General features: G+C 37.5%; 1 protein-coding gene and 1 pseudogene across 2 annotated transcripts; one reads left to right on the top strand and one right to left on the bottom strand.

Moving 5' to 3' along the window:
• Window positions 1-18,297: 18,297 nt before the first annotated feature.
• GPR174 (G protein-coupled receptor 174) lies at window positions 18,298-81,732 on the bottom strand. 2 transcript variants are annotated; one of them, XM_072818151.1, is made up of 4 exons: window positions 81,265-81,732; window positions 56,918-57,009; window positions 30,128-30,193; window positions 18,298-23,418 (listed from the first exon to the last, which is right to left on the bottom strand). In XM_072818151.1, exon 4 carries the CDS (start codon window positions 22,853-22,855, stop codon window positions 21,878-21,880), a length of 978 nt encoding a protein of 325 aa, XP_072674252.1. In that variant the 5' UTR covers window positions 22,856-23,418; window positions 30,128-30,193; window positions 56,918-57,009; window positions 81,265-81,732; the 3' UTR covers window positions 18,298-21,877. The 2 variants fall into 2 exon arrangements, with proteins under 2 accessions (XP_072674252.1, XP_072674253.1); XM_072818152.1 differs by lacking the exon at window positions 30,128-30,193.
• A 43,441-nt stretch (window positions 81,733-125,173) lies between these two features.
• Window positions 125,174-125,695, top strand: LOC140627539 (gametocyte-specific factor 1 pseudogene; annotated as a pseudogene).
• Window positions 125,696-144,179: the final 18,484 nt, after the last annotated feature.

Raw genomic sequence — 144,179 nt, forward strand, 5'->3', positions numbered from 1 at the left:
TAGTAATCATCAATTTATTCTGTAAAATGAGGAGTCTCTTTCTTAATTTATCACTCTGTCTCTCTCTTTTTCACTTTGCTCACTTGTTTTGTTTCTTAACTTCCACATATGAGTGGAGTCAAATGGTATTTTTCTTTCTCTGACTTATTTCACTTAGCATTATTCTCTCTAGCTCCATCCATATCATTGCAAATGGCAAAATTTCATTCTTTTTTATGGTTGAATAATATAGTAATATAAAATAATATCATACCTTCTCTATCCACTCATTAATTAATGGACACTTGGGCTACTTCCAAATCTTGACTATTGTAGATAATACTGCTATAAATATAGGGGTGCAAGTATCTATTTGAATTAGTGTTTTTGTATTTTAGGGGTAGATACCCAGAATGTTCATTGCTGGATAATAGATCCAATAGATCTATTGGATAATAGATTCCAAATAGATCTATTTGGAATTTTTGGAGGAACGTCCATACTGTTTTACACAGTGGCTGTGCCAGTTTGCATTCTCACAAAAACACACAAGAGTTCATTTTTCTCCACATATTCTTTAACATCAGTTGTTGCTTGCATTTTTTATTTCAGTCATTCTGACATATGTGAAGCAATGTCTTACTGTAGTTTTGCTTTGCATTTTCCTGATGATGAGTAATATTCCCTGATGATGATTAACATGAGCATGTTTTCATGTGTCTCTTTACCATCTGTATGTTTTTTGAAGAAATGTCTGTTCATGTATTCTGCCTTTTTATTTATTTATTTATTTATTTATTTATTTATTTATTTACATCTTTTTTATTGGGGTTCGATTTGCCAACATATAGTATAACACCCAGTGCTCATCCCATCAAGTGCCCCAAGTATTCCATGCTCATTGCTTGGAATAATTAATATTGTGAAAATTACTATGCTATCCAGAGCAATTTACACATTCAATGCAATCCCTGTCAAAATACCATGGGCTTTCTTCACAGAGTTGGAACAAGTCATCTTAAGATTTCTGTAGAATCAAAAAGACCCTGAGGACAGCCCAGTTGGCGAAGCAGTTTAGTGCCGCCTTCAGCCCAGGGCCTGATCCTGGAGACCCAGGATCGAGTCCCACATCAGGCTCCCTGCATGGAGCCTGCTTCTCCCCCTGCCTGTGTCTGTCTGTCTGTCTGTCTGCCTGTCTCTCTCTCTCTTTCATGAATAAATAAATAAAATCTTTAAAAAAAGACCCTGAATAGCCAAGGGACTATTGAAAAAGAAAACCAGAGCTAGGGCATCACAATGCCAGATTTCAAGTTGTACTACAAAGCTATGATCATCAAGACAGTGTGGTACTGGCACAAAAACAGACACATAGATCAATGGAACAGAATAGAGAACCCAGAAATGGGCCCTCAACTCTACAGTCAACTAATATTCGACAAAGCAGGAAAAACTATCCACTGGAAAAAGGACAGTCTCTTCAATAAATGGTGCTGGGACAATTGGATGGCCATGTACAGAAGAATGAAACTAGACCATTCTCTTAGACCATACACAAAGATAAATTCAAAATGGATGAAAGATCTAAATGAGAGACAAGAATCCATCAAAATCCTAGAGAAGAACACAGGCAACACCCTTTCTGAACTTGGCCACAGCAACTTCTTGCAAGGTACATCTATGAAGGCAAGGGAAATAAAAGCAAAAATGAACTATCAGGACTTAATCAAGATGCCTATTTTTAATAGGATAATTTGTACTTTGGATGTTGAGTTGTATAAGTTCTTTATATATTTCAGATACTATCCCTCTATCAGATATGTCATTTTCAAATATTTTCTCCCATTTAGTAGATTGCCTTTGTTGATTGTTTCCTTCACTGTGCAGCAGATTTTTATTTTCAGGAAGTCCCAATAGTTTATTTTCACTAGTGTTTCCCTTTCCTCAGGAGACATATGTAGGAAAAAAAAACATGCAATGACTAATGTCAAAGAAGCTACTGCCTGTGTTCTCTTTTAGAATTTTATGGTTTCAGTTGTCACATTTAGGTTTTTAATCCATTTTGAATTTATTTTTACATATGGTATTAGAAAGTGGTCCAGGATCATTCTTTTGCATGTTGCTGTCCAGTTTACCTAACACTATTTATTGAAGACTGGCCTTTTTCTCATTGGATATTTTTTCCTGCTTTGTTGAAAATTAATTTACACTAAGGTTGTGGTTTGATTTATGAGTTTTTGATTCTGTTCCACTGATCTAAGTGTTTATTTTTGCGCCAGTAGCATTCTGTTTTGATTACTATAGCTTAGTAATGTAAATTGAAGTCCAGAATTATGATACCTCCAGATTTACTTTTCTTTTCTTTTTTTCTTTTTTATTTTTATTTTTATTTGTTTAATAAATTAATTATTTTATTGGTGTTCAATTTACCAACATACAGAATAACACCCAGTGATCATCCTGCTAAGTGCCCCCCTCAGTGCCCGTCACCCATTCACCCCCATCCCCCGCCCTACTCCCCTTCCACCACCCCTAGTTCGTTTCCCCGAGTTAGGAGTCTTTTTCTTCTCCCTTCCCTTATATTCCCTTTCACTGTTATTTACATTCCCCAAATGAATGAAAACATACACTGTTTGTCCTTTCTACATAGAAAACCCAAAAGCCTCCACCCCAAGATTGCTAGAACTCATACAGCAATTTAGTAGCGTGGCAGGATACAAAATCAATGCCCAGAAATCAGTGGCATTTCTATACACTAACAATGAGACTGAAGAAAGAGAAATTAAGGAGTCAATCCCATTTACAATTGCACCCAAAAGCATAAGATACCTAGGAATAAACCTAATCAAAGAGGTAAAGGATCTATACCCTAAAAACTATAGAACACTTCTGAAAGAAATTGAGGAAGACACAAAGAGATGGAAAAATATTCTATGCTCATGGATTGGCAGAATTAATATTGTGAAAATGTCAATGTTACCCAGGGCAATCTACACGTTTAATGCAATCCCTATCAAAATACCATGGACTTTCTTCAGAGAGTTAGAACAAATTATTTTAAGATTTGTGTGGAATCAGAAAAGACCCCAAATAGCCAGGGGAATTTTAAAAAAGAAAACCATAGCTGGGGGCATCCCAATGCCAGATTTCAGGTTGTACTACAAAGCTGTGGTCATCAAGACAGTATGCTATTGGCACAAAAACAGACACATAGATCAATGGAACAGAATAGAGAACCCAGAAGTGGACCCTGAACCTTATTTTCAACTAATATTCGATAAAAGAGGAAAGACTATCCATTGGAAGAAAGACAGTCTTTTCAATAAATGGTGCTGGGAAAATTGGACATCCACATGCAGAAGAATGAAACTAGACCATTCTCTTACACCATACACAAAGATAAACTCAAAATGGATGAAAGATCTAAATGTGAGACAAGATTCCATCAAAATCCTAGAGGAGAACACAGGCAACACCCTTTTTGAACTCAGCCACAGCAACTTCTTGCAAGATACATCCACGAAGGTAAAAGAAACAAAAGCAAAAATGAACTATTGGGACTTCATCAAGATAAGAAGCTTTTGCACAGCAAAGGATACAGTCAACAAAACTGAAAGACAACCTACAGAATGGGAGAAGATATTTGCCAATGACGTATCAGATAAAGGGCTAGTTTCCAAGATCTATAAAGAACTTCTTAAACTCAACACCAAAGAAACAAAGAATCCAATCATGAAATGGGCAAAAGACATGAAGAGAAATCTTACTTTTCTTTTTAAAAAGTGGTCTGGCTATTCAGAGTCTTTTGTGGTTCCATACAAATTTTAGGATTGTTCTAGCTCTGTGAACATTGCTGTTGGTATTTTGATAAGGATTGCATTAAATGGGTACATTGCTTTGAGTAGTATAGACATTTTACCAGTATTTGTTCTTCCAACGTGTGACCATGGAATATCTTTTCATTTCTTTATGAAATCTTCAATTTCCCTCATCAGTGTTTTCTAGTTTTCAGAGTTCATGGATTTCATCTCCTTGGTTAGGTTTATTGAGGGGAATCTTAATGCTTTTGGTGTAATTGTAAATGGGATTTTTTTTCTTAATTTCTCCTTATTCTGCTTCATTATTTGGTGTATAGAAATGCAATACATTACTGTATGTGGATTTTGTATCCTGTGATATTTCTGAATTCGTTTATCAGTTCTAGTATGTTTTATTTTTTTCTTGGTGGAGTCTTTTAGGTTTTCTGTATATAGTATAATGTCATTTGAAAATAGTGAAAGTTTTACTGTGTCCTTACCAATTTGGATGTCTTTTTATTTCTTTTTATTTTCTGATTGCTGTGGTTAGGACTTCCAGTACTTTGTTGAATAAAAGAGGTAGGAGTGGACTGCCTTGTCTTGTTCCTGACTTTAGGGGAAAAACAGAGCTTTTCCAGATGAAGGATGATGTTAAGTGTGGATTATTCATAAATGTCCTTTATTATGTTGAGGTATGTTCCCTCAACCTACTTTGTTGGGTGCTTGGGTGACTCAGTCATTGGGTGTCTACCTTCATCTTGTCATGATCTCAGGGTGCTAGGATTGGCACGCTGGCTTCCTGCTTAGTGAGGAGTCTACTTTTCCCTCTTCTGCTTACCGCACTCATGCTCTCACTCTCTCTCACATAAACAAACAAAAAATAGAAAAAAAATAAACCCACATTTTTAAGGCTTCTATCATGATTGGATTTTTGACTTTATCAAATGATTCTTCTGCATCTATTCAAATGATCATATGTTCTTGTTCTTCCTGTCATTGATGTGAGGTATGTTGATTTATTTGTGAATATTGAATCACTCGTGCAACCTAGGAATAAATCCCACTTGATTGTGGTGAATGACTTTTTAACGTATTGTTGGATTCAGTAAGCTAGTATTTTGTTGCGAATTTTTGCATCTATGTTCATCAGGTATATTGGCCTGCAATTCCACTTTTTAGTGGACTCTTATCTGCTTTTGGTATCAGGGTAATGCTGGCCTTTCATATATAGAGAAAGAAGACAAAAACAACTTTAAAATGATTTATATTAAGTATATTTTATTATTAGAAATGCCTTTTCTCAGGGATCCCTGGGTGGCTCAGTGGTTTAGCGCCTGCCTTCGGCCAGGGCATGATCCTGGAGTCCCGGGATCAAGTCCCGCATCAGGCTCCCTGCATGGAGCCAGCTTCTCCCTCTGCCTGTATCTCTGCCTCTCTCTCTCTCTCTCTCTCTCTCATGAATGAATAAATAAATAAAATCTTAAAAAAAAGAAATGCCTTTTCTCAATATTTAAGCTTCTCTAGTGGTTCTAATAATCCTTACTTTTCCTCTAGTTTCCCAAACCACTTTTCTTCCCTTACCTCTTTATTGCATACAACCAAAGTTGTCAGTTGTTATAGAATACTAGAATGCTGTGTAACTGAGTTCAACTTATTTATCTTCATTTTCTATTTATCCATTCAAAAAAATATATATATAACTGAGATATATTTGGCATACAAAATGTAAATTTAAGGTATACAACATATTGATTTGATACATTTATTTTGCAAAATGATCACCATTATAGCATTAGATAATACTTTTGAAGCATCATACAATTATCTTTTCTTCTTGTTGTTAAGAAAAATTAAGACCTAGTCTCATAGCAAGTTTAATGTTTATAATACATTTTTGTGGTCTATAACCCCTCTATTGTGTATTAGGTCTCCAGGACTAACTTATCTACTAGTTGCAAGTATGTATCCTTAAACATCATCTTTCCCATTCCCTAACCCCTAATTTCTCTGGTTCTACCATTTTACTATCTGACTTTCTGCATTCAGTTCTTGTCTTTTTTAGATTCTACATATAATAGATTCTATACAGTATTTGTATTTCTCTGTCTTATCATACTTAGTATTATATCCTCAATGTCCATCCATGTTGTTGCAAATGGCAGAATTTCTATTTTTCACAGCTCAATAGTATTATATTGGATATATATATATATATATAATACTATATTGGATGCTATATGTAATATATATTATAACACATAACATGTATAATATATATTATTATATTGGATACATATATAACCCAATATAATGCTATTGTGTGCTATATACACTATATAATAACACATATAATATATAATATATATAACACATATTATATATTATATAACATAATATACATAACACATATTGTATATTATATAATAAAAATAAAAATATATAATATAGATAATTTTATATATTATAATATAAATGGAATATATGATGTAAATAAAATATAAAATAACATATATAAAATATACTAATATCTATATCTATATCATCTAAATCTATATCTGTATCTATATCTCACCACTTCTTTATCCGTTCAACCATTGAGGAGACAGGTTATTTCCAGATTTCCAGATCTCAGCTATTGTAAATAACGGTGTAATAAACATGAGAGTGCATATGTCTCTTCAATAATCTGTTTTTATTTTCTTTGGGTATAAATCTGGTAGTGTAATTGCTGGGTCATATGATAGTTCTGTATCTAATTTTTTGAGGAAGATCCATACTGTTCTCTAGAGTGGCTGAACCAGTTAACAATCCCACCAACTTTGCACAAATGTTCCCTTTTTTAAAAAAAGATTTTATTTATTTATTCATGAGAGACAGAGAGAGAGAGAGAGAGAGACAGAGAGAGGCAGAGATACAGGCAGAGGGAGAAACAGGCTCCATTCAGGGAGCCTGACATGGGACTTGATCCCAGGTCTCCAGGATCAGGCGCTGAAGGCGGCGCTAACCCGCTGAGCCACCCAGGCTGCCCAAATGTTCTCTTTTCACTATTTCCTCACCAACATTACTTTTCTTCTTGATGATTGTCATGGACAGGTATGAGGTTATTATCTCATCTTGATTATAATTTTCATTTCTTTGATGAATAGCAGTGTTGAGCACCTATTCATGTAGCTGTTAGCTATTTGGATGTCTTCTTTTGAAGAATGTCTATTTAGTTCCTCTGCCCAGTTTTTAATTTGTTTGGGGTTTTGTTGTTGTTATTGAATTTTATGGGCTCTTCATAAATTTTGAATAGTAGCCCCTTTCTGATATATAACATAGTTTGCCAAAATTTGATCCGATTCTCTCTGGGTTGCTTTTTTTTTTCCTTTTGTTTATTGTTTTGCCTTGCAGGCATTTTAACTTTAATTTAGTCCTACATGTTGATATTTTATTTTCTTGTTTGTGTTTTTTCGGTGTCAAGAAAGCACCGTTAAGACCAATGTCAAGGACTTTCCCCTATGTTTTCATTTAGGTGTTTTACAGTTTAAGGCCTTATGTTTACAACTTTGATCCTTTTAGAGTTCATTTTTGTGAGTGATATAAGATACACACCCATTTTTCTGCATGTGGTAATCTAGTTAAACAACACCATTTATTTTATTTTATATTATTTTTTAATAATAAACTTATTTTTTATTGGTGTTCAATTTGCCAACATACAGAATGCTCATCCCGTCAAGTGCTCATCCCGTCAAGTGCCTCCCTCAGTGCCCGTCACACACTCACCCCCATCCCCTGCCCTCCTCCCCTTCCACCACCCCTAGTTCGCTTCCCAGAGTTAGGAATCTTTATGTTTTGTCTCCCTTTCTGATATTTCCTACCCATTTCTTCTCCCTTCCCTTCTATTCCCTTTCACTATTATTTATATTCCCAAATGAATGAGAACATATAATGTTTGTCCTTCTCTGATTGACTTACTTCACTCAGCATAATACCCTCCAGTTCCATCCACGTTGAAGCAAATGGTGGGTATTTGTCATTCATAATGGTTGAGTAATATTCCATTGTATACATAAACCACATCTTCTTTATCCATTCATATTTCGATGGAACTGAGGCTCCTTTCACAGTTTGACTATTGTGGAAATTGCTGCTAGAAACGTCGGGGTGCAGGTGTCCCGGCATTTCACTGCATCTGTATCTTTGGGGTAAATCCCCAGCAGTGCAATTGCTGGGTCGTAGGGCAGGTCTATTTTTAACTCTTTGAGGAACCTCCACACACATTTCCAGAGTGGCTGCCCCAGTTCACATTCCCACCAACAGTGTAAGAGGGTTAGAGGGTACCCTTTTCTCCGCATCCTCTCCAACATTTCTGTTTTCCTGCCTTGTTAATTTCCCCATTCTCACTGGTGTGAGTTTGTATCTCATTGTGGTTTTGATTTGTATTTCCCTGATGGCAAGTGATGCAGAGCATTTTCTCATGTGCATGCTGGCCATGTCTATGTCTTCCTCTGTGAGATTTCCGTTCATGTCTTTTGCCCATTTCATGATTCGATTGTTTGTTTCTTTGCTGTTGAGTTTAATAAGTTCTTCAGAGATCTTGGAAACTAGCCCTTTATCTGATACGTCATTTGCAAATATCTTCTCCCATTCTGTAGGTTGTCTTTCAGTTTTGTTGACTGTATCCTTTGCTGTGCAAAAGCTTCATATCTTGATGAAGTCCCATTAGTTCATTTTTGCTTTTGTTTCTCTTGCCTTCGTGGAAGTATCCTGCAAGAAGTTACTGTGGCCGAGTTCAAAAAGGGTGTTGCGTGTGTTCTCTAGGATTTTGATGGAATCTTGTCTCACGTTTAGATCTTTCATCAATTTTGAGTTAATCTTTGTGTATGGTGAAACAGAGTGGCCTAGTTTCACCCTTCTGCATGTGGATGTCCAAAATCCCAGCACCATTTACTGAAGAGGCTGTCTTTCGTCCAGTGGATAGTCTTTCCTCCTTTATCGAATATTAGTTAAACATAAGGTTCAGTGTCCACTTCTGGGTTCTCTATTCTGTTCCATTGATCTATGTGTCTGTTTCTGTGCCAGCACCACACTGTCTTGATGACCACTGCTTTGTGGAACAACCTAAAAGCTGGCATTGTGATGCCCCCAGCTATGGTTTTCTTTTTTAAAATTCCCCTGGCTATTCGGGGTCTTTTCTGATTCCACACAAATCTTAAAATAATTTGTTCTAACTCTCTAAAGAAAGTCCATGGTATTTTGATAAGGATTGCTTTAAACGTATCAATTGCCCTGGGTAACATTGACATTTTCACAATATTAATTCTGCCAATCCATGAGCATGGAATATTTTTCCAACTCTTTGTGTCTTCCTCAATTTCTTTCAGAAGTGTTCTATAGTTGTTAGGGTATATATCCTTTACCACTTTGGTGAGGTTTATTCCTAGGTATCTTATGCTTTTGGGTGCAATTGTCAATGGGATTGACTCCTTAATTTCTCTTTCTTCAGTCTCATTGTTAGTGTATAGAAATGCCACTGATTTCTGGGCATTGATTTTGTATCCTGCAATGCTACCAAATTGCTGTATGAGTTCTAGCAATCTTCAAGTGGAGTCTTTTGGGTTTTCTATGTAGAGTATCATGTCATCGGCAAAGAGGGAGAGTTTGACTTCTTCTTTGCCAATTCGAATACCTTTAATGCCTTTTTGTTGTCTGATTGCTGAGGATAGGACTTCCAGTACTATGCTGAATAGCAGTGGTGAGAGTGGACATCCCTGTCTTGATCCTGATCTTAGGGGAAAGGCTCCCAGTGCTTCCCCACCGAGAATTATATTTGCTGTGGGCTCTTCGTAGATGGTTTGAAAGATGTTGAGAAATGTTCCCTCTATCCCTACACTCTGAAGAGTTTTGATAAGGAATGGATGCTGTATTTTGTTCAATGTGTTCTCTGCATCTAATATGAGGATCTTATGGTTCTTGGTTTTTCTCTTGCTGATATGATGAATCACATTGATTGTTTTACGAGTGTTGAACCAGCCTTGTGGCCCAGGGATAAATCCTACTTGGTAGTGGTGAATAATTTTCTTAATGTACTGATGGATCCTATTGGCTAGTATCTTGTTGAGAATTTTTGCATCCATGTTCATCAGGGATATTGGTCTGTAATTCTCCTTTTTGGTGGGATCTTTGTCTCTTTTCGGAATTAAGGTGATGCTCGCCTAATAGAACAAATTTGGAAGTACTCCATCTCTTTCTATCTTTCCAAACAACTTTAGTAGAATAGGTATGGTTTCTTCTTTAAACGTTTGATAGAATTCCCCTGGGAAGCCATCTGGCCCTGGACTTTTGTGTCTTGGAGGTTTTTGATGACTGCTTCAGTTTCCTCCCTGATTATTGGCCTGTTCAGGTTTTCTATTTCTTCCTGTTCCAGTTTTGGTAGTTTGTGGCTTTCCAGGAATGCGTCCATTTCTTCTAGATTGCCTATTTTATTGGCATATAGCTGTCCATAATATGCTTTTAAATTCGTTTGTATTTCCTTGGTGTTGGTAGTGATCTCTCCTTTCTCATTCATGATTTTATTAATTTGAGTCTTCTCTCTCTTCTTTTTAATAAGGCTGGCTAATGGTTTATCTCTCTTATTAATTCTTTCAAAGAACCAACTCCTGGTTTTGTTGATCTGTTCCACAGTTCTTCTGGTCTCGATTTCATTGAGTTCTGCTCAAATTTTAATTAACTCTCTTCTTCTGCTGGGTGTAGGATCTGTCTGCTGTTTTTTCTCTAGCTCCTTTAGGTGTGAGGTTAGCTTTTGTATTTGAGTTCTTTCTAGTTTTTTTAAAATTTTTATTTATTTATGATAGTCACAGAGAGAGAGAGAGAGAGAGAGAGGCAGAGACACAGGCAGAGGGAGAAGCAGGCTCCATGCACCGGGAGCCTGATGTGGGATTCGATCCCGGGTCTCCAGGATCGCGCCCTGGACCAAAGGCAGGCGCCAAACCACTGCGCCATGCAGGGATCCCTCTTTCCAGTTTTTGAATGGATGCTCGTACTGCGGTGTATTTCCCCCTCAGGACTGCTTTTGCTACATCCCAAAGATTTTGAACGGTTGTATCTTCATTCTCATTAGTTTCCATGAATCTTCTTAATTCTTCCTTAATTTCCTGGTTCACCCTTTCACTTTTAGCAGGATGGTCCTTAACCTCCACGTGTTTGAAGTCCTTCCAAACTTCTTGTTGTGATTTAGTTCTAATTTCAAGGCATTATGGTTTGAGAATATGCAGGGGATGATCCCAATCTTTTAGTATGGGTTCAGACCTGATTTGTGACCCAGTATGTGGTCTATTCTGGAGAAAGTTCCATGTGCACTTGACAAGAATGTGTATTCAGTTGAGTTTGGATGTAAAGTTCTGTAGATGTCTGTGAAATCCATCTGGTCCAGTGTGTCATATAAAACTATCATTTCTTTGGAGACTTTGTGTTTAGAAGACCTATCGAGGGGAGAAAGTGCTAGATTGAAGTCACCAAGTATAAGTGTATTATTATCTAAGTATGTCTTAACTTTGGTTATTAATTGATGGATATATTTGTCAGATCCCACATTCAGGGCATATATATTGAGGATTGTTAAGTCCTCTTGTTGGATAGATCCTTTTAGTATGATATAGTGTCCCTCTTCATCTCTCTCTACAGTCTTCGGGGTAAATTTTAATTTATCTGATATAAGGATGGCTACCCCTGCTTTCTTTTGAGGACCATTCGAATGGTAAATGGTTCTCCAACCTTTTATTTTCAGGCTGTAGGTGTCCTTCTGTCTAAAATGAGTCTCTTGTAGACAGCAAATAGAAGGGTCCTGCTTTTTTATGCAGTCTGACACCCTGTGCCTTTTGATGGGGTCATTAAGCCCGTTCACATTCAGAGTTACTATTGAAAGATATGAGTTTAGTGTCATCATGATATCTATTCAGTCCTTGTTTTTGTGGATTGTTCCACTGGAGTTCTTCTTAAAGGAAAATTTTAAGAGTTCCCCTTAAAGTTTCTCGCAGAGCTGGTTTGGAGGTCACATATTCTTTCAGTTCTTGCCTGTCTTGGAAGCTCTTTATCTCTCCTTCCAGTTTGAATGAGAGCCTTGCTGGATAAAGTATTCTTGGTTGCATGTTCTTCTCATTTAGGACCCTGAATATATCCTGCCAGCCCTTTCTGGCCTGCCAGGTCTCTGTGGAGAGGCCTGCTGTTACCCTAATACTCTTCCCCATAAAAGTCAGGGATTTCTTGTCTCTTGCTGCTTTTAGGATCTTCTCTTTACCTTTGGAATTTGCGAGCTTAACTATTAAATGTTGAGGTGTTGAACCGTTTTTATTGATTTTAGGGGGGGGGGGATCTCTCTATTTCCTGGATCTGAATGCCTGTTTCCCTTCCCAGATTAGGAAAGTTTTTAGCTATGATTTGTTCAAATACATATTCTGGCCCTCTGTCCCTTTTGGCGCCCTCGGGAACCCCAATTAAACGTAGGTTTTTCTTCCTCAGGCTGTCGTTTATTTCCCTTAATCTATCTTCATGGTCTTTTAATTGTTTGTCTCTTTTTTCCTCAGTTTCCCTCTTTGCCATCAACTTGTCTTCTATGTCACTCACTCATTCTTCCACCTCGTTAACCCTCGTCGTTAGGACTTCTAGTTTGGATTGCATCTCATTCAATTGATTTTTAATTTCTGCCTGATTGGATCTAAATTCTGCACTCATGAAGTCTCTTTAGTCCTTTATGCTTTTTTCCAGAGCCACCAGTAGCTGTATAATAGTGCTTCTGAATTGGCTTTCTGACATTGAATTGTAATCCAGATTTTGTAACTCTGTGGGAGAGAGGACTGTTTCTGATTCTTTCTTTTGAGGTGAGGTTTTCCTTCTAGTCATTTTGCTCAGTGCAGAGTCACCAAAAACAAGTTTTATTGGGAAAAGGAGAAAAAGAGATGAGAGAAAGAAGGAAAGAAAAGAGAAAAAGTAAAAGAAAAAAGGAAGAAAAAAAGAAAGAAAAGAAGAAAAAGAGAAAGAAAAAAAAGAAAGAGAAAAAATAGGGTGGGGGAAGCAAACCGAAACCAGAAAGCAAAAAAAAAAAAAAAAAAAAAAACACACACACACACACACACACACACACAAAAACACGTGGGAGTATCTTCTGATTCTGTATACTTTAAGTCCCTTGACTTCCCCTGGTACTTGTCCGTCTAGCTGGTCTTCTGGGGGAGGGGCCTGTTGTGCTGATTTTTCAGGTGTTAGCACTTGGGGGAGCTGCTCTGCCCCCTGCCTGGTGCAGGGCTCAGTGGGGGTTGTTTACCCTGTGAGGCCCCAGGAGGAACGAACACAGTGGCAGCAGCCAGCTCTGGAGCCCTGGATTCATCTCCCGCAGTAACTACAGAGCTCTCAGTGTGCAGGGGCCTGGATGCTCTGGGGGCAGGGCCGCTGATCTGCCCAGCTCTGGGCAGGAGAGTTCTTGCTGTCCTGGGCCCTCCTGGCCTCTGCCTGTCCCAGGGGGAGGTCGGATCCTGGGCTGTGTCCCCGGCACCCTGTGCTCCCGGGCCTGTGCTGTTGGATTCCTGCTCCCGGCCGGGCAGCCCCCTCTTTGCAGATCCGCCGCCCGAGCCCCTCAGAGCTGCTCCTGGGACCACGCAGCCCCTCTGTGTGGAGCCTCTTCTTCTGCCGGAGCCGCCTCCGAGCTGCTCCCGGGGCACACAGCCCCCTCTCCGGGAGCCGCCGCCTGATCCCCTCCGAGCTGCTCCCGGGTCCAGCGGTGCACATGCTGCATCCCTTCAGGGAGCTCAGCGCACTCTCCCAGGGGCGCAGGTGTCCATTAGTGTCCCAGGGAGCCTGAGGGCATCCCCGCCCTCCTGGGGTCCTGCTCTAACTCCCTGCGAGCCCCTTTCCGCCCAGGAAGATTGGTGAAGCTCCTGCTTCTCTGAGAAGGTGCTTTCCTGTCTTGGGGGCACTCACCCCGGCCTTAGCCAGGCTCTTCGTGGGACCCCTCCCCCTTGAATGCCTTTTGTTTCTTTATTTCTTTTTTCCTTCGTCTTCCTACCTTGATAGAACTGCGAACTCTTCTCACTGTAGCATTCCAGCTGTTCTCTCTTTAAATCTCAGGCCGAATTCGTAGATTTTCAGGATGATTTGAAGGTTATCTAGGTAATTTGGTAGGGACAGGTGCCTTGGGGACCCTACTCTTCTGCCATCTTGCCCTCCTCCTCCTGCATTGGTCTTTTTTATTATTATATGATGATTTTCCTTATCTGTCGCTACTTTTTTTGGCTTAACATCTATTTTGTCTGATATTGCTCCCTCTACTTTCTTTTGGCTTCCTCTTTTATGGCATGTCTATCTCCATCCCTTCACTCTGAGTTTATATGTGCCCTTAAATCTGAAATTGGCTCTCTTTAGGCAGCATATAGTTGGGTTGTTTTAAAAATCTTCCCAGCCAGGGACGCCTGGGTGGCTCTGTGGTTGAACATCTACCTTTGGCTCAGGGTGGAACCCTGGGATCAAGTCCAGCATCTGGCTCCCTATAAGGAGCCTCCTTCTCCCTCTGTCTATTTCTCTGCCCCTCTCTCTTTGTATCCCATGAATGAATAAATAAAATCTTCAAAAAATAAAATAAAATCTACCAAGCCATTGTGTGCCTTTTAATTGGTAAATTCAGTCCCTTTATATTTAGAATAATTATTGAGGGCAGCCCCGGTGGCTCAGCGGTTTAGAGCCGCCCTCAGCCTAGGATGGATCCTGATCCCGGAGACCCGGGATCGAGTCCCAAGTCAGGATCCATGCATGGAGCCTGCTTCTCCCTCAGCCTGTGTCTCTGCGTCTCTGTGTGTGTGTGTGTGTGTGTCTCTCATGAATAAATAAATAATTTAAAAAATAGAATAATTATTGATATATAAGGACTTACTAATGCCATCTCACTGACTTTTGGTTGTTTTGTATTTTCATTGTTTATTTTTCCTTCCGCCTCTGTGTATTTTTGTAAATTGGCTAATTTCCATAGTGATAATTTGTTTCCTCTTTTTCTTTGTGGATCTACTCTAGATTTCTGGTTTGTGGTTACCTTTTACATTATTCAAAATATCTACTAGACAAAAGAGTCCATTTTAGGCTGATAGGAACTTATCTTTGAATGTCTATACAGTATCTACTCTTTTATTCTCTTTTACATTATTGATGTTACAATTTACTTTTTTTATGTTATGTATTTAACAATTTATTGTAGTTATAGTTAATTTAATTATTTTTCCCTCTAACTTGTATAGTGTAGTTGAGGTGTTAACTCATCTTCCTAATATATAGGTACAGTTTTCTAAGTCTGGCTGTCTATTCTTCACCTTTACCAGTGTGTCATGTACTTTCATAAGTTTCCTTATCACTAATGAGCATTTTCATTTCAGCTTGAAGAACTTTTAACATTTCCTTCAAGGCAGGTCTAGTGGTGGTGGGTTCTCTTAACATTTGTTTGTCTGAGAAAACTTTTATTTCTCCTTCATATAAGAAGGCTACATTGCAGGATAAAGTCTGCATCACACTTCTGCAGTCGAAGGCTTATTTAAGGAAAACAGAATCATGTTAATAGACATTTTTATTTTAGTTGGAACCTGTTCATATTGATCAAAAGGGAGTTCTTTTGTTTATTTCTTTCTTACTATTTGATTAGCATTTTAAAATGTATGAATGAAACTTGTCTTTGTACAGATTGTAGATATCCAATATGGCTTAGAAAGGGCTGAGAAAAATCTTTCCATTATGCCCAGAATCAAACTTTGAAGAGCAAAGAATCCTAAGTCTGCCTCGGAACTTTGCTTCTGAAGCTTTTGCAAAAAGATAACATTCAGGTCAGAGTGATAGTTGCTCTATTATTCTTTGAAGATATCCAAGTAAGTCAATCGGAGGACAAACATTATATGGTCTCATTCATTTGGGGAATATAAAAAATAGTGAAAGGGAACAAAGGAGGAAGGAGAGAAAATGAGTGGGAAATATCAGTGAGGGTGACAGAACATGAGAGACTCCTAACTCTGGGAAATGAACAAGGGGTAGTGGAAGGGGAGGTGGGTGGGGGGATGGGGTGACTGTGTGACGGGCACTGAGGTGGGCACTTGACGGGATGAGCACTGGGTGTTATGCTATATGTTGGCAAATTGAACTCCAATAAAAAATATACAAAAAAAAGATATCCAAGAAGGCAAAGGTAAGGTGTCAAATAAGAGCTATGCCTATAGAGGGATTAGCAGATGCAGAATAGGGAGTTAAATAAAACTTAGTCAACAAACTATAGAAGAAAAAGTGTGGTCTTGACAAAATCAAATAAGGGTTCAAGTCTGAAGAAGTTCTGCTGAGGAAGTAGTTGATAAAGTTCAAGAAAGTTATAGTACATTGTCTTGTTTCCCAAACATACATCACATTCTCTGTAGCTGAGGAATAAGTAAAAGAGCCACATTTACTTGAAAGTTTTTCTCACTCCTTCTCCCCAAAGTATGGTAGTGAAGGCAGTGAAATTACTTCTAGTCTGGCTTTAGAAAGATGCAGAAAAGTTATATATGTGATTTGAGGGTATTGGAAGCATGGGCCAGATCTCATATTTATATCCCTTTGTTTTCTTCATGTCTATCTAAACATCAGAGATTTCTCTTTAGAAAATCCTTTACCCCTTCCTAGGAAATTATTTCTGCAATAACCAAAATGTTCAATTCTTTTTTTCTTTTCCTTTATCCTTTATTTTTTAAAGTTTTTATTTAAATTCTAGTTAGTTTAATATTGATTTCAGGAGTGGAATTTAGTGATTCATCACTTAGCCATAACACCCGGTGTTCATCACAAATTCTTTCCTTAATATTTATCACTCATTTAGGCCATTGATCTCCCACTCCCCTCCCGCACCCTCAGTTTGTTCAAAATGTGTAATAACTAACAACTTGCTTATTACAGAATATATCTGGGCTTAACCAAAGCACTAAGGATATAGGTACGATAAAGAGGAAGTTGCTAAAGTGTAAGAAAGAGAAATAAGATGAGAAGGAGGCCAGAGACAATTGCACTGTCTTTGCATTTTTTATTAATTTTTATTTTACTTATTTTTAAAAGATTTTATCTATCTATCTATTTATTTATTTATTTATTGATGAGAGACACACAGAGAGAGGCAGAGACATAGGCAGAGAGAGAAGCAGACTTTCCACAGGGAGCCTGAAGTGAGACTCTATCCCAGGACCCAGGATCATGACCCGAACCAAAAGCAGACACTCAACCACTGAGCCACCCAGGCATCCCTTGTTTGTTTTCAGGTCTGTTTTTGGAAGAGTAGAGGGGGACAATGGAAACTTGTGGTTTGGTTTTGTTTTCTTTTGTTTTCCTGGCAAACCACAAAACAAATCAGATTATCAGGTATTAACATCCCTTAAGAATAAAGAGAAAATATCCTTTCAACCACTTCATCTGCTTTTCTGCCAGTAAACTATATTCTAGAAAATACAGGGTGTTATGTCATTCAAATAAATTTGGTCCACTAGTGAGTGAGAGGAATAATCTTAGTAGGATGTGGATAGTAAATAGTCTATCTGTGGGAGAAGTTGATGGAAGGGTGGAGTGGGATGAAGGAATTTCCTCATCTTTCTATTTGAGAATAGAATTCACCTCCCAGGGAGAGAAAGTGAGATTTAAACCTCATAGGGTTTATCTATATGTGTGAGGATACTGTAAAAAATCCTCAAGTGTATCATGTTCTGAAAAAGTCATTGAATATACCTTGGCTTTGGGAGGCAGAAAACGTAATTACAGAGACTATCTTTACTATTAAAATGTAAATTATAAGTTACAGATGTAAATAAATTCCAAATGCAATATGTTCACAGTGTCTTGGAAGTAAAAATAGAAAAATGATACAAAAATGAAGTTGCACAAATGTTACACTTATGTAGTCTTTCAGATCAAGGTAGGTTGCTCTGTTGTTCCTAGGGCAGATGGTTCCTTTTTTTAAAATTTTTTTAATTTATTTACGATAGTCACACACACACACACACACACACACAGATAGAGAGAGGCAGAGACACAGGCAGAGGGAGAAGCAGGATCCATGCACCAGGAGCCCGATGTGGGATTCGATCTCCGGTCTCCAGGATCATGCCCTGAGCCAAAGGCAGGCGCTAAACCGCTGCGCCACCCAGGGATCCCAGATGGTTCCTTTTTTTATGGAATTACAGATTAATAGAATTAGCTGCTTACCTGAGTGACAATGAAAACATATAAAACATTTGAATATAATAATAACCACAACAATAATAAATAATAATAATTAATAATAATGAAAATAAAAACATGGAAATCACTCCATATTCAAAATCTTTTTTTTATAAATTTATTTTTTATTGGTGTTTAATTTGCCAACATATAGAATGCTCATCCCATCAAGTGCAAGTGCCCCCCTCAGTGCCTGTCACCCAGTCACCCCCATCCCCCACCCACCTCCTTTTCTACCACCCCTACTTTGTTTCCCAGAGTTAGGAGTCTCTCATGTTTTGTCTCCTTTTCTGATATTTCCCACTCATTTTTTCTCCTTTCCCTTTTATTCAAAAATCTCTGTTTTTTGGAATAATTATGTGTATATTTTGGAATCAGAACTGAAAATAACTTTATATAGGAAATGTGAATTTATTTATCTTGAATTGTATATTACCATAGTTGATGATATTCACATTTTGCACCCTGATTTCATTGAACCCAGAGAGTGACAAATAGGAGATGCAAAAAGGAGATTTTCCAAGGAAAAGAGAAGCTCAGAGAGGAAACTGATGTCTAAATGGCAGCTGCAGTAGCACATCCCTCCTACTCCTAAAATTGATGTTTTTCTCCTGGGAATAAGGTCCAGAGTTGGAAGGGGAAAAGTCAAAAAGAAACAAGAGAGATCTGAGAAGCTGATATATTGTTAGATAGATAGATGATGTTAGATAGATAGATGATATATCTCCTAGAATTATGGTAAGCAAAGTAGGTGATCAATTACTATATGTAATTTAAAAGACATATCAGAAAGGGAGACAGAACATGGAAGACTCCTAACTCTGGGAAACAACTAGGGGTGGTGGAAGGGGAGGAAGGCAGGGGGTAGGGGTGACTGGGTGGCGGGCACTGAGGTGGGAACTTGATGGGATGAGCACTGGATGTTATTCTGTATGTTGGCAAATTGAACACCAATAAAAAATAAATTTATTATTAAAAAAAAAAGAGTCAGCGCCCAACCGACAGAGCCACCCAGGTGCCCACTTCCATAATCTTTCAATGTTCGATGGCATCACAGGTAAAATATCAGGGACTATAATATTTTTCATATGAAGATTTTAAATTCCATTTTTTGATTATACAGGAATATTAAAATGTAACACTTTTTATTTAAAAAAAAAGACACTACTGTAAAATCCACTTTCTTAAAAAAATCTTCCCCTCCAGTTTTCTTCAGTGTCTTTCTCCCTTCCATTAAAAGTAAGGAAGGGGCACCTGGTTGGCTCAGTGGTTGAGTGTCTGCTTTTGGCTCAGGTCATGACCCTGGGGTCCTGGGATCAAGCCCTGTGTTAGGCTCCCTGGTGGGAGCCTGCTTCACCCTCTGACTCTCTCTCTACCTTTCTCTGTGTGTCTCTCATGAATAAATAAATAAAATACTTTTTAAAATAAAATAAAAGTAAGGGATTAACACTTTGATTTTTCGTTTATCCCTAAAACTTGAATTCAGATAGCCCTGAGCAAGTTAATATTAAGCTAACATTCGTCATAGCACCTTAGTGTGAATAGATTGATCAGATTACTCCCTAAAAGAACAAAGAAATAGGACAAAAGGAAAAGCATATTGATGGGGAAGAGGGGTAAATAAGTTACAACACAATACAAACCTAGATGGGTAGACCTGGGGAGAAGTGGTGGTCCTAGCTAAGCAGCATAAGAATATAGGACACTTGTCATCTCTTCTAATGTCGTAAGTGATCTGCAAGGGCTTCTGGGCCACCTAATAAGTGATCACTAACTCCTTTAACCATTCCTCTAAGAAATTCATTAATGTCCTAGAAATATTTCCTCTCCCTTTTAAAAATGAAAATAGACATTCTTAAAATAATAATACATTAATAAAATTAAATCTCTGGTATCCCAAAATGATCCTAAAAAGTATAATCCATGCTAATCTGAAAAAATAGTAAACAAATATAATATGGACAAGGCTCTTCCATTATAAGAACCCACAAAATTATTACTTGTGATCCCATTACAATGCTAAATTATATTCAAACACAAAGCACTGTTAAATCAAACAGACCAGAAATGGTTACAGTTACTCTTTTTAAAACACAATATAACACTCATTTAGAATTCATATAACACATCAAAATATGTATCTTACAATGAATTATAAGGAGATAAATACACTTGTTAGCAGCACAAAGTCTGTTTTCTAGTAAGATATTATTTTAATAACAAAGGACAAGCAAAATCAATACTTTTCTAGAGAAAACATTAGAAAAATTTCCATTTCTCTAAGATATTAGAATTGATTTTGGTTTTATCATTCCCCCCATTCATATTAGTATCATAACTGTGTGGCTAAAACAACTCCTTGTCTATAAAAATATGTTGGAACCTTTGTTGATTTCCACATTCCTCCAGATGAGAAGTAGCATGTATCTTTATTATATAGCACACAGATTTTATGTAGATCATTGTTTTAAATTAGAGCATTTTGCAAAAACATGTTTCAAAGTACTGTAATATTTTAGATCTCAGATTTAATTATGAATCATATCTTGGGTCTGCTACTTGCATACTAGTACCAAACTAGTACTAGTATACTGCTACAGGTAGCAGATAAATAACTGTAAGGGGAGTCCAATGCTGCCAAAATTAATCTTTTGCAGTTTTTTTTCTCCCAAAATGTGAAAGAATTTCCTTCCATAGCTGCTAGGAGGTAGGCTGTGCATGACTCACAATGGTATGACTCGGGTAAAGCTGGACCAGAAAAATTTCTGAAGGTCCACAAATTTCAATGGTCCACATGCCTAGCTGCCTTCAGTCCATGAAGGTGACTTGACAGTTGCCACTTAAATTAAAGAAATAAATACAGAATGGTGAGGCTTTTAAAAGGTGTACCCATCTCTTCATCTTTTTTCTCTGGCCTAAGCTTAGTAATTAATTAGTGCACTGCTTCTTTCATAGGCTCAAAAAGTGCAGTAACCTGTCAGAGATAGTCAATGTTACTCTAGGAGCATGGTAAAAACTCTTTGTATTATTCAGGTCCATATATTTCATTACATATTCTTTGGAAATAGTTTAAGAGTACTGGAACTGTGATTATCACTTATCTGCTGTCTCCTGGACCTATAGAGACAATTTGGGTCACATTGTATGTTCTTTGGTGAACTATTTGGCTTGGGTGGATTCAGTATGACATCTTATACAGGCCATAGAGGTTACTGTATGTGAATGTATTTCTTGTTATTACTTTAAATATAACAGAGGCCTGAGTTCAGATTTTCATTTTATGAACAGGTGTGATAGATGATGTTTCATATTGACAGTTAAATGAAGGAAATAGTTATTTGAGTCTTCAAATCCTGGATTATAATCACACATGGGAGATAAAAATGATCCCATGTTTATACCACTTTCTTTTCACAGAATAATATATTGTCCATCCTACTTAAAATACAATCAAAATATGATGTTTGAATATAAACTGTGGCTACTAGTATAAAAAGACAAACTACATTGCCTCTAAATACAGAGACTCAGTGTCCATTGCAGCAAAACTAAGTGCTTATGATGAGCCCAAGCTGATAGTCTCCTGTGTCTTAGGTTCACATAAAACTGATGACTCTGAGTACATATATATAGAATGCCACTGAAGTTTTACAGTTTAATTCCTGACTTGATAACAAATTATTACATGGACATGTCAACATGTGATGGTGGAATACAGTGCTTTAAACAGCTTCCTCATATAGGTAAAATAGAGCATAACTGAAAAGTCGTCAGTGCTCCCTGTGATTACTTTCCAGTGGCTTGTGATATTACAAATACCTTCTGATATACTTGCATTTCAGATAACATTCAGGTTTTGTTTTAATTTAGCATAATTCAGTGGTATGGTTGCTTACAAAGGATTTTGCATGGAGTTGGATGCTATCTTGTCTTGAAAGTCGTCTTCTGAACTCATTAGTGGTGAAGTAGTATATGACTGGGTCAAGACAGGAATTCATACTAGCAAGACAGAGAGCAACTGAATGAAATATTAGAATCACCCTTCTGGTTAGGCAGCTTTGAATTTTGTTGGACTTGACCAGGAAATCCAAAGGAAAACTGAAGTGATAAGGTGCAAAGCAAATTAGGAATACTCCTGCACAGGTTAGAATCATCTTCAAGGCTTTCTTTTTCTCCCCAAGGTCTTGGGCCACAGGATATTTATCATGCAGTGATAAAACTGTCTTCCAGGTACAATATAGGACAATCAGAAGAGGAGTGACAAACCCAATCAATTCGCCAATGGTCATCATGGCAATATACTGGGCCAAATTGACATTCCTGGTAGGAAGATCCACAAAACATTTGGTTCTATTACCTGCGGTGTCATCACTGGTTCTGAGGAGAGGAAAGAGAAGACAGGCAAGGCAGATGATCAACCAGCCAGCAATGCTGATATATAGGTCATATTTCTGTTTGCAATCATGGAAGCGAAAGGGGTATATAAGAAACAAAAACCGTCTCACGCTTATGCAGACCAAGAAGTAGATGCTTGCATACATGTTGACATACTTCAGGTAGAAACAGAACATGCAGAGGCCAGGCCCAAATGGCCAGTCATGATTTAAGTAGTAAAAGATCCTCAGTGGCAGGGAGAGAACTTGTAGTAAGTCAGCAATGGCTAAGTTTATCATGAATATCACAGCCCGTTTGGTTTCTTTCATATAGCCATAAAATACCCATAAAGCTAATATATTCCCTATGAGACCTGGCACAAGAATTACAGTATATGTCACTGCATAGATAAAATATCGAAAATCTGTCTTGTCCCCATCTGGCCCAGTACACGTGACATTAATAGGCATGTTTCTTTCCAGAACAACTATCTTTGCTAAATGGTGGATCAAAACAGTAATTCACGATCAACTGCTCCTCTTTCTAAAGACTTTATCAATGGGTTGTAGAGAGTGAGAATAAAATAACCTCTTTCTTACTTCATTGGTCTGAGCCTTTACATAATTTGGAAGACTTTCAAAGAAGTATTTGCATATTTGCCTTGGATTTTTTTTATAGTAATCACACTCAAGTCTAATGTGCAAGCACCGATTAACAAGCTATTATAACTTTTCCCTCTTGTTTACTGTTATAAGGCCTTCTGGGACATCATGACAGTTGATTCTCTCCCATTTGGATTATGAATGTGCCACACAGAAGCTCTTCAAATTTCCATATGATGATAGGCATCTCTTTACAGGTGTTTGACAACAGTTTTTTTTTTTTTCTGACTTTTGGCTCACATAGAAGGAAGGTTTTGTTTAGTACTCAGTGAGTCCGCAGTTCTTCAGAGGTGATTAACTTGGATACATCAGCTTTCTGAGACTTTTTCAGTTAGGTGTTGAAAGCTAAAAAATGGGAAGCAAAGGCAGAGCTGCAAGTGAAAAAACAAATAAATTATTGTCTGGCACTTTTGCAAAAAAATAAAAAGCCTATGTGTACAAAAATCTATTCATTTGAATGGAAAATTCTGATGTAAGTGAGGGTGACAAACCAGTTTATGTAAATCACTTTAGAATCACAGGAAAGTATAGCTAGAAGTAACCTGAAAGGTAATGTAGTCTGTGTCTTGAACCAACTTTAAGAGCTTTTTAGAAATGCTGAGGACTCTCAGGCCCCACCCAGGACCTGTTGAAACAGTCTGCAGTTTAACAAAAGCGACATGTGATTTTTATGCATATTTACATTTGAGAGGCTCTGATTTAGATCCTGATTCACAAACCACATTGATTGTCAGACTCATCTGATGGAGTTTAAAAAAAAACAACTTTCTATAGCTTTCCTGGTATCTCCTCCAGAGATTCTGATTCAGTATATAAGCCCCAAATTTGTATTTTTTAAAACCTTTCCACATGATTCAGATATAGTCAACTGAGCATTCCTCCTTGAACCATCATTATAGAGGCTACTAACTTGGTCAGAATCCTTCTCAGATGTCTGAAAATAAGTGAGCAACCAGCCTCTCTTTAAATACTGCATTAACATGGGTCATTTAGTCATCTCTTAAATATCCTGGTTAACAGACCATAGTACCAGTAGAGAGAATCAAAATCCCAAGGTAATTGATTCAGCTGGACCCATGAGTTTTGTTCTGTGGTGAACAAATTTTAGCTTAAGGACTTGAATAGTTGCCTTAAGGCTGCTGCAATTCAGGAAGATTTAACTGACTTTAAAGACATGTGGGAAGAACAAAAATGGAATAAGAATTATGTAACATCCTGCTTTATATTATCAAATCCATTGTGCTTTAAAGTGTGCTTTAAAGTGCTTCCTGCCATTGAAAGAATTGTTTTGTTAAATTTTTTTGACTCAATTGCTTAATAAGAAAAATAGCACATTTTTTTCAAAGATATGGTGCTCGGGATCCCTGGGTAGCTCAGTGGTTGAGCGCCTGCCTTCAGCCCAGGGTGTGATCCTGGAGTCCCAGGATCGAGTCCCACATCGGGCTCCCTGCATAGAGCCTGCTTCTTCTTCTGCCTGTGTCTCTGCCTCTCTCTCTCATGAATAAATAAATAAAAATTTAAAAAAAAGATATGGTGCTCATTTTAACTAAAAGACCTGATGAATTATATCTTGGGTAAGGACAAAGTAGATAGATGACATTATAATATACAAGGAAGCACAGCTGTAAAGAATAACATAACATAGATATTGAAAGTGATTAAAATTAGAGGTTGTTTAATTCTAAAACTGAAATACATCTTTATAATATTTACACAGGTAGTGATTTTGCATAGGTGGCAGGCAAAATAAGGTGGCAGATCAAACAATCAAAAGCCCTTGGTTTTCAACCTTCTTTTAACTATACAGCAGTCATGGTCTTCTAATGTCACTGAATAGACATTAGTTTAGAAGTTTATACAACTATACATCCAGTCAACCTCCATTGAACATCCATTTTTCCTTGTGGGCAATGACTCTTAAATTTATATTTCTTTTACGCTGTAGCTCTCTTTCCAACTTTATATAAGAACTCTTGAGTTATCACCTCAAAATTCAATCTATGAAAATTAATATTTGTTCAAAAATATGTCTTATCTTATCTTGTCAGATTATGTCATCTCTTTGATAAAAAAAATCTAATGGTTTTTGCTCCTCTTACTTAGAAGAAAGATCAAAGTTATTTACAATGGCCTACATCTCTGGGGTGCTTGAGTGGCACAGTCGGTTAAGCTTCGGACTCTTGGTTTCACCTCAGGTCTGATCTCAAGGTTGTCAGATCAAGCCCCATGTGAGGATCCATGCTCAGTGCAGAGTCTGCTTGGGTTTCTCTCTCCCTCTCCCTCTGCCCCTCCTCTCTCTACCTCTCTGTTTCAAATAAATAAATAAATAAATAAATAAATAAATAAATAAATATTTTTAAATGGCCTAATCTGTTTTTTAGTTATTAATTTCTGTCTGTGTCCTTTTTATGCCTCTGTTTTCCTGCTTATTCCACCCTACCATAGCAAGGCCAGAAATTCTTTGAAGTCAGAGGCTGGGGTTTAGACACCTTTATATCCCCTGGAGCACCCAGAGGTATGTTTGGAATGTGATGGATTCATCCAATATTTATTCAACAAATATTTATTCAACATCTACCATTTGCCAGGCACTGCTCTTGATATGAGGATAGAGTGGAAAAGGGCACATGATTTCAGTCTTCATGGACCTTATTTTCTAGTGAGGCAGAATGATAATTGCCATACAGTATTTAAAAAGTGTGTTTGTAGGCAATCTACAGCATACTCTATAGGACAAATGAAGGTAAACTAAAATATTAAGAACATTTTTCCTTAAGTGAAGTGAAATCAAATCTATGACTACCCTCCCAAACTCTATAATCTTCCTATTTGTCATTCTGTCAGTGGGCACATTTTAGTGCATTTTCATATGTATATCCTAGCCTGTAACCTCAAAATGCTTCTGAATAGAATATATACTTTACAATTCCTCTGGCTTCCTCTGGGAATGTTGATGATGATTTCCCTTTGTTTAAATAGCATTATTTTCTAGTAGGAAAAGTTGCTTGGAGTGACTGAAAAAGCTTTCCTTCATGGGAAAAAAGAAACTAGTTAAAACCCATGCTTTAGAATGAATATAAACTCCTCAGTTTTTAAAGAGTGATGGAGACAAAAAAATAAAGGAGGCATTTTTCTTCAGAACATGACACTATTTTCTGAGATTTTCCTTTCTTAGGAAAGAAATCCATATCACCTCAGACACAGAAAGAGACTCCAGTTTGAATGAGGTATTTATTTAAAGAATCATGCCAGCATCTTTGATCAAATTATTTTTTGCTATCAGGAGACTAATCTTCCTTAATTTTACATACTTCCTTTTGCGAAGAAAAAAAGAAGAGAAAAACATGAAACTAATGGCCTAAATCTGACCTGATCCCCAGCAATCTACACGTCAGAAACTATTTCATATGGAGTCCTCATGGGAAGTTATTATCTTCATTTACAGATATTTATGTTCATCCAAACCTGAAGCTTTACTAAATTTCACTCATGATATGGTTCAAGAGTATTTTCCAGCAATATTTTGCCTTTGGTTGCTTTTCCAGGAAAGACGTGATTCAAATGAATATCAGGGATAACTTTTTGTGTTATTTTACTGGGACTTCTTCTGAACAAGTTACTATTATCTATGAAGGTGCTAGACTTTTACCCATCAAAATGTGTTTTTGTATTTTAATAAAGAAAGTGAACGACTGGGGTGCCTAGGTGGCTCAGTCCATTAAGTGTCTGCCTTCAGCTCAGGTCATGATCCCAGAGTCCTGGGATCAAGCTCTTCACCTTGGGCTCCCTGCTCAGTGGGGAGCCTGTTTCTCCCTTTCCCTCTGCCCTTCACTTGTGCTTGATTTCTCTCTACTTCTCTCTCTCAAATAAATAAAATCTTTTTTTAAAAAAGAAAGTGAACCATTAAAAATATTAGATCATCAAATGACCTAATTTTTAATGGTGGTCTTCAAGCCATATTAGGGGCAAGTAAAGACTATATTTTGGGATGTGAAACTCTGCCCAGCAACCATCCAGTCATAGGTCATAGGCAACTACTTACCCAAAAGCCAATTTTATTTTAGAGTTCTAGTTAGGTTTATACTTTAGTAAGCCAAAAAAAGGCAGATCTAGTGCTTCAAGTGACTGCAAATGATGTGGGACTGAATAAGGTGTGTACATGTGTGTGGGAGGCAAATGTTTGTTCCACTATAATTCATAAGTAATCACAAATATTGAATGCAAGAGAGCAAAATAATTTCTTCCTGATTTTTATCAAGACACAGCATATATCAGGTGTCCTTTTTCACTTTTAAAAATCTTCAAAGTCAAATGCTTTATAATCTTTCCAGAAAACCTGTCTGGCAACTGCAACTAGGTAAAGAGCTGACTACAACACAGTACACAAATACTTTAGAAAGTCTTTCCTGGCTAATCCTCTTAGGGAATTTACCAGTTCTGTCCTACTGAAAATTTAATCATAATTTTTATTTTAAAGAGGTGTGTTCTGCTTGGATACTACATTCAATTAGGCTTCCAATTTCTCTTATATTTGATAACTCTTATGATTCCTTCATAAGCCAACTTCATAAAGAGGAGGAAGTAACTATGTTTGGACACACAATGCAGTTACTGTGGGCATTGGCAGTTTGCCAGTAAGTTCTTCCATTTGCCTCAGTCTAAATGTCTTTGCGGAGTTCTGAAGCCCATTTCCTCTTCAACAGATAGTGCATCTTGTTACTCTGAGTAGTACTCTTTTAATTACCAAGAGACAGCAAGGAGTATATTACTCCCTCTCACATTACCAATAAGTAATGCCCAGTCACCTTGCCTTTTCTCTGATATCCTACGTTTTGATCTTTCATATCCTGGAGACAAAGGAACATCAATTGGTATTGGTGACCTCAGAGGCTATTAAAATCTGCACTGATAATTAACAAGTACTTTAGCCACTATCCACTTCCTTGCTCTTACCATCTGTTAAAAACTGTTAGTTTGTTCTTATACAGCTCGTATCTCTCAGTATCTTGTTCTTTACACACAATAGAAAGCTATTTGTTTTTATTTTCCCTTTTTCTTAAGCAGTGTTTCTCAAAATGTGGTCTCTGCACTAACTGGAATGCATATTAAAAATGAAAATTTCCAGATGGAACAAATCTTAACTTTCAAAGGATAGAGCCAAGGTAGCTACATTTTAACAAGCTACTAAGATAAACAAATCTGAGACCCTTCAAATCAGAGTCTTCTTTGAGTTACAAAGGGCAACATCAATATTAATTTAGTAATTTTCTTAAGCTAAAATCTTCAATTAGATGACTTTGAAGGGTTGAATGGATAAAAGAACAAAACCCATATATATGCTGCCCATGAGAGACACACTTCAGAAATAAGGACAACACAGATTGAAAGTGAAGGAATGGATAAATATATTCCATGTAAATGAAATAAAACAATAAAAACAAAGCTGGCATATCTATAGTCAGCAGACAAAATAGATTTTAAACAAAGACTGTAATAATAGACAAAGAAAAACACATAATGATAAAGAAGTCAATCCAATAAAAGGACCCAACATTTACATATACATATACATATACATATACATATACATATACATATACATAAAACGTAGGAACACGAAAGTACATAAAACAAATACTAATAGACCTAAAAGGAAAAAAATTACAGCAATGCAATAATAATAGAAAATTTTAACTTCTCACTTATATTAATGGAGAGATCATCCAAAGAAAGAATTAATAAGGAAACATCATTCTTAAATGACACATTGAACCAGATGGACTTTTTTTAAGATTTTATTTATTTATTCATGAGAGACACACAGAGAGAGAGGCAGAGACACAGGCAGAAGGAGAAGCAGGCTCCTCACAGGGAGCCCGATGTGGGACTTAATCCCGGATCCCAGGATCAGGCCCTAGGCCGAAGGCAGATGCTCAACCGCTAAGCCACCCAGGTGTCCCGAACCAGATGGACTTAATATATAGAGAATGTTGCATCCAACAGCAATAAATACACATTCTTTGCAAGTGTACATAGAATATTCTCCATTATAAATGACATGTTAAGCCACTAAACAAGTCTTAATAAATTCGGGGAGACTGAAATTGTATCAAACACATTCTCTGACCAATATGGTATGAAACTAGAAAGAAATGGCAAGAAACATTTGGAAAAACCACAAAAATGTGGAGATTAAACAACATGCTTCTGAACAACTAATGGGTCACTGAAGCAATCAATGAAGAAATTTGAAAAATACCAAGAGAGAAATAAAAACAGAAATATGTCGTACCAAAATATATGTGATACAGCAAAAGTGTTGCCTGAGGGAACTTCCTAGCAATACAGCCCTACCTCAAGAAACTAGAAATATCTCAAATAAACCATCTAACTCTATACCTAAATAAGCTAGAAAGGAGTAATAAAAAACCTCAAATTCAGTAGAAGAAAGGAAATAATAAGATCAAAGTGGAAAAAAAATGAAATAAAGACTAAAAAGAAAACAGAAGAGATTAATGAAATTAAAAGCTGCTTCTTTTCAAAGATAAAAAGAATAATAGACCCTTAGCTATACTCACCAAGAAAAAGAAGATAGATGGCTCAAATAAAAAGAAATCTGAAATGAAAGAAGTTACAACAGGTATCACAGAAGTACAAAGGATCATAAGAGACTATTACTAATGTACACCAACAATTTGGACAACCTGAAAGAAACAGAGAAATTCCTAGAAATGTACAATTTTTCAAGACTCAACCATGAGGAATTAGAAATTCTGAATAGACAGATTACTAGTTAGGAGATTGAATCAATAACCAAAAAACCTCCCAACACATAGAAGTCCAGGACCCGATGGCTTTACTGCTTAACTCAACAAACATTGAAAGAATATTTAATAACTATCCTCAAAATCTTCCAAAAAATTAAAAACACTTTCAAAGTCATTTTACAAGCCCAGCATTACCTTAAAACAAAAATTAGACAAAGACACACCAAAGAAAGAAAATTACATGTCAGTGTCCCAGGTAAATATACCTGCTAAAATACTTAACAAAATATTAGCAAATCAAATTCAACAATACCTTAAAAAGGGTGATACACCAAGATCAAGTGGGATTAATTCCAAGGATGCAAGAATGGTTCAATGTCTGCAAATCAATCAATGCGATACATTACATTAATAAAATGAAGAATATAAATTATATGATTAAATGATTATATATGATTGCAGATGGAGAAAAATAATTTGACAGAATTCAGTATTCATTTATAATAAAACAAAGAGGGTATGGAGGGAATGTACTTAAATATAATTCAGGCCATATATGACAAACCTACAGCTAATATCATACTCAATGATGAAAAGCTGAAAAATTTTCTTCAAAGCTCATGAAAAAGACAAGAATGTCCACACCTCCTATTTTTATTCAACATAGTTTTAGAAGTCCTAGCTAGAACAATTAGGTGGGAAAAATAAATAAAAATGTATCCAAAATGGAAAGGAAGTAAAACTGTCAAAATTTACAGATGACAAATACTGACAGTTATATACTTTATATAGAAAACCCAAAATACTCCATCTAAAAAAATGGCTAACACATGAACTCAGCAAAGTGTCAGGATAGAAAACCAAGATGCAGAAATCTGTGGTGTTTCTGCATGTTTATCAAATAATCAGAAAGAAATTTAAAAAATAATTTTAAAATTGCATCAAAAATAAAATATTTAGATATATATTTAATCAAGGAAGTAAAAGACTTGTACACTAAAGACTATAAAACAGTGCTGAAAGAACTCGAAGATGGATTTAATATATGGAAAGATATTCTGAGAGAGAGAAGATGACAGCAGAGTAGGGAGACCCTAGGCCTGCCTCATTCCACAAATACAATAAGATAACTATCAAATGATCCTGAATGCCATAGAAATTGACCTGAAGACTTACAGAACAAATTCCACAACTAAAGGGAGAGAAGAGGCTATATTGAAGAAAGTAGGATGTGTAGAGACACAGTATGAGAGAAAGAGACCATGGACTTCATAGTGAGAAGGGAACCATGGTCCTGGAGAAGAGTGAGACACAAAATTCTGGGTGTGCATGAAGAAAATGAATTCTCATAGGAACTGGCTTGTAAAGCCAGAGGGGCTGAATCTCACGACTTCTGGCAACCGGGGGGGGGGGGGGCTTAAAACCTGGAGATCCAAAGGTCAGCCGTCTTCACTCAGGGAGATCCCAGAGGCATAGGGGTTGCAATTTAGTATAAGCATAAAATCACCTACAGAAACCAACACATCACCAACACTGCTATCTAACTTGCTTATATCAAGCCTTGCCCTGACATACTTTATTGGAAACACCCTTCCCAGTCACCCTTGCCTCAAACCCAGTGTAATTCCTGCAGGTGGTGTTGTGCTTATACTGAGATGCAGGGGAGGGAAATGGCACCTGACATTCCTTTGTTCCAGTAGGAGTCTCTCTGTGAATGCTGCTTCTCTGGAACATGCTCTGAAATAAACAAATATTCTGTCTCCCTTTCTGATATTTCCCACACATTTCTTCTCCCTTCCCTTATATTCCCTTTCACTATTATTTATATTCCCCAAATGACTCCTAACTCTGGGAAACGAACTAGGGGTGGTGGAAGGGGAGGAGGGCGGGGGGTGGGGGTGAATGGGTGATGGTACTGAGGGGGGCACTTGACGGGATAAACACTGGGTGTTATTCTGTATGTTGGTAAATTGAACACCAATAAAAATAAATTTATTATTAAAAACAAAACAAAAACATAGGAATCACAATATTTACAAGTATCTGCAGGACCCAGAACAGGACTATGGAAGGGACAATGCACTTGAAAGCTTTCCCTTTAAGCACTGCCCACCTGGAGTTCCTGGGGCTGATGATGATGACCTGGAAGACACTCAAGAGGCGGACAGTGCCAATGGACACTCCCCTGCCAACCCCATGAATATAGAGAAAAAAATTGCATCCAAAATCACTGAGGATATGATATAACCCCCAAAATGGCATTGCATTGTGTATTCCAAATGAGAACAGGACCAAAATGTTGGCTACAATCAGATTCTTAACAATGAAATCTGTGGACCTTAGCCTACACCCAGTGAAATAAAGGAAGAGATAATGGTTAAGAAGAGATCAAAAAGGGTGTTGCCTCTTGATGGGATGAGCACTGGGTGTTATTCTGTATGTTGGCAAATTGAACACCAATAAAAAATAAATTTATTATTAAAAAAATAAAATAAAATAAGTAGGACATACTGTAAAAAAAAAAGAAATAAACAAATAACTTCCTCACTGTGTGTTCAAGTGCTCTTCAGAAGGTTGTCATTTCAATCCTTCTCTTCAAGTGCAACAGGAGAATGGACTGAGGGAACTCAGCAACTCCATCAAACATAGTAACATTCATACTATAGTAGTCCCAGCAGAAGAGAGAGAAAAAGGGGTAGAAAATTTATTTGAAGAGATAATAGATTAAAACATTGCTACTCTGGGTAAGGAAACAGATATCTAGATCTATGAGAAACAGAGAATCCCTGCCAAAAAGTAACAAAAGCAGATCCACAGCAAGATATATTATAATTAATGTAATGCAAAATATAGAGATATAGAAAAATATGAAAAGCAGTCATACAAAAGAAGACAGTTATATAAAAGGGAACCCACAAAAGAATATCTTATTTTCACCAGAAACTTTGCAATCTAGAAGTTACATGAAATTATCTGTCATCTGTCTATCTATTATCTATCTATCATCTATCTATCTATCTATCTATCATCTATTTATCTATCTATCTAGTGCTGAATATGGAAAACCTGTAGCGAAGAATACTCGATCCAGCAAGGCTATCATTCAGAATAGAAGGAGAGACAAAGGGATTCTGAGACAAACAAAAGGGAAAGGAGTTCATAACCACTAAACCATCTCTGCAAAAAAATACTAAAGATGATTTTTTAGTGGAAAGGGGAAACCAAAAGTTAGAGTGTAAAAGTAGGAAACATAAAAGCAGGGGAAATGAATATTTCCATAAAATAATCAGTGAAAAAAATACAAGGATTAAAAATATGAAAACACAATCCTAAAGTATGGGTAACAGAGGAGAAAAGAATGGGCTCAAACTTAAAAAAAATCAACTTAATATAGACTATTATATGCAGAAGAGATTATATAAATATTTAATGGCAATCATATATTAAAAACCATTAATAAATAAGAAAATAATAAAGAGAATAAAATCCAAACATATCACTAAAGAAATTTAACAAAACAGGAAAGGTTAAGACAGGAAAAGTGTCAGAGAAAATCATCAAAAACATCTGTAAAACATGTAATAAAAGAGAGCAAATACATATTTATCAATAATTGCACTAAATGCAAATTGACTAAATTCTCCAAGCAAAAGGCATATGCTGGAAGAATAGAATAAACACACATACACACACACACAAAAAGACCCAAGTATAGTATATGCTGCTTATAAGATCTTTGTTAGACTTAAAGACACCTACAGAGTGAAAATGAGGGAATGAAGAAACATTTATCATGAAAATAGACATCAATCAGGGAAATACAAATCAAAACCACAATGAGATACTACTTTACACTGGTGAGAATGGCTAAAATTAACAAGACAGGAAACAACAAATGTTGGCAAGGATGTGGAGAAAGGGGAACCCTTTTGCACTGTTGGGAATATACACTTGTGCAGCCACTCTGGAAAACAATGTGGAGGTTCCTCAAGAAGATAACAATAGAGCTACTCTATGACCCTACAACTGCACTACTGGCTATTCACCCCAACTATACTGATGTAGTGAAATGACAGGACACCTGCACATCAATGTTCATGGCAGCAATGCTCACAATAGCCAAACTGCAGAAGGAGCCACAATGTCCTTCGACAGAGGAATGAATAAAGAAGATATGGTAAAATCAGAGAGGGTGACAAAGCATGAGAGACTCCTAACTCTGGGAAATGAACAGGGAGTAATAGAAGGGGAATTGGGCAAGGGGATCGGGTGACTGGCTGACGTGCACTGAGAGGGTCACTTGATGGGATGAGCACTGGGGGTTATACTATATGTTAGCACATCGAACTCCAGTAAAAAAAAAATATACAAAAAAGGGGATCTTGGGTGGCTCAGCATTTAGCACCTGCCTTCAGCTCAGGGAGTGATCCTGGAGTCCCAGGATCGCATCCCACATCGGGCTCCCTGCGTGGAGCCTGCTTCTCCCTCTGTCTGTGTCTCTCATGAATAAATAAATAAAATCTTTAAAAAATATATACAAAAAATTAAAAAGAGAAAAAAGATGTGATATATATATGTATATATATATACATATATATATATATATAATGAAATATTACTCAGCCATCAGGAAGGATGAATACCTACCATTTGCTTCAAAGTGGATGGAACTGGAGGGTATTGTGCTGAGTGAAGTAAGTCAATTGGAGAAAAACAATTATCATATGGTTTCACTCATATGTGGAATATAAGAAATAGTGAAAGGAAGTATAAGGGAAAGGAGGTAAACTGAGTGGGAAAAAATTAGAAAGGGAGACAAATCATGAGAGACTCCTAACTCTGGGAAACAAACAAAGGGTTGCAGAAGGGGAGGGAGGTTGGGGGTAGGGTAACTGGGTGACGGGTATGAAGGAGGGCACTTGATGGGATGAGCACTGGGTGTTATATATTGGCAAATGGAATTTAACTAAAATGTGTTAAAAAAAAGAAAATGGATGTCCAAATAAAGCCAAAGTACCAGTACTTACATCATACAAGATAGACTTTAAAACAAAGACTGTAACAAAATACAAGGAAAGACACTATATAATAATAAAGGGGACAATCTATCAAGAAGAAATAACAATTGTAAATATTTATTCATGCCATATGGGGACACCCAAATATACAAACAGTAAATAACACCATAAAGGTAGCAATTGCTAATAATACAATAATAGTATGGGACACCAACATCTCACTTACATAAATGAACAGATCATCTATAAAGAAAATATACAAGGAGCCAATAACTTTGAATGACACACTGTAACAGATAGCTTTAATAGATATATTAACAGAGTACTCCATCATAAAACAGAAGGATTCACATTATTTTCAAATGCACATGGAACATTCTGCAGAATAGGTGAGTTATTAGGCCATAAAACACACACCAGCAAATTAAAAAGATTGAAGTAATACCATGCATCCTTTCTGACCACAATGGTATGAAAGTTGAAATCAACCACACAAAAAAATCTGGAAAGAACACAAATATATGGAAATTAAATAACATGTTACAAAACAATGAATGGGTCCACCAAGAAATAAAATAAGTAAAATAGTCCATGGAAGTAAATAAAATTGAAAAAACAATGGTTCAAAACCTTTGGGATGGAGCACAAGTGGTACTAAGAGGAAAGCTTATAACAAGACTTACCTCAAGAACTAAGAAATATCTTAAGTAAACAACCTAACATTGCATTTAAAAGAGATAGAAAATGAACAGCAAATAATACATAAAATCAGCAAAAGGAAGAAAATAAAGATTAGAACAGAAAAAAAATGAAATGGAAATTTAAAAAGCCAATACAACAGATCAATGCATGAGAAGATGATTATTTGAAAAAGTCAACAAAATTGATAAACCTCTAGCCAGACTTCTAAAGAAAAAAATTTAAAGGACTGAAATAAAGAAAAATACAATGAGAGAGGAGAAATAACAACTAACACCATAGAAATAAAACCCCATAGGAAAATATTATGAGAAACTAGATAACAACAAAATGGACAACCTAGAAGAAAAGGATAAATTCCTAAAATCATATAACCTACCAAAACTGAAACAGAAAAAAAATCGTAGACTGATTACCAGCAAAGAAATTGATTTGGTAATCAAAAACAAAAAAAAAATAATAATCCCCAAAAAACAAAGTCTCAGACCACACATCTTCACAGGTGATTTCTACCAAACATTTAAATAAGAGTTAACACCTATACTTCACAAAGTATTCTAAAAAATAGAAATGGAAGGAAAACCTCCAAACTGTTTCTATGAGGCTGGCATTATCTTGATACAAAAATCAGATAAAGGCAACACTACAAAAGAGAACTATAGGCCACTGTCCCTGATGAAAAAGATGCAACAATCCTGAACAAAATACTAACTAAATCCAATGATACATAAACTAATCATTCACCACATTCAGGTGTGATTTATTCCTGGATTTCAAGTGTGCAGTCAAATGGGGTTTATATCTGGATTGCACGTGTGCAGAAATCAATCAACATGATACATCCCATCGGTAACAGAAAAAATAAGAACCATATGACCATTTCAATAGAGGCAGAAAAAGCATTTGACAAAGTATAACAACCATTAACAATAAAAACCCTCAACTAAATAGGTTTAGAGGGAACATACCTCAACATAATAAAGGCCTTATATGAAAATTCCACAGCTAATAACATTCTTTTTTTTTAAGATTCTATTCATTTATTCATGAGAGACGAGAGAGAGAGAGAGAGAGAGAGAGAGAGAGAGAGAGAGAGTCAGAGACACAGGCAGAAGGAGAAGCAAGCTCCATGCAGGGAGCCGGATGTGGGACTTGATCCTGGGTCTCCAGGATCAGGCCCTGAGCTGAAGGTGGCACTAAACCGCTGAGCCATCAGGGCTGCTCAGTTAATATTATTCTTAATAGAGATTATCTGCAGGCTCTTCCTCTAAAGTCAGGAATAAGACAAGGATGACCATTTTTGCTACTTTATTCAACATAGTACTGAAAGTCCTAGCCGCAGCATCAGACAACAAAAAGAAATAAAAGATATCTATATTAGTAGAAGTAAAACATCCACTACTTGCAGATGACCTGATAGTATATATAGAAAACCCAAAGACTCCATGAAAAAAAATGAATTTATAAATGAATTCACTAAACTCAGTATACAAAATCAATATACAGAAATCTATTGGTTTCTATATATCAATAATGAAGCAGCAGAAAGAGAAATTAAGAAAACAATCTCATTTATAATTGCACCAAGAATAAGATACCTAGGGATAAAAATAACCAAAGAAGTAAAAGATCTATACTCTGAAAATTATAAAGCATTGATGAAAGAAATTCAAGAATGACTCAAAAAAATGGAAAGACACTTCTTTCTCATGGATTAGAAGAACAAGTATTGTTAAAATGCCTATACTCTCCAAAGAAATCTACAGGTTTAATGCAACACCTATCAAAATATGAACAGCTTTATTCACAGAACTGGAACAAACAATCCTACAATTTATAGGAGACCACAAAAGACCCAGAATAGCCAAAGCAATCTTCAAAAGAACAGTAAAGCTTGAGGCATCCCAATTCTGGACTTCAAGTTTATTACAAAGCTGTAGTAAATAAAATAGCATGGAACTGGCACAAAATAGACCATAGATCATTAGAACAGAATAGAAAATGCAGAAATAAGTCCAAAATTATATGTTCAATTAGTCTTTGAAAAAGGAGGAAATAATATCCAATGGGAAAAAGTCACTTCAACGAATGGTGTTGAGAAAACTGGAGAACAACATGCAAAACAATGAAACTGGACCACTTTCTTATATCACACGTAAAAATAAATTGAAGTGGATTAAAGACTTAAATGTGAGACCTGAACCCATAAAAATCCTAGAAAAAAGCACAGTCCATATCTTTTCTGACATTGTCCATACCAACTACTTTCTCAATAGGCCCCCTGAGGCAAAGTTATTAAAAACAAAAATAAACTATTGGGACTACATCAAAATAAAAAACTTCTGCATAGTGAAGGAAACAATAAAAAAACCTAAAAGACAACCTATGGAATGGGAGAAGATATTTGCAAGTAACATATGCAATAAATGGTTAGTATCCAAAAATATAAAGAACTGATAAAACTCAACATTGCAAAAATAATCCAATTAAAAAGTGAGCAGAAGACATGAACAGACATTTTTCTAAAGAAGACATACAGATGTCCAATAGCTTACAAAAAGATTCCCATCATCACTTATGATCAGGGCAATGCAAAACAAAACTACAATGAGATATCACCCCACATCTGTCAGAATAGCTAAAATCAATAACACAAGAAAGAACAAGTGTGGTGAGGATGTGGAGAAAAAAGAACCCTCCTGCACTGTTGGTGGGAATGCAAACTGATGCAGTCACAATGGAAAAGAGTATGGACTGTCCTCAAAAAGTTAAAACTAGAACTACTTGGGGTGCCTCAGTGTCTTAGTTGGTTAAGTGTCCAACTCTTGATTTCAACTCAGGTCATGATCTCAAGGTTGTGAGATTGAACCACATGTCTGGCTCCATGCTGGGTATAGAGCCTTCTTAAGAGTTTCTCTCTCTCTCTCTTCCTTTGCCCTTCCCCACAATCTCTAAAATAAAATAATAATAAAATAAAATAAAATAAAATAAAATAAAATAAAATAAAATAAAAATAGAACAACCTTATGATACAGCAGTTGCATGACTATTTGCCAAAAGAATACAAATACACGAATTCAATAGGATACATGCACATCTATGCTTAAAATAGCATTATATACAATAGCCAAGATATGGAAGCAGCCCAAGTGTCCTTTGATTAATGAATGGATAAATAAGTGGCATGCGCATGTGCACACACACACACACACACACCCAATGTAATATTACTCAGCCATGAAAAAAACTGCAATCTTGTCATTTACAATCACATGAATAGATCTAGAGAATATAATGGTAAGTGAAGTGATTCAAAGAAAGATAAATACCTTACAATTTCACTGTTTTTCTTTTTAGAGAGAGAAGGAGAAAGAGAGAGAGAAAGAGACAGACAGTGGGTAGAGGAGAGGAAGTGGGAAAGGGAAAGGGCATCTTAAGTAGGTTCAAAGACTAGCAAGAAGCCTGATGTGTGGCTCAATCTCACAACCCGGAGATCATGACCTGAGCTGAAGTCAAGAGTTGGTCAACTGACTGAGCCACCCAGGCACCTCATGATTTAACTCTTGTATGGAATTTATGGAAGAAAACAAATGAGCAAAGGGCAAAAAGAGAGAAAACCAAGAAACAGACTCTTAACTATGGAGAACAAACTGAAGGTTACCAGAGGACAAGTATGTGTGAGGGGGTTAAATAGATTATGGGGATAAAAGTGGATTGGTCATGATGAGTACAGGGTGAAGTATGGAAGTGTTGAATCACAATATTATACACTGGAACTAATATAATACTGTATGTTAACTGTAATTAAAACAAAAACTTATAAAAATTGGAAATACACCTATATTAATGGATTGCAAAATTAATATTGTCAAGATATTCATAGTACCCAAAGGAATCTGATTTAATGCAATCCCTATAAAAATTCCAAAGTCATTTTTCACAGAACTAGAACAAATAATCCTAAAATTTGTGTGAGCCCACAAAGGACCCTTAATAGCCAAAACAATCTTGAGAAAGATAAACAAAGCTGGAGGTATCACACTTGTTAATTTCAAGCCAAGCTACAAAGTTATAAAAATTGAAACAGTATGGTATTGGTATAAAGACAGAGACACAGATCAAGAGAACATAACTGAGAGCTCAGTATTAAACCCAGTACATAGACAATTAATTTGTGACTAAGGAGCCAAGAACATACAATAGAGAAAGGACATTTTCTTCAATAAATGACACAGGGAAAGCTGGACAACTAGATGCAAAAGAATGACATTAGACCACTAACTTACTCTGTACACAAAAGTTTACTCAAAGTGGATTAGATAATTGAATGTGATCCCTGACACTATGAAATACCTAAAGGAAAACAGGTGGTAAGCTCATTTACATTGGTTTTAGTGTTATTTTTTTTTTGGATTGGACTCCATATACAAGTGAAACAAAGGCAAAAATATGCAAATGGGAATACATCAAACTAAAAAGCTTCTGTGCAGTAAGAGAAATCATCATTAAAACAAAAAGCCAACATACTGAATGGGAGAAGATTTTTGCAAATTATTTATCTGACAAAGGGCTACTAACTACAATATATAAAGAATTCATTAAACTCAGCCACAATGATGAAAATAATTTAAAAACTGGCAGAGTATCTGACTAAATATTCTCCCAAAGAATACATACAGATAACCAACAGGTACTTGAAAAGATGTTCAGCATTACTAATTATTAGGAAAATGGAAATAAAAATTGCAATAAATTAGCATTTCACACCAGTTAGAATGATTCTTATCAAAAAAATATGAAATAACAATTATTGGAGAAGATATGGAGCAAAAGTGAATGCTCCTGCACTGTTGATGAGAATGTAAATGGTGCAGTAACTATAGAAGGATGGAATATGCATTATTCCTCAAAAATATAAAAAATAAAACTACCTTACAATTCAGCAATGGCAGTTATGGGTATTTAATTGAAGAATACAAAAATACTCATTTAACAGTACTCATCATCCAGGAAATATGAATCAAAACTACAATGAAATATCACCTCACATTTGTCAGAATGGCTAAAATAAACAACACAAGAAACAACAGATGTTGGTGAGGATGTGAAGAAAGGGGAGCCCTCTTACACTGTTGTGGGAATGCAAAGTGGTTTAGCCACTCTGGAAAACAATTTGGAGGTTCCTCAAAAAGTGGAAAGTAGAACTGTTCTTTGATCCAGCAATTGTACTACTAAGTATTTACCCCAAAACTACCAAAGTATTAATCCAAAAAGAGACATGCACGTGGATGTTTTTTTACATTTCTTTTTTAAAAATACTTTATCCATTTATTTGAGAGAGAGAGAGAGGAATAAAGAGAGGGAGAGAGAGAGAGAGAGAGTGTGGAGGGAGGAGCAGAGGGAGAGGGACAAGCAGACTCTGTGCTGAGAACAGAGCCCAACACAGGGCTCAATCCAATGACCCTGAGATTATGACCTGAGTGGAAACCAAGAGTCAGATGCTAAAGTGACTGAGACACTCAGGCACCCCCATGCAGATGTTTATAGCAGCATTATCTACAATAGCCAAATTATGGAAACAGCCCAAGTGTCCATAGACTGATGAATGGATAATGAAGTGATATATGGGATGCCTGGGTGGCTCAGCAGTTGACCATCTGCCTTTGGTTCAGGGCATGATCCCAAAGTCCCAGGATTGTGTCTCACATCAGACTTACTGCATGGCACCTGCTTCTTCTATGTCTCTGCCTCTCTGTGTGTGTGTGTGTGTGTGTGTGTGTGTGTGTGTGTCTCATGAATAAATAAATAAAATCTATAAAAAATAACGAAGTGATATATATACCATTTCCTTATCCATTCACATATATATATGAACACACACACACGTATGTATATATATATACACACTTTTAAAGAATGAAGAATATTTAGAGTGCCCCCTCCCCCAGTAAAGAAATGAGAGCCTAGATAAACTGACTTTCGCATGGTCGCACTGACATCCAATGGCAGAGATGGAACAAGAACTCAAGAATTCTCACTCTTAATCTAATATGATTTTCATTACACTGAAGTTCCTCTGCTATGACTAATTTAAAGAAATTCATCACAATTTATATTTTCCAATCTATGTTACCTTCAAATGGTCACTTTGCAATGCTGTATGCTTACCCTAGTGATGCTATGTTTTGAGAAATATTCTCATAATGTATTCTTTGTATTTATCTTTGAGGCAATTTTGAACTAGTCAAGAAAAAGAGAGAGAGAGGCAAACCATAAAGTGGACTTTCAACTATGAGAACAAACTGAGTGTTCCTGGAGAGGAGGTGGGCCAGGGGGATGGGATGCTTGAAATATGTGATGCGTATTAAGGAGGGCACTTATTGTGATGAGCACTGGGTGTTTTATGTAAGTGAGAATCACTGAATTCACTAATCACTGCCACTAATATTACATTGTATGTTAACATTGTATGTTAACTCACCAGAATTATAAAATAAAATAAAATAAAATATAAAACAAAACTTTGGAAAGGTAACAAAATGCTGATTCAAAAAGATATATGTATCCCTATGTTCATTGCAGCATTAGATACACTGGCCTATAATTGAAACAACATAAATGTTTGTTGATGAACAATTTACTAACATACAGAATAACACCCAGTGCCCGTCACCCATTCACTCCCACCCCCCGCCCTCCTCCCCTTCTACCACCCCTAGTTCGTTTCCCAGAGTTAGCAGTCTTTACGTTCTGTCTCCCTTTCTGATATTTCCCACACATTTCTTCTCCCTTCCCTTATTTTCCCTTTCACTATTATTTATATTCCCCAAATGAATGAGAACATATAATGTTTGTCCTTCTCCGACTGACTTACTGATGAACAGATAGAGAATATGTGTATGTATACACACACACACTGGATTACTACTCAGCCATAAAAAAAGCATGAAATCTTGCTATTTGCAACAACATAAAATCAAATAAAGAATCTTTATCAGCAAATGCAAATCTTTGTAACTTTCCATAATAAAACCATTAATATTTAGCAATATTTCAAAAGGTGGAACATATATTTATATTTTATATCTTTCTATAACATTTTGACATGAGTAATAGCTTTGTTTTCTCTTTATTATGTTAAATAGCATAACTTTCTTAGTTTAGATTGATATAAATCTGCAGGTGTCTTTATCAGTTATAGGTTGAAGCATATGTACAAAATCTTTTAAGTATCCACACTGTGATGACCTAAAACTCTGACATTCAAAAAAACTTATTTATTTTTCTGGCCTTATCACTTATACTCTTCTAAATGCTCTAGGCTTCCATTATGTCAGGGTATCCTTGAATACATCATGTACTTTGCTCTGACATCTCTGACTTTTAATTTAACCTACACTTCTTTATTTTCCAAGTTTTTGAATAATCCAGTTTCACATAATTTTTGCACAAGTGTTATATTCAAATATATTTGAATATGAATATAGCACAAGTGTTATAGTATGTGTTTTAAAGTCTTTTCAAGTTATAAAATTCAAAAACATTTAATAATTTCTACCTAATGTTTTAATCATTGATATGAGCTACATCAAAGCATTTGGGGATTACAAAAGACACTTTTTAAAAGAACATTTCCTTTTATTAGAATTACATCTGATTTTTTTTATAGAATTGTCTCTCTTCCCTCAACAGTAAAATTTGTTCTTATGTATTATCATTTGCTAATGGATAAAACAAGTGCTCTGAATGGCATCCCAGTGAACTGATTAGGATTTCCTTCATGGTTTCTCCTGAAATATTTACAATATATTCATTTAAGTATTTGGGAATCAAATTGAAGAAACTTTCAGGAACAATCAAAAAGAAAATACATCTTCAGAGAAACCGGGGTCTCACAAGTTCATTGTCCATTTCGCATTTTTTAAAAAAGTCCAATTGTAAATTTATGATTTTCATTTGCAGCCTTGAACTAAGGCAGAATACACAACTCAAAATAGTCACTGCTTTTTAAAAAAAATAACTCTCCAAAGTATACATTTAAGCAGCCACATTGTATTACCATCAAAGGAAGTACAAATAAAATCAAGTCAGATTAAAAAAATATCCCCTTCCATTCAAATACACAACAAGATGGAGTAGAGCACACTTTGTGGCAATGTGGTACTCTTTTTACTTTCTCTACCACAGCCTGCTGCCTTCCTATAGGAGGAAATGACGAGTCCCTCCCCCACCATAGCAAGGGGAATCACCAAGTACCTTAATGTGTGTTGAATGGTCCCTGGTCTTTAAAACTTGAAGTTGAAAAAAAGATCATACTTTTTCTAATTAAATTTACCTGTTGATTTTATCACTTTTATTTCTGACATAGGCCAATTTCTTACCTCTCTATGTTATGAACTACTCAAAAAGATGGACTTCTGGATACCTGTAAGCCTAGGAAATAAGTTTAGCCTACGGGAAGTTTAGGAGTAATTTAGTCACGAGCTTGGTATTTTCTTATTTTAAATTCCTTCCCCTTAAGTGAATCTTGCAAAAGGTTAAAAGAGAAGCCATTTCTTTTTTTAAATATTTTTATTTAGTTATTCATGAGAGAGAGAGAGAGGGAGGGGCAGAGACACAGGCAGAGGAAAAAGCAGGCTACATGCAGGGACCCTGATGAGGGATTCAACCCCGGGACTCCAGGATCAGGCCCTGGGCCAAAGGCAGGCATTAAACCGCTGAGCCACCCAGGGATCCCCAAAAGAGGCCATTTCTAAACCAAAAAATTTGTGTGTGTGTGTGTTTCGTGGTATCATTTTTTTAAATAATAAATTTATTTTTTATTCGTGTTCAATTTGCCAACATACAGAATAACACCCAGTGCTCATCCTGTCAAGTGCCCCCCTCAGTGCCCGTCACCCATTCACCCCCACCCCCTCCGCCCTCCTTCCCTTCCACCACCCCTAGTTCGTTTCCCAGAGTTAGGAGTCTTCATGTTCTGTCTCCCTTTCTGATATTTCCTACCCATTTTTTCTCCCTTCCCTTCTATTCCTTTTCACTATTATTTATATTCCCCAAATAAATGAGACCATATAATGTTTGTCCTTCGATTGACTTATTTCACTCAGCATAATACCCTCCAGTTCCATCCACGTTGAAGCAAATGGTGGGTATTTGTCATTTCTAATGGCTGAGTAACAAAGTAAAAAGTATTTTTTTTTCTCAACGAAGAGCATTATTTCCAATATTTAGTTGTTTTTAATGGTTATATTTCTGAAATGAAATGTAAGTACCCACCCCTTGAAATGCATTTAGAGTTCATTGTATTTACCCCTTTTCTTTGTACATTTTAACAAGTGTTAGCAAATTACAATTTAGCTTTAAGAGATGGCCATGGCTTGAGTTCAGATGGACCGTCTGTACTTACCAACATAAATATATGTCATGTACAAAGTGATTGGAATAATAACTCTAACAGTTTGATATTCCATTGCTTTTTATCAGCAGTTCACATCAGTGACAGAGTAATTGCAAATATGTGAAGTCTGATTATTTTTATCAGGATGATCTTCAAATGGTTATATGCTTCCATCATTTGTTATGTTAATGGTACTATCTCTCTCTCTCTCTCTCTCTCTCTCTCTCTCTCTCTCTCTCTCTCTCTCCCTATGTACCTATCATCCAACTATCCATACACGAATCACTTAGACAAGGCTTCATACATGAGATAAGAGGAATATTAAAACAAACTGCTAACAATTCTAAATTTATCTAAAACCAAGACCCTTCTCTTTCACTGTCCTTTCCAATATTGGGAACATCACTGATATCATTAATAATTCAAGGGTTCAAATTTAAAGTCTTCTTTAATCCTTCCCCCCCCCAAGACTTTTCTTCTCAGCCTTCTTTTTTTAAAGATTTTATTTATTTATTCATGAGAGACACACACAGAGAGAGGCAGAGACACAGGCAGGAGAAGGAGGCTCCATGCAGGGAGCCCGACGTGGGACTCAATCAGTGTCTCCAGGATCATACCCTGGGTGGAAGGCAGCGCTAAACTGCCACCAGGCTGCCCTCTTCTCAGTCTCCTTATATAGACTGCTACTGGGTTCATTTGATCTTCCTCATAACATTGTTCTGATCAGCCTTATTTTTGCCTTAGCCCTGGCTCTATCTGACTTATTACTCTCATAACCTTTCTAACTATTCCATAAACATAGTCTACATACCACACCAAGGTATTCATCTGTAGGAAAATCCTTTGCCTGGGAGGATGAATAGTACTCTCTATTTGGAACCTCTGCATTTGTGGAAAATTACCCAAGAAACTCAAACACAACACACACAACACACACACAACACACACACACACACACACACACACACATATTACCATTCTGGACTCCATCAATGCATTGAAAATTTAGAATACGGAACATCTCACAGTGCTACTAAATAAAAAAAAAACTTATCAAAAAGTAAGCATCCAACTGAGTTTGCTTTTCCTACCATTTGAAGGTAATATAGATTTGAAAATATATATTGTGATGCATTTCTTTAAATTAGTCATAGCAGAGGAACTTCGGTGTAATGAAAATCATATTAGGTTAAGAGTGATAATTCTTGAGTTCCTGTTCCATCTCTGCCATTGGATGTCAGTGCGACTATGGGAAAGTCAATTTATCTAGGCTCTCATTTCCTTGCTGGGGGGGCACTCTAAATACTCTTGATTTTTAGTTTTTACTTGACGTCCAGATAGTTATCCAGTGCAATGCTAGTTTCAACTGTACAAAATATAGTGATTCAACACTTCCATATAGCACCCAGTGCTCATCACAAGTGCACTCCTCAATTCCCATCATCTATTGAACCAATGCCCCAACTCCCACTCCCCTCCAGTAATCATTCGTTTTTTTCTGCATAGTTACCAGTCTGTTTCTTGATTTGCTTCTCTCTCTTTTTTTTACTCTTTGCTCCTTTGTTTGGTTTTCTACTTCCATATATGAGTGAAACAACATGGCATTTGTCTTTCTCTGACTGACTGAATTCACTTAGCATAACACTCTCTAACTCTATCCATGTCATTGCAAATAACAAAATTTCATCCTTTTTTATGGCTGAGTAATATTTCAGTGTGTGTGTGTGTGTGTGTGTGTGTGTGTAAGACTTCTTTATCCATTCATCAGTTTATGGACACTTTATCCATTCATCAGCTGTTTCCATAATTTGGCTATTGTAGTTAATGCTGCTATAAACATCTGCATGGGGGTGCCTGAGTGTTTCAGTCACTTTAGCATCTGACTCTTGGTTTCCACTCAGGTCATAATCTCAGGGTCATTGGATTGAGCCCTGTGTTGGGCTCTGTTCTCAGCACAGAGTCTGCTTGTCCCTCTCCCTCTGCTCCTCCCTCCACACTCTCTCTCTCTCTCTCTCTCTCTCCCTCTCTTTATTCCTCTCTCTCTCTCTCAAATAAATGGATAAGTAAAGTAGTTTTAAAAAATAAATATAGGGATCCCTGGGTGGCGCAGCGGTTTGGCGCCTGCCTTTGGCCCAGGGCGCGATCCTGGAGACCCGGGATCGAATCCCATGTCGGGCTCCTGGTGCATGGAGCCTGCTTCTCCCTCTGCCTGTGTCTCTGCGCCTCTCCCTCTCTCTCTCTGTGTAACTGTCATAAATAAATAAAAATTAAAAAAAAAAATGTTTAAAAAAAAAAATAAATAAATAAATAAATATAAAAAAATCCAGGTGCATGTCTCTCTTTGGATTAATATTTTAGTAGTTTTGGGGTAAATACTTAGTAGAGCAATTGCTGGATCAAAGAATAGTTCTACTTTCCACTGTTTGAGGAACCTCCAAATTGATTGCCAGAGTGGCTAAACCACTTTGCATTCCCACCAATAGTGTGAGAGGGTTCCTTTTCTCCTCATCCTTGTCAAATCTATGTCTTGTGTTGTTGATTTTAGCCATTCTGACAGATATAAGGTGATATCTCATTGTAATTTAGATCTCCATTTTCCTGATTATCAGTAATATTGAGCATATTTTCATGTGTATGTTGATCATCTGTATGTCTTTATTGGAAAAATGACTATTCATGTCATCTGCCCATTTTTAACTAGGTTTATTGGGGTTTGGGGGTGTTTTTTGGTTAGTTCCTTATAGATTTTGGATACTACATCTTTAACAGATATGTCCTTTACAAAGATCTCCCATTCCAAAGGTTACCTTTTAGATTTCTTGATTGTTTACTTAGCTGTGCAGATTTTTATCTTGAAGCCCCTGTAGTTTATTTTTCCTTTTGTTTCCCTTGCCTCAGGAGACCTAGTTAGTAACAAGGTGCCAAAAACGAAGCGGTTGCTGCCTGTGTTCTCCTCTAGGATTTTTTTTAAATTTTTTTTTAAATTTATTTATGATAGTCACAGAGAGAGAGAGAGAGAGGCAGAGACACAGGCAGAGGGAGAAGCAGGCTCCATGCACCGGGAGCCTGATGTGGGATTCGATCCCGGGTCTTCAGGATCGTGCCCTGGGCCAAAGGCAGGCGCCAAACCGTTGCGCCACCCAGGGATCCCCCTCCTCTAGGATTTTGATCATTTCCTGTCTCACACTTAAGTCTTTCATCCATTTTGAATTTATTTTTGTGTATGTGTAAGAATACAATCTAGTTTCATTTTTTTTTTGCATGCTGCTGTCCATTTTTCCCAACACCATTTGCAGAAGAGACTCTCTTTTTTTCCATTGGATATTATTTTCTCCTTTTCAAAGATAAACTGACCGTATACTTTTGGATTTATTTCTGGATTTTCTATTTGTTCCATTGATCTATGCATTTGTTTTTGTGCCAGTACCATACTGTCTTGATCACTACAACTTTGTAATATAACTTGAAGTCTGGAATTGTAATGCCTCCAGCTTTGCTTTTCTTTTTCAAGTTTGCTCTGGGCATTGGGGGTCTTTTGTGCTTCCATACAAACTTTAGGATTGTTTACCCTAGGTCTGTGAGAAATGCTGGTGGTATTTTGATAGGGATTGCATTGTATTTTTTAAGATTTTAATTTATTTATTTGAGAGAGAGAGAGAATGAATGGTGGGGAAGGGAAGAGGGAATGAGAGTAGCAGACTCCCCACTGAGCAAGGAGCCCATTGTGAAGCTGAATCCCAGGACTTTGAAATCATGACCTGAGCTGAAGGCAGACACTTAATTGACTGAGCCACCCAGATGTCCGACAGGAATTGCTTTAAATGTGTAGATTTCTTTGGGTAGTATTGACATTTTAACAATATTTGCTTTACAATTCATAAACATGAAATATCTATCTATTTCTTTGGTCATCTTCATTTTCTTTCATTAGTATTTTATAGTTTTCAACGTACAGGTCTTTCATGTCTTTGCTTAGGTTTATTCCTAGGTGTCTTATTAATTTTGTTGCACTTATAAATGAGATTGATTCTGGAATTTCTCTTTCTGCTGTTTTATTATTGGTGTATAGAAATGCAAGGGTTCTGTATATTGATTTTATATCCTGTGATTTTACTGAATTTGTTTATCATATCTAGTAGTTTTTAGTGGAGACTTTCAGGTTTTCTATATACAGTATCATGGCATCTGCCAAAAGTTAAAGTTTTACTTCTTCCTTTCTGATTTGGATGCCTTTTCTTTCTTTTTGTTGTCTGACTCCTGTGCCTAGAACTTCCAGTCTATGTTGAATAAAATCATGTGAGTGTCCATTCTTGCCTTGTTCCTGACCACAGAGGAAAAGCTCTCCATTCTTTATCATTTTGCTTGACATTAGTTGTAGGTTTTTCATATAAGGCCTTTATTATTTTAAGGTATTTTCTATCTACATCTACTTTGTTGAGGATTTTTATCATGAATAGATGTTATAGTTTGTCAGATGTTTTTTCTGCATCTATTGAAATTATTGCATGGTTGTTATATTTCTTTAATTAATGTGATGCATCATGTTACTTTATTTGTGAATATTGAACAATCTTTGCATACCAGAAATAAGTCCCACTTGATCATGATGAAGGGTCTCTTTAATGTACTGCTAGATTTGGTTTGCTCTTATTTTATTTTATTTTATTTTTTTATTTATTTTGTATTTATTTATGATAGTCACACACAGAGAGAGAGAGAGGCAGAGACATAAGCAGAAGGAGAAGCAGGCTCCATGCACCGGGATGCCCGACGTGGGATTCGATCCCGGGTCTCCAGGATCACGCCCTGGGCCAAAGGCAGGCGCTAAACCGCTGCGCCACCCAGGGATCCCTGCTCTTATTTTATTGAGGACTTTTGTGTTTTTATTCATCAGAGATATTGGACCTTTTTTTAGTGGAGTCTTTATCTAGTTTTGGTATCAGGGTAATGCTGGAGACCTAGAATGAATTTGAAAGTGTCTCTTCCATTTCTGTTTCTTTGGAATATTTTGAGGAGAAAAGTATTAACTCTTCTCTAAATGTTTGGTAGAATTCACCTGTGAACACATATGGTCATGGACTTTTGTTTTTTGGGAGATCTCTTTTTATTAATGATTCAATTTCTTTGGTGGTTATTGGTCTGTACAAGTTTTCTCTTTCTTCCTGTTACATTTTTTGGTAGTTTATATCTTTTTAGGAATTATTTCTTCCAGGTTGTCTAATTGTTGGTATATAGTTTTTCATTATATTCTCCTTTAAGTATGTTTCTCTGGGATTGGTTGTTATTTTTCACTTGTAATTATTGTTATTTGGGTCCTTTCTCTTATTTGATAAACCTGGCTAGAGTTTCATCAATTTTATTTTTTTTAAATAAATAGCTTCTGTTTTCATTCATCTGTTCTATTGGTCTTTTTTTTTTTTTTAGCTTCTCTATCATTTATTTCTGCCCTAATCTTTATTATTTCCCTCCTTCTGCTATCTGTAGGCTTCATTGTTGTTCTTTTTCTAGCTCCTTAAGGTGAAGGTTAGGTTTTTTATTTGAGATTTTTATTGCTTCTTGAGATAGACCTGTATTTCTATATACTTCCCTTTTAGGATCACTTTTGTTTGGATCCTAAATGGTTTTGGATTCCAATGGTTTTGGGCATTCTGTTTTCTTTTTCACTTATTTCTGTGTATTTTTTACTTCTTCTTTTATCTCCTGGCTGTCCCATTCATTGTTTAATGGCATGTTATTTAAGCTCCATGCATTTGTGGTCTTTACAGATTTTTCTTGTAGTTAAGTTCTAGTTTCATAGCATTGTGTTCTGAAAAGGCGTATGGTATGATTTCAATCTTCTTGTATTTGTCAAGGCCTGTTTTGTGGCCTAATGTGTGATTTATTCTGGAGAATGTTCCACGTGGACTTACAAAGAATGTGTATTCTGCTGTTTCAGGATGAAATGCTCTGAATATATTTGTTAAGTCCATCTGTTCCAGTTTGTCATCCAAAGTTATTGTTTTCTAGTTGATTTTCTGTTTAGAATATTTGTCCATTGATGTAAGTGAGGTTTTAAAATCCTCTGCTGTCATTATATTATTACCAATTAGTTCTTATATGTTTTTGTTATTTTAAATTTTTATTTATTTATTCATGAGAGACACACACACACAGAGAGGAAGAGACACAGGCAGAGGGAGAAGCAGGCTCCATGCAGGGAGCCTGACGTGGGACTAGATCCCAGGACTCCAGGATCACGCCCTGGGCCAAAGGTGGCGCTAAACCACTGAGCCACCTGGACTGCCCTTAATTGGTATTTTTTGAATAGAGAGTGGACGTGAGTATGGGGGGAGGGAAGAGGGAGACTGATAGTCCTAAACAGGCTTAACACTCAGTATGGAGCCCAATGTGGACTTCATCTCACAACCCTGATATCATGACCTGAACTGCACATCAAGTATCAGATGCTTAACCAACTGAGACACCCAGGCACCGTTTGTTATTAATTGTTTTTTATATGTGAGTGCTCTCATGTTAATGTATAAATATTTACAATTGTTACATCCTCTATTTGGATTTTGCCCTTTGTTATTATATAGTGCCTTTATTTGTCTCATGTAACATTCCTTGTTTTAAAGTCTAGTTTGTTTACAATAAGTATTACTGCTCAGGTTTTCTTTTGACATCCATGTGCATGATAAATGTAGGTGTTTTTAGGTCTAAAAATAGTCTCTTTTAAGCAACATATAGATTGTTGTTTCTTTTTAATACATAATAACATCCCATGCCTTTTGATTGGAGAATTTAGTCCATTTATATTTAAAATAATTATTGATAGATATGTATTTATTGCAACTTTCTTACTTGCTTGTCATTGTTTCTGGAGATTTTCTCTGATCTTTTCTTGTCTTTGTCCCTTTTAGTCTCTTCTTGGCACTAAAAACATCTCTGTTAATATTTCTCACAGGGCTTGTCCAATGGTCATGAATTACTTTAGTTTTTGTTTTTCTGGGAAACTCTTCAGTCTATTTCTATTCTGAATGATAGCCTTGCTGGATAGAATATTTTTGCTTCAGATATATCCCATTCAGCAATTTGTCACATAATGTCACTCCTTTCTGGCTTGTCAAGTTTGTGTTGAGAAACCTTCAGCTAGACTTAATGGTTTTTCTCTGTACATTAGGGACTGGTTTTGTTTTGCTACTTTTAAGATTTTTTTCTTTATCATTATATTTTGGAAATTAAATCACACTATACCTTGGTGTTGACCTGCCTTTGTTAATTTTGATAGTTCTCTGTGCCTTCTTGATCTCGATGTATGTTTCCTTCTGCAGATTAAGGAACTTTTCAACTATCATTTTTTGAAATACATGTTCTGATGCTTTTTCCCACTCTTCTTTTAGCACTTCTATAAAATGAAATTTTGATGTACTATGTTTGATGGACTCATTGAGTCCCCTAAATCTACTCTTGTGTTGCATTATTCTTGTTTCTCTCTTTGTTCAAATTGATTACTTTCCATTACTTTGTCTTCCAGGTTATGAATCCATTCCTCTCTTTGCTATTCATTGCATCAAGCCTGTTCCTGATCTTGTTTATCACACTCTTCATCTCTGAAACCTTTTAAATTCCTTTATCTCTGTGGTAAGGGTCTCACTGATGTTTTCTATTCTATCCTCAAGCCCACTGAGTAGCCCCATTATTGTTGCTTTAAATTCTCTATCAGGGATCTTACATATATCTCTTTTGCTTATATCTCTGGCAATGGTTTTATTCTGTTCTTTCATTTGGGATAAATTCTTCCATCTTTACATTTTGTCTAAGTCTCTGCCTTCTTATCTGTGTTAGAAAGGCAAATTATGTTTCCTACTCCTGAAAGTAATGGCCTTATGAACCCAAGGTCATGTAGTGCCCATATCCTGGTGCTTCAGAGTGTGTCACTAGTGTGTGCTGCATGGACTCTATTTTTTTTTTGTCTGCTCCATCTTTCAGGCCAGTCATCTGCAGAAGCTCTCCTTTCCTCCTGTGGGCAGTGTTTCATACTTGGCCTGAATGTAGTGTGTTTTAACTAGGTGAGCTCTGGTTTGCTTGTGAAATGAGACCTGTCACTTTCTCCTCCAGAACTGAGTCTCTGTAGAACTCTCTGGTTGGAAGACATGGTGTGTGTAGGGGGTTGTGCTGGTCTTCTGGGTGAGGGGCCTGCTATGGTGGGAATGTCAAGAGTTATTGAGAAGAGCACTCTTGCCAGATCATAGAGTTTTGGGTTTATTGGATTTAAGTTAGGCAGACAGCATGGGTGCTGTGGTGCTTCCTGAAGGTGGCTCTGTGTTTATGCTGAGTGCTGGGTGAGGGAAATGTTGTTGTCCTTTGTTCCCAGTGAAGTGTGTCTATGAATGAAGCCTCTCAGGGACAAACTCTGGGAAGAGTGAATCATCTTCCCATTTTGTGCCCTAGGCAGTCTTAAGATTGCTGCTTCCACACTGTCTGCCTCTGCATTGTTTCCCTGCCTTCTCTTCAGGGTCTGATCTGACTAGCATCAGCCAACCCTACTGACCATTACTCCAGTCTATAAGCTGGGTTGGTTACAAGAATTGATGGAAGTCAGCCTCTCATTTTACAAGCCAATGCCTTTTGGCAGAAGTTTATCTGCATTCTCCTGTATGCTCCTCTCTCTTATCCTCTGTGCCTGTGGTTCCCTTTTCTGTAGCACTTGCAATCCATTTCTCCTCTAAATCATGTCCGCATGCTTCCTAACTTCTTCAGTGTGGTCTCCTCTCCCTTTAGTTGTGGAGTTTGTTCTGTCAGTCTTCAGATGTATTTCTGAGGTATTAAAATGATTTGATAGTTATATAATTGGGTTCATAGAATGAGGCAAGACAAGGGTCCTCCTACTCTGCTGGCATCTTCTTCTCTACCTCCTCATTATTCTTTGAAATGGGTAGATTAAACTAACTTTTATGGGCAATTTTAGCTCTAATACTGCATCATTTTACTTCTGGGTTTTAAATAGCCCTGGTATTTAATGACATATTTCGTGCGGATGCATATATAATTATTGCATAATATACAAATATTTCATAAATAATGAGGCATCATTTATGGTTGATAAGAGCATGGGACTCTGGAACCAGTCTGCCAAAAGGGAGGTGTCTGGAAAAATGGTTAAAATAGATAAAGACAATTAAGAGGTAGAAAATTCCAGTTATAAAAACGTACACCATAAGTAATATAGTCCATAATACTGTAATAACATTATATTGGGACAGATGGTGACTACAATTATCATGGTGAGCATTGGGTAATATATAGAATTACTGAATCAGTATGCTACACATCTGAAACTAACATAGCACTGTATGTTCATTACACATCAATAAAAAAATCAGACTCTGCCTCTGACTAGCTGTGTGATTTGGGGCAAGTTACCTGAACATTTCTGTGTCTCAATTGCCTCATCTGTAAAAAGTGATAATAGTGCCTACCTCTATGAGTATTGAATGAGTTAATATTTCTGTAAGTGATATATAAATATGTTCTTAAAAATGAACAAATTCTGGGGTGCTCTAATGAATGCAAACTCATGTCTTTTAATCATTAAAAGAAATTACATATTTTTTCATGCATATATTTTTATTACTAAAAACTTCTATTGTTTGTTTTGCTTTTTGTTTTTGTTTTTGGCTAATAGTAATAGTTATGTATTTCCTTTTCTCTCTCAAGCCTGAGGTTGTATTATGATTAGAGACATCTGTGGCTATTAATAAATAAAAATGCACTTGAATTTCCCCAGTTAACTTGACTTTTATATCATAACATGAACTCAGGATCAACCAGCACTTTCATTTCTTAATACCTCCAATGGAGGTATAGTTCTTTACTTGAGGCAAAAGATAATTATTTTTTGACAAAGGAAGTATGCTATTTAGGCTACCCCACTTATTAATTACTAATTTATGAGTGTTGAAAATATAATGTGCTTCAACAGGCACCTAATTATTTTTATTCTTGTTTCACTGAGCTCTCCATCTATACTCATCCTGATTATGTCAGGGAAAAAGTTTCAAGTAGTCTTGTACAGAGGTTCTTTCCACTTTTACAAGAAAGTGCAACTAGAAAGAAAAGATAGAATGATTTCAATTTTGCTTCCAGATAGCCATAAATCCATACACTAAAAAGTTAAACGTGCACGTATTCACAAACAGGGATTATGAACACTCTAAGGAGTTGTGTTAGTTATTAAAACTCTGAACTCCTGGGTAATTGAATGTGACCATGTTTAGGGTCTTTTTCTCTCCATGTTTAAGTTATCTGTGCAGTCATTTTGCTCCTGATTCTTTTGAAGTATAATTAGCATTCAGTGTTATATTAGTTTTAGGTATGAAATATAATGATTCAATAACTGTACACATTACTTAGTGCTCATCAAAGTAAGTGTTTTCTCAATCCCCTTTATCTATTTCACCCATTCCCCAATCCACCTTCCTTCTTGCAACACCAGTTTGTTCTCTGTATTTAATAATTTGGTTTTTTTTTTGTTTGTAGTTTTTGTTTGTTTTGTTTCTTTTTAATTTTTTAGAAGGAGAGAGAGAAAGAGAGAGAGAGAGTTCAGAAGGAGAGAGAGAGAGAATCTTAAGCCGGCTCCACCCCCAGCACAGAGCTGGATTTAGGGCTCAGTCTCACAACTCTGAGATCATGACCTGACCCAAAATCAAGAGTTGGATGCTTGACTGGCTGAGCCACCCAGATGTTCCTGTTTCTTTTGTGTCTTAAATTTCACATGTGAGTGAAATCACATGGTATTTGTCTTTCTCTGACTGACTGATTTCACTTAGTATAATACTCTCTAGGTCCATCCATGTTGTTGCAAATGGCAAGATTTCATTCTTCTTATGGCTGAGTAATATTCCATTAGATAGATAGATAGATAGATAGATAGATAGATAGATAGATGATAGATATCACTTCTTTATCCATCCATCTATCGCTGGACACTTGGGTTGCTTCCATAATTTACCTGTTGTACATTTAAGTATTTGGATAACACCAAAATAAACAGCTTTTGCACAGCAAAGGAAGCTGTCAAAAAAAGGCCATCTACTGAATGAAAGAAAATAATGCAAATGATGTATCCAATATTTCATTAATATCTAAAATATATAAAAAATACATACAACTCAACAGCAAAAACCTATAATAACCTTATCAAAAAATGGACAGAGGATCTAAATAGACATTTTTTTTCCCAAGGAAGACATACAAGTGGCCAACAGATACATGAAAAGATAACATCACTAATAATCAGGAAAATGTAAATTAAAATCACAATGAGATATTTCTGGCTGATATTTTTTAATGAGCTTAAGTATTAGACATGTCCTCTTACAATGGTTAGATATCTAGGCTGGCGCTTCAATAATACCTTTCTTATAAGAATAAACATCTAGAAAAATGAGCCAAAAATAAAAAATCAACACTCCCCTCTCTCCAAAATCTGCATCTTCCAAATCTGTTCTTAACCTAAGATTCAATGACTTTTAAGTTTACCAATCAATAAATAGCTCTTTCCTATTATTCATGTGATTCACTTACAACTATCCTATTATTCCTTCTCAGTAAATAGCATCCCCTTCCTCAGTGCACACATATTACTCTTTATAACTAGAATGGACAATATGTGCTGAGTGATACTTATGTATTTTTGTTTGCTTAATAGATAAAGTCAGGGACAGTATGGCTCATTTCCCTTTTGCCTCAGTTTCCAATATGACTCAACAAGACAATATTTGAAAGAATATCTCATTCTACAAAATACTCCAGAAACAGTAGCTTTTCATGTTCCATAAGATACATTCTTTGACTGCAAGAATCTGATTATTTTCTGGTAATCTAAAAATGAACCAGCAAATGTAGGACAGGTGACTAGTGAAGGCTCTCAGGCCAGTGCTCACAATGAAAAAGCACTCTGTTAGGGATGATGTCAAAATGGAATCAAGACTATTTGAGTACCTACCCTTTTCTCCAATGCTGGTGGAGTTCCTTAATCAGAGCAATAGGGTCTTCTGAAGAAGCCATGAGGAATCTTGCTGGTTTAATTCATTTATGCTTGAAAAAAATAGAAAAACAGTGATCAAGTGAAGAAGATTCTCATAGAGGGCTGGGATATTTCAGTAGATGGATGCTGATACCCCAAAAATGGATTACCATGGGCAAAAATAGTATGGAGCGAGTTATACTTAGCTGCTGGTGGTAGTAAAGTTGAGTGGGCATCCCTTTACCATCTGACATATTTTTTTGACTTAGTCTTTGGAAAGGGTGAGCAATGATAGGAATTTCAGTGGCAGGATTCACATGTCACTCCTTGGTCACAAGGAACTCTTAACTATGATTAACTAGCCTAGAAAAATCCCATAGCTTGTAGTCAAACACAAAACAGTTGGAGGGTAGAAACTGATTTTTCTCACATGGGAATCTTTTCTGAATTCTTATAACCACAACTGCTTCATTGATTAATGTATACACACGGAGAGAGATCTAAATGGACACTGGCTCAGCTGATGCTGAGAGAGATTAACTTCTACAAAAAAACTGCCTCGCAGGTACCATTGCAATGCTTGCAGATGGCTTCTTATGTGGGGTAGTTTAGATGCACCAAAAAACATACTCCACTCCTTTCTGTTCCATGTTGTGCAATGATATCTTGCCTGGGGTTGCCACTTTCCCTGAAATATCCCATTATAGATTCAATTCTTTAACTCACTTGGTCTCCAAGAATTCCTTTTTTTTAATGGCTTGTATTCTGAGAGAGAGAGAGAGAGAGAGAGAGAGAGAGAGAGAGAGAGAGAGAGAATGTGTGAATGGGGGAGGGACGGGGAGAGAGAGAGTCTTAAGCACGCTCCACACCCAACACGGAGCCCCATGTGGGGCTCAATCTCACTACCCTGATATCATGACCTGAGCTAAAATCTAAAGTCAGATGCTTAACTGACTGAGCCACCCAGGTGACTCTACAAGTATTTCTTAATAAATGAAAATACTACAAGGAGGATTTTAACATTAACCTATAAACTGTAGTCAATCAGATATGTTAGTTTTCACCTTAGAGACTGAACAGGATGAAATATACAAATAGAGATGCATTTTACTTTGTAGAAAAGGGAAGTAATGGAACAAAGATGGGGACAGTCTTAGGTGGTGCAATGTATTAGGATTACTAGAGAAGCCAGATTATATCATAAGTGTTGTCAGAGAATTCTACAAAAGGGAGGAGTAGACAGGAAAGATAGAAGGCAGACAGCCAACATAATAGCTTCTACTAAACAAATTTGTGTCAAACTAGTTCTTTTAAGAGTCTTTTCTCATCAAGAGTGCAATCTCCTTGGGGAGAGGCTTCCTTTCGAGGAAACTAGAATTTGAATACCAGCTTCATTTTGGAGCTGTTGAACCACTTGTTTTCTGCTCTCCTCCCTGCCCTGCTTCATTTTCATCCTTTTTTACAATAAGTACAATAATGTATACCCCTGGGGTGTGTTGTTAAGATTACGTAAGATATCCCAAGTAAAAGGCAGTAGGACAGTGCTTTGCACATAATAGATCTCAATACCTGTCATTTTCTTTTTTATTCTGGCCTCTAACATATATTAAATAAGATGTTTACATCTTATTTACAAAGGGTACAAAGGGACTTTTCATAAATGCTTAAAAAGACTTGGTGAAGGAAAAAAATAGTGGTGACAATAAAATATACTAGAGTAACCAAAAGGCAATCCATATTAGTATTTCAAAAGGGCTAGGAAAGAAAGCCCAGACAGAAAATTACAAATTAACAGAGTTATGATCCTTATTGGTACTTTTTAATGTGTGAAGGCATAGTCAGAACTATCCAAATACTACCCAAGTGGGCTAGATATATGAGGACAAACTAGAGCAATTGTTCATAAGGACATAATTCAGTGACTGAGAAGAGTTACAGATTAATCATAAACATCACCAGGTAAATCCAGCTAGAGAGAAGCAGATCTTATTGAAATGGTGAATATTTTCAGGGACTTTTTTTCAAGTCTATGTTAATTATATTTCATGGACAAGAGTCATGTAAAATATAAAAACTGGTTTTAGTTTGGGGTTTACTTCATCAAGTACTTTTAGAGAAGTCATATACTCCCAAAGTATTTCACATTATTTGCTGGCTTTTTCAACTCCCAAGACTGGCCACATAAGCTGAGAGAAAGCAGAGTATGGGGGGAAAGCACAGGTGAGAGAACTAGGACACCTGCCTTCTAGTTTTCACCTTATCACTAACTGGTGGTATGACTTTGAGAAAATTACTTCTATTTCTAGGCTTCAATATTTCATCTGTAAAATGTAATAGTTGGACTATATTATCCCTAAGGTTTCGTTGAGTTCTAACAGTCTAAGTCTAGTACAAAGTTTGATTTAGTTAGCATAGGAAGATATTATAGTATGTGGATCCTAAGCTCACCTCGTCCCATGGGTATACCTCGTCACACCAGTGCAACTAATCCAGGAAACAACACAAAGACTGACAGAACAGACTCTGCAGTTAATCCCAGGGAAAAGCCTGCATCAAAAATGGCAGTAGGAGCAGGGATGTGATTGCAAACCAAACTCATGGCCAGACTAACCACAAATGGAAGGGAGAGAACAAGCATGGAAAAGAAAATGAATAAACCCCACACCAGGCACCCCAGACAAAAGCGACCACATTGGGAAGATGAGTCCTAAATTTGGCTTTTAAAACCAGTGGCATTTAACTTTGAACTTTTTTAATAAGTAGGACTTGACTCTGGGTGCTTTAAAAATCAGCATTTTTAGCTGTGGGAAAGCCAAAAGGGAAGCTGAGTCCCATCCATTACGGAGACAGAATATCAATTTCTGCAAAACACAGCAAAGAACCAACAGTTTGAGCAGTGCCTGGAGTATAAGGGAAGGAGATTTATTTACTAATCTCAGAATGTGAGCTGGAAAAACATTGTTCTTTAAAAGACTTCAAGAACAAAATGGCTGGTGGGCACCATTTATCTACCCAATCCCAACCTAGATAGCCAAACACCTCCTGGAACCATCTTGAACTCTCTTCACCTAGCTTGATAACACTGTAGGCCCCATCTCTGTGTTCTTCTGCATAGCTGCCCATCCAATCCAATCCACTCAGCAGTAGTCCCTCCAAAGTGACTCCTGCTCTGGGGAGATAAAAGATAACCACACATACCATCTCAACTGCAGTCCCAGCAGTGGGCTGAGGGCAGATATCTGGTCTGGCCTCTACTGTCAATAAAAACCTCACCAAGGGCAGCACAAGGAGAAAGCCTTGTAGTTTGAGGTCACTGAAACCCCAAGAGACAGACTGAAGGCAGACATCTGGGTCTGACCACAGGTCCCACTCACCAAGGAAATCATCTCACAATGTAAGAAGAGAACCCTGCAGTTCAGTTCAACAGCAGCCCCAGCAAAAGGGCTAAGAGAAGGCATCAGCTATGACCCAACTATAATTCCAAGGCAGTCCTAGACTGGCCCCTTACTGGTACAAGGACCAACAGGCAAAGTGGGCCATTGCAGCTGACTAGACTGAAGGCAAACATGATTCAGCCACAACAGTAGGGTGCATGCAACACAAAGAAGACATCCTTGAAGTGCCTGGCCTGGGTAACTAGGAGACATTGACCTACAGGGCATTGCAGGATCTCTTCTTCATAACACCACTACTTTTAAGATAAGAACCATAACTGATCTTCCTAATAACAAACATAGGAAGTTAAACAAAATGATGATGCAGAGGAATATGTCCCAAATGAAAAAAAAGGGGGAAAAATCACAGCAAAAGGGCTAAATGGAATGGAGATGAGCAATATGCATAATAAAGAATTCAAAGTTATGGCCATAAAGATACTTACTAGACTTGAGAAAAGAGTAGAGGATATCTTCAACAAAGAAAAAATATTATATTTTAAAAAGAACCAGACAAGAAAAACTCAATAACTGAAATGACAAATATGCTATAGAGAATATATAGCATATTAGAGGACATAGAAAAACAGATCAGTGAGTTAGAAGACAAAAAAATAGAAGCCAACTAAGCTAAATGGCAAAAAGGAAAAAAAAGAATAGTTAAAAAGGAGAGTAGGTTAAGGGAATTCAATGACATCATCAATTGTAATAATATTGTCATTATGGAGATTCCAGAAGGAAAAGAGAGAGAAAAGGAACAGAAAATTTATTTGAAGAAATAATGGCTGAAAAACTCCCTAATCTGGGGAAAGAAACAGACATCCAGATTCATAAATCACATAGCTACTGACAAAAGAAAGCCAAGAAAGTTTGCACCCAGACACATAATAATTAAAATGGCCAAAAGTAATAATAGAGAGTTTTAAAAGGAGCAAGAACAAAACAAACAAACAAAACAGTTACATAAAGGGAAACCCCATAAGGCTATCAGCTGATGTTTCAGCAGAAATTTTGTAGGACAGAAGACACTGGCATGACATATTAAAAGCGCTAAAAGAAGTAAAACACCTGTAATCAGAAATACTCTATACAATAAGGTTTTATTCAAAATATAAGGACAGATATTTTCCATGACAAACAGAAATTAATGGAGGTCACATCACTAAAATAGCCTTACAAGAAGTGTTAAAGGGCATTCTTCAAGTGGAAAGAAAAGGCCATAATCAGGAGTAAGAAAATTAGGAAAGGAAAAAAAAATTACAAGTACATGAAAACATAACAAAGGTAGTAGATTGATCACTTATAAACCAGTATAGAGTAAAGCACAAAAGCAGTGAAATCAATTACACCTACAAAAATCAATGTATTTATGAAATAAAAGTAATTTACGGCATGATATCATATACGTAAAATGTGGAAAGTGGAGTAAAAATTAGTACTTTTAGCATGAGTTGAACTTAAGTGATCATCAACTTAATATAGACTTATATGCACAGGATGTTATATATATAAACCTAGTGGTAACCACAAATAAAAAACCTGTAATGGATTTGCAAAAAATAGAGAGAAAAGAATCTAAGCATATCATTAAATAAAGCCATCAGGCTACAAGAGAAGAGATCAAGAAAAAAGAGAGAAAAATACAAAAACAACTATAAAACAAGTAACAAAATGACTATGAGCACACACTTGTCAATAATTATTTTGTAAATGCAGTAAATGGTCCAATCAAAAACACAGGCAGAAAGACTACACAAAACAGCAACACCTACCTATGTGCTGCATAGAAGAGATACATGTCAGTCCTAAAGACATATATAGATTGAAAGTGAAAAGATGTAAAAACAATTATCATGAAAATTGAAACAAAAAGAAAGTATGGTAGCAGTACTTATATCAAACAAAACATACTTTAAAGAATATAATATTCATTTGTTTTAGGGAGGAAGAGAGAGAGAGAGAGCATTCATGAGCAGAGGAAGGGGCAGAGAGAGAGAGAGAATCTCAAGCAGATTCCACCCTGAGCACAGAGCCTGATGCAGGACGTGAACCCATAACCCTGAGATCATGACCTGAGCCAAAATCAAGATACCAAAGTTTAACCAACTGAGCCACTGAGGCTCCTCAAACAAAATAGAATTTAAAACAAAGATTATAACAAGAGATAAAGAAGGATATTACATGATCATAAAGGAAAAATCAAACTAGAAGATATGTCAATTATAAATATTGATGGACTCAACATGAGAGCACCCAAAGACATTAAACAAGTATTAACAGACATGAAGGAAAACCTCCATAGTAACACAACAAGGGAAAAGGACAAACATTATAAGGTTTCATTCATTCAGTGAATATGAAAAATAGTGAAATGGATTAAAAGGGAAAGGAGAGAAAATGTGTGGGAAATATCAGAGAAGGTGACAGAACATGACAGACTCCTAACTGGGAAATGAACAAGAGTTAGTGGAAGGGGAGATGGGTGGGGGGATGGGGTGACTGGGTAATGGGCGCTGAGGGGGGCACTTGATGGGATGAGCACTGGGTGTTATACTATATGTTGGCACATCAAACTCCAATTAAAAAATACAAAAAAAAAAACAATGGTAGAGGACTTTAACACTCCACTTCCATCAATTGATAGATATTCCAGACAGAAAATCAATAAAGAAACAATGGCTTTGAATAACACATTGGAACAGATGACTTTAACATATATTCAAAACATTCCATTCAAAAACAGCTGAACACACATTCAAGTACATATGGAACACTTTTTTTCCAGAACAGATCACATGTTAGACAACAAAACAAGTCTCAATAAACTTTAAAAATGTCAACATCAGGGGATCCTTGGGTGGTTCAGTGGTTTGGTGCCTGCCTTCAGCTCAGGGCGTGACCCTGAAGTCCCAGGATCAAGTCCCACATCGGGATCCCTGTATGGAGCCTGCTTCTTCCTCTGCCTGTGTCTCTGACTCTCTCTCTCTCTCTCTCTCTCTGTGTGTCTCTCATGAATGAATAGATAAAATCTTTAACAAATATATCAAAATCATTTCATACTTCTTTTTCAAACACAATGATATGAAACTAGAAATCAATTACAACAAAAATCTGGAAATAACAAATACATGGAAGATAAGTAGTATGTTAGTAAACAATTAATGTGCCAAAGAAGAAATTAAGGAGGAACTAAAAAACATATGTGAAGAGAAATGAAAATAAAAGCACAATGGTCCAAAATATTTGGGATACAGCAAAACCTGTTATAAGAAAGAAGACTATAGAGGAGGGGCAAGATGGCAGAAGAGTAGGGTCCCCAAATCACCTGTCCCCACCAAATTACCTAGATAACCTTCAAATTATCCTGAAAATCTACGAATTTGGCCTGAGAATTAAAGAGAGAAGAGCTGGAACGCTACAGTGAGAAGAGTTCGCTCTTCTATCAAGGTAGGAAGATGGAGAAAAAGAAATAAAGAAACAAAAGGCATCCAAGGGGGAGGGGTCCCGTGAGGAGCCCGGCTAAGGCCGGGGCGAGTGTCCCCAGGACAGGTGAGCCCCGTCCCGGAGAAGCAGGAGCTGCACCAACCTTCCCGGGCGGAAAGGGGCTCGCAGGGAGTTGGAGCAGGACCCCAGGAGGGCGGGGACGCCCTCAGGCTCCCTGGGACACTAACAGACACCTGCGCGCCCAGGAGAGTGCGCCGAGCTCCCTAAGGGCTGCAGCGCGCACTGCGGGACCCGGAGCAGCTCGGAAGGGCTTGGGCGGCGGCTCTTCAGAGGGAGCTGCGCGGCCCGGGAGCAGCTCAGAGGGGCTCCGGCAGAGGCTCCGCGGAGGCGGCTGCGCAGCCGGGAGCGCGAATCTAATAGCGGAGACATGGAGCACAGGACGTCGGGACACAGCCCAGGATCCGGCCCCCCCCGGACAGGGAGAGGCCGGGAGGGCCCAGGACAGCAAGGACGCTGCTGCGCCGAGCTGAGCAGATCAGCGGCACCGCCCCGGAGCCTCCAGGCCCTGCAGACGGAGAGCTCCAGAGTTCCTGCAGGAGCTGAATCCAGGTTTCCAGAGCTGCAGCAACCACTGGGGTTGTTCCTCCTGGGGTCTCACGGGGTAAACAACCCCCACTGAGCCCTGCACCAGGCAGGGGGCAGAGCAGCTCCCCCAAGTGCAAACACCTGAAAATCAGCACAACAGGCCCCTCCCCCAGAAGCCCAGCTACACGGACGACTTCCGGGGGAAGTTAAGAGACTTAGTATACAAAATCAGAAGATACTCCCCGTGTTTTTTCTTCTTTTTGATTTCTGATTGCTTCCCCCACCATTTTTTTTCACCTTTCTTTCTTTTTCTTTCTCTTTTTCTTCTCTTTTCCTTCCCTTTTTCTTTTTTCTTTTTCTCTTTTCTTTCCTTCTCTCCCTCTCTTTTGCTCCTTAACCCAAGACAACTTGTTTTTGGCCATTCTGCACTGAGCAACGTGACTAGAAGGAAAACCTCACCTCAAAAAAGACTCAGAAACAGTCCTGTCTCCCACAGAGTTACAAAATCTGGATTACAATTCAATGTCAGAAAGCCAATTCAGAAGCACTATTATATAGCTACTGGTGGCTCTAGAAAAAAGCATAAAGGACTCAAGAGACTTCATGACTGCAGAATTTAGATCCAATCAGGCAGAAATTAAAAATCAATTGAATGAGATGCAATCCAAACTAGAAGTCCTAAAGACGAGGGTTAACGAGGTGGAAGAACGAGTGAGTGACATAGAAGACAAGTTGATGGCAAAGAGGGAAACTGAGGAAAAAAGAGACAGACAATTAAAAGACCATGAAGACAGATTAAGGGAAATAAACGACAGCCTGAGGAAGAAAAAATTATGTTTAATTGGGGTTCCCGAGGGTGCTGAAAGGGCCAGAGGGACAGAATATGTATTTGAACAAATAATAGCTGAAAACTTTCCTAATCTGGGAAGGGAAACAGGCATTCAGATCCAGGAAAAAGAGAGATACACCCCTAAAATCAATAAAAAACCGTTTACCACCTCGACATTTAATAGGGAAGCTTGCAAATTCCAAAGATAAACAGAAGTTCCTTAAAGCAGCAAGAGACAAGAGAGCCCTGTCTTTAATGGGGAGGAATATTAGGGTAACAGCAGACCTCTCCACAGAGACCTGGCAGGCCAGAAAGGGCTGGCAGGATATATTCAGGGTCCTAAATGAGAAAAACATGCAACCAAGAATACTTTATCCAGCAAAGCTCTCATTCAAAATGGAAGGAGAGATAAAGAGCTTCCAAGACAGGCAGGAACTGAAAGAATTTCTTGCAGCTCTCCAAGAAATTTTAAGGGGGACTCTTAAAATTCCCCTTTAAGAAGAAGTTCGGTGGAACAATCCAAAAAACAAGGACTGAATAGATATCATGATGACACTAAACTCATATATTTCAATAGTAACTCTGAACGTGAATGGGCTTAATGACCCCATCAAAAGGCGCAGGGTTTCAGACTGGATAAAAAAGCAGGACCCATCTATTTGCTGTCTACAAGAGACTCATTTTTGAGAGAAGGACACCTACAGCCTGAAAATAAAAGGTTGGAGAACCATTTACCATTCAAATGGTCCTCAAAAGAAAGCAGGGGTAGCCATCCTTATATCAGATAAACTAAAATTTACCCCGAAGACTGTAGTGAGAGATGAAGAGGAACACTATATCATACTTAAAGGATCTATCCAACAAGAGGACTTAAGAATCCTCAATATATATGCCCCAAATGTGGGAGCTGCCAAAAATTTAAAACAATTAATAACCAAAGTGAAAAAATACTTAGATAATAATACACTTATACTTGGTGACTTCAATCTAGCTCTTTCTACCCTCGATAGGTCTTCTAAGCACAACATCCCCAAAGAAACGAGAGCTTTAAATGATACACTGGACCAGATGGATTTCACAGATATCTACAGAACTTTGTATCCAAACTCAACTGAATACACATTCTTCTCAAGTGCACATGGAACTTTCTCCAGAATAGACGACATACTGGGTCACAAATCGGGTCTGAACTGATGCCAAAATATTGGGATCATCCCCTGCATATTCTCAAACCATAATGCCTTGAAATTAGAACTAAATCACAACCAGAAGTTTGGAAGGACCTCAAACACGTGGAGGTTAAGGACCACCCTGCTAAAAGATGAAAGGGTCAACCAGGAAATTAAGGAAGAATTAAGAAGATTCATGGAAACTAATGAGAATGAAGATACAACCGTTCAAAATCTTTGGGATGCAGCAAAAGCAGTCTTAAGGGGGAAATACATTGCAATACAAGCATCGATTCAAAAACTGGAAAGAACTCAAATATAAAAGCTAAACTTACACATAAAGGAGCTAGAGAAAAAAACAACAGATTGACCCCACGCACAGCAGAGGAAGAGAGTTAATTAAAATTCGAGCAGAACTCAATGAAATTGAGACCAGAAGAACTGTGGAACAGATGAACAGAACAAGGAGTTGATTCTTTGAAAGAATTAATAAGATAGATAAACATTAGCCAACCTTATTAATAAGAAGAGAGAGGAGACTCAAATTAATAAAATCATGAATGAGAAAGGAGAGATCACTACCAACACCAAGGAAATACAAACGATTTTAAAAACATATTATGAACAGCTATACACCAATAAATTAGGCAATCTAGAAGAAATGGACGCATTCCTGGAGTGTCACAAACTACCAAAACTGCAACAGGAAGAAATAGAAAACCTGAACAGGCCAATAACCAGGGAGGAAATTGAAGCAGTCATCAAAAATCTCCCAAGACACAAGAGTCCAGGGCCAGATGGCTTCCCAGGGGAATTCTATCAAACGTTTAAAGAAGAAATCATACCTATTCTACTAAAGCTGTTTGGAAAGATAGAAAAAGAGAGAGAACTTCCAAATTCGTTCTATGAGGCCAGCATCACCTTAATTCCAAAACCAGACAAAGGCCCCACCAAAAAGGAGAATTACAGACCAATATCCCTGATGAACATGGATGCAAAAATTCTCAACAAGATACTAGCCAATAGGATCCAACAGCACATTAAGAAAATTATTCACCATGACCAAGTAGGATTTATCCCCTGGACACAAGGCTGGTTCAACACTCGTATAACAATCAATGTGATTCATCATTTCAGCAAGAGAAAAACCAAGAACCATATGATCCTCTCATTAGATGCAGAGAAAGCATTTGACAAAATACAGCATCCATTCCTGATCAAAACTCTTCAGAGTGTAGGGATAGAGGGAACTTTCCTCAACATCTTAAAAGCCATCTATGAAAAGCTCACAGCAAATATCATTCTCAATGGGGAAGCACTGAGAGCCTTTCCCCTAAGATCAGGAAGAAGACAAGGATGTCCACTCTCACCACTGCTATTCAACATAGTACTGGAAGTCCTAGCCTCAGCAATCATGCAACAAAAAGACATTAAAGGCATTCAAATTGGCAAAGAAGAAGTCAAACTCTCCCTCTTGGCCGATGACATGATAGTCTACATAGAAAACCCAAAAGTCTCCACCCCAAGATTGCTAGAACTCATACAGCAATTCGGTAGTGTGGCAGGATACAAAATCAATGCCCAGAAGTCAGTGGCATTTCTGTACACTACCAATGAGACTGAAGAAAGAGAAATTAAGGAGTCAATCCCATTTACACTTGCTCCCAAAAGCATAAGATACCTAGGAATAAACTTATACAGAGAGGTAAAGGATCTATACCCTAAAAACTATAGAACACTTCTGAAAGAAATTGAGGAAGACACAAGGAGATGGAAAAATATTCCATGCTCATGGATTGGCAGAATTAATATTGTGAAAATGTCAATGTTACCCAGGGCAATTTACACGTTTAAAGCAATCCCTATCAAAATAACATGAACCTTCTTCAGAGACTTAGAATAAATTATTTTAATATTTGTGTGGAACCAGAAAAGACCCCGAATAGCCAGGGAAATTTTAAAAAAGAAAAACATATCTGGGGGCATCACAATGCCAGATTTCAGGTTGTGCTACAAAGCTGTGGTCATCAAGACAGTGTGGTACTGGCACAAAAACAGACACATAGATCAATGGAACAGAATAGAGAACCCAGAAGTGGACCCCGAACTTTATGGTCAACTAATATTCGATAAAGGAAGAAAGACTATCCATTGGAAGAAAGACAGTCTCTTCAATAAATGGTGCTGGGAAAATTGGACATCCACATGCAGAAGAATGAAACTAGACCACTCTCTTTCACCATACACAAAGATAAACTCAAAATGGATGAAAGATCTAAATGTGAGAGAAGATTCCATGAAAATCCTAGAGGAGAACACAGGCAGCACTCTTTTTGAACTCGGCCACAGTAACTTCTTGCAAGATACATTCACAAGGCAAAAGAAACAAAAGCAAAAATGAACTATTGGGACTTCATCAAGATAAGAAGCTTTTGCACAGCAAACGATAAAGTCAACAAAACTAAAAGACAACCTACAGAATGGGAGAAGATATTTGCAAATGACGTGTCAGATAAAAGGCTAGTTTCCAAGATCTATAAAGAGCTTCTTAAACTCAACACCAAAGAAACAAACAATCCAATAATGAAATGGGCAAAAGACACGAAGAGAAATATCACAGAGGAAGACATAGACATGTCCAACATGCACATGAGAAAATCCTCTGCATCACTTGCCATCAGGGAAATACAAATCAAAACCACAATGAGATACCACCTCACACCAGTGAGAATGGGGAACATTAACAAGGCAGGAAACCACAAATGTTGGAGAGGATGCGGAGAAAAGGGAACCCTCTTACACTGTTGGTGGGAATGTGAACTGGTGCAGCCACTCTGGAAAAGTGTGTGGAGGTTTCTCCAAGAGTTAAAAATAGACCTGCCCTACGACCCAGCAATTGCACTGTTGGGGATTTACCCCAAAGATTCAGATGCAATGAAACGCCAGGACACCTGCACCCCGAAGTTTTTAGCATCAATGTCCACAATAGCCAAACTGTGTAAGGAGCCTCAGTGTCCATTGAAAGATGAAAGGATAAAGAAGATGTGGTTTATGTATACAATGGAATGTTACTCAGCCATTAGAAATGACAAATACCCACCATTTGCTTCAACGTGGATTGAACTGGAGGATATTAGGCTGAGTGATGTAAGTCAATCGGAGAGGGACAAACATTGTATGTTCTCATTCATTTGGGGAATATAAATAATAGTGAAAGGGAATATAAGGGAAGGGAGAAGAATTGTGTGGGAAATATCAGAAAGGGAGTTAAGACATAAGGACTCCTAACTCTGAGAAACGACCTAGGGGTGATGGAATTGGAGGAGGGCGGGGTTTGGGGGTGAATGGGTGACGGGCACTGAGGGGGGCACTTGAAGGGATGAGCACTGGTCGTTATTCTGTATGTTGGCAAACTGAACACCAATAATAAATAAATTTATTATTAAAAAATAATAAAAAATAAAATAGTACTGAAAGTCCTCTGATTCTATATACTGTAAATCCCTCGACTTCCCCTGGAACTTCCAGTGCGGCTTCGTCAATAATTTCTTTTTCCCCTGTCCGTCTACCTAGTATCCAAGATCTATAAAGAACTTAAACTCTACAGCAAAGAAACAAACAATCCAATCATGAAATGGGCAAAAGACATGAACAGAAATCTCACAGAGGAAGACATAGACATGGCCAACATGCACATGAGAATATGCTGTGTATCACTTGCCATCAGGGAAATACATATCAAAACCACAATGAGATACCACCTCACCCCATTGAGAATGGGGAAAATTAACAAGGCAGGAAGCAACAAATGTTGGAGAGGATGTGGAGAAAGGGGAACCCTCTTGCACTGTTGGTGGGAATGTGAAATGGGGCAGCCACTCTGGAAAACTGTGTGGAGGTTCCTCAAAGAGTTAAAAATAGATCTGCCCTATGACCCAGCAATTGCACTGCTCGGAATTTACCCCAAAGATACAGATGCAATGAAACGCCAGGACACCTGCACCCCAATGTTTCTAGCAGCAATATCCACAATAGCCAGACTGTGGAAGGAGTCTCGGTGTCCACTGAAAGATGAATGGATAAAGAAGATGTGGTCTATGTATACAATGGAATATTACTCAGCCATTAGAAACGACAAATACCCACTATTTGCTTCGACGTGGATGGAACTGGAGGGTATTATGCTGAGTGAAATAAGTCAATCGGAGAAGGACAAACATTTTATGGTCTCACTCATTTGGGGAATAAGAAATTAGTGAAAGGGAATAAAGGGGACAGGAGAAAAAATGAGTGGGAAATATCAGAAAGGGAGACAGTACATGAGAGACTCCTAACTCTGGGAAACGAACTAGGGGTGGTAGAAAGAGAGGTGGGCGGGGTGGGGGTGACTGGGTGATGGGCACTGAGGGGGGCACTTGATGGGATGAGCACTGGGTGTTATTCTATATGTTCGCAAATTGAACACCAATAAAAAATAAAAATAAATAAATAAAATAGTACTGGAAGTCCTATCTGCCACAAACAGACAACAAAAAGAAATAAAAATCATCCAAATCAGCAAAGTATTCAATCTTTCACTATTCACAGATGGCATGATACTCCATGTAGAAAGTCTGAAAGACTCCAGCAAACAATTACTGGAACTGATACATGATTTCAGAAAAGTCACAGAATACAGGGGACCTGGGTGCCCCAGTTGGTTAACCATGTGCCTTCAGCTCAGGTCATGATCTAGGGATGGAGTCCCACATAGGGCTCCCTGTTCAGAAGGATGTCTGCTTCTCTGGCTCTCTCTCCATCTTCTCCCCACCCCTTGTGCTCCATATCTTTCTCAAATAAATCAATAAATAAATATCTTTTAAAAATAAAATCTGCATATAGAAATCTGCTGGATTTTTACACACCAATAATGAATCATCAGAATGAGAAATCAAAGAATTTGTCCCATTTACAAAATAGCACCAAAAACCATAAGATACCTGGGAATAAACCTATCCAATGAAGTAAAAGATCAATACTCTGAAAACTGTAGGACATTTATGAAAGAAATTGAGGGAAACCTGGTGGCTCAGTTGTTGAGCGTCTGCCTTGGGCTCAGGGCATGATCCTGCGGTTCCAGGATCAAGTCCCACATCAAGCTCCTCGCAGGGAGCCTGCTTCTCCCTCTGCCTATGTCTCTGCCTCTCTCTCTCTGTGTCTCTCAAGAATAAATAAATAAAATATTTTCTAAAAAAGAAAGAAATTGAAAAGAACACAAAGAAATGGAAAAACAGGGGCATCTGGGTGGCTCAGTGGTTGAGTGTCTGCCTTTGGCTCCAGTCATGATCTCAGGGTCCTGGGACCAAATCTCACATCAGGCTCCCCACAGGGAGCCTGTTTCTCCCTCTGCCTATATCTCTGTTTCTGTCTCTCTATGTGTCTCTCATGAATAAATAAATAAAATCTTTAAAACGAGAAAAAATAGAAAGATATTGCATGCTCATGGGTTGGAAGAACAAATTTTGTTAAAATGTCTATACTACCCAAAACAGTCTACCCTCTCTTCTGATGGTTGATGTGTAGATGCAAATTTGTATATGAAAGATCTAATGTTTTTCTTTCTAGCTTAGATGCCCTATAACTAATATTGAGTGAAGGTGGAGGACAGCAGATATGTATACACATAAATAAATCTATTCTTCTGGACTTATTTCACAGATTCTCTATGTATAATTTTCTTCTGAGCCCTTTCCTTGTGTAGATTTTAACTTTCATCTAAAATCACACATTCTGTCCTTCTCTCTGATATAGCCTTACATCTGGAATTCAGGATGTAAGGAATACATCTGGAATTCCTTTGCTTTAAACTTAGCATAACATAGATTAGCAGAACATAAGAAATCAAATATTTTGCAGAAGCTCTAATATGATTTCCTTTTTGCAATACAGCAGTTTAAATGTGAATGGTGATGATGACTTCCTGTTTAAGGCAAACTATGTTATGAAATCTTATACCTTATTCAAAATTCCTTTTGTATAGTGAGATTTAATATGTACTACTATATCCTCCACAAGTAAATAAGCTCCATAATGGTAGGGGCTATATCTTATATGATTCTTATTATTACTCATACTCCACCTGAAAAATAGTAAACACACCATAAAGATTGCTCAAAGAAAAAGTATGTCATCCATGTTTTCTTTTTTTAAGATTTTATTTATTCATGAGAGAGAGAGAGACAGAGAGACAGAGAGGCAGAGACACAGGCAGAGGTAGAAGCAGGCTCCATGCAAGGAGCCTGATGTGGGACTTGATCCTGGGTCCCCAGGATCACACCCTGGGCTGCAGGTGGCGCTAAACCGCTGCGCCACCGGGGCGGCCCTCATCTATGTTTTCTAGGATCCCCATTTTAATCTCTTTTATTCCCTATTTTATGTTTAAATTTCCCCCCATCTCTTAGTTCATCTAACAGAAATCTAATAAAAGAACAACCTATTTTTAAATTGGTACATCTTATCTCTGTTATTAATTATCTTGATCCTCAAAATCATGAAATATAGCCGTATCATATACACAGTATAGTCTAATGTAAAGACTTTTGGCAGCAAATAGAACTGCGTTTGAAACACAACCAAGACAGTTGTACAATTTGGGATAGGTTGTTTAATTTTTGGTTTCCTCATTTATAAAATGGTGGAAATTAATAGAGTTATTGTAAAAATATAAGAAACCTTGCCCAATAAGAGTACATCATAAATGCAAAATAAATAAGAATCATTATTATTTTTTTATGATAGAGCACCTAAAATCAAAGTTAGAGCCAGTAATAGATAGGCATCAAAAGCTTAGTCTATCTGGTAGACTCTAGGTAGCTGCTCAGATGCTTATTAGCTTTTTCTGGAATCATTAATAGGAAGATAATCGTTTTTGAATAGTGTATGTTATTTCAGGAGAAAATTAAAAGCTTTGGAATAGCGTGGATCTCATGTAGACCTTTACTCCATGTGAGGACTTTAGCCATGCTATGACATTCACACTGAGTTTTAAGGAGGATTTGGCATACACTAAATATACTTATGAACCCCCAACTCACCTTGGAGAATTCTGATTTATTTTCCCTTTGCTTTAAAAACCATATTGACTTCCCAGAGCTGTGAGAATAGACCACGACCAAACACTCAGAATTCTCCATGAAGAAAATGAAGTTGGCATGATTAGGAATAAAACCAAGGAAATCAAAACCAATTTATATTCCAAAGTGAATTTTTCAAACCTAAAAATAACTCCATGCCACAAAAAGGTTATGTAAAATTAAAACTTTATTTTGAAAACAAAGTTTTAGTTATGCAAATAAATCAATTTTTTAAATCAATGTGCTGAAAATTTACAGAAAGAGATACTGAACTGATAACCACTCCTTGAAGTACTTCATATTTCTTGGCCCCATATGACTAGTGGGTTAATGAATGAAAACATTACTAAATTAGTCTTAAAATTTCCTATGCAACATGATACAGTCTTTGGAGGACAATACATTATAGTGGTTCACCAGCAATTTTAATTGTATATGTATCCAAAATATTTCCAACCAGTTCCCCAATGTTGGTAAATGAAAAGTCAGGGGAAAAATATCTCTATTTAGTGTATTAAAGCATTCCACACATTGGATATTCCATAGCATTTGGGGAGAGCCAGCATGATTGACCATCATGCCCATATTCTCCAGTGTTAGTTTAGCCTCGGTTTTTACTCTGGCTATGCTTGGCTCAAGTCTCAGTTAGGGAGTAGCTTATAATCCAGGGTAATAAACTTTAGTTCTTGACCATGAACCATGGTCACAGAGAAAATCTCTGTGATTTCTAATAAATTAGAAAATTTATTGATTCCCAGAATTTTGACAGCTTTAAATTTCCTCAGTGATTTTCTCCCCCTAGGAAATGCTCAGACAGATATGGCATTGATCCATGTGCAAATCATACAACTTTAACTTAGAACCAAGATGGTTATTAATAAGTAATTTTATGTTAAATATGACCTAGGGCACACTCTGTGAATTCTGAAAGAAATCGCTGTTCTCTCTGCAGATTGCAAAATATCTTCACAGAGCTTTGCTTAATCATATTTCATGGTTCAAAATTGGGGGAAGCTTACTCTATCCTCCGGGACTAGAAGGACCTTTCAGCAAATGGCCAGAATAAAGCTGAGTAGCCCAAAATCCAACGGATTATCACCCGCTCTGGATAACACAGGCCCTGAATCAATGTTCCTTAATTCATATAGATTGATTTTCTAGACTGGCCACTTCACTGACTGTCATATTCATACTTTACTTCAGCTAGGTAAATCATCACTAGGTTAGTTTAATTATATCCACTGATGTGAAATTAATCAAAATTATTCTCCTTTTTAGTACTGATGTGTAAAACCAGACTTATTTATTGATCATCAGTTATGTTTTTTTAAATACCCATTTAACTCTAAACCTGCAGAAGGAAATGTTTTCTTGACATTTCTGATTGATGTCACATCAATATGGACTAAACTATGCTGATTATGAAGATGAATAAAGTAGTAATATAATAGCAAGAAACTACAGAAACATTTTGTGTTCTAAATTAAGTTTTGCAACTCAAGACTTCAAGTTATATTACAAAATTTTAGTGACCAAAATTGTATGGTACCAGCACAAAAATAGCACATAGATCAAAAGAACAGAATAAAAACCCAGAAATGAACTCATAACTATGTGGTCAATTAATATTCAACAAAGGAGGAGAGAATGCCCAATGGGAAAAAGTCCTCTCAACAAATGGTGTTGGAAAAACTGAACAGCAAATGCAAAAGAATGAAACTGGACAATTTTCTTCACCATACACAAAAATAAATTCAGAAAGGATTAAAGACCTGAATATGAGACATGAAACCATAGAAATCCTAGAGAAGGACACAGACAGTAAGCTCTTTGACATACATCATAGCATGTTTTTCCTAGATATGTCTCCTGAGGCAAGGGAAACAAAAGCAAAAAGAAACTATTGGGACTTCATCAAAATAAAAAGCTCTGCACAGAGAAGGAAACAATCATCAAAACTAAAAGATAACCTATAAAATGGAGGAAGATATTTTTAAATGGCATATCTGATAAAGGGTGAGTATCCAAGATATATAAAGAACTCATAAAACTATACCCTAAAAACTATAGAACACTTCAGAAAGAAATTGAGGAAGACACAAAGAGATGGAAAAATATTCCATGCTCATGGATTGGCAGAATTAATATTGTGAAAATGTCAATGTTACCCAGGGCAATTTACACGTTTAATGCAATCCCTATCAAAATAACATGGACTTTCTTCAGAGAATTAGAACAAATTATTATAAGATTTGTGTGGAATCAGAAAAAAACCCGAATAGCCAGGGGAATTTTAAAAAAGAAAACCATATCTGGGGGCATCACAATGGCAGATTTCAGGTTGTACTACAAAGCTGTGGTCATCAAGACAGTGTGGTACTGGCACAAAAACAGACACATAGATCAATGGAACAGAATAGAGAACCCAGAAGTGGACCCTCAACTTTATGGTCAACTAATATTCGATAAAGGAGGAAAGACTATCCATTGGAAGAAAGACAGTCTCTTCAATAAATGGTGCTGGGAAAATTGGACATCCACATGCAGAAGAATGAAACTAGACCACTCTCTTTCACCATACACAAAGATAAACTCAAAATGGATGAAAGATCTAAATGTGAGACAAGATTCCATGAAAATCCTAGAGGAGAACACAGGCAACACCCATTTTGAACTCGGCCACAGTAACTTCTTGCAAGATACATCCACAAAGGCAAAAGAAACAAAAGCAAAAATGAATTATTGGGACTTCATCAAGATAAGAAGCTCTTGCACAGCAAAGGATACAGTCAACAAAACTAAAAGACAACCTACAGAATGGAAGAAGATATTTGCAAATGACGTGTCAGATAAAGGGCTAGTTTCCAAGATCTATAAAGAATTTCTTAAACTTAACACCAAAGAAACAAACAATCCAATCATGAAATGGGCAAAAGACATGAAGAGAAATCTCACAGAGGAAGACATAGACATGGCCAACATGCACATGAGAAAATCCTCTGCATCACTTGCCATCAGGGAAATACAAATCAAAACCACAATGAGAAAAAAAAAAGAAAAAAAAAACCACAATGAGATACCACCTCACACCAGTGAGAATGGGGAATATTAACAAGGCAGGAAACCACAAATGTTGGAGAGGATGCGGAGAAAAGGGAACCCTCTTACACTGTTGGTGGGAATGTGAACTGGTGCAGCCACTCTGGAAAACTGTGTGGAGGTTCCTCAAAGAGTTAAAAATAGACCTGCCCTACGACCCAGCAATTGCAGTGTTGGGGATTTACCCCAAAGATTCAGATGCAATGAAACGCCAGGACACCTGCACCCCGATGTTTATAGCAGCAATGTCCACAATAGCCAAACTGTGGAAGGAGCCTCAGTGTCCATTGAAAGATGAATGAATAAAGAAGATGTGGTTTATGTATACAATGGAATGTTACTCAGCCATTAGAAATGACAAATACCCACCATTTGCTTCAACGTGGATGGAACTGGAGGGTATCATGCTGAGTGAAGTACGTCAATCGGAGAAGGACAAACAGTGTATGTTCTCATTCATTTGGGGAATATAAATAATAGTGAAAGGAATATAAGGGAAGGGAGAAGAAGTGTGTGGGAAATATCAGAAAGGGAGACAGAACATAAAGACTCCTAACTCTGGGAAGTGAACTAGGGGTGGTGGAAGGGGAGGAGGGCGAGGGGTGGGGGTGAATGGGTGACGGGCATTGGGAGGGGGCACTTGACAGGATGAGCACTGGGTGTTATTCTGTATGTTGGTAAATTGAACACCAATAAAAAATAAATTTATTAAAGAATAAATAAATAAATAAATAAATAAATAAATAAATAAATAAATAAAAAGGTAAAAATAGAACTACCCTACAATCCAGCAATTGCACTACTAGGTACTTACTCAAAAGATACAAAATACTGATTCGAAGGGGCATATGAACCCTGATGTTTATAGCAGCATTATCTACAATAACGAAATTATGGAACTAGCCCAAGTATTTGTCTACTGATGAATTGATGTAGAAGATGAGGTATATATATATATATATATATATATATATATATATATATATATATACACAATGGAATATCAGTCATAAAAAGAATGAAATCTTTTCCTTTACAATGATGTAGATGGGTCTAAGGAATATTATGCTAAGTGAAATAGTCAGAGACAGACAAATACCACTTGATTTCCCTTATATGTGGAATTTAAGAAACAGAACAAAATAGTATAGGGGAAAAATATAGAGGGAAGGAAACCAAGAAATAGACTCTTGACTATAGAGAATAAAGTGATGGTTACCAGAGGTGAAGTGAGTGGTGAGGATGGATAAAATAGGGCATGGGGATTAAGGAGTACAAGCATGGGGTATTGTAGGAAAGTATAGATCACCAAATTGTATGCCTGAAACTAATACTATATTTTAACTAACTGGAATTTAAATAAAAACTTAAAAAAATAAATATGTGGTAATATGTTGTTAGCTTTATAGAAATACCTGAATGTGATCTGCTAAGTAAAGCTGAAAAGAAGTTTAGCTAAGTATTTATAATTATGACAAAATTAAATTCTTTCTTCTGTTGCTGAGAATGTGGAGTAAACCTTGCTATTCCCTTCCCTACATAGCATAACATTGAGCAAAACCTTTTAGAAGAAAAAATATATCATCAGGAAGTAAGAAAGGAATTGAAAGGCTTTTTTAGATAATGGATGGCATTTGCATATATTTTAGGCATCTAATGAGATAGTAATCATGCTATTCAAGATACAATTGAACCTGAGTGGGCAGGCTTGCCTCATGCTCTGGGCAGGAGAAATTTTTTTCATGGTTTATGAACTGATCATGGCCAATGATTTAAACTTTTGTTTCCCCACTAGCTAATTAGATTTAGTGAATTTCTTTACCCATATGCATCTCCAGAATCTATACAGACTTGATTTTGATTACTAACCTGTACTTCTGATTATTTCTCAGGTACTGTGATTCTTGATTCACAGCTTATGCTAATGCAGTCATTGCTGCAAGTAAAAGTTATTCCTCTGATGCACACCCTGGATTATCTTTCAATGACTATACCAAGAGAGCCTGCTTTAATTTTCAAATCCTAGATATCATGTTGTTATATGATAAGCAGTAATAGTCAAGCCATCAATGACTGCATCTGCTTCTGGACTCACATACCACCAATTATTATAATATTAACTTCCTCACACTTTATTCTAAGTCTGTTTAACTTTTGTGCTTACCCTGTAACCTTGACTCCTTTCTCGGACTTGGAATCTCCTAGACCTCAAATACTTTCTTTTGTCTTATAGATTGGCCAAACTATTGCTCTGGCACATGATATGGTACATAAACATCCAGTACATGACCAGGTCTGTGTTAATGTTGTATTATATAGCACTTTGTGCATATCCATTGTCATTTTAGGTTTTTTCTTTGAGGATAGTAGAATAATTATCTCCTATTCTTGCAGGGAAACAGTGGCAAAGTCCAGTAAACCCAAATTTGTTACATTCTCCCGTGGAAGAAGTCTGAAGGGTGCCCCTCATTCTTGAGTGATTTCAAAATGATATCTTTTAACATTTCCCAATGAATAATACATTTGTCTCTTAATCCTCAAGCCTTGCTAAACAGTAAGAAAAAATGAAATGAGCACTGGATGAAGTGTCACAGATGTACATTGCAGCCTTTTCTCTGTGATAGACTCACAGAAGTACTTGGCCCCGTCATTTCAATTCTCTGAGCATCAGTTTTTCCGATTATAAAATGCAAACTGTCAATCTCTGTCATTTTTCAAATCATAAGAGTCTTAGATGTTTTCCATTGCTCCATCACTGACAGGATTGGACTCTTTTTCTGACTTTCTTAGACTTGGGGTCTGCAGACTTATTCTCTAGACATATGGCACAAGAAAAAGACTTTTTCTGAGAGGTCACTTTAGTGGGCAAGGGAAACAGCACTATCTGTGGTGCCTTCTTTCAGAATTAGGTAGGATTCAGAAGAAAGAGTTGAATTCCCTTTCTGGTTCTGAGCATATAATTAATGCCAAACGTTTCTATTAGAGGAATACAAAAAGAATGCTTCTTTCTCCTATTCATTTCATTTTCCTAATGCAAAGGGGGAAAACTGAGTTCATTCATTCCTAAGAGTCTCTAGGTGAAAAATCAGTGAACTATTTGGAAGAATCAGTGTCCCCTTTTATATTTATTCACCTTTATAATATTAAATACAATATAGTACCAGCCAAAATAGAATAGATACATTAGATGATTCTTGTCTCACAGAAATATTGCTGAAAACATATAGCAAGATAGAGCGGTACACGTGTTTACAAGTGCAAGGAATGTTTTCTATAATTAAAAAAAAATCCTTCCCCTTAGACACAAACTTCTTGAAGGATGGCTTTTATGTGATCCAGATATTTGCTAGTGTGGCTGGTGGAATCTTTCCTTCAGCTAAAAAAACTTGAATCCCATCTATAAGATTAATGCCTTTTCCACAAAACCTGGTATTTATAGCAGCTGCAGGAAAGAAATACACCTCGCTGAATGATCCAAACCTCTCTAACAAATGTAGCTCTAGTTGAATGAAATTATATTCTTTTTCTTCCCTTCGAAGATTAGAGCAGTATAAAATGAAGTCCATGAAAAAAAATAATAAAAAATAAAATAAAATGAAGTCCATGCACACTATTATTGACAGCAGAGAAAGAAGAATGAAAGTCATTTGAGATTTCATCCTGGGTTACGCTGCAACATGGAAATCCACCCTTCCCTTTAAAAAAAAAAAAAAAAAAACTCTGAATGCAGCTCCTAACAGTTACATGCTACTGATAACTCCACAATTTGGTTTAAAGTTAGAAGGCATCTTCTTCAGTATTTCTACCTGAGCATAAAAGAAACAACATGCAAACCAGGGAACAATTTTACTTACATTGTCTCAAAATAAGTTGATTACTAGTATCTAAAAATGTAAATTTAACCTAAAATCATTTAGCCAACTGTTGATTTTTTAATGTACTGATTATTCTGATAGATACAGATTATCTATGAGAAACAGCAACTATATCTCTTGTCTTATTTCTTCTCTTTTATTATAAATGTGTCTTTTTGTTGTTCAGGAGTGCTTTCATTGAAAGCAGAATCTCTTTATCTAACATTAATTACAATTCGTTTTTGCAGTAAAATATGTAACTTATACAAGCTGATAAGAACATGCAGTCATGTTAGTAAAGGTCCTGAGACATTATAGTTCTTATTTTTTAATCATAGCTCATTTTGAAAATAACAGAAACCTAACCATTTTAATAATTTAGTAGATAAAAAAATCACCTCCAAAAAATATAACAAAGAGTAGATAAAAAAAACATTCTGCACATTCTGCAAGTAACTCTACTTAATACAGAGTTGGTTAAATTACAAATGTTCATGGGGTTATTTTATTCAATATCAATTGAGTGAAACAAATCAGGAAAAAATCTCTCCATGTCAAACTTACATTTCTCCCCATTCAAAGTTACCTCCCCCTCCTACATCAAGAAGCCAACTGCATAATTATTTTTGTTTGTGCAAATACTAAGGAAACGACATACAAGGATGGTCCAGGTTCATGATATCCATATCACCCTTAGATATGACAGGTTACCCAGAACCGGGTGTGAAGAGACCAATTCTAGATTATTAATAGTAAAAAGCACAGATAAGATCTTATTTATAATTTTAAAAAGAGCCTACCGTTTCAGTTTCTTTCCATTTTCTCCAGTAATCCCCAAAGAATTCAAGCGAAAGCCATTCCAACAAAGATGCTACTGATATGTGCATCAATTCCAGCTCCCTGTTCTGAGAAAAACTATTCGAATCCTATTTACTACCAAAAAAAAAATTAAAAAGGGAATAAAGACAAAAATAAATGAAAGAAAGAAAGAGAAAAGAAAAGAAAAAAGGAAGGAAGGAGGGAGGGAGGGACAGAGGGAGGAAAGAATAAAAAGAAAACAAAAATTTTTAAAAGCCAAAAAAATGAAGATAAAAGGAAAAAAATAAAATTTTTAGCATTCCACCATCATGTTGGAAAACACTGTAGTGAAATCAGCATGAAATACACAAGCCTCTGTGAACACTGAACATTTCCGTTTTCCAGGGGGTAGCTTGAGCTAGCAAGCTCACTGGTGCTTGATCTCTCTCTCTCTCTCTCTCTCTCTCTCTCTCTCTCTCTGGTTAATGATGCAGAACTATGATATGGGCTGTACATAAAGCCTGCTAAGCTTCACACTTAGCAAAGAAACTCTTGTTTCTATTTATAGGGCCACCGTGCATTTTCTTCCAATCTTGTGGTTGCACTCAGCTTTGAGTTTGTGACAATACATGGCCTATTTGTTTATGGAGCTTTTTGCAGCAGCTATGTGCCCTCTGGTTCCTTTCATAGATAGTGAACCACTGCAATCATTACTGTGATCCTTTATCTCAGGCCCTCAGTTGTTGTGTTCAGATACCAAAGTGGGCACTCCTAACTTAAGGTTGACCCATAGGTAGCTCCCAATAGAAGAGTTCAAAGTGGGCATGATCTCTGCCTAGCACATTCTTAGATGTGCAGACCTAGGATTAAAATAAATGTTAAATTCGTTAAGAAAAACTTTAAGATACCTAACTCACCTCTTACTTCCTGTTCACCCATTCCCCCCAGAGTCCTGGGCCAGGAAGTGCAAGTAAACCTCCATTTCCTCTCAGTGGTTACGGATAATTCGGTGAAAAGGGCCTCATTTCCTGGAGCCCAGACCCTTAACCGCAGCCTGTTGAAGACGGTGTTTCAAGGAGTCTCAGAGCCTCAGGGCCCAGCACCACACTGTATTAGACACCTAACATATCACCAGCAGCAGCACCCCTGGGAGATGAAGAGAGGGCAACTGAAGGCAATGTCTTGAGTAGTATTTTACATTATACCAAGGGAAGTTTGCACACTGACCATGGGACAAAGAAACATATCAGTGCAGGTCCAGCCTCATGCCAGGACATACCTTCACAGTAAATTATAGAAAGCATCTACAGGATGCTTTGCCTCAAAATACTTCCTTCACAAATGCCTGAAACACAAGTCCTTTGGAGGCAAGCATTTCCTTCTTCCTGAGTCTTGAGTTTCAAATCCTGACACTCTTAGGAATATACTTAGTTGAAAACCTCTTTGTGAATGAATTTATTAGAATTGAAAAGATGAGAGTAGATGGTGGGAGCAGGATATAAAAGAAAAATGAAAAGATTCCAGGACACAAAAACTGATTTGCAAAGAGGAATCTTTAATGATTTTGCACTAAGCTAGCTATGGTGAGAATAGTTTTGAGCAAGTGGAGAAAATATGAGGGAAAGGGGTAAATTAATCTAAATTTGTATTAAGTCAGATATATTTACAACGGACGACAATTCATTGCTCCTGCTGTATCTTTTTATTCTGTATTTCACAGTCTGGAAGAATATGGCATTAATGCTTTGAGGTTATTGTGATGTTCTCTCCCTTCATGCAGACTTAGCTTCATTCAGCAAACACCTACTGAATACCTGCCAAATACAGACCAGTAGACCAAACACAGATGAAGAAGAGAGAATAAGGGAAAAAGAGTAGGAGAGAGCTGAGGGTAAACAAAAGGATGCCATGTCCCAGCAACATTTTATTTTATTTTATTTTATTTTTTTTTTTTTAAAGATTTTATTTATTTATTCATGATAGTCACAGAGAGAGAGAGAGAGGCAGAGACACAGGCAGAGGGAGAAGCAGGCTCCATGCACCGGGAGCCCGACGTGGGATTCGATCCCGGGTCTCCAGGATCGCGCCCTGGGCCAAAGGCAGGCGCCAAACCGCTGCGCCACCCAGGGATCCCCCAGCAACATTTTAAAATGTAGTTAAGCAGATAAGACATCATGTAATTGCCTCAAACATAAGGAAACATACATGTCATAAGGGTCTAAAAATGTCATATATACTGCCATAAGATTTTACAGAGGAAGTCAGAGATCCCAGGGGAGCTGGGATAACGAATGGAATTTCAGGATGCAAGTCAGGCAAATCTTCCAGAAGAATGAGAGTTTGGGCTAAGCCTATTAAGAATGAAAGGATTTCAGGACACCTCAGTGGCTCAGTGGTTGAGCATCTGCCTTTGGCTTGGGGCATGGGCCCAGAGTCTTAGGATTGAGTCTCACATCGGGCTCCCCTTGAGAAGCTTGTTTCTCCCTCTGCCTATTTCTCTGCCTCTCTCTGTGTGTCTCTCATGAGTAAATAAATACAATCTTTTTTAAATGATAGGATTTAAATAAGTACAAAACAGAAAAAAAATTTTTTTCCAGATTTCTAAAATCTATGAATTTTGCTACATTTTATAGTCTCACCTTTTATTATCCTCCAGTTCTTCCTGTCTGCTTCCACCAAATAAGCTTTGGGCATGGACATATCAGTCTCCAAGTTTCAGCTGGCTGTCCCTAGTAGAACTCTTAGGCACCAATCCTCATGTATTTTGAAATAAAATACCGACCATAAAGCTCAGGTTCCACTTCTGGGTTCTCTATTCTGTTCCATTGATCTATGCATCTGTTTTTGTGCCAGTACCACACTGTCTTGATGACCACAGCTTTGTAGTACAACTTGAAATCTGGCATTGTGATGCCCCCAGATATGGTTTTCTTTTTTAAAATTCCCCTGGCTATTTGGGGTCTTTTCTGATTCCACACAAATCTTAAAATAATTTGCTCTAACTCTCTGAAGAAAGTCCATGGTATTTTGATAGGGATTGCATTAAACATGTAAATTGCCCTGGGTAACATTGACATTTTCACAATATTAATTCTGCCAATCCATGAGCATGGAATATTTTTCCATCTCTTTGTGTCTTCCTCAATTTCTTTCAGAAGTGTTCTATGATCAACTAATATTCGATAAAGGAGGAAAGACTATCCATTGGAAGAAAGACAGTAACTTCAATAAATGGTGCTGGGAAAATTGGACACCCACATGCAGAAGAATGAAACGAGACCACTCTCTTTCACCATACACAAAGATAAACTCAAAATGGATGAAAGATCTAAATGTGAGACAAGATTCCATCAAAATCTTAGAGGAGAACACAGGCAACACCCTTTTCGAACTCGGCCACAGTAACTTCTTGCAAGATACATCCACAAAGGCAAAAGAAACAAAGGCAAAAATGAACTATTGGGACTTCATCAAGATAAGAAGCTTTTGCACAGCAAAGGATACAGTCAACAAAACTAAAAGACAACCTGCAGAATGGGAGAAGATATTTGCAAATGACGTATCAGATAAAGGGCTAGTTTCCAAGATCTATAAAGAACTTATTAAACTCAACACCAAAGAAACAAACAATCCAATTATGAAATGGGCAAAAGACATGAACAGAAATGTCACAGAGGAAGACATAGACATGGCCAACAAGCACACAAGAAAATGCTCCGCATCACTTGCCATCAGGGAAATACAAATCCAAACCACAATGAGATACCACTTCACACCAGTGAGAATGGGGAAAATTAACAAGGCAGGAAACCACAAATGTTGGAGAGGATGCGGAGAAAAGGGAACCCTCTTACACTGTTGGTGGGAATGTGAACTGGTGCAGCCACTCTGGAAAACTGTGTGGAGGTTCCTCAAAGAGTTAAAAATAGACCTGCCCTACAACCCAGCAATTGCACTGTTGGGGTTTACCCCAAAGATTCAGATGCAATGAAACGCTGGGACACCTGCACCCCGATGTTTCTAGCAGCAATGTCCACAATAGCCAAACTGTGGAAGGAGCCTCAGTGTCCATTGAAAGATGAATGGATAAAGAAGATGTGGTTTATGTATACAATGAAATATTACTCAGCCATTAGAAATGACAAATACCCACCATTTGCTTCAACGTGGATGGAACTGGAGGGTATTATGCTGAGTGAAGTAAGTCGATCGGAGAAGGACAAACATTATATGTTCTCATTCATTTGGGGAATACAAATAATAGTGAAAGGGAATATAAGGGTAGGGAGAAGAAGTGTGTGGGAAATATCAGAAAGGAAGACAGAACATAAAGACTCCTAACTCTGGGAAACGAACTAGAGGTGGTGGAAGGGGAGGAGGGCGGGGGATAGGGGTGAATGGGTGATGGGCACTGAGTGGGGCACTGGACGGGATGAGCACTGGGTGTTATTCTGTATGTTGGCAAATTGAACACCAATAAAAAATAAATTTATTATAAAAAATAAAAATAAAAAATAAATTAAAATACCGAGTAATAAAATTTCCTGACCTAGACTGTACTTATCATTCCTAATTAATCAAGGAACTTTAGCCTGATTAGAATCAAAGTAATACCCCTATTGGAACATTGTTAATTTCCACTCCAAATTGGTCAAATAAGAATACTATATCAAAGCTGATTGCAATATGAGTGATTATGAGTGATGATTTAGTCTAAGCTTTCATTTTAAAAGTGAAGAAGGTCATAGAAATAACCTGATTCATGTCTCACAGTGAGTTAATAATAGTAAAGCTGGTACTTAAGCGTAGGTTTCCTGCCTTTTAAGACAATGTCCTTACCAAAGTCATTTCCATCTGACCAGTGTCTTATGACATTAATGATATGAGTAATTTGTTCGCAATTATATCATCTGTGGCCAGGCTTTATCTTACTTAGTTACAGAGGAAAGGTCAAATATCAAACTCAAAAGCTGAATTCTATGCCTCTGTTTTTATACATCAAAGAGGTAGATATTTTGACTCACTTAGATCCACTTAAAAAAGAAAAGAAAGTTTAAGCCCACTCAAACTAGAGATATAGGCCAAGACTATAAATTTTATCTCAATAGTGTAATTTTGAAATATAAAACATGTTAAAGTGGAAAAAAGGGGGGGAAATGGTTGCAGAATAGGAGGACCCTAGGTTCATCTCCTCCCACAAATACAACTAGATAAGTATGAAATCATCCTAAATGCCCCAGAAATTGACCTGAAGACTCCCAAAACAAACTCCACAACTAAAAGTAAAGAACGATCCACACTGAAGAAGATAAAAAGTACAGAGATGTGGTTTGTTAGAGAAATGGATTGTGGCCCCTGCAGTGGGGATGGAACCATGGTGGTAGAGAAGGATGAGAGACAGACTAGCTCAAGGGAAAGTGCATGGGGAAAAGATATCCCCATAGTCATTGGCTTGAAAATCAAGAGGGAATGAATTTCCTGACTTCAGGAAACCAGCTGGGCTTAATGCCTGGAATTTTAAAGATCAGTAGGCTTGACTCCAAGGTAACATGAACAACATTGGGTCTGCTCTTGTAGAGAAAGAAGGGCAAACAGTCTGGGAATATAGGCATGAAAACAGCAATCTGAAGAGAACCTGGGGTACACAGTGGAGATGTTATTTGCTTATTTCAGAACATGTACCAAAGAAGCTGTATTCACAAATATAAGGAAACATACATGTCATAAGAGTCTAAAAATGTCATATGTACTGCCATAAGATTTTACAAAGGAAGTCAGGGATCCCTCCAGTAATACTTTATTATTATTATTATTATTATTATTATTATTATTATTATTATTATTAGGAGGCATCATTTCACTTCCCTCCCTTCAGCATAAGCATAGAGCCACCTGCAGAAACCAGCAAGGATCCAAATCTCACTATTTAACTGCTTACAGCAAGACCTGAACCACTCCGCAGTGGAAGATCATCACTCCAGTGGAACCACCCTTCCCTTCCCCAGTCATGCTTGTGTCAGTAAAAGGTGGTGGGGCTCCTCCCCCAGAAGTTCCAGGAATTTCTCAGGGACACAGTTCCAGAGGCAGTGACAACAGGTATCATTTTGCTAGCAGACCAGAGTACACCTTCTTAAAACTTGCTATATTCAGGCCAGGGACCAAACACCACACACAAGGGCAAAAAAAAAGTTTCTGTAGACTACTGGCCTGAAAGAAATTAACCAGGATAAAACAGCAGAGCCCACACAGCACACATTGGGACACTCTTAAATGTCAGGCCCTGGGGAACAAAAGACACTACACTGAAGGGCAATATGGGACCTCTTATTCATAAGGCCATTACTCTCAAGAACAGATGTAGCTGACTTTCCTAACACAGAGAAACAGACACAGAGACTTTTAGACAAAGTAAGAAAACAGAAGATTTTGTCCCAAATGAAATAATAGGACAAGGCCAGAGTCAGAGATCTACCAAAACACATATAAATGCAGGCCCAATAGAGAATTGAAAGTAATGATTATAAAGATTCTCACAGACTATGGAAAGGAGTGGAAGTCATCAGGAAAACCCTCACCACAAAAATAAAAAAATAATGTAGTAGAGATAAAGGGTTCAATAAACAAAATAAGGAACATTCTTGATAGAAAGAACAGCAGGCTGCAAGAAGCAGAGGAATAAATAAAGGACCAAGAAAACAGTAATGGAAAGTAATCAAGCCAAACAAAAGAGACAAAAAAGATTATACAAAATGAGGATAGACTTGCAAAATTGTGGAACTCAGAACATTCATATTATAGGGGTCCAATAAGAAGAATATAGAGAAAAGAGGGCAGAAAACATATTTGAAGAAAAAATAGCTTAAAACACCCATAAATTAGGAAGGAAAACAAATATCCAGACCCACAAGGCACAGATAAACTCCAACAAAATTAACAAAAGCAGATCTGCAAGAACTATTGAAGGGGATTGTTTGAGCAGAAAGGAGAGGGCAAAAGTGACATTAAGAAAGTAGGAAATAAAAAAGCAGTAAAAATAAATACTCTATTTTAAAAAATCACTCAGTAAAGTCACAAAGTAAAAGTTATAAAATATGTTAATGTATACCTAACACTTGAGGAGGAGAGAAGAAAAGAATGGGTTCTAATTTAAATGAACATCAACTTAATTTAAAATGCTATAAACAGAAGAGGTTATATACAAAGCTACTAGTAAAAATATATTAAATACCAGTAATACATAGACAAAAAAAGAAAGAAATCCAAATATATCACTAAACAAAACAAAATTAAAAAAATGAAAGATAAAAGATAAGAAAGGATCAGAAAAAAATCTTCGGGAACAACCTCAAAACAAAAAAATAAAATGGCAACACATAAATATCTATCAATAATTACTTCAAGTGTAAATCGATTAAATGATCCAATCATAGGATGACAGAATAGAATTTTAAAAAACAGGACCGGGGGCAGGTCAAGATGGTGGAAGACTGGGGTCCCCAAGTCACCTGTCCACACCAACTTACATAGATAACGTTCAAGTCATCCTGAAAACCTACCAATTTGGCCTGAAATTTAAAGAGAGAACAGCCAGAAGGCTAAAGAGAGAATAGATAGTGCTTCTAACAAGTACAACTTTTTTTTAGCCCCTCTGCACTGAGCAAAATGACTAGAAAAAAGAACTCACCACAAAAGAAAGATTCAGAAACAGTACTCTCTGCCACAGACTTAAAGAATTTGGATTACAATTCGATGTCACAAAGCCAATTCAGAAGCACAAGTATAAAGATACTGGTGAGTATGGAAAAAAGCATAAAGGATTCAAGAGACTTCATGACTGCAGAATTTAGATCTAATCAGGCCAAAATTAAAAATCAATTAAATGAGATGCAATCCAAAACAGAGGTCCTAATGACAAGGGTTAATGAGGTAGAAAAAAGAGTGACTAACATAGAACACAAGTTGATGTCAAGGAAGGAAGCTGAGGAAAAAAGAGACAAACAATTAAAAGATCATGAGGAAAGGTTAAGGGAAATAAATGACAGCCTCCGAAGGAAAGAATCTACATTTAATTGGGGTTCCAGAGAACACCAGAAAGGGACAGAGGATCAGAAAGTGTATTTGAACAAATCATAGTTTAGAACTTCCATACTTTGGGGTGGGAAACAGGCATTCATATCCAGAGATAGAGAGATCCCCGCTAAAATCAATAATAACCTTTCAACACCTTGACATTTAATAGTGAAACTTGCAAATTCCAAAGACAAAGAGAAAATCCTTAAATCAGCAAGAGACAAGAAATCCCTAAATTATATGGGGATAAGTATAAGATAAACAGCAGACCTCTCCACTGAGACTTGGCAGGCCAGAAAGGGCTGGCAGGATATATTCAGGGTCCTAAATGAGAAGAACATGCAGCCAATAATACTCTATCCAACAAGGCTGTCATTCAGAATAGAAGGAGAGATAAAGAGCTTCCAAGATAGGCATAAAGTGAAAGAATATGTGACCACCAAACCAGCTCTGCAAGAAATATTAAAGGGGACTCTGTAAAAGAAAGAGGAAGCCCAAAGAAATAATCCACAAAAACAGGGACTGAATAGGTATCATGATGACACTAAATTCATATCTTTCAATAGTAACTCTGAATGTGAATGGGCTTAATGAACCCATCAAAAGGTGCAGGGTTTCAGACTGGATAAAAAGCAAGACCCATCTATTTGCTTTCTACAAGAGACACATTTTAGACCTAAGGACACCTACAGCATGAAAATGAAAGGGTGGAAAACTATTTACCATCCAAATAGTCCTCAAAAGAAAGCAGTGGTAGCAATGCTCATATCAGATAAAGTTTACCCCAAAGACTGTAGTAAGAGATGAAGCGGGACACTATCATATTCAAAGGATCTATCCAACAAGAGGACCTAACAATCATGAATCTTTATGCCCCGAATGTGGGAGCTGCCAAGTATATCAATCAATTAATAACCAAAGTTAAGACATACTTAGATAATAATACACTTATACTGGGAGATTTCAATACCATGCTTTCTGTAAATGAAAAATCTTTAAGCACAATATCTCCAAAGAAACAAGAGCTTTAAATGATACCCTGGACCAGATGGATTTCACAGATATTAACAGAAATTTACATCCAAACGCAACTGAATACACACTCTTCTTGAGTGCACATGGAACTTTCTCCAGAAGAGACCACATACTGGGTCACAAACCAGGTCTCATACAATCTCAAAAGATTAGTATTGTCCCCTGCATATTTTCAGACCATAATGCTTTGAAACTAGAATTCAATCACAAGAAGAAATTTGGAAGAAATTCAACCACGTGGAGGTTAAAGACCATCCTGCTAGAAGATGAAAATGTCAACCAGGAAATTAGAGAAGAATTAAAAATATGCATGGATACTAAAGAGAATGAAGATACAACTGTTCAAAATCTTTGAGATACAGCAAAAGCAGTCCTAGGATGGAAATACATCGCGATAAAAGCATCACTCAAAAAACTGGGGAAAACTCAAATACAAGATTGGTGCCAACCTTGCACCAACAGGAACTGGAGAAAGAACAGCAAAAAAGACCTACACCAAGCAGAGGAAGAGAGTTAATAAAGATTCAAGCAGAACTCAATGAAATAGAGACCAGAAAAACTGTGGAACAGATAAAAAAAAAAAAAACAGGGGGTTGGTACTTTGAAAGAATTAATAAGATAGATAACCATAAGCCAGCCTTACTAAAAACAAAAGAGAAAAGACTCAATTTAATAAAATCAAGAATGAAAAATGAGTTATCACAACCAATACCAAGGAAATACAAAAGATTTTTAAAACATATTATGAGCAGCTATACGGCAATAAATTAGGCAATCTAGAAGAAAAGGACACTTTCTGGAAAACTACAAACAACCAAAACTGAAACAGGAAGAAATAGAAAAACTGAACAGGCCAATAATGAAGGAGGAAATTGAAGAAGTCATCAAAGAACTCCCAAAACACAAAACTCCAGGGCCAGAAGGCTTCCCAGGGGAATGATATCAAATGCTGAAAGAAGAAACAATACCTATTCCACTAAAGCTGTTCCGAAATATAGAATGAGATAGAATAGCTCCAAACTCGTTCTATGAGGCCAGCATCACCTTAATTCCAAAACCAATGACCCCACCGAAAAGGAGAATTATAGACCAATATCCCTGATGAACACAGATGCAAAAATTCTCAACAAGATACAAGCCAATAGGATCCAACAATACATTAAGAAGATTATTCACCATGACCAAGTGAGATTTATTACCAGGATGCAAGGCTGGTTCAACACTCATAATGCAATGTGATAGATCATATCAAAAAGAGAAAAAACAAGAACCATATGATCCACACACTAAGATGCAGAAAAAGCATTTGACAAAATACAGCATCCATTTCTGATCAAAACACTTCAGACTGTAGGGAAAGAGGGAACATCCCTCAGTATCTAAAAAGACATCTACAAAAAGCCCACAGCAAATATCATTCTGGAAGCCTTTCCCCTAAGATCAGGAACAAGACAGGGATGACCACTCTCACCACTGCTATTCAACATAGTACTAGAAGTCCTAGCCACAGCAATCAGACAACAAAAAAAAGTTGGCAAAGAAGAAGTCAAACTTTCCCTCTTTGCAGATGACATGATACTCTCCATAGAAAACCCAAAAGATTGCTGGAACTCATACAGCAATTTTGCAGTTTGGAAGGGTACAAGATCAATGCCTATAAATAAATGGCATTTCTATACCCTAACAATAAGACTGAAGAAAGACAAATTAAGGAGTCAATCCCCATTTACAATTCCACCGAAAAGCATAAGATACCTAGGAATAAACCAAACCAAAGAGGGAAAGCATCTATACCATAAAAAGTACAGAACACTTTTGAAAGAAATTGAGGAAGACACAAAGAGATGGAAAAATATTCCATGCTCATGGAGTGAAAGAATTAATATTGTGAAAATGTCAATGTTACTCAGGGCAATTTACACATTTACTGCAATCCCTATCAAAATACCATGGACATTCTTCAAAGAGTTGGAACAAATCATCTTAAGATTTATGTGGAATCAGAAAAGACCCTGAATAGCCCGGGAAATATCAAAAAAGAAAAGTAGAGCTGGGGCATCACAATGCCATATTTTAGGTTGTACTACAAAGCTGTGATCATCAAGAGAGTGTGGTATTGGTACAAAAACAGACACATAGATCAATGGAACACAATAGAGTATCCAGAAATGGGCCCTCAACTCTATGGTCAACTAATATTAGACAAAGCAGGAAAGAATATCCACTGGAAAAAGGAGAGTCTCTTCAATAAATGGTCCTGTGAAAACTGGACAACCACATGCAAAAGAATTAAAGTAGACAATTCTCTTACACCAGACACAAAGATAAACTCAAAATGGATGAAAGATCTAAATGTGAGACAATAATCCATCAAAATCCTAGAGGAGAACACAGGCAACACCCTTTTTGAACTTGGCCACAGCAACTTCTTGTAAGATACATCCATGAAGGCAAGGGAAATAAAAGCAAAAATGAGTTATTAGGACTTCATCAATATAAGAAGCTTCTGAACAGCAAAAGAAACAGTCCATGAAACTCAAAGACAACCTACAGAATGGGGGAAGATGCTTGCAAATGACCTATCAGATAAAGGCCTAGCATCCAAGATCTATAAAGAACTTATTAAACTCAACAGAAACAACTCAATCTTGAAATGGGCAAAAGACATGTACAGAAATTACACCAAAGAAGACATAGATATGGCCAACAAGCACATGAGAAAGTGCTCTGCATCACTTGCCATCAGCTGAGATACAAATCAAAACCACAATGAGATACCACCTCACACCAGTGAGGATGGTGAATATCAACAAGACAGGAAGCAACAAATGTTGGAGAGGATCTGGAGAAAGGGTAACTCTCTTGCACTGTTGGTGGGAATATGAACTGGTACAGCCAGTCTGGAAAGCTATGTGGACTTTCCTCAAAGAGTTAAAAATAGAACTGCTCTGCAACCCAGCAATTGCACTGCTGGGGATTTACCTTGAAGATATAGATGCAGTGAAATGCCGGGGCACCTACATCCCGATGTTTATAGCAGCAATGTCCACAATAGCCAAACCGTGAAAGGAGCCTCAATGTCCATAGAAAGATGAATGGACATAAAGAGGATGTGGTATATTTATACAATGGAATGTTACTCAGCCATTAGAAACCACAAATACCCACCATTTGCTTTGATGTGGATGGATCTGGAGGGTATTATGCTTAGTGAAGTGAGTCAATCAGAGAAGGACAAACATTATATGGTCTCATTCATTTGGGGAATATAAAAATAGAGAAAGAGAATAAAGGGGAAAAGAGAGAAAATGAGTGGGAAATATCAGAGAGGGTGACAGAACATGAGAGACTCCTACTCTGGGAAATGAACAAGGGTAGTGGAAAGGGAGCATTGGTGGGGGGTTACAGTGACTGGGTGATGGGCACTGAGGGGGACACTTGATGGAATGAGCACTGGGTGTTATGCTATATGGTGGTAAATTGAACTCTAATAAAGAAAATAATTAAAATAAAAAAGTGAAATGAAAATAAAAGAGGGACGCCTGTGTGGCTCAACATTTGAGCGTCTGCCTTTGGCTCAGGGCTTGATCCTGGTGTCCCGGATAGAGTCCCACACCGGGCTTCCTATATGGAGCCTGCTTCTCCCTCTGCCTATGTCTCTGCCTTTCTCTCTCTGTGTGTGTATGTGTCTATCATGAATGAATAAATAAAATCTTTTAAAAAATTAAAAGATATGAATTGAGAATCTTCCAAATATATATGGGCATATCCAATATCATGAGAAATAGAAAGGTTGTGTTTATTTATTTTTTTATAAATTAATTTTTTATTGGTGTTCAATTTACCAACATACAGAATAACACCCAGTGCTCATCCCGTCAAGTGTCCCCCTCAGTGCCCGTCACCCACTCACCCCCACCCCCCGCCCTCCTCCCCTTCCACCACCCCTAGTTCGTTTCCCAGAGTTAGGAGTCTTTACGTTCTGTCACCCTTTCTGATATTTCCCACACATTTCTTCTCCCTTCCCTTATATTCCCTTTCACTATTATTTATATTCCCCAAATGAATGAGAACATACAATGTTTGTCCTTCTCCGATTGACTTACTTCACTCAGCATAATACCCTCCAGTTCCATCCACGTTGAAGCAAATGGTGGGTATTTGTCGTTTCTAATGGCTGAGTAATATTCCATTGTATACATAAACCACATCTTCTTTATCCATTCATCTTTCGATGGACACTGAGTCTCCTTCCACAGTTTGGCTATTGTGGACATTGGCCTCACGGGGTAAACAACCCCCACTGAGCCCTGCACCAGGCAGGGGGCAGAGCAGCTCCCCCAAGTGCTAACACCTGAAAATCAGCACAACAGGCCCCTTCTCCAGAAGACCAGCTAGACGGACAAGTTCCAGGGGAAGTCAAGGGACTTAAAGTATACAGAATCAGAAGATACTCCCCCGTTTGTTTTTTTTTCTTTTTGATTTCTGAAAGATTTTAAATAGAACTATATAATGATGCTTCAATTAACCTGTTATCTGTAGAAAATGTCCTTTCAGAGTCAATAAGCTGAATTTAAAAAAAATATTCATAACTCTGATGAAGCATACTGGTTTGCAGCTGCATGAAAAAATATTTTAATCAGGAGCATCTATTTATTATAGGACAATTTGATGAAAACATAGTCAACCCAAGGGAAATTTATGAAGTCTATCAAGTTTATTGTCCCTGTACAATCTCTTCTTTCTTTCCTGCTATGTGATTGCTAACCTCAATTTCTTTCTTTTTTTTTAAGATTTTATTTATTTATGAGACAGAGAGAGAGAGAGAGAGAGAGAGAGAGAGGCAGAGACATAGGCAGAGGGAGAAGCAGGCTCCATGCAGGGAGCCTGATATGGGACTCGATCCCGGGTCTCCAAGACCAGGCCCTGGGCTGAAGGCGGCACTAAACTGCTGAGCCACCAGGGCTGCCCTAACCTCAATTTCAAATAATGTCCATGCTTTTCTCATTTTATATTTATCTAAAAAAATTTATCTATGAAAATATCTACTGATAAGTAGTTATTTATAGATTATGACTGTTGTACACTGATTTAAACATCTTCAATTAAACATATCTTTAAATGTTAAATAATGGATTAAAGGATTTTGCTTTGCTTACTCCTCCTCCACCTCCTCCTCACAGTCCTCCTACCCCTTCTCTTTCCCTCTCTCTTCCTTCTTGAAGGTATAATACTACTAACAGATGAGATGTTAGGATGGCAGGTAGAAGGAAACCCCGAAGTTGTAGTTGATCTTCTTAATTATAAAGTACACACATGTACACACACTCAAACAAAATGAGGTGAGCTTGCATGGTCATTCAAGTCAACTGATTATGTTAAGTACATATTATGCATATATACTTGTGAAAGTATGTGCAAACAATTTACTTTTAGTGTGTTAATGTTTATGCTTGCTTATAAATATTCAGATATATTTTGTATTAGTTTTATATTGCTTAGGTAGCAAATTACAACACACCTTGGATTAAATCAACACAAATTTATTTTATAGTTCTTCAAGCTAGAAGTCTAAAATGGGTCAGCAAGCAACCTTTCTTCTGGAGGCTCTAAGAAAGAATCCAGTCTGTTTTCTTGACTTTTTTCTAGCTTTTAGAGACTGCCTACATGTTTTGACTTCTGTTCTCATCATATGTTTTCTTTCCCTCTACTTTTGTTATCACATTGCCTTCTCTATCTGCAACTTTCTTTTTTTTTTATCTGCAACTTTCTTGACTGTCTCTTATAGGGACTCTTTTAATTACATTAGTTTATGCAGATAATTCAGCATAATTGCCCCATCTCAAGTTCCTTAACTTAATCACTCCTGCAATGTTCCTTTTGCCATGTAAGGGAATATATTCACAGGTTCTAGGGTTTAGGATATGGACACATTTGTGAGGACAATTTTTTATCCTACTACAATTTTGAAAAAAAAATAAAATTTTAAATAAAAATTGCATTAATAAAATCTATGTATCAACCAAAAATGAAGATATAATATTATTTTATCATAATATAGTCAAGATATATATATATATAATGGAATATTATGTATAAAGATCCTTGGAATACCTCCTCACTTCCATTATTCTATTCTCTTCAGAGTCATTCCCCAAACTGAATTTCAGAAGTAAATTTTTAGCTTATAGTTAATGGACATTTTCAGAATAGTGTTGATATTTAATTTTTTAAGATTTTATTTACCTATCCATGAGAGACACGCAGAGAGAGGCAGAGACAAAGGCAGAGGGAGAAGCAGGCTCCATACAGGGTGCCCGATGCGGGACTCAATCCCGGGACTCCAGGATCATGCCCTGGGCCAAAGGCAGGTGCTAAACTGCTGAGCCACCCAGGGATTCCTTAATTTTTTATTTTGATGTAATAAAGATGTGTAAATCTAAATACTGGAAGATTGGGATCCCTGGGTGGCGCAGTGGTTTGGCGCCTGCCTTTGGCCCAGGGCGTGATCCTGGAGACCCGGGATCGAATCCTATGTCGGGCTCCCGGTGCATGGAGCCTGCTTCTCCCTCTGCCTGTGTCTCTGCCTCTCTCTCTCTCTCCTCTGTGACTATCATGAATAAATAAATAAAATCTTTAAAATAAATAAATAAATAAATAAATAAATAAATAAATAAATAAACAAACAAATACTGGAAGATGTCTACCAAAGACAATTATTTTTTTTAGTATAATTGAAATTGAGCTTTTTTTCTCCTTGAAACTAATTAGATGATAACATTAGGTTAATACAAAAAAAAACATTAGGTTAATATCATTTTATTATATTGTTAACATCAGTGTGATTATAGAAAAGAAATATTAAAATTTTAAATATTAAAAACATAAAAATTAAATTTAATTAAATTAATAAAACAGGACCAATCTATATGCTGCCTACAAGAGATTAATTTTAGACCTAAAGAAACCTACAAATTTAAACTGATGGGATGGAAAAAACTTTATCATGCAAATTTCTGTCAAAAGAAAGGTTGAGTAGCAATACTTACATAAAAAAATAGTTTAAAACAAAGATTGTAACAAGAGACAATGTAAGGCCCTATATAATAATAAAGGGGACAATCCAACAAGAACATATAACAATTTTACATAGTTATGCACCCAACATGGGAGCACCCAAATACACAAGACAGTTAATAACAAAGATAATGGGGACTGATAGTAAAAAAGCAATAACACGGGACTTTTAAAATTTTTTATTTAAATTTGTTAGTTAACATGCAGTTATAGATGAACAATATAGTGATTCAAGACTTCCATACAACACTTCAGAACAAGTAAACTCCTTAACTCCTTAAACCCCATCATCTATTTTTTAATATTGTATTAATTTAATCATAAGAGACACACAGAGAGAGGGAGAGACATAGGCAAAGGGAGAAGCACGCTCTCTGCAGGGAGCCTGATGCAGGACTCAATCGCAGGACCCCAGGATCATGCCCTGAGCCAAAGGTGAACACTCAACCACTGAGCCACCCAGGCATCCCCACATCACCTATTTAAACCCATTTCCCACCCACCTCCAAAATATTTTTGGATCACAGTGTTTTCATTTTGATTGGTTCCTTATGCTTTTTTGATTTCTTCTTTGGTTTCCTGGTTGACACGTTCATTGTTTTGTAACATATTACTTAACCTCCATGTATTTGTAATCTTTCCAGATATTTTTGTTGTTGCTGACTTCCAGGTTCATAACCTTGTGGTTAAAAAAGATGCATGTTTTGACATCAATATGCTTGTATTTGTTGAGACCTGTTTTGTGACCTAATATGTGACCTATTCTGGAGAATTTTCCAAGTGCCAATAATAGGGGACTTTAACACTACACTTATATCAATAGACAGATTTTTCAAACAGAAATCGACAAGGAAACAAATGCTTTATAGGATGGATAGGACCAGGCAGATTTAGCAGGCATATTTAGAACACATCTTCTAAAACAAGAGAATACACATTTTTTTTTCTGGTGCACACAGAGGATTCTCCAGAATAGATCACATTTTAGGCCATAAAACAGGTCTCAACAATTTAAAAAGGGTTGAATTCACACCACGCATGTTTTCTGACCATGACACTATGAAACTGGAATCAAACACAAGAAAAAATCTGGAAAGATCACAAAAACATGAGGTTAAATACCATGCTATTAAATGATGAATGTGTTAACCAATAAATCAAAGAAGACATCCAAAATCACATGGAAACAAGTGAAAATGAAAATGGAAACACAACAGGCCAAAACCTTTGGAATGCAGCAAAAGTGGTTCTAAGAGGGAAATTTAGAGCAATAGAGGCCTACCTCAATAAGCAAGAAAAATGTAAAATAAACAACTTAACCTAGGACTAAACCTAATCAAAGAGGTGGAAGATCTGTACTCTGAACAGTATAGAACATTAATGAAAGAAATTCAGGATGACACAAAGAAATGAAAATATATTTCATGAACACGGATTGGAAGAAAAAATATTAGTAGAGGAAGGGGCAAGATGGCGGAAGAGTAGGGTCTCCAAATCACCTGTCTCCACCAAACTACCTAGAAAACCTTCAAATTATCCTGAAAATCTATGAATTCGGCCTGAGAATTAAAGAGAGAACACCTGGAATGCAACAGTGAGAAGAGTTCGCGCTTCTATCAAGGTAAGAAGACGGGAAAAAAGAAATAAAGAAACAAAGGCCTCCAAGGGGGAGGGGCCGCGCGAGGAGCCGGGCTGAGGCCGGGACGAGTGTCCCCAGGACAGGAGAGCCCCGTCCCGGAGAAGCCGGAGCTGCACCAACCTTCCCGGGCAGAAAGGGGCTCGCAGGGAGTTGGAGCAGGACCCAGAAGGGCGGGGATGCCCTCGGGCTCCCCTGGACGGTAACAGAGCAACTGCGCGCCCAGGAGAGTGCGCCGAGCTCCCTAAGGGCTGCAGCGCGCACGGCGGGACCCGGAGCAGCTCGGAGGGGCTCGGGCGGCGGCTCCGCGGAGGGGGCTGCGCGGCCCCGGGAGCAGCTCAGAGGGGCTCAGGCAGAGGAAGAGGCTCCGTGCAGAGGGGGCTGCGCGGTTCCAGGAGCACCTCGGGGTGCTCGGGTGGCGGCTCCGCGGAGGGGATTGCGCGGCCCTGTAGCGCGAATCCAACAGCGCAGGCCCCAGAGCACAGGGCGCCGGGACACAGCCCAGGATCCGGCCTCCCCCGGGACAGGCAGAGGCCAGGAGGGCCCAGGACCCCAAGGACGCTCCTGCCCCAGCTGAGCAGATCAGCGGCCCCGCCCCGGAGCCTCCAGGCCCTGCAGACGGAGAGCTCCGGAGTTCCTGCGGGGGCTGAATCCAGGTTTCCAGAGCTGGCCCCGCCACTAGGGCTGTTGCTCCTGAGGCCTCATGGGGGAAACAACCCCCACTGAGCCCTGCACCAAGCAGGGGCACAGCAGCTCCCCCAGCTTCTAATACCTGAAAATCAGCACAGCAGGCCCCTGCCCTAGAAGACCAACTAGACTGACTGACAACTTCCAGGGGAAGCCAAGAGACTTAAAGTACACAGAATCAGAAGATACTCCCCCGTGGTTCTTTTTTTCTTTTTTTTTTTTTGGTTTGCTTTTTGATTTGTTTCCTTCCCCCAACTCCCTTTTTTCTCCTTTCTTTCTTTTTCTTTCTCTTTTTCTTCTTTTTTTTTCGTTTTTTTCTTTCCTTTTTTTTCTCTTTCTCTTTTCTTTCCTTCTTTCTCTCCTCTCTTTTTCTCCTTTTCCCAATACAACTTGCTTTTGGCCACTCTGCACTGAGCAAAATGACTAGAAGGAAAACCTCACCTCAAAAGAAAGAATCAGAAACAGTCCTCTTTCCCACAGAGTAACAAAATCTGGATTACAATTCAATGTCAGAAAGCCAATTCAGAAGCACTATTATACAGCTACTGGTGGCTCTAGAAAAAAGCATAAAGGACTCAAGAGACTTCATGACTGCAGAATTTAGAGCTAATCAGGCAGAAATTAAAAATATATTGAATGAGATGCAATCCAAACTAGAAGTCCTAATGACGAGGGTTAACGAGGTGGAAGAACAAGTGAGTGACATAGAAGACAAGTTGATAGCAAAGAGGGAAACTGAGGAAAAAAGAGACAAACAATTAAAAGACCATGAAGCTAGATTAAGGGAAATAAACGACAGCCTGAGGAAGAAAAACCTACGTTTAATTGGTGTTCCCGAGGGTGCCGAAAGGGACAGAGGGCCAGAATATGTATTTGAACAAATTCTAGCTGAAAACGTTCCTAATCTGGGAAGGGAAACAGGCATTCAGATCCAGGAAATAGAGAGATCCCCCCCTAAAATCAATAAAAACCGTTCAACACCTCGACATTTAATAGTGAAGCTTGCAAATTCCAAAGATATAGAGAAGATCCTTAAAGCAGCAAGAGACAAGAAATCCCTGACTTTTATGGGGAAGAGTATTAGGGTAACAGCAGGCCTCTCCACAGAGACCTGGCAGGCCAGAAAGGGCTGGCAGGATATACTCAGGGTCGTAAATGAGAAGAACATGCAGCCAAGAATACTATATCCAGCAAGGCTCTCATTCAAAATGGAAGGAGAGATAAAGAGCTTCCAAGACAGGCAGCAACTAAAAGAATATGTGACCTCCAAACCAGCTCTGCAAGAAATTTTAAGGGGGACTCTTAAAATTCCCCTTTAAGAAGAAGTTCAGTGGAACATTCCACAAAAACAAGGACTGAATAGTTATCATGATGACACTAAATTCATATCTCTCAATAGTAACTCTGAATGTGAACGGGCTTAATGACCCCATCAAAAGGCGCAGGGTTTCAGACTGGATAAAAAAGCAGGACCCATCTATTTGCTGTCTACAAGAGACTCATTTTAGACAGAAGGACACCAACAGCCTGAAAATAAAAGGTTGAAGAAACATTTACCATTCGAATGGTCCTCAAAAGAAAGCAGGGGTAGCCATCCTTATATCAGATAAACTAAAATTTACCCCAAAGACTGTAGTGAGAGATGAAGAGGGACACTATATCATACTTAAAGGATCTATTCAACAAGAGGACTTAACAATCCTCAATATATATGCCCCGAATGTGGGAGCTGCCAAATATATAAATCAATTATTAACCAAAGTGAAGAAATACTTAGATAATAATACACTTATACTTGGTGACTTCAATCTAGCTCTTTCTATACTCGATAGGTCTTCTAAGCACAACATCTCCAAAGAAACGAGAGCTTTAAATGATACACTGGACCAGATGGATTTCACAGATATCTACAGAACTTTACATCCAAACTCAACTGAATACACATTCTTCTCAAGTGCACATGGAAATTTCTCCAGAATAGACCACATATTGGGTCACAAATTGGGTCTGAACCGATAACAAAAGATTGGGATCGTCCCCAGCATGTTCTCAGACCACAATGCCTTGAAATTAAAACTAAATCACAACCAGAAGTTTGGAAGGACCTCAAACACGTGGAGGTTAAGGACCATCCTGCTAAAAGATGAAAGGGTCAACCAGGAAATTAAGGAAGAATTAAAAACATTCATGGAAACTAATGAGAATGAAGATAAAACCATCCAAAATCTTTGGGATGCAGCAAAAGCAGTCCTAAGGGGGATATACATCGCAATACAAGCATCCATTCAAAAACTGGAAAGAACTCAAATACAAAAGCTAACCTTATACATAAAGGAGCTAGACAAAAAACAGCAAATAGATCCTATACCCAAGAGAAGAAGGGAGTTAATAAAGATTCGAGCAGAACTCAACGAAATCGAGACCAGAAGAACTGTGGAAGAGATCAACAGAACCAGGAGTTGGTTCTTGGAAAGAATTAATAAGATAGATAAACCATTAGCCAGCCTTATTAAAAAGAAGAGAGAGAAGACTCAAATTAATAAAATCATGAATGAGAAAGGAGAGATCACTACCAACACTAAGGAAATACAAATGATTTTAAAAACATATTATGAACAGCTATACACCAATAAATTAGGCAATCTAAGAGAAATGGACGCATTCCTGGAAAGCCACAAACTACCAAAACTGGAACAGGAAGAATTAGAAAACCTGAACAGGCCAATAACCAGGAAGGAAATTGAAGCAGTCATCAAAAACCTCCCAAGACACAAGAGTCCAGGGCCAGAGGGCTTCCCAGGGGAATTCTATCAAACGTTTAAAGAAGAAACCATACCTACTCTTCCTAAAGCTGTTTGGAAAGATAGAAAGAGATGGAGTACTTCCAAATTCGTTCTATGAGGCCAGCATCACGTTAATTCCAAAACCAGACAAAGACCCCACCAAAAAGGAGAATTACAGACCAATATCCCTGATGAACATGGATGCAAAAATTCTCAACAAGATACTGGCCAATAGGATCCAACAGTACATTAAGAAAATTATTCACCATGACGAAGTAGGATTTATCCCTGGGACACAAGGCTGGTTCAACACCTGTAAAACAATCAATATGATTCATCATATCAGCAAGAGAAAAACCAAGAACCATATGATCCTCTCATTAGATGCAGAGAAAGCATTTGACAAAATACAGCATCCATTTCTGATCAAAACTCTTCAGAGTGTAGGGATAGAGGGAACATTCCTCGACATCTTAAAAGCCATCTATGAAAAGCCCACAGCAAATATCATTCTCAATGGAGAAGCACTGGGAGCCTTTCCCCTAAGATCAGGAACAAGACAGGGATGTCCACTCTCACCACTGCTATTCAGCATAGTATTGGAAGTCCTAGCCTCAGCAATCAGGCAACAAAAAGACATTAAAGGCATTCAAATTGGCAAAGAAGAAGTCAAACTCTCCCTCTTCACTGATGACATGATACTCTACATAGAAAACCCAAAAGTCTCCACCCCAAGATTGCTAGAACTCATACAGCAATTCGGTAGCGTGGCAGGATACAAAATCAATGCCCAGAAATCAGTGGCATTTCTATATAATAACAATGAGACTGAAAAAAGAGAAATTAAGGAGTCAATCCCATTTACAATTGCACCCAAAAGCATAAGATACCTAGGAATAAACCTAACCAAAGATGTAAAGTATCTATACCCTCAAAACTATAGAACACTTCTGAAAGAAATTGAGGAAGACACAAAGAGATGGAAAAATATTCCATGCTCATGGATTGGCAGAATTAATATTGTGAAAATGTCAATGTTACCCAGGGCAATTTACACGTTTAATGCAATCCCTATCAAAATATCATGGACTTTCTTCAGAGAGTTAGAACAAATTATTTTAAGATTTGTGTGGAATCAGAAAAGACCCCGAATAGCCAGGGGAATTTTAAAAAAGAAAACCATATCTGGGGGCATCACAATGCCAGATTTCAGGTTGTACTGCAAAGCTGTGGTCATCAAGACAGAGTGGTACTGGCACAAAAACAGACACATAGATCAGTGGAACAGAATAGAGAATCCAGAAGTGGACCCTCAACTTTATGGTCAACTAATATTCGATAAAGGAGGAAAGACTATCCATTGGAAGAAAGACAGTCTCTTCAATAAATGGTGCTGGGAAAATTGGACATCCACATGCAGAAGAATGAAACTAGACCACTCTCTTTCACCATACACAAAGATAAACTCAAAATGGATGAAAGATCTAAATGTGAGACAAGATGCCATGAAAATCCTAGAGAAGAACACAGCCAATACCCTTTTTGAACTCGGCCACAGTAACTTCTTGCAAGATACATCCATGAAGGCAAAAGAAACAAAAGCAAAAATGAACTATGGGACTTCATCAAGATAAGAAGCTTTTGCACAGCAAAGGATACAGTCAACAAAACTCAAAGACAGCCTACAGAATGGGAGAAGATATTTGCAAATGACCTATCAGATAAAGGGCTAGTTTCCAAGATCTATAAAGAACTTCTTAAACTCAACACCAAAGAAACAAACAATCCAATCATGAAATGGGCAAAAGACATGAAGAGAAATCTCACAGAGGAAGACATAGACATGGCCAAAATGCATATGAGAAAATGCTCCACATCACTTGCCATCAGGGAAATACAAATCAAAACCACAATGAGATACCACCTCACACCAGTCAGAATGGGGAAAATTAACAAGGCAGGAAACCACAAATGTTGGAGAGGATGCAAAGAAAAGGGAACCCTCTTACACTGTTGATGGGATTGTGAACTGGTGCAGCCACTCTGGAAAACTGTGTGGAGGTTCCTCAAACAGTTAAAAATAGACCTGCCCTACGACCCAGCAATTGCCCTGTTGGGGATTTACCCCAAAGATACAGATGCAGTGAAACGCCGGGACACCTGCACCCCGATGTTTATAGCAGCAATGGCCACGATAGCCAAACTGTGGAAGGAGCCTCGGTGTCCAACGAAAGATGAATGGATAAAGAAGATGTGGTTTATGTATACAATGGAATATTACTCAGCTATTAGAAATGACAAATACCCACCATTTGCTTCAACGTGGATGGAACTGGAGGGTATTATGCTGAGTGAAGTAAGTCAATCGGAGAAGGACAAACATTGTATGTTCTCATTCATTTGGGGAATATAAATAATAGTGAAAGGGAATATAAGGGAAGGGAGAAGAAATGTGTGGGAAATATCAGAAAGGGAGACAGAACGTAAAGACTGCTAACTCTGGGAAACGAACTAGGGGTGGTAGAAGGGGAGGAGGGCGGGGGGTGGGAGTGAATGGGTGACGGGCACTGGGGGTTATTCTGTATGTTAGTAAATTGAACACCAATAAAAAATAAATTAAAAAAAAGAAAAAATATTAGTAAAATATCCCTACTACTGAAAGCTATCTACACATTTACTGCAATCTCTATAAAATGCTCATGGCATTTTTCACAGAGGTAGAACAAAAATCTTACAATTTATATGGAACCACAAAAGAATAGTAATTGCCAAAGTAATTTTGAGGAAGAAAATCAAAGCTGTAGGTATCACAATTTCATACTTCCAGTTATATTACAGAGCTGTCGTAATGAAAGCAATATCATACTGGTACAGAAAATAGACACATAGATTAATGGAACAGAATAGAATACTCAGAAAGAAACCCACAACTATATGGTCAGTTAATCAAACAATGCAGTAAAGAATATCCAATCGGAAAATTCCTTCAATAAATGGTATTGGAAAAACTGATCTGCTGCATGCAAAAGAATGAAACTGAACCACCTTCTTACATCATATGCAAAAATAAAAATTTAAATGTGAGACATGACACCATAAAAATCCTAGAAGTTAGCCAAGGCAGTAATATCTCTGGTATCAGGTTTAGGAATATTTTTCCTAGATATGTTTCCTGAGATAAAGTAAATAGAAGCAGGATTAAACTTTGGGTACTACTTCAAAATAAAAAGCTTCTGTACAGCAAAGGAAATTGTCAATAAAACAAAAGGCAACTCACTAAATAGGAGACAATATTTGCAAGTGACATATCCAGTAAAGGGAGGATGTTAAACAAATCAACACCAAAAGCCAAATAATCTAATTTAATGGGCAGAAGAAATGCATAGATATTTCTTCAAAGAAGACCTACAAATGGCCAAGAGACACATGAAAAGATGCTCAACATCACTTCTCATCAGGAAAATGCAAATCAAAACCACAAGGAGATATCCCTTCACATCAGAATGGCTACAATCAAAAACATAAGAAACAACCTGTGTTGGTGAGTATGTGAAGAAAAAATCCTCTTACACTGTTGGTGGGACTGCAAACTGGTGTTACCACTGTGGAAAATTGTATGGAGATTCCTCAAAAAGTAAAATAGAACTACCCTATGATCAAATGATTTTTCTATAGGGTACTTACCCAGAAAATTACAAAAACATGAATTGAAAGTGATACATGGACCACTGTATTTGCTGTATAGTTTATTGTAGCCAAATTATAGAAGCAGCCCAAATAAAATGTCCATCAGTAGATGAATGAATAAAGAAAATGTGACATATATATGTAATAGGATATTATTCATCCAGAAAAAGACTGAAATCTTGCCATCTGCAAGGACATGGATTGAGCTAGAAAGTATAATGCTAAGTGAATGTCAGTCAGAGAAAGACACATACAATATGATTTCAGTCATATGTGGAATTTAAGAAACAAAACAATTGAACAAAGAGCAAAAAGAGAGATAAACAAGCCAAGACACAGACTCTTAACTATTGAGAACAAACAGATGGTTACCAGAGGGTAGGTTGGTGGGGGAATAGGTTAAATAGGTGATGAGGACTAAGGACTGCACTTGTGATGATCACAGGCTGATGCATGGAAGTGTTGAATTGCTATATTGTACACCTGAAACTAAGATAGCACTCTATGTGTAACAGTAACTATGTTGGAATTTTTTAAAAACATTGATAAAAAGAATTCTGTTTTGGGATGCCTGGGTGGCTCAGTGGTTAAGCACCTTCCTTTGGCTCAGTTCGTCATCCCATGGTCCTGGGATGGAGTCCTGCATCAGGCTCCCTGAAGGAAGCCTGCTTCTCCCTCTGCATATGTCTCTGTCTCTCTCTCTCTCTGTGTCTCATGAATAAATAAATAAAATCTTTAAAAAGAATTCTGTTTTGCCTTGTTCACGGCATAATGGCCTTGTAAATTATTGTAAATTATTCTCCATAATCTCCTATTTATACAAATAATGTTCATCTTGTGAGGCAAAGTGATATAATAATAATAATAATAATAGTAGTAATAATAGTAATAATAAAGTGTAATGCACCTGCATGACTCATTCAGTTGAGTTTTGCAAATTGATTTTGTATCCTGCAACTGTACAGAATTCATTTATCAGTTCTAGTAGATTTTTGGTGGAGTCTTTCAGGTTTGCTATCTATATGACATAGTATCTGCAAATAGTGAAAGCTTTACTTCTTCCTTGCCAATTTGAATTCCTTTTATTTCTTTTGTCTCAGATCATGATGTCAGGGTCGTGGGATAGAGCCCTGAAACAGGCTCCATGCTCATAGAGGAGTTTGCTTGAGATTCTCTCTCTCCCTCTCCTGCTGCTCTGCTTCCCCACTTGTGCTCTCTCTGTAAAGTGAATAAATAAATCTCATACAAAAATAATAAAATATAAATAAAGGAAAAGATTGAGCTTTTGTTATTGATTTGAGAAGAGAATTTTCTTATTAATATGTTTCATTATCATCTAATGTTTACTTCATGATTCTAAAATTGCTTTCAAATTAGCTTATTGTGTTGCATAATACACTATACAGTCATTGAAATATTTTTTTCAACATCCACGTTGAAGCAAGTGGTGGGTATTTGTCATTTCTAATGGCTGAGTAATATTCCATTGTATACATAAATCACATCTTCTTTATCCATTCATCTTTTGATGGACACTGAGGCTCCTTCCACAGTTTGGCTATTGTGGACATTGCTGCTATAAACATCGGGGTGCAGGTGCCCCGGCATTTCACTGCATCTGTATCTTTGGGGTAAATCCCCAACAGGGCAATTGCTGGGTCCTAGGGCAGGTCTATTTTGAACTCTTTAAGGAACCTCCACACAGTTTTCCAGAGTGGCTGCCCCATTTCACATTCCCACCAACAGTGTAAGAGGGTTCCCTTTTCTCCACATCCTCTCCAACATTTGTGGTTTCCTGCCTTGTTAATTTTCCCCATTCTCACTGGTGTGAGGTGGTATCTCATTGTGGTTTTGATTTGTATTTCCCTGATGGCAAGTGATGCAGAGCATTTTCTCATATGCATGTTGGCCATGTCTATGTCTTCCTCTGTGAGATTTCTGTTCATGTCTTTTGCCCATTTCACGATTGGATTGTTTGTTTCTTTGGTGTTGAGTTTAAGAAGTTCTTTATAGATCTTGGAAACTAGCCCTTTAACTGATACATCATTTGCAAATATCTTCTCCCATTCTGTAGGTTGTCTTTTAGTTTTGTTGACTGTATCCTTGGCACTCGGTGTTATTCTGTATGTTGGCAAATTGAACACCCATAAAAAATAAATTTATTATTAAAAAATAAAGGTGAAAGTTGAAAAAATTTTTTAAACATATTCATATCATAATACCTACAATTTTAAATACGTATGGTTCTACCTTTCTTTTTTTATTCTTGAACTTTTTATTTACTTATTTTTATTAAAATTTTTATTGGAGTTCAATTTGGTGTAAAATTTGTCATTTTACCTTTAGCAGATAAAGGGCTAGTATCCCTATGTACAGATGCTAGGGCTAGTATCCAAGATCTGTAAAGAACTTATTAAACTCAACAGCAAAGAAACAAACAATCCAGTCATGAAATGGGCAAAAGACACGAACAGAAATTTCACAGAGGAAGACAGAAACATGGCCAACAAGCACATGAGTATATGTTCCGCATCACTGGCCATCCGGGAAATACAAGTCGAAACCACAATGAGATACCACTTCACACCAGTGAGAATGGGGAAAATTAACAAGGCAGGAAACAATATTTACTTGATAATATACCATTTATGTGTCTTCATTTAAGTCATTAAAAATAGTTTCATTCAGTTTTTATACATATTTATAATAACTGTTTTGGAATTTTTGTCTATTAAGTCAGACATCTGGACCCTCTCAAAGGTCCTTTCTTTTCTATTGCTTGCTTCTTTTCCCCAGTGTAGGTCACATTTTACTGTTTCTCTACATATCTTACATTTTTATTGATAGCTGCATAAATGGCATATTGTAGGAACTTAATACTGAGTCTCCTTTCTTGTTGGAACTTGATTTTGATGCCTATTTGATGATTTGTTTGTTTAATTACTTGAGTGGACTACTGTGAAGTTTACTTCTTTTGTCATTGTATAGCCTCTGATGTCCATTCTCAGATTTTCCTTTTCTTAAAAAATATTTTAGTCTGGCTTCTCTTGTTCACCTCTTGTTTATTATAAGTCACTTATTGGGCAAAACTTATACTTAATGTCACTAAACCAGTTAGGTCATTGGATGTGTGCATTTCTATAGTTCAGGAAACTTGGATTTTGCTTCAATCTCATCCTGGGATAAATGGCTCAGAAGATCCCTCTATTGCCCTTGAGAGAAATTCCTTCTTTTGTTACATGACCTTATGTGCAGTCTTCTAGACCACCAGAGTTTAATGTGATCTTATTTTTCTGACTAGAATCTTAGGAGTCATCCTGGGGTCAGAATAGTTTATGATTTTATTCTGCTGTTGCTTCCTCAGAGGTTGTACTTAAACCCCTTAAGCCAATAAGGCTTCTACTTATTGCTGAGTTATTTGAAAGTGGCTTGGAGAATGTTTTTAAGCCTGTCCCATAGCCTGCTATTACTGTTCATGAATAGTAGTGCACATAACCTTCCCAACTTCAACAGTTGTGTGTGATCCCAGGAGAGTTCTTACCTGTCTTTCTCTAGTTATCTCAACTAAACATCTGGCTGCTCTGCTGTTTTGCTTATATCAGAGCTATAGGCTGCCTCTTAACTGCCCTCCACCAAAATCTCCATTGTTTTGATATGGCCCTTAGACATGGAGTTCTCTAGTCTGTATGCCAAAAGGTCAGTCTGTCCTCTCAGGCAGAGGTGTTATTGTGGTTTGTTTCTCTTCTTGGGAAGATATGCCATTGCATAGATAGAAGCTAAAGGTGGAAAGAGTATACCGCCTCTCTTGGAGTGAAAACCTTGCTCTACCAGTGGGTTCTGGTGTGGAAAGAAGTGTAGTAGTCCTTGACTGTTATTCAGCTTGCTTCTCCCAGAGTGAAACTTCTGCCCTGTGAGCAAATTGGGGTGCGGTCAATCAGGCTGCAGTATTCTATGTCACTGTTGGGGAAAAGCCCTAGCCTATGAGTAGGATTTGGGTGGAAGGAAGGACTTTCAGTCCTCTCATTCATATCTTCTGGGAATAGAGCTTGCAAAACACACATATGGGGGAGGGCATGAGATTCACATATATCCTGCCCATGTGATGTTCAAGTATACAATTCCCAGAGTAAAACTCCCTTAACATAGAGGTGGGGATGGCAGATAATGGGAGAGGTTCATAGCCCAAATTCCACAGACTATAATTCATATTGCTGAGATTTACTATGTTTAGCAGATTTTCTTGGACAAATATTTCACCATGTACTGCTTAGATCACTTTTCATATAATTTAAATCATTGTGTTGGATAATTTTCACCACTTAAATGTTTACTGCTCTGCATAGAGAGCCTACTGTGCTCCTCCAACTAACAATCTGTCTTCGTAAAAGAAGTCCTATCATAATAGAGCTATCTTCATTCATGTATGAGCTCATTCATGAATGTATGTATGTCTATGCCTGCTTTTAAACTCAAAGACAGAGTTGAGTAGTTGCAACAGGGACCATACAGCCTACAAAGCCTAAAGTATGCACTATCTGGCCCTTTACATAAAATGTTAGCCAAATTCTTACTTAGACATTCTTTTAGAAGACTTATCTTTTAAGAGGCAGATGATCTTAGTTAACTGTGGGAATACAGTTGACCTGATCAGTGATCCAACTCATGTTACAAATTTATATGATTGGCTGCTTCAAGAGAATGGGAATTCCAATTTGGAAGCTGATGGCTATGATCTGAGAAGTATCTAGAGATTCTGGAGATTTTAGAGAAGGGAAAGCATAGGGAGAGGGTTGAGGAAAGGAATTTTCACTAGTGAAAGGACAAAATGAAGCTACAGAGCGTGAGTAGAGAGATGGAAGAAAAGACTCACAGAAATGCTAAAAGAGTGTTGAGACGTACCTGCAACCAGTTTTCCTTGATGCAATTTGAATCACTCTTGCTTTCTGACCTATATTTTCAACATTATACTTCCTGCCTTTACATGAAAAAATGCATATTTTAAATTATCAGACTTATAAAATATCAAACACTGCAGAAGCAGTTATTTATTACCTTTTTGGAAAGTACTATCCTCCCAAGCTTCTAGCCCTCTTTTCCTTGAAGCTTTAGGCATACAGGGGTACATGTTTCTCATGCTTTACTCATTGTTCCCAAGATGGGATATAGCTTTTCCAGATTTGACCTAAAGCTGTGAAATTCCAAGCATGACTTGTAATGTTTCTATTATTTCACAGCTATGCACAGCTGTTTTCCTTGCTATGAAAATCTTTCTTGGGCACCTGGGTGGCTCAAGTGGTTGAGCTTCTGCCTTCTGCTCAGGTCGTGATCCCGGGTCTGGGGATCAAGTCCCACATACGGCTTCCTGCGAGGAGCCTGCTTCTCCCTCTGTCTATGTCTCTGCCTCTCTATGTCTCTCATGAATAAATACTTAAAGTCTCCAAAAAAAGGAAAATCTCTCTTGTCTTCCTCCTAGGTACTTTTTACTCTGTCCATTACTGAATCCCTTCTGCACACAGAAAACCTGTATTATTCACTTTTCAGTCTCCCCAGGTAACTGGACAGTAGGGATGCATAATTTTAGATAATCTATAAAGCTGAAATTAGTAGCCTTTTCTAATGGAGTCCCCCTTCAACCACAAGATGCCTATGCTCATACTACTGTGTTCTTGTTACAAGACTAAAACTGTCTCTGAAGTACAGAGAAATAGAAAAACAACTACAGACAAGGAATGCTAAGCTGTCCTTTCACCCTATCCCTCTCACTAATTCAGTGTGTAACCTACTTATCCTTACCTCCATTCACCCCTACTTATTTCTTCCTCTATAAAAAGTAGGCGTTGGATAATTTCTTAGGCCACTTACAACCCCACAAATTTCTGAAATCTGCTAAGTCTTTGATATTTTTTCCCAGTTGTGTCCTTTGGGTTGGAAGAGTTTCCTACTGTGGGGCAGAGGGTGGGTTTTTCCAGCAGTACACAGAACCCAAAACATACATTCCCCATGTTCCACTCATATCACACAGTTTGGGCCAGTCTCTGGAATTTGAGCAGAGGCCTGTGAATTCCAAGCTTGTTGCATAACACTGCATTTCCCTAACAGCTGTGAGTTGCTGTCTTTCTCCATTTTTGCAAGCCCCTATAGGCCCTTCCTTTGCACTTGAGGATTTACACCCTTTGGAGGATGAAAGCCTCACATATACCTGTAGATAAGCACTTTTTTCCTTCAACTGTATAGCAAGCATTCCCATAACACAAAGTACATGTGGTTTTGAGGTCTTGCAAATTAAGCAATGCAACAACTATAGATGATACACACAATTATTTCTAATTATTTCTACACAGTATGTAAAGGGCCAAGCTATTGAGCTATGTGTAATAGCCTCAGAAACTTTACTTATTTAATTCCTAGAACTCAAAAAGTATATGAGATCCTCTGGACTTTTTCCTCATCTGTTAAGTGAAGATAATAATGCTTGTTTCATTCAATCCATAGTTATAGGTGCTCATCTTCATTAATGATGTGAGTGAAAATGCTTGCAACATATTTTTCAATAGTAAATAGTCACTATTGTATAAAAATATATTAAAGGGATTGTATTGACCCCTACTATATATATAGCATATCTCTGACAAACTAAAATTATTACTAATTAAGATGATGGAGAGAGGGGTTTCTTTCATCTGGAGAAGCCAGTTAATTTATCAGTACAAAGAAAGGGCTTATTTTGGGATCTCAAAACAGCCTCACAGTAAATAATGAGAGGAAAACTTTGATTTTCAGAAACACAAATATTGGATTTTCAATCTTTGTAATGCAAATCTCTTTTAGAACCACCAAGGTATATGGTCAGATTCACCAAAAAGGTCCCATAACAAACATTTCTTCTACTTTCCTTAAGTACTTAAAATATCCCCAATTAAGATGTGTGTGCATATGTGTGTATGCCCACATATGTGCCTATGTGCATGTGCACACATATACCTACATATGTGTCTTTGTTTAAAGCCTTCATCTAAGTTCAAATGAAACAAGAAAACTTACATGAATAGATGTTAAACAGAGATTTGTTGAGTGTATTGAAATGACAGTCCATTTGAAGGGCAAGCTTGCCATAGCATCTTAGAGGAAAGAGTGGAAGATAAGTGAGAACAGGTGGGAAAGAATAGCTTAATGGGAAGAGGAAAGAAAGGATAAAAAGTTAAAAAGAAACCATGTATTATGGGAATGACTCCTTAATTTCTCTTTCTTCAGTCTCATTGTTAGTGTATAGAAATACCACTGAATTCTGGGCATTGATTTTATATCCTGCCACGCGGCCAAATTGCTGTATGAGTTCTAGCAATCTTGGGGTGGAGGCTTTTGGGTTTTCTATGTAGAGTATCATGTCAATTGCACCCAAAAGCATAAGATACCTAGGAATAAACCTAACAAAAGAGTAAAGGATCTATACCCTAAAAACTATAGAACACTTCTGAAAGAAATTGAGGAAGACACAAAGAGATGGAAAAATATTCCATGCTCATGGATTGGCAGAATTAATATTGTGAAAATGTCAATGTTACCCAGGACAATTTACACGTTTAATGCAATCCCTATCAAAATACCATGGACTTTCTGCAGAGTTAGAACAAATTATTTTAAGATTTGTGTGGAATCACAAAAGATCCCGAATATCCAGGGGAATTTTAAAAAAGAAAACCATATCTGGGGGCATCACAATGCCAGATTTCAGGTTGTACTACAAAGCTGTGGTCATCAAGACAGTGTGGTACTGGCACAGAAACAGACACATAGATCAATGGAACAGAATAGAGAATCCAGAAGTGGACCCTGAACTTTATGGTCAACTAATATTCGATAAAGGAGGAAAGACTATCCATTGGAAGAAAAACAGTCTCTTCAATAAATGGTGCTGGGAAAATTGGACATCCACATGCAGAAGAATGAAACTAGACCACTCTCTTGCGCCAAACACCAAGATAAACTCAAAATGGATGGAAGATCTAAATGTGGGACAAGATGCCATCAAAATCCTAGAGGAGAACACAGGCAACACTCTTTTTGAACTCGGCCATAGTAACTTCTTGCAAGATACATCCACGACGGCAAAAGAAACAAAAGGGAAAATGAACTATTGGGACTTCATCAAGATAAGAAACTTTTGCACAGCAAAGGATACAATCAACGAAACTAAAAGACAACCTACAGAATGGGAGAAGATATTTGCAAATGACATATCAGATAAAGGGCTAGTTTATAAGATCTATAAAAAGCTTATTAAACTCAACACCAAAGAAACAAAGAATCCAATCATGAAATGGGCAAAAGACATGAACAGAAATCTCACAGAGGAAGACAGAGACATGGCCAACAAGCACATGAGAAAATGCTCTGCATCACTGGCCATCAGGGAAATACAAATCAAAACCACAATGAGATACCACCTCACACCAGTGAGAATGGGGAAAATTAACAAGGCAGGAAACCACAAATGTTGGCGAGGATGTGGAGAAAAGGGAACCCTCTTCCACTGTTGGTGGGAATGTGAACTGGGGCAGCCACTCTGGAAAACTGTGTGGAGGTTCCTCAAAGAGTTAAAAATAGACCTGCCCTAGGACCCAGCAATTACACTGTTGGGGATTTACCCCAAAGATACAGATGCAGTGAAAAGCTCAGGCACCTGCACCCCGATGTTTCTAGCAGCAATGTCCACAATAGCCAAACTGTGGAAGGAGCCTTAGTGTCCAACGAAAGATGAATGGGTAAAGAAGATGTGGTTTATGTATACAATGGAATATTACTCAGCCATTAGAAATGACAAATACCAACCATTTGCTTCAACGTGGATGGAACTGGAGGGTATTATGCTGAGTGAAGTAAGTCAATCGTAGAAGGACAAACATTATATGTTCTCATTTATTTGGGGAATGTAAATAATAGTGAAAGAGAATAGAAGGGAAGGGAGAAGAAATGGGTAGGAAATATCAGAAAGGGAGACAAAACATAAAGACTCCTAACTCTGGCAAGTGAACTAGGGGTGGTGGAAGGGGGGGAGGGCAGGGGGTGGGGGTGAATGGGTGACTTGCACTGAGTGGGGCACTTGACGGGATGAGCCCTGGGTGTTATTCTGTACGTTGGCAAATTGAACACCGATAAAAAATAAATTTATTATTAAAAAAAGAAACCATGTATTAATCCATATATTTGCATGGTTTTCTCTAGGATTGGCCAGAACAAATATATAAATGTAGCTTTCTAAAATAAGGCTTGTAGTGACCGAGAATATAACATGCTTCCATTGTCAGGCTTTTTGCATTTGGACAAAATAGAGTTAATATAAATGCTTATTCATGAGGGTATTTTTTAATTTTTAAATTTTTTTTAGAAATGAGGTTGGGTTAAAAGAAATGGCCCTAACTTTTTTCCTAAAATTTCCATCCAGTTTTATGATGGCTCATTGAGAGAAATGGAATTCTGGTCAGTGTAACAATAATTATTAGGATCTTTTTTCTTGGATTTCTTAAACTTAATTTTCAGAAATTTCCATAAAAGTCCATTATTGTGGAATTTACATGATTTATCATTATTACTCAGACATAAAATTTCCCTTTGTGATACCACAACTGAAACTGAAATTTTAAGATTTTAAATAGAAATTTAAGGCACTTATTTGGTTTAATATTAGAGCCTGAACTGTCATATTCTCTCTTAGAATGCTCAGTTGGTTGATAGCTCAGAGTTCTCTAATTGTAGGCTTGCATTTCTGGGAAACAGAGTTTGAAACTTGAATCTTCTCAAATTGAAATCATGTCTTCAAGTGCTCAATCTATTGTTCTGTGTTTATTCTGTCTGCCAAGGTTGAAGATTATTTAGTGGAGTGCCAGGCTGTACTTGAGGAAGAGACTGATATAAATGCAGATGATGAAGATTGCTACAGAGAGCATATTCAAGGGGTATTATATCAAAAATTAAAACATAAGTCAAATTGATTGGAGTAAGAGATCCTGATTGGAGTAAGAGATCCAGATTTTTTTTTGTTTACTTTTGTATGTGTTTGGAGTTATATTTCAGCATAAGTGTAGTTCATGAAGTTTTGTGGCTTAGAAAATAACAGCTTTTCCTTTATTAGACTTTTTCTTTAGATTCATGCAGTGTGTAGAAGTTAAGTGAAGAGACAAGTAGAAAGAATAAGTTAGTTTATGCTCACCACTAATCCTAATAGAAAACCAAAATAGCCTGCGAAATGGAAAAAATATATGCCTTTCTAACCATGCGAATCAAAACTGTCCTTTATCCTTCAAAGGCCCTTGCAAATATTTACAATTATCAATGTCCTAGGCCTTAGGATTATATTATCCTCATTTACAATGATTTTAGTATTTACTACTTTTTTCTGGGTCTACTCCCCTAAATTAAGTGATAAGTAAACTCCTGGAGAACACAGTCCATAATAAACTCACTTAGAGCCTATAAATTAAATACACAACTGAACAAATTAATGTGGTCTCAGAAGTGAGTAAAAATCAAGGAGGAAATTAATTTTGTGGGGTTAAAGGACCCAAACAGCATGGTATATGTTTATCCCATTGGTTTGCATGTCAACCTACATGTTTTAAGATTTGATGTGTATAGCAGGGATTTTTTTTTTTGCCATCCCTGTTCTGTGTCTGTTAGAAGTGGGTTTAAAGTCTCACTTTGAATAAGGCAGGTTGGCTCAATAGGATAGAATGGAGATATCTGGATAACCTCTTCATGATGACATGCCTATATGGTAAATTTACTCTCCAGTAAGTTCCAAAATCTGTACTTTTTTTCATTAACAGATAAAAACTAATGAGTTTTAAGTGTTTGATCTCACATATTCACTTTGATCATAATAGTTACCCTTGTAGGGGATTTTTGTTTTAAACTCAAGGAAGTGATGTTATATCCTGTTTTTGCCAGTGGTTTATGAATAGCAACCAAAGTTCATTTCTCAGCAAAGCAATGAGTGTGTAAACTGAAACAAATAAAATAATTGATTCAGAACCTCTTCCGTATAGTACCACTGATTTAATATAAGAAATGCCGAATGAGGAACATCCTGAAGCCAAGAGTTTTGAAATAATGTGAAGTAAAATATTTCTATGCTTACCACTGTTCAAGGACAGACTGCTATCCTAACGATGAATATTAATGATCCACACTAATAATAACGTAAGAATACAGAGAAATAAGGAATCTTTGCCTCAAAACATTCATAAGACTACATTAATATCTTAGAGTACTTGGATTAATCAATCATGTATCAAGTGATAACTGAAATTTATACTAATACTACTAGTTAGCTCCATTTTTGAACACTTAGGTGTTAATCACTGTCTTTGATACTTTGTATGCATTCTGTCATTTGACCTATGAGATATGTGTCATGGCATCCACTCCATATTAAAAAATAGGAAACAAACTCAGGAATGTTAAGTGATCTGCTTAAAATCATACAGTCAACAAAGATAGTAGCAGTACCTGTTATAAACCTTTAACTATTATGCCTTATTTTCAATCCTGCACCAACCTTCAGATAGAATTCAAAGAGGCAAAAGACAAGATTCCTGCTCTCTAGGAGTTTATAGGTAAGTTGGTAAGGCATGACTCATGGCACTATACATTTCAGAGGCAATATAAGTTTTCAGTTTCAGGGCTCTAGCTTTAAGTGCTATAAGGTGCTAAAAGGTGCTATATAAAACACCTATATATTCCAACTTGTTCCAAGGCACTTCTCAAAAGCATGTGAATGGAATTTGAGTTGGTTTGCTCCACTGAAAAGTCACCTAGGGGAGGGAGGGGCAAGATGGCTGAAGAGTAGGGTCCCAAATCACCTGTCTCCACCAAAGTACCTAGATTAACCTTCATATCATCCTGAAAATCTACGAATTCGGCCTGAGATTTAAAGAGAGACCAGCTGGAATGCTACAGTGAGAAGAGTTCGTGCTTCTATCAAGGTAGGAAGACGGGGGGGTGGGGGGAGAAATAAAGAAACAAAAGGCGGGATCCCTGGGTGGCACAGAGGTTTGGCGCGTGCCTTTGGCCCAGGGCGCGATCCTGGAGACTTGGGATCCAGTCCCGCATCGGGCTCCCGATGCGTGGAGCCTGCTTCTCCCTCTGCCTGTGTCTCTGCCTCTCTCTCTCTCACTGTGTGCCTATCATAAATAAATAAAAAAATTAAAAAAAAAGAAACAAAGGCCTCCAAGGGGGAGGAGCCCCTCGAGGAGCCTGGCAAAGGCCAGGGCGAGTGCGCCCAGGACAGGAAAGCTCCGTCCCAGAAAAGCAGGAGCTTCAACAATCTTCCTGGGCAGAAAGGCGACCGCAGGGAGTTAGAGCAGGACCCCAGGAGGGCGGGGATACTCTCGGGCCCCCTGGGACACTAACAGACACCTGCGCGACCAGGAGAGTGCGCCGAGCTCCCTATGGGCTGCAGTGCCCACAGCGGGACCCGGGAGCATCTCGGAGGGGCTCAGGCAGCGGTTCCGCGGAGGCGGCTGCGCGGCCGTGAACGGGAATCCAACAGCGCAGGCCCCGGAGCACAGGGCACCAGGACACATCCCAGGATCCGGCCTCCCCCGGGGACAGGCAGAGGCCGGGAGGGCCCAGGACAGCAAGGACTCTCCTGCCCCGAGCTGAGCAGATCAGCGGCCGCACCCCGGAGCCTCCAGGCCCTGCAGGCGGAGAGCTCCGGAGTTCCTATGGAGGCTGAATCCAGGATTCCAGAGCTGCCGCCGCCACTGGGGTTGTTCCTCCTGGGACCTCACGGGGTAAACAACCCCCACTGAGCCCAGCACCAGGCAGGGGGCAGAGCAGCTCCACCAAGTGCTAACACCTGAAAATCATCACAACAGCCCCCTCCCCCAGAAGACCAGCTAGACGGACAAGTTCCAGGGGAAGTCAAGGGCCTTACGTATACAGAATCAGAAGATACTCCCCGTGCTTTTTTTTCTTTTTTTTTCTTTTTGATTTAGTTTGCGTCCCCCACCCTTTTTCCCTTTCTTTTTCTTTCTCTTTTTCTTCTCTTTTTTTCTTCCTTTATTCTTTTTTGTTTTTCTCTTTTCCTTCCTTATTTCTCTCTCTTTTTCTCCTTTTCCCATACAACTTGTGTTTAGACACTCTGCACTGAGCAAAATGACTAGAAGGAAAACCTCACCTCAAAAGAAAGAATCAGAAACAGTCCTCTCTCCCACAAGTTACAAAATCTGGATTACAATTCAATGTCAGAGCCAATTCAGAAGCACTATTATACAGCTACTGGTGGCTCTAGAGAAAAGCATAAAGGACTCAAAAGACTTCATGACTGCAGAATTTAGAGCTAATCAGGCAGAAATTAAAAATATATTGAATGAGATGCAATCCAAACTAGAAGTCCTAACGACCAGGGTTAATGAGGTGGAAGAACGAGTGAGTGACATAGAACACAAGTTGATGGCAAAGAGGGAAACTGAGGAAAAAAGAGACAATTAAAAGACCATGAGGTTAGATTAAGGGAATTAAATGACAGCCTGAGGAAGAAAAACCTACGTTTAATTGGGGTTCCCGAGGGCGCCAAAAGGGACAGAGGGCCAGAATATGTATTTGAACAAATCATAGCTGAAAACTTTCCTAATCTGGGAAGGGAAACAGGCATTAAGATCCAGGAAATAGAGAGATCCCCCCACTAAAATCAATAAAAACCATTCAACACCTCGACATTTAATAGTTAAGCTTGCAAATTCCAAAGATAAAGGAGAAGATCCTTAAAGCAGCAAGAGACAAGAAATCCCTGACTTTTATGGGGAGGAGTATTAGGGTAACAGCAGACCTCTCCACAGAGACCTGGCAGGCCACAAAGGGCTGGCAGGATATATTCAGGGCCCTAAATGAGAAGAATATGCAACCAAGAATACTTTATCCAGCAAGGCTCTCATTCAAAATGGAAGGAGAGATAAAGAGCTTCCAAGACAGGCGGGAACTGAAAGAATATGTGACCTCCAAACCAGCTCTGCAAGAAATTTTAAGGGGGACTCTTAAAATTCCCCTTTAAGAAGAAAGTCAGTGGAACAATCCACAAAAACAAGGACTGAATAGACACCATGATGACACTAAAGTCATATCTTTCAATAGTAACTCTGAACGTGAACAGGCTTAATGATCCCATCAAAAGGCGCAGGGTTTCAGACTGGATAAAAAAAGCAGGACCCATCTATTTGCTGTCTACAAGAGACTCTTTTTAGACAGAAGGAAACCGACAGCCTGAAAACAAAAGGTTGGAAAACCATTTACCATTCAAATGATCCTCAAAAGAAAGCAGGGGTAGCCACCTTCATATCAGATAAACTAAAATTTACCCCGAAGTCTGTAGTGAGAGATGAAGAGTGACACTATATCATACTAAAAGGATCTATCCAACAAGAGGACTTAACAATCCTCAATATATATGCCCCGAATGTGGGATCTCCCAAATATTTAAATCAAATAATAAGCCAAATGAAGAAATACTTAGATAATAATACACTTATACTTGGTGACTTCAATGTAGCTCTTTCTATACTCGATAGGGCTTCTAAGCACAACATCTCCAAAGAAACGAGAACTTTAAATGATACACGGGAACAGATGGATTTCACAGATATCTACAGAACTTTACATCCAAACTCAACCGAATACACATTCTTCTCAAGTGCACATGGAACTTTCTTCAAAATAGACCACATACTGGGTAACAAATCGGGTCTATACTGATATCAAAAAATTGGGATCATCCCCTGCATATTCTCAGACCATAATGCCTTGAAATTAGAACTAAATCACAACAAGAAGTTTGGAAGGACCTCAAACACGTGGAGGTTAAGGACCATCCTGCTAAAAGATGAAAGGGTCAACCAGGAAATTAAGGAAGAATTAAAAAGATTCATGGAAATTAATGAGAATGAAGATACAACTATTCAAAATCTTTGGGATACAGCAAAACAGGCCTAAGGGGGAAATACATCGCAATAAAAGCACCCATTCAAAAATTGGAAAGAACTCAAATACAAAAGCTAACCTTACACCTAAAGGAGCTAGAGAAAAAACAGCAGGCAGATCCTACACCCAGCAGAAGAAGAGAGTTAATTAAGATTCGAGCAGAACTCAACAAAATCGAGACCAGAAGAACTGTAGAACAGATCAACAAAACCAGGAGTTGGTTCTTTGAAAGAGTTAATAAGATAGATAAACCATTAGCCAGCCTTATTAAAAAGAAGAGAGAGAAGACTCAAATTAATAAAATCATGAATGAGAAAGGAGAGATCACTACCAACACCAGGGAAATACAAACGATTTTAAAAACTTATTTTGAATAGCTATACGCCAATAAATTACGCAATCTAGAAGAAATGGACGCATTACTGGAAAGCCACAAACTATGAAAACTGGAACAGGAAGAAATAGAAAAGCTGAACAGGGCAATAACCAGGGAGGAAATTGAAGCAGTCAACAAAAACCTCCGAAGACACAAAAGTCCAGGGCCAGATGGCTTCCCAGGGGAATTCTATCAAACGTTTAAAGAAGAAACCATACCTATTCTCCTAAAGCTGTTTGGAAAGATAAAAGAGATGGAGTACTTCCAAATTCGTTTTATGAGGCTAGCATCACCATAATTCCTAAACCAGACAAAGACCCCACCAAAAAGGAGAATTACAGACCGATATCCCTGATGTACATGGATGCAAATTCTCAACAAGATACTAGCCAATCAGATCCAATAATTAAGAAAATTATTCACCATGACCAAGTAGGATTTATCCCCGGGACACAAGGCTGGTTCAACACTCGTAAAATAATCAATGTGATTCATCATATCAGCAAGAGAAAAACCAAGAACCATATGATCCTCTCATTAGATGCAGAGAAAGCATTTGACAAAATACAGCATCCATTCCTGATCAAAACTCTTCAGAGCATAGGGAACATTCCTCAACATCTTAAAAGCCATCTACGAAATGCCCACAGCAAATATCATTCTCAATGGAGAAGCACTGGGAGCCTTTCCCCTAAGATCAGGAACAAGACAGGGATGTCCACTCTCACCACTGCTATTCAACATAGTACTAGAAGTCCTAACGTCAGCAGACAACAAAAACTAATAAAAGGCATTCAAATTGGCAAAGAAGAAGTCAAACTCTCCCTCTTTGCCAATGACATGATACTCTACATAGAAAACCCAAAAGCCTCCACCCCAAGATTGCTAGAAATCATACAGCAATTTGGCAGCATGGCAGGATACATAATCAATGCCCAGAAATCAATGGAATTTCTATACACTAACAATGAGACTGAAGAAAGAGAGATTAAGGAGTCAGTCCCATTTACAATTGCACCCAAAAGCATAAGATACCTAGGAATAAACCTAACCAAAGAGGTAAGGATCTATACCCTAAAAACTATAGAACACTTCTGAAAGAAATTGAGGAAGACACAAAGAGATGGAAAAATATTCCATACTCATGGATTGGCAGAATTAATATTGTGAAAATGTCAATGTTACTCAGGGCAATTTACACGTTTAATGCAATCCCTATCAAAATACCATGGACTTTCTTCAAAGACTTGGAACAAATTATTTTAAGATTTGTGTGGAATCAGAAAAGACCCCGAATAGCCAGTGGAATATTAAGAAAGAGAACCATAGCTAAGAGCATCAGAGTGCCAGATTTCAGGTTGTACTACAAAGCTGTCGTCATCAAGACAGTGTGGTACTGGCACAGAAACAGACACATAGATCAATAGAACAGAATAAGGAATCCAGAAGTGGACCCTCAACCTTATGGTCAACTAATATTCGACAAAGGAGGAAAGACTATCCGCTGGAAAAAAGGCAGTCTCTTCAATAAATGGTGCTGGGAAAATTGGACATCCACATGCAGAAGAATGAAACTAGACCACTCTCTTGCACCATACACAAAGATAAACTCAAAATGGATGAAAGATCTAAATGTGAGACAAGATTCCATCAAAATCCGAGATGAGAACACAGGCAACACCCTTTCTGAACTTGGCCACAGCAACTTCTTGCAAGATACATCCATGAAGGCAAGAGAAAGAAAAGCAGAAATGAACTATTGGGACTTCGTCAAGATAAGAAGCTTTTGCCCAGCAAAAAATACAGTCAACAAAACTAAAAGACAACCTACAGAATGGGAGAAGATATTTGCAAATGATGTATCAGATAAAGGGCTAGTTTCCAAGATCTATAAAGAACTTCTTAAACTCAACACCAAAGAAACAATCCAATCTTGAAATGAGCAAAAGACATGAACAGAAATCTAACAGAAGAAGACATAGACATGGCCAACATGCACATGAGAAAATGCTCTGGATCACTTGCCATCAGGGAAATACAAATCCAAAGCACATTGAGATATCACCTCACACCAGTGAGAATGGGGGAAATTAACAAGGCAGGAAACCACCGATGTTGGAGGGGATGTGGAGAAATGGGAACCCTCTTGCACTGTTGGTGGGAATGTGAACTGGTGCAGCCACTCTGGAAAACTGTGTGGAGGTTCCTCAAAGAGTTAAAAATAGATCTGCCCTATGACCCAGCAATTGCACTGCTGGAGATTTACCCCAAAGATACAGATGCAGTGAAACTCTGGGACAATTGCACCCCGATTTTTCTAGCAGCAGTGTCCACAATAGCCAAACTGTGGAAGGAGCCTCAGTGTCCATCAAAAGATGAATGGATAAAGAAGATGTGGTCTATGTATACAATGGAATATTACTCAGCCATTAGAAACAACAAATACCCACCATTTTCTTCTAGTGGATGGAACTGGAGGCTTTTATGCTGAGTGAAATAAGTCAATCGAAGACGACAAACATTATATGGTCTCATTCATTTGGGGAATATAAAAAATTGTGAAAGGGAATAAAGGGGAAAGGAGAAAAATTAGTGGGAAATATCAGAAAGGGAGACAGAACGTAAAGACTGCTAACTCTGGGAAATGAACTAGGGGTGGTAGAAGGGAAGGTGGGCGGGGGGTGGGGGTGACTGGGTGATGGGCACTGAGGGGGGTACTTGATGGATGAGCACTGGATGTTATTCTGTTTGTTGGCAAATTGAACACTGAAAAAAAATTTTAAAAAGAAAACATCAAACTTAAATGACACAGTCCAGATAAAATTAAAGGATGTATACAGAACAACTATCCCAAATCATCAGAATATATATTTTTCTCAAGTGCACATGGGATATTCTTCAGGGCAGACCACACATTAGGCCTCTAAAAATTCTTGACAAATTTGAGACTTAAATCATATCAAGCACATTCTTTGATCACATGGTATGACTAAAAATCAATTACAAATAAATGGGAAAAAAACGCACAAAAATGTAGAGATTAACCAACATGCAACTGAACAATCAAATAGTCACTGATGAAAGGAAAGAAGAAATAGAAAAGTACATAAAAAAAAAGAAAAGTACATAAAGATGAATGAAAACAGAAATACAACATACCCAAATATACAGAACACAGCAAAATTGGTATGAATTGGTAAGTTTATAGCAATACAGCCTTGCTTCAAGGAACAAATAAAAAAAATTCAAATAGTAATCTTACTTTACACTTCAAGGTAATACAAAAAGAAGAACAAATTAAAAGAATAAAAATAAAAATAAAATAAAAAAGAACAAATTAACTAAAGAAGGAAATAATATAAGAGTATAAATAAATGAAATAGAACCAAAAAAATAATAGAAATGATTATTGAGATAAATAACTTGTTCTTTGGAAAGATAAACTAAATTTACAAAACTTTAAGTAGAATATTCACGAAAATAAGAGTGAGGGTTCAGATAAAATCAAATGACAGACAAGGGAGAAAGCAACTGTGAGGAGAATGTGTCTCGAGCTAGCACTTGGATTCAGCTCCTTCATTTCCAACATGGAAGAAACTCACATTGATTCCGCAGACCCTGAAAAACTATTAAAATGCCCTTATGATAAAAAAAACACCAGATCAGGGACTACAGGTTTCCTTATCATCTCAAGTGCAGAAAGAATCATCTTGATGTCACAAATAAATTGGCTACTTATTCCTTCAATGCTCACCACCAGGTTCCTTGTGCTGAAATCAGTCATCATATCTCAAGTTGTGATGATAAACATTGTATTTTTTTATAAACATTGTATTGAGCAAGATGTTGTCAACCAAACCAGGAACCTTGGACAAGAGACTCTGGCTGAGTACACATGGCAGTGCCCTCCTTGTGATAAAGACTGGGATAAGGATCTGTGGGAACAGACCAGCAACCCATATATCTGGGACACAGCCAACTACTGTGGCAACAACACCCCTGCAAGCAACATAGCTGTGGAACATAAGAGTAACCTGGCTTCAGGCATGCATGTTCCTATGTCTCTGCCATATGTTCTGCCCTGAAGAAACAATGGAAAGGCACAGTAACTGAATATCCATCTCATCAAATGCCAGACCCTAGAAGATTCTTGATTCTTTCTGCTACCGGTGGGTTCTTTGTTTTTTTTTTCTCCTAATATAATTATAGAAAGATAAACGGTCTGTGACTTTCCAACTGACAAGTATCTTTTTTCCCCTCCCTGCTTTGAGTTTTCACTCATTTGATGCAAGAAAGGACCCTCAAACTCAGAATTGTTTCAAATAAAGAATCAATGTATAAAAAAATGAAAGAGGAGTTAAAACTAATACCACATAAATGCAAAGGATTATAAGAGACCACCATGACCAAATACATGCCAACAAATTGTAAAGCCTAGAATAAATGGACAAATTCTGAGAAACATAAGACTGAATCATGAGAAAATAGAAAATCTGAATAAACCAACTACTAATAAGAAGATTGAATCTATGTATACAAGTGAATATTACTCAGCCATTAGAAATGACAAATACCCACCATTTGCTCCAACGTGGATGGAACTGGAGGGTATTATGCTGAGTGAAATAAGTCGATCGGAGAAGGACAAACATTATATGGTCCCATTCATTTGGGGAATATAAATAATAGTGAAAGGGAATAGAGGGGAAGGGAGAAGAAATGGGTAGGAAACAGCAGAAAGGGAGACATAACATGGAAGACTCCTAACTCTGGGAAACGAACTAGGGGTGGTGGAAGGGGAGGAGGGCGGGAGGTGAGGGTTACTGGGTAGCAGGCACTGAGGGGGGCACTTGATGGTATGAGCACTGGGTGTTATTCTGTATGTTGGCAAATTGAACACCAATAAAAAATAAATTTATTATTTAAAAAAAAAGAAGATTGAATCTAAACCTCCCAACAAAAAAAAGTGCAGAAACAACTTTACTGGTGAATTCTAGCAAATACTCAAAGATGATTTAATAGCTATCTTTCTCAAACTCTTCCCAAAATTTGAAGAGGAAGGATTGCCTCAAACTCATTTTCTAAGGCCAGCATTTTCTTGATCCCAAAGGCAGATAAGGACTACACACATACCAAAAAAGAAAATTACTGGCCAAAATTCTTAAAGAACATAGATGCAAAAATACTCAACAAAAAATTAGTCAAATGAATTTAACAATACCTTAATCATATACCACAATTAAGTGAGATTTATTCAAAGGATGCAAGAATGGTTCAACATCTGCAAATCAATCAACATGATAATCCACATTAACAACATGAAAATCATATATTTTCTTGCATCAAAGATGCAGAAAAGGCATCTGACAAAATTCAATATCCTTTTATGATAAAAACTCAACAAATTGTTATAGAGTGGATGTACTTCAACATAATAAAGTCAATATACGACAAAGGTACAGATTACATCATGCTCAGTGGTAAAAAGTTGAAAGCTTTTCCACTAGGATCAGGGAGAAAACAAGGTTGTACACTCTTGACATTTTTTTATTTAACACAATATTGGAAGTCCTGGCCATAGCAATTACATAAAAAAGAAGAAAATAAAAGCATCTAATTTAGAAAAAAAACTTTCACTATTTGAGGGTGAAATAAAACTTTATATAGAATACCTTAAATGATCTACAAAACAAAAACAAAAACAAAAACTAAAGCCTGTTAGGGCAGTTAGAATAAATGAATTCAGTAAAGTTGCAGTATATAAAATTGATCTAAAGAAATGAGTGGCATTTCTATACATTAGTAACAAACTATCAGAAAGAGAAATTAAGAAAACAATCCTATTTGCAACTGCATCAAAAAGAATAAAATACTAGGAATAAATTTAATTAATGAAAGGAAAGATCTATACACTGAAAATTATAAGACACTGATGAAGAAATTGAAGACACAAATATATGAAAATATATTTCATGCTTGCAGATTTAAAAAAATTAATATTGCTAAAATATCCATGATACCCAAAGCAATTACAAATTCAATATAATCCCAATTAAAATGTCAATGACATTTGTCAAAGAAAGAGAACAATTATTTTAAAATTTGTGTAGAATCACAAAAAATTCTGAATAGCCAAAAAGTAGGTCCTAAGAAAAAAATAAAGCTGAAGGTATCATTTTCTCTGACTTCAAACTCTATTACAAAGCTATGGCAATTGAAGCAGTATAGTACTGGCATAAAAGAAGATACACAGATCAATAGAATAAAATTAAAAGCCTAGATATAAACCCATTTATATATATGAACACTTATTTTATGATGAAGGGACCAAGAACATATAATGGAGAAGAAAACAGTCTGTTCAATAAATAGTGGTGGAAAAACTGGCCAGTCACATGTAAAATAATTAATTTAGATCCCTCTTTTACACTAAATACAAAAATTAAGTCAAAATGGATTAAAGGCTTAAACATCATTTCTTAAACACTACAACACCTAGAAGAATACATAGGAAGTAACTTCCCTGACATTAGTATTAGTGATGTTATTTTGGATCTGACTCCAAAGGCAAGAGAGACAAAAGCAAAAATAAACAAATGGGAAACAACAAACTAAAACTCATTTTGCACAAAAAAGGAAACCAACATAAAAAAGGCAACCTACTGAATAGAAGATATGTGCAAATAACAGATTCAAGAAGTTGTCAATATTTAAAATATGTAAAAATTCATAAAACTTAATAACAAAAAACCCACAAAAAACCTGATTTTATTTTATTAATTTTTTTAATTTATTTTTTATTGGTGTTCAATTTACTAACATACAGAATAACCCCCAGTGCCCGTCACCCATTCACTCCCACCCCCCGCCCTCATCCCCTTCTACCACCCCTAGTTCATTTCCCAGAGTTAGCAGTCTTTACGTTCAGTCTCCCTTTCTGATATTTCCCACACATTTCTTCTCCCTTCCCTTATATTCCCTTTCACTATTATTTATATTCCCCAAATGAATGAGAAAATGTAATGTTTGTCCTTCTCCGATTGACTTACTTCACTCAGCATAATACCCTCCAGTACCATCCACGTTGAAGCAAATGGTGGGTATTTGTCATTTCTAATAGCTGAGTAATATTCCATTGTATACATAAACCACATCTTCTTTATCCACTCATCTTTCGATGGACACCGAGGCTCCTTCCACAGTTTGGCTATTGTGGCCATTGCTGCTATAAACATCGGGGTGCAGGTGTCCCGGCATTTCATTGCATCTGTATCTTTGGGGTAAATCCCCAACAGGGCAATTGCTGGGTCGTAGGGCAGGTCTATTTTTAACTCTTTGAGGAACCTCCACACAGTTTTCCAGAGTGGCTGCACCAGTTCACATTCCCACCAACAGTGTAAGAGGGTTCCCTTTTCTCCGCATCCTCTCCAACATTTGTTGTTTCCTGCCTTGTTAATTAGCCCCATTCTCACTGGTGTGAGGTGGTATCTCATTGTGGTTTTGATTTGTATTTCCCTGCTGGCAAGTGATCCAGAGCATTTTCTCATATGCATGTTGGCCATGTCTATGTCTTCCTCTGTGAGATTTCTCTTCATGTCTTTTGCCCATTTCATGATTGGATTGTTTGTTTCTTTGGTGTTGAGTTTAAGAAGTTCTTTATAGATCTTGGAAACTAGCCCTTTATCTGATACATCATTTGCAAATATCTTCTCCCATTCTGTAGGTTGTCTTTTAGTTTCATTGACTGTACCCTTTGCTGTGCAAAAGCTTCTTATCTTGATGAAGTCCCAATAGTTCATTTTTGCTTTTGTTTCTTTTGCCTTCGTCGATGTATCTTGCAAGAAGTTACTATGGCCGAGTTCAAAAAGGGTGTTGCCTGTGTTCTTCTCTAGGATTTTCATGGCATCTTGTCTCACATTTAGATCTTTCATCCATTTTGAGTTTATCTTTGTGTATGGTGTAAGAGAATAGTCTAGTTTCATTCTTCTGCATGTGGATGTCCAATTTTCCCAGCACCATTTATTGAAGAGACTGTCTTTCTTCCAATGGATAGTCTTTCCTCCTTTATCGAATATTAGTTGACCATAAAGTTCAGGGTCCACTTCTGGGTTCTCTATTCTGTTCCATTGATGTATGTGTCTGTTTTTGTGCCAGTACCACACTGTCTTGATGACCACAGCTTTGTAGTACAACCTGAAATCTGGCATTGTGATGCCCCCAGATATGGTTTTCTTTTTTAAAATTCCCCTGGCTATTCGGGGTCTTTTCTGATTCCACACAAATCTTAAAATAATTTGTTCTAACTCTCTGAAGAAAGTCCATGGTATTTTGATAGGGATTGCATTAAATGTGTATATTGCCCTGGGTAACATTGACATTTTCACAATATTAATTCTGCCAATCCATGAGCATGGAATAGTTTTCCATCTCTTTGTGTCTTCCTCAATTTCTTTCAGAAGTGTTCTATAGTTTTTAGGGTATAGATCCTTTACCTCTTTGGTTAGGTTTATTCCTAGGTATCTTATGCTTTTGGGTGCAATTGTAAATGGGATTGACTCCTTAATTTCTCTTTCTTCAGTCTCATTGTTATTGTATAGAAATGCCACTGATTTCTGGGCATTGATTTTGTATCCTGCCACGCTACCGAATTGCTGTATGAGTTCTAGCAATCTTGGGGTGGAGACTTTTGGGTTTTCTTTGTAGAGAACCTGATTTTAAAATGGGCTAAGGGCAGCCCTGGTAGCTCAGTGGTTTAGCTTCGCCTGCAGCCCAGGGTGTTATGCTGGAGACCTGAGATCGAGTCCCACATCAGGCTCCCTGCATGGAGCCTGATTCTCCCTCTTCCTGTGTCTCAGCCTCTCTCTCTCTCTCTCTCTCTCATGAATAATAAAATCTTTAAAAAAATAAAAAAAATAAAAATGAGCTATACCTGAATGGACATTTTCCAAGGAAGTCATAGAGATGGCCAAAAGGCACATGAAAGTGTGTTCAACACCATTAATTATTATGAAAATGAAAATAAAATGTGATTACAATGTGATATTATCTCATACCTGTTACATTGGCTATAATCAAAAAGACAAGTAATAACAAGTGTTGAAGAGTATTTGGATAGAAAAGAAACCTCATTAACTGTTGGTGGGTTGAAAATTGGTGCAGTCACTATGGAATACAGTATGGAGATTTTTGAAAAAGTTAAGAATAGAAATACAAGAGGGAGGGGCAGGATGGTGGAAGAGTAGGGTCACCTGTCCTCACGAACTTACCTAGTTAACATTCAAATCATCCTGAAACCCTACGAATTCAGTCTGAGATTTAAAGAGAGAACAGCTGGAATGCTACAGTGAGAAGAGTTGGTGCTTCTATCAAGGTAGGAAGAAGGAAAAACAAATAAATAAAAAAGCATCCAGTGGGGGAGGGGCCCCCATGAGGATCCAGGCTAAGGCCAGGCAGCGAGAGACTCCAGGACAAGAAAGCCCAGTTGTGGAGAAGCGGGAACTTTACCAATCTTCCAGGATGGAAAGGCTCTCGCAGGGAACTTGGACAGGATCCCAGGAGAGGCAGTGGAGCCTCCAGTTCCTGGGGTCACTAACAGAGGAAGTGCACCCTGGGGGAAGAGCGCGTTACATACCATGGGCTGAGCACAGTAAAGGGCTGGAGCACTCATCCCGCAGGACCTTGGGAGCAGTTCAGGTGGCAGCTCAGGCAATGGCTCCCTGCTGAGGGGGCGGCACAGCCTCCCGAGCGAGAGTCCAGAGGCTCAAGCCCTGGAACCCAGAGCAGTGGGGGACACAGCCCAGCATCTGGCGATCCCCTTGAGACAGGTGGAGGCATGGACAGGACAGGGAGGAAGGACGCTCCTGCAGCCAGGCGCCCCTGCTGTGCAGATCAGCGTCCCCGGCCCTGGATCATCCAGGCCAGTGTTGACTGGGAGCTGCAGTAGTTACTGCAGGAGCTGACTCCAGGGCTGGAGAGCTGGCCACCACCAGTCTTTTTGTTCCTCCTGGTGTCACCCTGTGCCTGGGATGGGGCAGGGCTGCCAGGGAACAGGGGACTCACAGGATAAACAGCTCCCACTGAGCCCTGCACCTGGTATGTGGCAGGGCAGCTCCCCCAGGTGTATACACCTGAGAATCAGCACAGGAGGCCCCTCCCCCAGGAGACCAGCTGGAAGGACAGGGGAAGAGCAAGTTCATGACCCACCAGCACTGGAAAGTTCGAGGGGAAGTTGAGGGACCTACAGAGGATACCCCTCCTTGGTTTTTTGTTTTTGTTTTTGTTATGTTTTTTATGTTTGTTTGTTTTGGCTTTTGTGTTTTATTCATTGTTTGTTTTCCCTATTTTTCTCTTTTTTTTTCCATTCCTTTTTCCACTACAACTTGTTTTCAGCCACTCTGCACTGAGCAAAATGACTAGAAGGAAGAACTCACAACAAAAGAAAGAATTGGAAACACTACTCTCTCCCATAGATACACAATTTGGATTACAATTCAATGTCAGAAAGCCAATTCAGAAGCACAATTATAAAGCTACTGGTGGCTCTAGAAAAAGCATAAAGGACTCAAGAGACTTCATGACTGCAGAATTTAGATCAAATCAGGACGAAAATTAAAAATCAATTAAATGAGATGCAATCCAAACTGGAGGTCCAACCACGAGGGTTAAAAAGGTAGAAGAACGAGTGAGTGACATAGAAGACAAGTTGATGGCAAGGAAGGAAGCTGAGGAAAAAAGGAGAAAAACAATTAAAAGATCGCAAGGATAGGTTAAGGAAAAGAAATGACAGCCTCAGAAGGAAAAATCTGTTTAATTAGAGTTCAAGAGGATGCCAAAATGGACAGAGGACAAGAGAGCGTATTTGAACACATCATAGCTGAGAACTTCCCTAAATTGGGGAGGGAAAGAGGCATTCAGATCCAGGCGACAGAGAGAGTCCCCTCCCCCCTAAAATCAATAAAAACTGTTCAACAACCTGACGTTTAATAGTGAAACTTGCAAATCTCAAAGATAAAGGGAAGATCCTTAAAGCAGCAAGAGACAAGAAACCCTAAGTTTTATGGGAGAAGTATTAGTTTAACAGCAGACCTCTCCACAGAGACCTGGCAGGCCAGAAAGGGCTGGCAGGATATATTCAGGGTCCTAAATGAGAAGAACATGCAGCCAAGAATATTCTATCCAGCAAGGCTTTCTTTCAGAACAGGAGGAGAGATAAAGAGCTTCCAAGACAGGCACAAACTGAAAGAATATGTGATCACCAAATGGGCTCTCCAAGAATATTAAGGGGGACTCTGTAAAAGAAAGAAGTCCAAGGAAACAATCCACAAAAACAGGGACTGAATAGGTATTATGACGACACTAAATTCATATCTTTCAATAGTAACTCTGAACGAGAATGGACTTAATGATCCCATCAAAAGGCTCAGGGTTTCAGACTGGATAAAAAACCAAATCCCATCTATTTTCTGTCTACAAGAGACACATTTTAGACATAAGTACACCTACACCCTGAAAATAAATGTTGGAGAATCATTTACCATTCAAATGGCCCTCAAAAGAAATCAGCGGTACCATACTTATATCAGATAAATTAAACCTTATCCAAAAGACTGTAGTAAGATATGAAGAGGGACACTACATCATACTTAAAAGATCTATCCAACAAGAGGCCCAGACAATCATGAATACTTATGCACCTAGTGTGGGAGCTGCCAAGTATATCAATCAATTAATAACCAAAATTAAGACATACTTAGATAATAATACACTTATACTGGGAGACGTGAACATGGCGCTTTCTGTAAATGACAGATATTCTTTTTTTATAATAAATTTATTTTTATTGGTGTTCAATTTGCCAACATACAGAATAACACCCAGTGCTCATACCATCAAGTGCCCCCCTCAGTGCCCGTCACCCATTCACCTCCACCCCCGCCCTCCTCCCCTTCCACCACCCCTAGTTAGTTTCCCAGAGTTAGGAGTCTTTATGTTCTAATGAAAGATCTTCTAAGCACAACATCTCCAAAGAAACAGGAGCTTGAAATGGTACACTGGACCAGAAGGATTTCACAGATATTTACAGAACTTTACATCCAAACGCACATGAATACACATTCTTCTCAAGTGCACATGGAACTTTCTCCAGAATAGACCACATACTGAGTCACAAATCAGGTCTTCATCGATAGCAAAAGACTGGGATTGTCCTGTGACTATTGTCAGACCATAATGCTTTGAAACTAGAACTAAATCACAGGAAGAAATTTGGAAGAAATTCAAACACGTGGAGGTTAAAGACCATCCACATGAAAGGGTCAACCAGGAAATTAGAGAAGAATTAAAAAGATTCCTGGAAACTAATGAAAATGAAGATACAACCATTCAAAATCTTTGGGATACAGGAAAAGCAGTCCCAAGAGGGAAATACATCGCAATACAAGCATCCATCCAAAAACTGAAGAGAACTGAAATAAAAGCTAACCTTGCACCTAAAGGAACTGGAGAAAGAATAGCAAATAAAACCTACACCCAACAGAAGAAGATAGTTAATAAAGATTCGAACAGAAATCAATGAAATAGAGACCAGAAGAACTGTGGAACAGATTAACAAAACCAGGAGATGGTCCTTTGAAAGAATTAACAAGATAGATAAATCATTAGCCAATTTTATTGAAAAACAAAAGAGAAAAAACTCAAATTAATAAAATCACGAATGAAAATGGAGAGATCACCACCAATACCAAGGAAATACAAACGATTTTAAAAACTTATTATGAGGGGATCCCTGGATGGCTCAGTGGTTTGGTGGCTGCCTTTGGCCTGGGTCATAATCCTGGGGTCCCAGGATCGAGTCCCATGTCGGGCTCGCTGCATGAAGCATGCTTCTCCCTCTGACTGTGTCTCTCTGCCTGTGTCTCTCTGTGTCTCTCATGAATAAATAAATAAAATCTTTTAAAAAGAAAAAAAACACTATGAGCAGCTCTATGCCAATAAATTAGGCAATCTAGAAGAAACGGACACATTTCTGGAAAACCGCAAACTACCAAAACTGGAACAGGAAGAAATAGAAAACTTGAGCAGGCCAATAACCAGGGAGGAAATTGAAGCAGTCATCAAAAACCTCCCAAGACACAAAAATCCAGGGCCAGATGGCTTCACAGGGGAATTCTATCAAATATTTATAGAAGAAACAATACCTATTCTACTAAAGCTGTTCTGAAAGATAGAAAGGGATGGAATACTTCCAAACTCATTCAATGAGAATGAGTAATTCCAAAACCAAACAAAGACTCTATGAAAAAGGAGGATTATAGACCAATATCCCGGATGAACACAGATGCAAAAATTCTCAACAAGATACTAGCCAATAGGATCCAACAGTACATTAAGAAGATTATTCACCGTGACCAAGCAGGATTTACGCCCGAGATGCAAGGCTGGTTCAACACTCGTAAAGCAATCAATGCGATAGATCATATCAACAAAAGAAAAAAACAAGAACCATATGATCTTTTCAATAGATGCAGAGAAAGCATTTGACAAAATACAGCATCCATTCCTGATCAGAATTCTTCAGAGTGTCTTAAAAGAGGGAACATTCCTCAGCATCTTAAAAGCCATCCATGAAAAGCTCACAGCAAATATCATTCTCAATTCGGAAACACTGGGAGCCTTTCCCCTAAGATCAGGAACACAACAGGGATGTCCACTTTCACCACTGCTATTCAACATAGTACTGGAAATCATAACCTCAGCAATCAGGCAACAAAAATACATAAAAGCCATTCAAATTGGCAAAGAAGAAGTCAAACTCTCCCTCTTTGCAGATGACATGATACAGTACGTAGAAAACCCAAAAGAATTCACTCCAAGATTGCTAGAACTCATGCAGCAATTGGGCTTACAAAATCAATGCTCAGAAATCAGTGGCACATCCTTACACTAACAATGAGACTGAAGGAAGACAAATTAAGGAGTCAATCCCATTTACAATTGACCCTAAAAGCTTTAGATACCTAGGAATAAACCTAACCAAAGAGGTAAAGCATCTATACCCTAAAAACTGCAGAACACTTCTGAAAGAAATTGAGGAAGACACAAAGAGATGGAAAAATATTCCATGCTCATGGAGTAGAAGAATTAACATTGTGAAAATGTCAACACTACCCAGGGCAATTTACATATTTAATGCAATCCCTACCAAAATATCTTGGACTTTCTTCAGAGAGTTGGAACAAATCATCTTAAGACTTGTGTGGAATCAGAAAAGACCAGGGGAATATTAAATAAAACCAGAGCTGGGGCATCACAATACCAGATTTCAGGTTGTACTACAAAGCTGTGGTCATCAAGACAGTGTGATCCTGGCCCATAAACAGACACATAGATCAATGGAACAGAATACAGAATCCAGAAATGGGCCCTGAACTCTAGTCAATCAATATTCAACAAAGCAGGAGAGACTATCCACTGGAAAAAGGACAGTCTCTTCAATAAATGGTGCTGGGAAATTTTGACATCCACATGCAGAAGAATGAAACTAGACCACTCTCTTGCACCACACACAAAGATAAACTCAAAATGGATGAAAGATCTAATGTGAGACAAGAATCCATCAAAATCCTAGAGGAGAACACAGGCAACACCCTTTTCGAACTTGGCCACAGTAACTTCTTGCAAGATACATCTATGAAGGCAAGAGAAACAAGAGCAAAAATGAACTATTGGGACTTCATCACAAGAAAAACTTCTGCACAGCAATAGAAACAGTCAACAAAATAAAAGATAGCCTATGGGATGTTAGAAGATATTTGCAAATGACATATCAGATAAAGGGCTAGTATCTAAAATCTATAAAGTACTTATTAAACTCAACAGCAAAGAAAAAAACAATTCAATCATGAAATGGGCAAAGACATGAACAGAAATTTCACAGAGGAAGACATAGACATGGCCAAGAAGCACATGAGAAAGTGCTTTGCATGAATTGCCATCAGTGAAATACAAATCAAAATGACAATGAGATAACACCACACACCAGTGAGAATGGTGAACATTAACAAGACAGGAAACCACAAATGTTGGAGAGGATGTGGAGAAAGGGGAACCCTCTTGCACTGTTGGTAAGAATGTGAACTGGTACAGCCACTCTGAAAAATGTGTGGAGGTTCCTCAAAGAGTTAAAAATAGCACTCCCCTACAACCTAGCAATTGCACTTTTGGGAATTTATCCCAAAGATACAGATGTGCTGAAAGACCAAGAAACCTGCACCCCAATGTTTATAGCAGCAATGTCCACAATAGCCAAACTGTGTAAGGAGCCTTGGTGTCCATGGAAAGATGTATGGATAAAGAAGATGTAGTCTATATATACAATGGTGTATTTCTCAGCCCTAAAAATGATGAATACCCATCATTTGCTTCAACATGGATAGAACTGGAGGGTATTATGCTGAGTGAAATAATTCAATCAGAGAAAGTAAAGCCTTATATGTTTTCATTCTTATGGGGAACATAAAAAATAGTGAGAGGGATTATAGGGGAAATGAGAGAAAATGAGTGGGAAATACCAGAGAGGGTGACAAAACAAGAGAGACTCTTACCTCTGGGAAACAAACAAAGAGTGGTGGAATGTAATGTGGGTGGAGGGATAGGGTGACTGTGTGACAGGCACTGAGGGGGGCACTTGATGGGATGAGCACTGGCTGATATGTTATATATTGGCAAATTGAACTCCAATTAAAAAAATAAAAAAGAAAACAAAGGAAACAAAGAATAGAAATACCATATGATCCAGCTATTCCACTCCTCCGTAATTATAAAAAAAAAACATGAAAAACTAATTTTAAAATATAAATGCACCCCAATGTTCCTAGCAGCATTATTTACAATAGCCAAGAAAAGGAAACCAATAAATGTTCATTGGTTAAATGGACAGAAAATGACGTGTCTTATATTCACAATATAATACTACTCAGCCATAAGAAATAAATCTTGCCATTTGCAATAACATAAAAGGGCCTTCAGAGTCCTCTGTTAGGTGAAATAAGTCAGAGGGAAAAAATGAAAGCATTATGATCTCACACATAAATGGAATCTAAAAAAAATCACAACTAAATCAAACCAAACTACAACAAAAAAAAAACAAATGAATAACAACAACAAAATAAAAACAAACTCATAGACACAAAGCAGCAATTGGTGTTTACCTGAAGGGGGTGGGTTTGGAGGCGGCCAAAATGGATGAAGGGGGTCAAATGTATGGTGATGGGTGGTAACTAGACTTTTGAATGTGATTATTGTAATGAATACAGATGTCTATTTATAATCTTGTACATCTGAAACAGAATGTTTTATACCAATTTTACCTCAATAAAAGAAACACTTGTGCTCCTTCTCAGTGTGGACTTCATAATGTAATTCAACTCTATGAAAATAAAGTCTTCTTCTTTACTAGAGAAGAAATAAATTGTTCTGGCAAATACAGAGGGTGTTGTGTGCATTTGACGTGGTAGCTGTTTATAGAATGTTGGAGAAATGTTATAATTAGTACTTTCCAAGACACTAATTTGTCAGACATACTAATATCATATCAACTCATTTTTTCTGTCAAAGAGAGGTAGAGCAAGGTCTATACCCACTATTTTTCTTCCTATCTACCACAAGTATTTGTATTCATTCCTTATTTGAAAATTATAAAACACCAGAGATAGACCCAGAAGGGATTCTCATTGTCTTCTCACTTCAGGGCCAATTAGAAACCCATTTAGCAGAATAATTTGCATGACTAAACCCACAGGCTCTGAAGTCTGCAAGTTTAATTTTATACCCCAGCTTACCAACTATTTTCTGTGTGATTTTTTTTAAATAACAAGACAAAAGGAGATAGTAATATAGAAGGTAAACCTCCTAATCCTAGCAGGGGACTTTTCCGCAGAATTTTTTCAAGCCAGAAGACAGAGATATGATGTATTCAAAGTGCTGAATGGGAAAATTTTCATGTGGAATTTAAGAAACAAAACAAATGAGCAAAGGGGAAAAGAGAAACAGAGAAAGAAATCATGAGTTAGTTTTATAATTATAGAGAACAAAGTGATGGTTTCCAGAGGGAAGGTGGGTGGGGTGATGGGTCAAATAGGTGATGGGGATTAATTATTGTACTTGTCATGATGAGTACCAGGAGTTCCATGGAAGTGTTGAATCACTATATTGCATACTGAAACTAATTTTAAAAACCTGTATGTTACCACTCATTTCCTCTCCTTTCACCTTTATTCCTTTTAACTATTTTTTATATTCCCCAAATGAATGAGACCATATAATGTTTGTCCTTCTCTGATTTACTTACTTCATTCAGCATAATACCCTCCAGTTCTATCCACGTTGAAGCAAATGGTGGGTATTTGTCAGTGAGGGTGACAGAACATGAGAGACTCCTAACTCTGGAAAACAAACAAGGGGTAGTGGAAAGGGATGTGGGTAGGGGGATGGGGTGACTGGGTGACAGGCACTGAGGGGGGCATTTGATGGGAAGAGCACTGGGTGTTATGCTGTATGTTGGCAAATTGAACTCCAGTGAAAAAATACCAAAAAAGAATATTAATATTAAAAAAGCTGTATGTTCAAAAAATACCAGGAGAAAATTAAAATAATAAAATAGTATACTTAGTAGAGTATCTGCTATCACATTAAGTACTCAGTAAAATTAAACTAATAATTTTACAAATATGAGGTAATTTGTTATCCCCCAATCAAGTTCCTTTAATACTTATGTCTAAAATGACTCTATCCCTACAACTCAGAGACTATTGATTTATATTAAAATGGAATTTCCTCCAGGAAGGGTAGATAGCATTAGCTGTGCAGAATATCAACAATAGAAGGGTGTACTGTCAAATACAAACACATTACCTACTAGGATATTTTTCTGAGACAAGGCCTGCTGTTTGCAGTGGTAGTGCAACTTCTTTGGAAAGCCTCCAAACGGAGGAACTACTGCTGTCCTTCATAAAAGCAAATGTCCTTTTCAGGAGTCATGCTAAGCTGTCCCTCTCATGTATCACAATATCTGTGCTTTCCATGTGTGGTAGTTGATTGTACATCTTATCCATGTTGGCTCCAGGTCTTTAAAAAACACATTCCCCTCTCCTCAAGTGAGTACATAGTAATGGACTCATTATCCATCAGAGAGGTTGTCTTGAGAGGCATTTTCTTATCACCAAATCCAAATATTTTTTCTTTCCAGTGCATCTTTGAGTGTAGAGAAAAATGAAGAGAAATAATGAGATTTTTGGTTCTTTTTAAACAAACTTGCTGGGGCACCAGGGTGGCTCAGTGGTTGAGCAATTGCCTTTGGCTTGGGTCGTGAGCCTGGGGCTTGGGTTAGAGTCCCACACTGGGATCCCTACATGAGAAGCCTGCTTCTCCCTCTTTCTGTGTCTCCATATCATTCTCTCTCTCTCTCTCATAAATAAAAATAAAATATTAAAATAACTTGCTGGCATTGCAATCTCTCTGCCATTTGTCATAACAGAAAATAATTTATAAGCTTAGAGGCCACAGGGTCCATAACCTCATTTCTCCCTATCCAATTTACTCACTTTATCAGAAACTCAAGGGAAATGTAACCTACTCATTGACTTTGGGGTGACTTTTCCTCTAGTTAAATCTTAGAATATCATCACTTGCTAATTTACTATTAAGACAGAATAGGTAGTTAGAATTAATGAATCCAGCAACAATTTCTCAGAGGATCAGATACTGTGGATGCACAAAAATATGGCAACATCGCTGTTAAGGAAAGAGATTTAATCTCTAGCTCTGGTTTCTTGTCAGAAATGATCTTATCCTTTATACTGGGGACAAAAACACCAAGGATACTCGAAGGAATAAAATCCTCACCACACTTGTGTCTTCCATTTTTCTTCTTACTTACACAAGTTATATACTTGCTTGAGTCATTCCTTCACTTACTCATTTATCAAATATTGTTGAACACTTCATATGTTCCATGCATAGTGCTAGATAGACACTAGAGATACAGTGTTGAGCAACAGACACGGCCTCTTCCCTCAGGAGCTTACAGATAAGTGAAGTAGATGAATAAAATCAATTTATATTTGATTATAATTACAAATTTTGCAAATATAATATAGAAAGAATGCAAAGTGCTGTGAAGGATTAGATCAGGGGAAATTAAACTGGGGAGTCAAGGAAGGCCTCTGTATTTCATTCACTTTGAAAATGAGAGTGAAAATGAAAATGAATCATGAAATTTTGCAGGAAGAGCATTTCAGGCAAGGGTCTTGAGGGGAAGAGTGGTCTTCAAAAGTTCAAAGAACTGTTAGAATAGAGTAGGCCATGAAAGGAAAGTAATAGGAAGTTAGTTCCTAGGAGAGGTCAGGGATCAAATCACAGAGAATATTTTGACTGTGGTAAAGAGCTTGGTTTGTAGTACATGCTTGATAGGTATCTATTGGCAGCTTCTAAGCAAGAGATTTACACAACTTTATTTATATTTGTTGAAAAAGGTATTCTGAGGTCTCAATGAGGAATGTAGGCTAGGGATTAAAAGTGGGATGAGGAATCCATTACAAAAGTAAGAGTAAAAACAATTTAGAAAATGTATAAAAACATAGAAAAGAAAATTATTTTTCCTTTGAGATAACCATGATTATGACTTTTGTGTGTTTTCTTCCCCTTATTTATATAAACAAAAATAGAATTGTAATGTACATATTGATGTACAACCTGCCTTTTCCGTTAATGTTTTGAAGCCATTTTTTTAAACATCACAAATAAGATTCATAATAAAACCTTATGAAAAGAGGAAAGGAAAAAGATATTTCCTACTTCCCTGGTTAACTGGACTTGGGTCTGGTCCCTGTTTGCATTTCACTAGCTGTCCCCTGATTACAGTACCACTCCTTATAGTCCACATGGGTCTAGATAAGCAGAGAATGATTAAGAAGACCTGACTGTAGTAGTAGTAGTAGCCATAAAATATATTGCCATTTAATCTTAACTTCTTTTAAATTGTAACTTTCTGTAGCCTTGACTCCTCAACCTCAGAAATTTTGTGCCTTTTTGCTTTCCCAGGCCCCATGCCCTTGAATCAATGTACCTGGACTTTTATGAAAATTTTTTACATTCTTTTTAGAGCCACTCTATGGCAGAACTAGATAGGACCCCAGAGAAACCATAAAGTCCAGCACTTTCATTTAACAGAAGAGGAAATTGAGGCCCAGAAAGAGCTAATGATTTGTGTTGGGTCACAGCAAATGAGCAATGCAGCATGGATTATACTTTGGGTCTCCTAAGTCCCAAGCCACACCTTCCCTACAGCAGCAACATTTTCTTGCAATTATCAGCAAATACAGGTGCCAGCATATGTTTATCAATGAGTCAAGGCCAAAGAAAAAACAGGAACATGACAAAACCAAGACCTGGAAGACTGTAAACAATTTTAGTTTCCATAAAGTACACTTTTCTGGCTTAACATTAGTTTGGCCTCAAGGTCAGGGTGTAGGGAACTCTGGCAAACTTGTTTCTTTCTATGGCTTCATTATTTACCTTATTCTTAATTTTCTTTCTTTCTTTCTTTCTTCTTTCTTTCTTTCTTTCTTTCTTTCTTTCTTTCTTTCTTTCTTTCTTTCTTTTCTTCTTTCTTTCTTTTCTTCTTTCTTTCTTCTTTCTTTCTTTCTTTCTTTCTTTCTTTCTTTCTTTCTTTCTTTCTTTCTTCTTTCTTTTTCTTTATTCTTTCCTTTATCCCTCTCTCTCTCTCTCTCTGTATTTTCTTTTTTCATTTTTATTCTTATTTTTAAACCTGACTCATGCCACCTCTCATGTCTGTGGTCATCCTGAGTCAACTTTTGAATATTAGTTAAACATCAAATTTCTAAAGTCAAACTAAGATATGAATACATAATTACTGTTAGTAGAATTCAGAGATTTAAATAAGAATAAGTTTTCATTTCCATGAAAATAGTTGTCTCACCCAGTATTTGCATATGACAAAATTAACTTTGTCCTTGAATCAACATCTGTTATTAGATATTGAGAATACTATTTTTATTCAGAGGGCTAGAATGGCTGCCTGTGTTGGAAGCCAGCTCATACAAATTCTTTTTACTGCTTACACTTTTCTCTACTTCCTTGATTTCTATTCTATTCTATTCTATTCTATTCTATTCTATTCTATTCTATTCTATTCTTCTATTCACATTCCATTTGAGCCACCTTTAAGCACCTCTCCTGCCATCTACCTTTTTTAATACCGTCTCCTTTTTCTCATGTAAACCTTAAATATGAATTGGTAGGCTATATGTTGGGTGACCTGGCTCAGTTAATGGCTCAGTTAATGAAGCATCTTCCTTTGGCTCAGGTCATGATCCCGGGGTCTTGGGATCAAGTCCTGAGTCTGGCTCTCTGCTCAGCGTGAAGCCTGCCTATCCCTCTCCCTCTTCCTGCTACTCTGTATACCTGTACACTTGCTCTCTCTCTCTCTCTCTGTCAAATAAATAAATAAATTTTTTTAAAAAAATCTTGGTAGACTGTATGTTGAGGGGGATGTCAGAAGACATTATTTCATGTTCTTTCACCATTCTCATCTCCCAAACTACAAGATTACCCAAGGATTGATGAAATAAAGCTTTAGAGTCATGTAAAAAACATGTAATAAAAAGCCACTCCTTAGTAATACTAATTGCACATGATATAGATTGTTATCACCAGAATGTTCAACATATCTTCTGGATGTGGCTATACTAAGAGTTTTTATGTATATTTTCTCTTTATACTATTTTTAGCTTCAATTCCAAGTGAGGAAACCAATCAGAGAGATTGAGTAAGTCACTTTTAGTCAAATAGTTGATGGTGGAGCTGATATTTATGCCCAGGATAGCCCAACTTTAATGGCCAAAGAACGGTAAGTATAATAAGTGTGGCCCAGCTATAGGTGCTACAGGAGCACAAAGGAAGGGAACATTGCTGAATATGATAAGAATAGAGAAATATTACTGAATCAGGTAGATAAAGAATCAAGTTAAACTATCAGGGTAAGGGATGCTGGGATAGTAATATGCTGAAGAGTAGAGGGTGTCTTCCATGAAGAGGGTTCAGGAAGTACATAGATGAAAATGCTTGAGAGAATGAAAACACTAATTTGGCTGGAATGGAAAAATGAAGGTGGCACTGAATAAAGGAGACTGGAGCTAGATTAGATGTCAGGCCAAGGAATCTGGGTTGTTATGCCACTGGCATTGGATTCCAAAGGAGATAGGCTGAGGTAGGGAACTAAGAGATTATACTAAATACAATTTGAGGTCCATATGCAACCAGATATAAGCTACCAGTAATCAATAACAAATATCAAGTTTTCCTTATATGGCCTTTCTGATCTTTGTCCTTGGCTATATGTGGTTCTTCTGTGGTCTTCTCCTTCCTTGTACAGTTGCTCTTCCATTTACCCAGTTTCACAAACGTTAAAATGTAACAATAAGGCAGTAATTTCTCATTGATCTGTACATGGAACAATCCCACAGAAGTACAATGAGAATCTAATTAAGCAGCCACCATTGACAAGGAGCAGAATGA

Source organism: Canis lupus, chromosome X (assembly GCF_048164855.1).
Source record: "Canis lupus baileyi chromosome X, mCanLup2.hap1, whole genome shotgun sequence".
NCBI lineage: Eukaryota > Metazoa > Chordata > Mammalia > Carnivora > Canidae > Canis > Canis lupus.

Bases quoted from the DNA above. Each gene is read 5' to 3' on its own strand.
- GPR174 (XM_072818152.1), bottom strand. From the start codon at position 22,855: ATGCCTATTAATGTCACGTGTACTGGGCCAGATGGGGACAAGACAGAT.